Source organism: Schistocerca piceifrons, chromosome 2, assembly GCF_021461385.2.
Source record: "Schistocerca piceifrons isolate TAMUIC-IGC-003096 chromosome 2, iqSchPice1.1, whole genome shotgun sequence".
Classification (NCBI taxonomy): Eukaryota; Metazoa; Arthropoda; class Insecta; order Orthoptera; family Acrididae; genus Schistocerca; species Schistocerca piceifrons.
In genome coordinates, this window is record NC_060139.1 from 478,358,851 (window position 1) to 478,503,029 (window position 144,179).

The following is a 144,179-nucleotide window of genomic DNA, read 5'->3' on the forward strand; positions in this document are numbered from 1 at the left end:
AATGATAAATATTGATCTTAAATGTATTGACATTGAAGGTCTGTTGACATTAATGCCAGCTAAAGTTCACCCAAGATATGTATGCCTTCCAATTTCTTTCCAATTATTTTTTTTAATTATTCAGGCAGCAATTATTAATCAGTTTCCATTATTTATCAGTCCACCTATTCTGCCACTATTCAAGTTTCATTAAGTTTTGAAACAAATACATTTGCATTTTGCTGACTACCCTGTAGGGCCTTTTCACTGACAAAAAGGGCTGAATGGGCATATACTTCGATGTAATGCCATAATTAATACAGTTCACAATATTTTCTCTACCTGTTGCCAATATTCTGTTACTCTAGAGTATTCTCTAAAATTTAGAGTTAGGAAAAATTTGTATATAACATGTCCTTCAGGGAAATTACACATCTGTTATCCATTCTTATATCTATGTCAAAGTCACCACGAATTATGACCTTTTTAACAGTTTTTCTGACTGTAACCTGTTCAGCAATGTTTCAAATTCATCTAGAAATGAGCATACGACTGAAGTGTGAGCGGTATGACATATGCTAATAATTAATGTGTCATGTTCCAAAAGTTCAATGTAGTAGCTTTCAAATAATAGTTTCTTGTTCAAGCAATAAAAATTTGTCTGACATCAGAGCACAATACATGATCCTCCAAATCTGTTTTTTCCATAAAAACTCACTGGTAAACTGTAACCTAAAAGTGAATTTATCAAGGTGTTACTGTCATTTTTAAGCCAGTGTTCATTTGAGCATATAACTTTTACAGAATTTGTGTTTTCTAGAAATACTTCCAGTTCATATACTTCATTCATCATCCCTATTGATAGTCCATCTATGTTTTAACGCATTATGAAGTTATTTTCACAAACTAAATCAAGAACAGAATCATTAAATTGGTCAACATTTCTGGTATCTGCATTGGTCTGTATTTCTAGACTGCATTATTTTGTCACTTTTCGACCAAATTCCTTAGTCATGACACATTCTATTAGAGCATGTCACAGCAAATAGCTGAGAATACAAAATTTATTCTGCGTGATCTTTGCACCTCAACTTGGGAGACAGCACTATTTCCCAGCACGTGGATGAAATTTTAATTTCCCTTGTCAAACCTAGAGAAACTATGCATGATAGATCTCAAAGAGTTGCTTTCATTAGCTAAATTAGCTGCCACCAGTATGGATATTAGTTGCTTTTAGTATTGGTTCAGGCATATTGCTGCACTACTGATATCCTGACTCTTTTATAAGCAGCTGTACAACATGCGTTCATGCACGTGTAGCACCTACACGTTTTCTTCCACCTTAAGAAGACCTGTGATTATTACTTTGAAGCATAATATCTCTTTCAGGAATACCTAACTGGGGGTACTTCCTTTTCCTACGTTATTCTGGATTTTAATCTGGTGATGACCTGTTTTATCAGTTTGTATACAAGAATATCATCTCTCAAAGTAGTATTTGAAGTGCAACAATGTTTGCAATAGCTGTGTAGCTATTAACTGCATTATGTACTTCCATGTCAAGCACCCTCAATCAGTGGTCTCTATTCATGAAATATTTTACCATTTTTAGCTCTGCTTACAGCAATTGCAAAACATATACAGATGGTTGTTTGGAAGCTAGAAGGGTGCACAGTAAAGACAATTAAAATTTTCCCGTGAAAAATGTGTGTGTTCATTTTACATATCCACATTATGTTTCTCATCTTTCATAACTTAAAATGAAGGACACCATTTTAATTTCTATATCTGATGGACCTGAACATTTGGTCCCTCAAAGCACCTAATATTTTAAAACACATTGTGCACTGAGTGCAAGGGGCAGACCAAGTTTGTGTACTCCATTTTATACTGTTCTAGCTTTATTGTGGATGCACTGATTTCAATCTGCCAGCCTTACCTGAAGGTATTGGGACATATATATCTTCCATCCATAACTGTATTACTCATACACTGGCCACAAGGATGCTTCGTAGCAGCCCAATTGCCAGCTACTGTCCTAAGCCTAGCGAACATTACATCATATGGCATCTCTTCATGGCACATACAAAATTTACTTTGTACCAGAGAAACATGCATACCATTTCACTGCTTGTCCACCCAAGAGCATCTTTGTGGTAGTTACTTCTGAAAGACAAAGCCTTTTGGGATTCATACAAATACTTGTCTTTCATATAAATCACCACCTGGCTTATTAAAAAAACTCAGAACTGTTTTAGATTTGACAAATTTCAGGAAAGGAAGTAAATAAAGTACGATTTTGAGAACTTTGTCTCATAATACTTAAGATAAGCACTACAATTTCACTGCTCAGTACAAGGTAATTCCTTAAGCTGCTCCTTGGGTTTGCTGGGTTGCATCTTCAGGGTTAGCCTGCCAAATACTTCCACAGCTCACAGTGATTAGTTGTACCCGTATGTGATCCTGAGGGTACTGAGGCAGATGAGATACAAGCGAAATAAGAAGTTTCTCATAAGCCCTATACCCTTAGTGTTCTTCAGGCCTTCCAGCACATTTATCTAGCAGAGAAAACAGTCTAGGACATACAGCACTTCCTTCACCAACTACAAAATGAGGGGAAAAAGGGTGCATCATGATGCTGGGAGTAGAGGGGAGGGAGAAGTTGAAGGTGATTCTAGGTCTTACATTGGAGACTTTAATGTCATCTGAAGATGACTCTAGGTCACACTATCACACAGTAGAAACAAGCCCAGTAATTGTCATACAGTTAAAGAAAATAAGAACAAATAATTTTGTTACAACCATAGTATTCTCCAAAACAATATTTATTTCCTGTTTCACAAAACATTTCATCACACAGCTGTTAATGTGTTAAATATCCCATGCTCAAATGTATTGCATTTAAGATGAAATGTCACAATGGAAAGTCCAAGCTGAAATATCAACAATATTATGAAAAGGATAGATTTCTACTCACCGTGAAGATGACATGCTGAGTTGAAGACAGGCACAAAACAAAAGACTGTTATACATTCAGCTTTTGGCCAAAGTCTTCATAAGCAAGCACACATCACATACACACACATGACCACTATTTCTGGCCACTCAGGCCGGCATATTTAAGATGAGACAGATTGAGGCAGATTATTTAAAAAGAAAGAAAAGAAGATTAAGGGTCTTCAGCTGCTCGGTCTGAGACATACTGAGGGAGATTATTTAAGGAAAAAGGAAAGAAGAGTAAGAATTGATGCCTTGTCAAAGATGAGGTTACTAGAGATGGAGCACAAACTAAACCACAGCAGAATACCACATCTGCCATTTCCTACACAGAATAGTAGCACTTCCTTTCAATGCTTAAGTTGTTCATTCTCCATGGAGTCACTAATCTTGTTCTGATGCCAGCACAGCCTCAAAATAATGCTTATAGAATGGCTGATGTAGTTGACAAGTGTACATTGCATAACTTTATTTATGGTACAAAAAAATATTAATTCTCCAGAGTTCTGTAATTGTGTCAAGGAAATAACTGAACATCTCTAAGAAGCCTCTTCACATACATAGGGATTCTTAGACTTATATGCCAATACATATACTCCCAAAAGGCATTTGCAATTAATAACAAGAGAGAATTTACAGTGCACACTAATTCACAACCAAAATAATAGGAGTAAAAATTATTTCCATACAGATTATGCATCCCTGTCTAGGGTTCAGATGGGAGTGTTGTACTCTGGCACAAAAATCTATAACACATTGCTTGTACACATCAAGCATGAAATTAAAAATTCCCAAATATTAAAAAACAAAATAAAAAAATGTCTCATTGTCATTAGTCACACCTTCACAACATATCAGAATATTCAGGGATGTAAATACTGCAAAATGTTAATATTATACAAATGTGAGCATATACTTTGTCAGTGTATGGATAGCAGATAATATACAGTGTAAATAAATGCTTTGTCTGAATACATAAAAAAGTAGTTGAGTAGTGTAAGAGGATAAAGATCAGCCCTTTTTTTTTCAAAGTAGCAGTTTTTCTCCAAATACACATATATAAAGTAAATTAGAAGTAATTTCCATAATTATCAGTGTGAGCAGATTAGCCCTAGTCATAATTTGTTGGTTAACTTTCATAAATGCATCTGCCTGTTAATGTCTAAGTTGACTCATTCCATATCCCTGAAAACTATCCTTCATTATGAGATTCATGGGACATGATGTACAAATGAGGGCCAAGTACAGAGACAGAAACCAATAGGAAATGAGCAACGAATGTCAAAAGGAAGAAAGTGTGCACTACTGAGTACTAACTGTTCTTGTCGCAAGAAAAATGGTCCATATCTCAATGAGTATTTGTTTCTGAGAATATAGTTCTAGATTTTTTCTAATTTTGGTCAGCAGTGTTTCCTGTAATAATGTGGGACACTTTTTTTAATCACCCTGTATTGGAAAACAGGTTGCATCACATGGGTATTTCACTAGAACATGTGAAGACAGTATGCTGCCTAGAATGTCACATACACCTTATTGATTGATGTAGTTAGTAACTTCTGAACATTTTATTGCATCAACATGCCATGAAATCTCCATATATATCTAGGAAAGAAACAAGCTTAATGTTATTAGTGAAACTTATTTTATTGTTGGCTGATACAATAAAATGAAACCAACTGTATCACAATTAATTATAGAATAAATTATGGTAAAATAAAACTAACATCACAGTCATTCAAATAATGAAGTAATAGTTATATCTTGAATTAAATAATAATATGTATTACACTGCAACAGTTCCAGCCATTTCATCATAATTGGTTAATATGACATCAGTGTGTAATACAAATGCAACATAGTAATGATTATATGTTTGGATATATTTCATTAACCATTTTTGTCAACTGAGAAGGAATGACCACCATACTGTTACTTTTGCTACATACATTTAGTGATTTGTTTCCTATATTTTGGATGCATCCTTCATATTATCTATACTATACAAACATTGAGGTTTTTTAAGAAGTGGATGAATATTTTTTACACATCCCACAATGCTTCCCGACTTCTCATATTCAAGATATTTTCTCAGGAAAAATCGGTTGGTTTCAATGACTCCAGAATCAGTCAAATAATCTGAAATCTGTTTGAAAATTCTATATTACAAAAGACAATAGAACAAATAGTGCAGTACTATATCTTCAAAATGTTTATATCTATTACTGTAGCACATTTCAGATATATATCTAAAAACAAAGATGATGTAACTTACCAAATGAAAGTGTTGGTATGTTGATAGAGACACTAACAAAAACAAACACACACACAAAATTCAAGCTTTCGCAACCTACGGTTGCTTCATCAGGAAAGAGGGAAGGAGACGGAAAGAGGGAAGGAGACGGAAAGACGAAAGGATGTGGGTTTTAAGGGAGAGGGTAAGGAGTCATTCCAATCCCGAGAGCGGAAAGACTTACCTTAGGGGGAAAAACAGACAGGTATACACTCATACACACACACATATCCATCAGCACATATTCAGATATATTTACACATGCAATTATGTGTATTTCTATAACAGTGAAAATAAGTACAGCTGTTAACATTATCATAAATTTTTGCAACAGCAAAATACCATAATTTGGTCTTAATGTGGATGCCTTTATTACAATGACAAATTTCTTCCAGTTGAGTGATTCCACGTCCACCAAAGAAACTTTCATTACAGTGTTTATTTACTCTATAAAGAATGTTATCCATGAAAAATTCAATGTAGAATAACAACAATGATCTATAAAATCAACTGAGATTTCCTAAATGCTAAGGATTAGCATGTCAGTATCCAAACATCAACAGATGTTTTCCTCAATACAGTGCTGGAGAGGAAGGTTCACACATTACTGACATAGAAAACATGACTGCAACCACATGGCAAATCCTGAACAATGTAATTGTGAAATAATGATTTCCAACACCATAACAAAGTACTTTCAGTTTATTTAAGCAACTCAGAAGTGTGTTACAAGTTAGCAGGGATGCATGTTTATACTCTGATGCAATCTTTTCAGGTTATCGTCAACATAGCAGTGTCAGTTCAAAGCAACATTTCAATAAGTATTGTTACTCATCATCTTCAGGCTTAGGGTGTCAAGTAGGTTACTTGTCAGACTGTTGCTTCAAGATAACGATGCCACTTGGCTGGTAATTCAAGAAGATTTCACCAGTGAAATTTTCTGAGAGAGTGTGTTCTCATAAGTTTATAATCATTTTACTAAACCTCACCAGTCCTTTTCCTTCATCCCTTTTTCTCCCCCTTCAACATTTCTGCCAGAAGAAGAAGCCAGTGGCTCCAAAAGCTTGGAAATTTCAATACTTGTATATATGTATTTTCCTCTCGTTGCTTTATGAGTAGCTTTTTTATCCACCCAGTTAAATTACATTTACATTTAGTGTTATCTTCATGAGTGTCATGAAGACATATGTGTGAGTCTGAACAAGGCCATTAGCATCCAAGCTTGATGTATATATCCAAGCTTGATGTATATGTCTGAATGGAATATAAATTAATAAAAACATGTAGCTTTCTTACTACTTTTTTAAACGTATGTTAGGTAGATGTCATCAATTACCTTTTCTTCAAGTTACCAACCAATTTTATTAAGTTATAATTGATTATTTAAGCTATGGAGATTAGGTGAACACTGTCAAAACACTCAACATAATATTCGTTAATGGAGAATATGTTTTGCCCTGCACAGGAAAGTGTAGTTCTTGCCTTACATGAACTAATCTTGGTCATGTGACAGTGAGTAGCAGAGTCCAAGTGTAAAATGGTGTGTGTTGTTATTTCTCAGTAAAAGCATAGAAAGTAATCAGATGCATGCTGCTTGAACTGGTGTGACTGATTTCAATTATAAGCAAAAATGAAATAAATTATTTTGTGTGTCAGACTTCGAAAAGGTAAAACAACATGGGATATAATCAACTGTGAAAGATATAGCCAAAAATTTAAAAAACAGTAATTTTATTGAGTCATTGAAAATTAATGACAACATAGTTAATTGCTAATGTACTAAACAACAACTTCAGAGATGCCATACAAAATTTAAAAGGGGAAACAAATCATCAGTGGTCAAAGCATGCTAAAACACTTGGCCAACCACCCCACTCAATGTTCCTGGAACCAGTGACAAAAACAGAAGTCATAAAAATAATCCAGAAATTAAAACCCAAAAAATCCACATGAGATGATGAAGTATTAAATTATTTAATAAAACATGTGAATGAAGAAATAATCAAACCTCTTTTGGATATTGCAAATTGCTCATTTAGAGAAGTAGTACCAATATATAAGAAAGGAGACAAAAATGATCCAAATAACTACAAGACCAGTGTCTTTAATCTCTGGTTTCTCAAAAATACTAGAGATACTCATGCATAGTAGGTTGACCATATTCCTGAAGAAACACAGTATTCCGATTCCGGCATAACATGGTTTCCAAAAGCAGAAATCTACCAGAAACCGCCATCTCAAGCCTCACAGAATCCATTATAGATGCATTAGACAAAACAAACTCTGTCTGCTATGTTTCTGGATTTGTCTAAAGTGTTTGACACAATAAACCATACCACACTTACTGAAAAACTTGAAAGCTATGGCATTCATAGACTTGCAGCCAAGTGGATAAAATCATACATCAGCAACAGAAAGCAGTAAGTGGAAACAGAAACTGGATGCAAATCTGAAATCAGAAACATTAAGTACAGAGTGCCTCAAGGATCTGCACTTGGCCCACTTCTGTTCAACAATATCGATGTTAGTCATAAAGACAAAAAATACTATATGCAGATGAAATGACACTAATGAATGTAGGAAAAAAATCTGAAATCTCTGGAAAGAAGTGTGTTTATGTCAAAGAAACACAGCACAGTGGCTTATACAAAATGACTTAATTTTAAATCTGAAAGAGACAATGTTCATGGTGTTCACAAATGGAGAAAAGGAAGAACACATAAATATATTCATAGATGAAACAAGACTGGAAGAGGTTACCACTATTAAATTTTTGGGGATTACAGTTGACAATAAGCTCCGATGGAGTCAACATATAGATAATGTTTGCTGTAAATTAAGCACTGCAATATTTGTTATGAAACAGCTTGCACTTTATGCCAACAAGAAGCTTCCATGTACAGTGCACCATGCTCTATTTGAGCCATACCTACAATATGGAATTACTGTTTGGGGGAATTCCAGCAGCAAAAATACAAAAAGAATATTTACATTGCAAAAAAAGCTTTTAGGACCATCTTGAACAAGAAGACTCATGCAGTACTGTTTTCCATAGTCTAAAAATACTGACATTTCCATCTCTATGCATTAACAAAAAAAAGACATTCCAAAAACTTTTAAAGGATCATTTAATGGAAAAAGAATTTTTGTAGTGTAGAATAGTATATGTATCAATGAATGAAAAATGGTACTATTACTGTTATAGAAGTGCTGTAACTAAATGAACACATTATGAATATAACAGAGGGAAAAATTCCATATGGGAAAAATATATCTAAAAATAAAGATGATGTGACTTACCAAACGAAAGCATTGGCATGTCGATAGACACACAAACATACACACAAAATTCAAGCTTTCGCAACCAACGGTTGCTTCGTCAGGAAAGAGAGACGGAGAGGGAAAGATGAAAGGATGTGGGTTTTAAGGGAGAGGGTAAGGAGTCATTCCAATCCCGGGAGCGGAAAGACTTACCTTAGGGGGAAAAAAGGACAGGTATACACTCGCACACACACACATATCCATCCGCATCTGTGTATGTGCGGATGGATATGTGTGTGTGTGCGAGTGTATACCTGTCCTTTTTTCCCCCTAAGGTAAGTCTTTCCGCTCCCGGGATTGGAATGACTCCTTACCCTCTCCCTTAAAACCCACATCCTTTCATCTTTCCCTCTCCGTCTCTCTTTCCTGACGAAGCAACCGTTGGTTGCGAAAGCTTGAATTTTGTGTGTATGTTTGTGTTTGTTTGTGTGTCTATCGACATGCCAGCACTTTCGTTTGGTAAGTCACATCATCTTTATTTTTAGATATATTTGAACACATTATAATACGTAAATAACATGAGAGCATGAATATTAAGAGAAAAATGTAACTACCAGTATAACATAGTATGTAAATAATTCTCAGGATCTATAAAATGGGTGAAAAATATATGCAACATTATTATAAGTATTGCCGCTTTGGTGTATTAAATTGTAATGAATAGGTTAAATACTGCAAGAAAATAGATTTAAGTTGTCCTATATTACAAGTACACACTTTGTACAAAATGTAATCAAATGCGACCAAATAAAAATCAATGAATCAACTTCACTTTGAAATACACCTAAATACATAATTGATCAAGGACAAATACTGCAAATATCCACAAATTAATTATGTTCTTTACTTTTTAACGTTTTAGGGACTTTACATGAAACCTGAAATACACGCATTAAATACTCAATCAATGCTGGCAAAGTGAAATGAACAGTGTTATTGCTGAATGACAGCATCTCCTTTTATATATATATATATATATATATATATATATATATATATATATATATATATATATATATACAGGTGTTCAGTAAACAAAAATATGCAAGAACTGTTTTAATACATTTGACAATCGCTATGTCATCCAGACATAAATAAGAGGGACTTTAGATAGTTTATTTCATTTCCTCTGTCACATCTTAGAAAACATAATAGAGAAGGAGAGAGACAGCAGCTTGCACTTTTCCTCTTTACACAAATAATCGAAAGAGGTACAGTTGTATAAAGAAAATGATGAAGATCATTAGACAACACATCCTTTAATGGACAGTGCAACTAAAACTCAGTTACAATGTGTAAATTGTGTTTGTGTTCTTTTAGAAAGTAGGCACTTACTTCAGTGATCATTTTGTCAACTAGCACATGGTGGCACTCCAAAATGCAACTGTTTATACCTCTGTTTCATCAGTGTAAACACAACAGTGCTGCTACTTTGGCTGAGACTACAGCTGGCCTTGTAAAGTAACATAAAATTAGCAAGTTAAGAACATCAGTGCTAAGATGAAATGCACATTTTTTTTCAGGCTACCAAATACTGAATACTATAGATTTAGGGACATAATTATGACACGTAGTTTCAAGAAATATGTTCCTGTATATCCTGACAATAAATCTCCCCATTGTTTGCAACACAATTACAAGAGTTTGCTTGCATGTTTATTATAAAAGACTCCCAGTAAATGAAAAAATTAAGACTCTTTGGTAGCCACTGCTGAACTCAATAAGACAGCAGTATATGCTGAAGAAAAATTAGAAGCAACCAAAAACGTGACACTGGTACCAGAAGCAGTAAAAATCTAAATTAATGGTTATTCGTGATTGATAACATCCGCATCTAGTTGTATTAAATTTTATTTTTCAATAAAAGGGCAGCACAACCAGGATTCAGAACAACAGTACAATCTTCAGGTGCATCTGAAAAATTACAGTTAAATGTGATGACTATATGTGTTCTCAAACTTTAAGAAAACCAATAAATCTTGTAGTAACATTTTAGAGAGGATAACACAACACGTACAGAATATCCATGTAAGTCAACTAAAAGAGAGTAATACAGTGATTCTCTGGCACACAGCATGTAAGCAGAAAATATATTCTACGGCCACACAGTAAACCTCTAAAAGAATTGGGCCTACATAAAACACAATAGGTTCCCATACATAAAAGAGCATAACCACATTGAATGAAATAAAACATAAACAATCCATGAAATCAATGTAAACTTACAATGGTCCTCGCTTAAGCTTGTCACTAACATATGGCCATACGAAGTGGAGAAACCAGACTTTCGCAAAGTGAAACCAGGAAAAGAAGTAATAGAAAGTCTGTGCACCTGCAGGCATCAATGTATGTGTGATCTGTCCTCTTTATCTAAAGATTCTGACTTTCCTATTACACATACACACTTAATGAGTACAGTACTAAGTCCACACTGATGTTAAAATTCCAGGTGACAACCCATGTCCCAGCCACATAAATGAATGCAATCACAGGCACCATCTCATTGTTGTTGTTGTTGTTGTTGTTGTTGTTGTTATTGTTGTGGTCTTCAGTCCTGAGACTTGTTTGATGCAGCTCTCCATGCTACTCTGTCCTGTGCAAGATTCTTCATCTCCCAGTATCTACTGCAACCTACATCCTTCTGAATCTGCTTAGTGTATTCATCTCTTGGTCTCCCTCTACAATTTTTACCCTCCATGCTGCCCTCCAATGATTAATTTGTGATCCCTTGGTGCCTCAGAACATGTCCTACCAACCGGACCCTTCTTCTAGTCAAGTTGTGCCACAAACTCCTCTTCTCCCTAATTCTATTCAATACCTCCTAATTAGTTATGTGATCTACCCATCTAATCTTCAGCATTCTTCTGTAGCACCACATTTCGAAAGCTTCTATTCTCTTCTTGTCCAAACTATTTATCATCCATGTTTCACTTCCATACATGGCTACACTCCATACAAATACTTTCAGAAACGACTTCCTGACACTTAGATCTATACTCAATGTTAACAAATTTCTCTTCTTCAGAAACGCTTTCCTTCCCATTGCCAGTCTACATTTTATATCCTCTCTACTTAAACCATCATCAGTTATTTTGCTCCCCAAATAGCAAAACTCCTTTACTACTTTAAGTGTCTCATTTCATAATCTAATTCCCTCAGCATCACCTGACTTAATTTAACTACATTCCATTATCCTCGTTTTGCTTTTGTTGATGTTCATCTTATGTCCTCCTTAAAAGACACTCATAGCTAAGTGATAATCTGATATCTCTGTTATCATTACATCTAAAACATCACAAGATAACACTATTACCAACACACTAACACTGATCATGTACAAGAGAGACACCTGCAGAACACCAGTTACAAGATGCACAGGTGCAACCAAAATGAAGTAAATGGACATACCTCCTACAAAGCCACTTATAAAGTAAGATATCACCATGTGACAGCACAGACAAAGTAAACTAATATCTCTTGGACTCAAATGTTAAAAGAAAATTTCCATTTCATGTAGATCACTAACACAACAGCCCATGTAGATCACTAACACAACAGCCCGTGAAGATCACTAACACAACAGCCCGTGTAGATCACTAACACAACAGCAGTATTATTAAAACCACAATTTAAAAAACTATATTAAGAAACCATTTAAAAATGAAAACATACTACTGGAAGATGAATCTTCGATAGAAAAGCTTGTAACCAACACTAACCCAATGAATGCATAATGCAAGAACCAGTCAACTGCACCGAGGTCCACCAGACCACAACCACCTGCATAAGCCACTATATTTGCTTTGTTCACTCTGGGGAAAACTTTATAACTGTATGTCAAAACATGGATGTGTGCTTCTTATTCCTTCAGTTAAACGAGTTTTCACAATTATCTGACAGACAATCCAATAAAGTGCTTCAACTGCATTTACAGAACCATTCATCTTAAAAAGGAGGCAGATATTTGCATTATCTCTACCAGTGCTGTTTTTCTGGGGGAATGCTGGGGGATGCATACCCCTAAACTTTTTTGTCGACAAAGTAATATTTTTAGGATGTTGAGAACTTGGAAGAGTGTCAAAGATTTATTTCACGGACATAAATTTTTTATTTCATTTTTCCGTGTTGGTAATTGCAATACGAACGATACCAGTGCAGTTTTTGGTGGGAAAAGTGATGTCGTTGACTGTTTCAAGCATTTCGAAGCTGCAGCAACCATTCTCGACAACTGAATTGCTGGCAGCCAGTCTGGCAAGCATGTAGAGCCCTCGTCCGCTAATAGTGGGCGATGGTAGTTCTAAACGGATATGTGTACACTCGAATGCCGAGCCACCGATAGGCGTCTCTACGGTCCCACTACCATGATGATGCTGATGACGTCATGGCTAAAAGCAGACGGGGGGTATCCCATGCTTCAGTTATAAGTAATTTCCACTGCATTATATCAAATGCCGGAGTACTCTCAAACTTTTTTTTTAGAAAAAAAGCACTGATCTCTTCTATATGGATATGATGTAAGCCTATGGGATGACTACATCCTTGTGTGAAAGTGTATAACACAGAGAGCTTTTTGAAAACAATCAGCTTTTTGCAGACATTATTAACAACTCACTTTGTCTATGGGCCTGTGTAGACAATGATGACACTTGAATAATATACCAAAATCAATGATAACGTTGTAGTTTTCACAAAAGTACTGTGAAAATATGTGACACGCAAGACTCTGGGAAAGACAAGATGAAAAATGAACCACAAAAAGAGAAAAAGTAATAGGTGGAAAAGTTGTACGAACAGACTTTTTAACTTGAAATCAATAATTGCCACAGAACGTTAACCGGGAAACTTATAATAGTACAATTTATTTATTTCAAGAAAGCATCTGATTTGGCAGCCAGAGAAACAATAGATAAAATTATTAGAGAATTTGGTATTAAAGCAAAATTAGCAAACATAATTCATCAAACTGTAACCAATACAATATCTTAAACTTAAATTTATGGGAGAAGTATTTCAGCCATTTAAAACAAAAACTGGCATTAGAAAAAAAAGAGACAGCTCATCACATTTGCTGTTTAACTATGTTATAGAAAAAGTTTTATGGATTTCAGCATCTTGCAGAAACCATGCGGCAGAACGAACTAGAAAAAATTGTAATAGATGTTACAGTTAATAGAATAGATAGAGCATATGGCTGGCAAAAGAATCTACAACAAGAAGTGCGTGTCAAGGAAAGCTGAACTAAAACACTATACCTTTTGTGGCAAGACCAAAATGCTTATATGCATGTGAATGCTTAATGACAAACTGTAAGCTATAGGCCTACAGAATAGAGATACTGGAAAGACGGATTATTATAAATATAATGAATGCAAATAAAAACTACAGATGTTTGGAAAATGAGAAGAAACGAGGAGACCTATGAACATATCAGAAGTAATGGCAAAGTGAAGATTCATCTTAGAGGACACATCTACTGAATAAAGAGAACATGTTAGAAAAAACTATATTCCCGTATTTCTCAAAAGAGAAATTGACAATAGCATGGATTACAGAAATACGAACTAGAAAGAAACCATTAGGGAATAAGAAATAACACAAATAAACCTTTCTAAGCATAAAATTCTAAATTTAGAAGGCTTTCAAGGCAGAAGAAACAAGAAATTGGGAACAACATGGACAGAAAAAAAGAAAGCAAAAGACAACATGGGGAGAAGATGAAGGACTGCTGGAAAAACAGGAAAAACAGGACACAGCAAGAAAGAAAGGAGAGGAAGTGAAGTTGTTACATAGTTCTAATTGGTCAATATAAAGTTTTTTTTTTTAAGTGTAAGGTGATCAGGCACTGTAACATACACAATCAGTTCTAGCATGAACCATGTGAAGATTTACAGTATTTTCTACTTGGTTATGAAATTGATGAGAGCCACCCCCAAAGCTCTGTTATATGAAACACTTCACCTAATGAGGGTAGGGAAGCTCAGTGTGTTGAATACTCCTCAAGGACATTGCGTAAGTTTCAGTGTGTGTGTGTGTGTGTGTGTGTGTGTGTGTGTGTGTGTGTGAAGTAACACATGAGGGATAGTCACACAGTTTTGTTATCGCCTTGAAAAAATAGTTACATAATTAATTTGTTTGTTTGTTTATAGGTACATTGTGGGGAAGCGGGACTCCCCTACTCCGCCTCAAGATCAAGCCAAGTGCACCTTCAGTATGTAATCATGGCGGACAAAGAGTTGCACTATTGTGTAACGCAGAAATTGAGTACTGTTAGAATTTTGTAATTTACTCATAAAATAGTGTAGAATAATGTACATGTAAGAAATACTAAGTTTGAGCAAATTCCAATATGCATTTGTGACAAACATTGCTATATTTGATAATGGTACACCTGGCAAGGAACAGAGATATAAAACTGAAATTTTGATGGTATATTAGTTTTGATATACAAATATGATCTAGAAGGTTTGGTAAAATTATCTTCAATATGTTTTGTTATTTTTACAGAAATGTGAATTTTGAACTAAAAGACATAAAACTTAATGGATTATCCCAAAGTTGGATAAAAGCTGGAGTGTAGAAAATACAGCATTATACACTATATAAGAAGTAATGACAGTGTACTTAATGGATCTTACAAAGATACAGCAGTAACAACAGAGACAGTCCAGAAGGTAGAATCTGCTCAAGGTTCGATTGAAAACTCAATACAGCTGTATAAGATATGATAGCTGTATAAGATATGATAGCAAAATTAATATGAAATGTTACAGTACAGATTTACAATAGGAAAAGTTACAGAGACAATATGATCTCTATTGGAGAAGTTTAAGTATGCAGAGAGCGAGCTTCTTTAAACATGAAGGAAAGAGTGCTGGTGTTTTAGTAACGAGCATTCCTTATGGAAACAATGCTACATCCATGCTGCCTCACCATTTATTTGCTCAAAGAATTTCACCAATGTGTGTCACTTTTGGATGGTGCCAAGCTCCTTGATGAAGTTCACTGTAGTTTAATCTGCAACCGGAAATGCGAGCCATCGAATGGCTGTGTACGGACATCTTTGAGTGATACTGAGAAACTTTAAGACTTTGCATTTACAGAACTGATAATAGTGAGCTTTTGCTTGAACTCAATAGATGAGATATTTCTTTTGTTTTGTGAGCTACGCACTGCTTTATAAATCTGTTAGGCAAGTGGTGTAAAAATTTATAACTTTTAGGTACACAACTAACAGTACTCTGAATTACCCAAACAACTTGTTTCAGAACAAGAATGCAATTTTGTGGAGACTTTGGCTCCGAGCTGTACCAAGTACTGGTTAGAATACAACAAATGATGCATATTATAAAAGATTTTGTATGTGAAACAATTGATTTCATCAGGTTACCTTCCATTAGGAACTTGGGTGCACTCAATGGTTGTTTTATGACTTTCAAATGATAGAGCACAGCAATCAGTCATCCTTTTCCTGCAGATTTTATTCGGAAAATCTAGATTTCAGCTAGTCCCTAGCCATTATCAATGACTGATAATCGATAATGGCTACGCTTTAGACGAAATCTAGATTTGCCGAATAAAACCTGCAAGAAAAGGATGACTGGCTGCTGTTTTTCATCACTTGAAAACAATTGAGTTTTTGAATACACATTATTATTTAATACAATAACTATTAAGTTACTGTCATTCTTTCCTTACTCTTTTCAAAGTAGCAAGAACTTTATTTTCATGTCTAGACAAGCTGAAATGCAGAAAAGAAGAATGTAGGTTACGAGATCAGGTTTCAGGCTATTTTCTAGATATTGATCAAAGTAGTTAATAAGCCCTGATGGCGTAGTAGTCACAGCAACAATGACAATGTGACAAACCCGTTGTCGCACAACGTGTTTGCACACATCAAATCCTTGCACCAGTGTGCCGTAGCATGCCATTACAGGAGCCAATCCAAAATGGTGCAACCCATCGATAAAGTGGAATGTACTGTGGTAATCTGTTTTCTGCATTTGGAAGGAATGAAGCTGCAACAATTCACATTGAGTTCGTGGAAGTGTATGGCAACAATGCACCATTGTATGACACAGTGGTTATGAGCATAGACACTTTCACCATGGTCAAACAAGTCTGAATGACGAAGAATGAAGTGACAGACTGTCCTTCTATAAAGAATCGAGAACTGCAAGAGAAGTGAAAGTGCTTGAAAACTGCATTTCACAATTGAGGCAGTGATGGAAAAAGCGAACATAAGTAAAAATGTTACAAATGTGTCAGTCTAATCCAGGTAACTTCTTTAACTGCCTAATCACCACGGATGAGTGCTGCATGTATCACTATGACCATGAGACAAATGAGAAAAGCAAGCAGTGGAAACGTGTGAATCCACCACTGCCGAAAAAGACCCAACCAACATTGGACACGGTGATGCTGAACATTTTATTAAGCCTGCCTTTGTGTCGTTGTAATGTTACGTGTACGTAGGTAAATTTTTTGGCTTCCTAGAATTGGTATGAGGTGAGGGGAATTTGTTTTGTGAATGAATGCAAGCCAATACGCCCAGGAACAGCATGGCCAGTTCAGGCCAAGCAACCTCAGCTGGTCAGCCCATGTATGAAGGGGTGCAGTGCTTGGCTGGAAATGAGTCAAACCCAGTGCAGGGAGAATGTGGATGGCAGAGCTCAATTAGACACAGGACAGACAATGCACTAGAAGTGGCAAAGTGCAAGACAGACTGAAATATGGCTACCTACAGCTCTTAGAAATTCTATACCATATTTTACGAACCATAAGACACTACAAACTATACTATGCACCTTAGTTTTTAAGCAGTTTTTGAAAAAAGTAATATTTTTACCATTTTTATTATTAGATTTCAAAGCCAGACTAAAAAAGATCTTAGTTTTTAAAACCATACTCACCTTTAATATTCCTGAAAATTGTCATCTGAACTTTCTTCTTCTTATTCTTCTTCATCCTGTTCATCATCATCATTGTACTCATCACATATAAGATGGTCTTCACTGCCATCTAGAGCATTACTTATGCTGCAGTTCTTGAAAGATTTAACAATAGTGTCCTCTCTCATTCTAGACCATGACTGTTTTATCTGCTGACACACTTGTTTGATTGTAGGTCATTTTGAAGCTCCAGACGGCATGAATTCATGTTGGCTTTAATCCATCATCCATTTGTTCCATTCCTCTCTCATACATACTTTAAATGGTCTATTTATCAAGACATCAAGAGGTTGCAATTGTGAAGTAAGTCCTCCCACAATAACAGCAAGCTCTTTATTTCCCTGTCTCAATTTTTCTTTCATTGAAATCAAACAATGGAAAATCCAGGATGGAATGTAACAATATCATGAGAAGGAAAGTTGCTACTCACCATATAGCAGAGATACTGAGTTGCTGATAGGAACAACAAAAAGATTTTGATACTTAAAGCTTTTGGGCAATGGTCTTCGTCAACAATACACACACATACGCACACACACATTCATGCAAACACAACTCACACACGACTCTTGTGTGCAAGTTGTGTTTGCACGAGTGTGTGTATGTGCATTTTGTGTCTATTGTTGACAAAGGCCATTGGCCGAAAGCTTTACGTGTGAAAATCTTTTTGTTGTGCCTATCTGCTACACAGGATCTCTGCTATATGGTGAGTAGCAACTTTCCTTCTCATAATATTTTTCTTTTATTGAATTTTTCAAATTATGACTAAACTGACTGACAGCACAAGAAATGAACCCTTCTTCAATAAAGCACCTTTCCTTCTTGCCCATACTCTGTTAATCCATAATTTCATACCGCCTTTGTCCATCCACTGCTTGTTATGTATGTGAACAGCAACACCTGGTGGTATTTCAGAAGGTTTCAGCATTGTTTTGCACTTGCAAATGATGACTAGATTAAGTTCATTCAGTACCATCAGGACAACTTGAATGGACAATAGTGAAGTGCATTTTTTCATGTCCCTTTTTTGTAGTTACAGTTTAAGCACCTTTCATGGCAATAATTCTGTTACTCGACATACCAAATGTCAAAGGAGTTTCGTCCATATTCATTGTTTGACTAAGTTCCACACTCATTTTCTTTTGACATTGAATAATGAAGTGATGGAAAGGTAATATTTCCTCTTCATACCCTTGTGGCATTTCCTGGGATATTTTGGTTTTGGTTCACATTTATGACCATGACTATTCGCAAAACCTGTAGCACCAACCAACTTCACCAATCAAGTCCCTTAACTTCCAATGTAGTGCTAGCTTATGAGCATGTATTTGAATCATTTTTGTGTTAATTCCAATGCCATTTTGATGGTATCCTTGAATTCGTTTAAATACGTCATCTTCTAATTTCGATTATTTTGCATTTAGTCTTCCTCATTTTTTTCAGTTCTTCTTCACTATCCAGTTAATCGCAAATGGTTTTTTTCTGTTGGTGGAAGGCCAAAATGCTGCTCACATGCTCTGTTTTCACATCCTTCTCCAATATATGGCCCACATCATATGAATACATTTTTTTTTTTCATTAAAAAACTAGCTACTAACAAAAATATTGTACTGTTACCAATATCCCTACTCACAAATTCAAGTTCACTGGCGCTGTAGACTGCAATGACATGTCATAGCTAGACAGTGTTCTGGGTTTGTGATGGCGGTGCGGGAGGGAGACAGTGTTAACAAGCTTGTGAATCCTCGCAGCTCATATTTGTGGCATTGGTGCACTGCTGCTGCCAGTTGAATCCAATGTTGCAAGAAAGAGATAGGTTTCCCATGGCACGGACCATATATGGCCAATTTTAAGACTGGCAGGAATTTTAAATCAAACACTGCACATTTTTATATTGATTTAGAGTATAAGACACACCCGAATTTTGGAAACAATTTTTTGAAGGAAAAGGTGCATCTTATAGTCCATAAAATACAGTAATAAAACACAGTTCCATAACAAAGCAAATCTGAATACATTGGCAATCTCAGAGGTGCATCTAATGAAACAATAATATTTTCAATAATTTAAAAACTACAAAGGTTAATATTATACATTGACCAAATACCTCAGATAATATTGCTGAACTGCCCCTACCATCCCGGAAAGCTAGTATGTGTAACTGTTTTATTTACTGATTTATTATATACTCATATTTTTTCATTATGCAAATGTTTGACAGAACATCATACCTCCACAATAACACAGCAACTAAATGCATTTTGAATACCTCATATCTTATCACACTTGTATAGTTATTTATGAAATATGTTACTAATTTTGACAATAACTTCCTTTAAACATGATTATAGTAAGAAAAAAAACAATGTAATTTAAAAGTGATCAACTGCATGTTTTAGCTGACATCACCATCAAAGAGAGTGCCTAAAGACACTTGACATTTGTTTGTCATTTAGTACGAACACATATAAGCATGAATGCTGTCTTATTTATTTATGAACAAACATTATTTATATTTATTGTGAATGTCTGTGTAGTAACCAAGTAATACATGGACCCAATCCAAGTAACACAAATATGACTTTATCATAAACCTCTGAACAATAATGGAAATAAACTTCTCATGAATCCACACATAACAGGACACAGAACTGATGTGACAGGTATATCTGGTAGAATACAGAGCAAGTCCAGTCAATGCTGCTTCACGCACATATGTGAGTGAGTCACTGGCAAGCAGCACGGTGTAGACTGCACTGCATGCATGCCTCCCACAGGCGGCCTCCAGCGGCCGGCCTGAGCTGATACAGTTGGCAGCCAATTCAAGCACATGTGCATGGTGACACTACACCCAGTGCACTCACACTCACATGCACTAGTAGCAGGATACAGCACACCTCTCGCTTGTGCGAAGTGGGCACCCAGACTACGGAGGAGAGACACATCCATTGAATCCGGAGCGGTGGCGGCAGCTGGGGCTGACAGAGGGAGTGGGACGATGTCCTGGGTGGGCACCGGAGCATAGGGCTGGAATGCACAGGGGTGTGGACATGCTGGAGGGTGGTGGGCCTGTGCAGCACCTGACAACAGCACTGGAGAGGAGGGTGTCACTGCCATTTCAGTGTCATCAGCAGCAGTCCGATCTCAATGTGGAGAAGATGGAGCTGGGCCTACTGGCAAGGGTGGCTGAGGCGATGATGATGAAGAGCCCAGTGGAGGTGATCTGACGGGAACAGCAAACTGTGGCAACAGACCCAGGGCCAAAGATGGACTGGTGTCCAGCACCCAGAAGCTGCAACCCCAGGGCACAGTACATGGAGGAGGCAGCCGATGGGACGGGGGCACCTCTGCAGCAGATGATGACAGACTCGAGGTGGAGGGTGGCAGGGTGGGCTGCAGTTACAAGGGCTGCAACATACAAACCAGTAGCTTCTGGCAGCAATCACGGGGGCAACTGATGATTGTGGCATGCCACCAGCCCATTGGCCATACGGATGTCACAAAGATAGCACCCCCAGTGGTGGACAACAGCAGCTGGTATCCATTTGGGCTGGTGACTAAATTCTCACACCCGCATCAGCAATCCTGGCACAAAGTGGTTGGACAAACCCAACTGTGGCAGGAATGGCACAGGCTACAGAAGGTGGAGAAGCGTGTGTGGCTGCCAGCTGTGAAGCAACTCTGCTTGGCTCCACTCCCCCATACGTATGAAGTGATAGGTGCTTAGAAAATGAAGAAGGGAGTCATCTGGTGAAGACTCCACAACAATTTTTTTCATTTGGAACTTGAATGTATGTACTAGTCGTGCCTCGTCATTTGATTGAGGGTGGAATGGCACAGCTGTAATATGATGAATGCTGTGATGGGAATAAACAATTGAAAGGTACGAGAAACAAATTGGAGCCCATTATCGGAATTAAGGTACAATGTAATCTCTCAATAGGAAAAACACTCAAAGACTACAAATTGTGACCTCAGCTGATGTTGATGCACAAAGGAGAATAAAAGGAAACTGGAAAATGCATGCACAACCAAGAGCCAATAGGAATTCAAGAAGGGACCCACAAAGTCTATCTGAATGCATTCTTATGGCTAACGAGAGCAGACAAGGGGGACAGGGATGCCCTGGTGGGAGCTGATTGTTTTTGGGCAAACTGCTTACAAGCTGTGGCAAAACTGATGTCTTCACCGTCAATCACTGGCCAAAAAACGTGTCTCCTAGCTCACAGTTTAGAGCGTGAAACTTCCCAATGGCCCTGGTGGAGAAGGCATAGTACCTCACACCATAATGTGGTGGGAATGACTATTCTGGAAGAGAGGTCTTCTGTGGACAAAAGCAAAACAAGTACCCAGCATTGTAGGCAGTGCACTACCTTGTCAGGCAAATAATTGTGAGGGACAAACAAAGAAACTGAGGATCTACGGTCAGTAATAAATTGAACCTTGGAATCATACAAAAAAACATGAAATTTCCAGAGAGAACAGACTATTGCAACAATCTCTTTTTATACCTGACAGTAATGCTCCTGGACCAGAGTGAGAGATTTAGAGGTGAACGCAACAAGTCGTTCAGGGCCGTCTGCCTATCAGTGCACGAGGACTATGTGAAGGCCATACTGCGAGGCATCGGTCACCAAAACTATGTGCTGAACTGGAGAGAACATAGCTAAACAAGGGGCCAAGAGCAGTTTGGTTTTCAACATTTGAAAAGCAGGTTCACAATCTGGACTCCAGAAAAAAGGTACATTCATGTGTAACAAGCTATCCAAGGGATGAGCCAATGTGGCCATACCTGGCAGGAATTTATGGTAGTAGGGTATCTTCCCTAGAAAGGCTTGAAATTTCTTCATGGACGAGGGGCGAGGCACAGATATAGCCACAGAGATGTGGTCTGACAGAGGGGGAGCCAGATCCCTCATGACCTCTAACCCAAAATAAACAACAGAAGTTTGAAAGCACTAAGATTTCGCGAGGTTACAAGGTAAACCTGCAGACTGTAAGGCAGAAAACAAAGTGCATAATTTTTTGAAATGATAGGCCATACAGCAGCCCATGACAACAATAACCTCCAGATAATTAACACAACCCAGGACATGCATAGTCAGTTGCTCTAAAAATCATTGGAAAATGGTAAGGGCACTAACCACACCAGAAGGAATGTGCAAATACTGATAGAGACCAAAGGGAGTATTCAAAACAAGAACTCACTAAGATTCTTCATCCACTGGTACCTGAACTTACACTTCAAACAAATCAATTTTAGAAAAGTACTGGCCACCTGATATTTACGCCAACAGTTCCTCCTGGTGTGGGGAAGGATATGCATCCATGATCAACTGCATATTGACAGTAGTACTGACATCGCCACAGAGGCAAAGTTTCCCTAACAGCTTGCGAACTATAAACAGCAGAGATGACAGTTCACTAGCCATATCAGCTTGCACTTTTCTAGAGAATGAAGTCTGTCCAATTCTGCTTTCACCTGATATTTCAGGAATAGGATGCACGCGACAAAAACGAGGCTGAGCCATGGATTTCAAACAAATATGAGCAGAAAAATTCAAAGCACACCCTATACCTTCTGAAAACAAGTCCAATAACTCCTCACACAGTGTTTCCAATAAGGAATATGGTACCTGATCAGACACAAGCTCAACTGCTTTGGTGATAGAAAATCCAAAATGCCTGAAATGTGTCCATCCCAAACAAATTCCCTACACTGGCATCAGAACCACCAAAAACGTAATGGAATGAACCACTGACTTATAAGAGCCAGATGCCATAAATTGTCCTAACAGCACAATCTGTTCATTATGATCAACCAGATTCTGCATGACCGGAGTCAATGATGGTGAATCTAAACTCATATAGGTTTGAGAATTCAATAACATCATTGCAATAACTCTATTGACCTTTAGCCAGAGCACTTGCCAAAAAATGCTTAACTTGATAAACCACTTGGGAGAAGTCACAAGCACTCAAGTCACACAGTGTACATCCATTTCCATATCCAGAGCTTTTGGCCAATGGCACATGGAGGCGATGTGGCCATTCTTCTGGCAAGCATTACAAGTAGCCCAGCACTTAGGGCATGCCAAACATTCATGCTGGACAAAACAGAAAGGACAAGATGGAAACAGAGAACACTGATGCTGGTTCTGTGGCAGTCATGGTTGCTTGCACTGGCCTTGGTAATTTGATCACTCACTACCTGAGAAACTTCAAAAGATTGTGCTATTTGCAAAACAGGGGGTTTTCACAGAGTAAAGACTTCTGGCGTACTTCCTTGTCCAAAGCTAAACAGGTAATTTCATCGTGCATCATAGAGTATGTATGAGTTATTATGGGCATCAGTAACAAACTGACCCTTATGGCCAAGGCCATGAAGTGCAGCTCCCCAGGCTATGTATAACCAGTTTGGTTTCTTGTGGCATCTGTAGAATTCAACTTGCGCCTCTATTTCATGTGATCATTTGCTATGCTATTTGGACAATAAACTGCACATGTAATTAAATGTAAGAGCTGCTGGTTCTTGTAAAAGGGACCATTCTAACACAGTAATTTATGGATTTTAGTTGGAATCCATGAGAGGAAGAAGTCTTTGCAACAATTCGAGTTTCTCACACCAAAACCCAAAAAATGCTGTCTGAGACTTTTTTTGTAAGCTTCCTGATCTTCAGCTCTATCATTATATGGAGGAAAAGTGGATGGATGGACTGGTGAATGATACCCTGTCTCATATTGGAAGCCAACCATATGGTAACTGCCAAAGTAAGCTGTCCAGTCAATACCGATAGCATGGTATCCACAATGAATAACTTGATGGAACAGCACTTAAAGACTGCACCTGCAGAAACCATCCTATCCTCACTGCCTGGCGTAGTTACCAAGTAAAACACAAAACTGATCCAAGTAACACAGGTATGGCTTTATTCATAAATCTCTAAACAATAAAAGAAATAAGCCTCTAGTGAATTCACACATAACAAAACGCGGAACAACTGATGTGAGCAGTACAATTGGAAGAACAAAGAGCAAGGCATGTCAGCGCTGCTCCACACATATATATGCACGAGTTGCCACCAGACGGCATGGTGGAGACAGCACTGTGCGCATGCCTCCCACAGGTGGCCTAAAGCAGCCGGCCCACACTGATACAGTTGCTGGCCGATTCAAGCACAAGCATGGTGAAACCACACTCGGCACACTCCACTCACACTCACTAATAGCAATATACAACAGTCAGAGTATGATCAATTGTTTATAATGTGCTTTATTAAATATTGCTATAATACAGGGTGTAATGGGTATAAGAGCAGATATTTCTATTGGTGACTGAACACAGTGTACTGAACAACATTACATCAGTATTTACAGACAACAATTATAGCTATTACAAGATTCCCTTTAAAAGTTGGTTAATAGCTCCAAGTACATGTGACCATGCCATTAATGATTATTTTCCTCTGGGCAGCAGGTCAGGTACTGAAGTGTGGATGCTTGGAGCAAATCAGTTAATCTATGCTGATACGCATAGTCCACTTAGCAGTGTAGTTATGACTGTGCAGAAAACATCAGGTAGTAAATAATATGACGTGTTTGTGGGAGACTGTCACACAGAGAGAAAAAAATGGCAAACACACTGATGTATATATATATATCATGGAACCACTTATAAAAATATCTGCTCTTATAGCCATTACACACTCTATATTACATTAGTACTGAAAGTGGCCAAGCTGAGTCAAAATAATGTCTGTAGAGCATAAGAACAATGTATTTATGATGGAGATGGCCTTCAGCCAATGAAAGTTGACAGTGGCAGGACATGGCTACAGTCAAGTGAAGACAAACACTTCATGGGGGGTGCACTCAGGCGAACAATACAAGACACTTTTACGTTTGATCTGGAAGAAGGTAACATGTGTTATCCAGTCGTGTGGGTGATTGGTTCTGGGTGGTGAACAGCCTCTGCAACACTTTTAACTTTTGAACAGAAGCTAACTTTCACGAGATCTGGACATGCTCCAGTGCAGAACTAACTTTACCGCTTGCATTATGGAACTGACAGCAGACAGAGTATGAATTTCTACTCATTATTTCTTGTGTGTAAATCATCATGCTGAACTCTGAATTATTGTGAGCTGGTGAATATTTCATAGATTGTGATCATGAAATGTACTTAAGATTTTTTGAGCACCTTTGATGACTATTAGCTTGGGGACTTTGCTACCATTTTTGTAACACTCTCAATGCAACTTTCTGCATTTAATAAGGTTATTTTCTGTCTGCATTATAAGTGATTATTGAAGGACCACTTTCTGTAAATTTGAGTTATATCTTATTGAATAAACATTATTCAACACAATTCTCTGATGTCATCTACATCAATATAGATGTTAGAACAGATCCATTTTTATTAATTATTCATATATCTTTTGTTTAATATTTCTGTTTATTTTATTAACTTGCAATTCCAGCCAGTGCATTGACTTTTGACTGCAGGATCACTGCTAAGGTTATTATTTGTGGTGAGTTGACTGTCGAGCATGAGAGCAGACGTGTGCGGCTTGACCCTGTGACATTATCAAGCTATTATTCTTAAACAGAGCTGTGCATACCCCAATTACCTAAGGTACGAGTAACATCAGATAAAGTCACAATTTGTTTGATCATGTGGGACACTGGTTAGAGAAGCTACTACTCAGCAGAATATCCCTTACATAACATTGCATTGCGCTAACAGATTATGCTTGTAAGGGGCAAACCGTCAGCAGAGCACACTAATCACATCTCCTTATGTGGTATCACATGGTTATAGAGGCAAAGTGTCATGGGAAGCTAATCAAGAGGATGTTTTTGCTCCATGAGAATGCCCCAGATCTTTCTGCATAGGGCACAATCACATATGCCGCTTCCTTTAGCTATCAAATTTTGTCTCACCACCTATATTCTCCTGATGTGGTACTCAGTGACTTCTTCTTCTTCTTTCCTTGGATGAAGGAACCACAGTGTGGCAGGCATTTTCACAATAGTGACAAGGTGATCTTCGAGCTAGAATGTTTCCTGAAGAGACAGAATGAAGACTGCTATAGCCAAGATCTTTGCCAAGTCATCTATGACTGGAAAAATGTGTCACACTGAAACATGAATACACCATCAGCAGGTTTCATGGTCACAGATTTTTTTTTCTTTTTTTAGGTGATACTTAAAAACTTTATGACTACCCATCGGGTTTAACATGAGGACAGATAAATGTTCATCTACAGCTGAATGTCAGGAGGTGTGCTCCATGGTTACCAGACCTTATTTATAGTTTGTTGTTTCAATCTTACATTTTCAGTCATGGCAATGAATTTGTATTAAACCAGTTCTAAACCTGCATGTTGGCTTCAACTCCACACTACAGTTCTGAGCATGGTATAATGCTGAGGGAAATGCTCCTTACTTCCTCCTACCAGTTAAGTTGAACTGTAATCCTAACGGCAAATTCAGAGCAGTCATTTGAATGCAGCAGTATATGCATGAAAGGTACATAAAATAGAAGCATGTGTGCAGATGATTTTAACCAGTTAAATAGACGAAGAAGGGTATTATCACATCATGTTTTCAGCTACTTCTCACAAAAGTACTCCATGAAATATGCAACACTCCTAAACACTAACAATAATTGTTATGGATGCAAAAATGCTGTAAAAAGCTTTAAAAGAATATGTAACTCTAATTAATGGAGGGAAAAGTGCAACAGAGACATGGTATTTCCCATCTTTCTAACCAAAAAAATTGTTAGCTATGACAATGAAGGTCAAAATTAAGTGAGCGATTAATGTTTTTTCTCTGACTGTGTCACTGGTATCTGTAAGTGACTTATTTCAGCCTATATGGTATTGAGATTTGTCGAATTTGACAATTTGTTGACCATAGATTGAATAGCATCAGATTTGTACACTAATTTAATATATACAAACAATGGAAATCCAGGATGGAATAATGACAATATTATGAAAAGGATACTTGCTACTTACCATACAGTGGAGATGCTGAGTTGCAGACAGGCACAACAAAAGGATTGTCAAACAAAGCTTTCGGCCCAACAAGCCTTCATCAGAATTAGACAAAAAACACAAACACAACTTGCACAGACATAATGTGTGCCTATCTGCAAATCACCATCTCCACTATATGGTGAACAGCAACTATCCTTTTCATAATATTGTAATGTAATATACTCTGTGCATGAAGCAGTATTGCTAACTAACCCAGAAAAAGATGAGAACTGAAATAGAGCTAGAATATTAAAATGAAAGAAATGATATTCTTTTGTAGTTTAATCACCACACTACTGATATCTTTATGCAGGAATTTTTTTATTGAATGTTCATACCTTCATCCACCGACAATCTGCAATCTCACGGTCACATTTTGTTATTGATTCAGAAGTAGGAGTCAGGCAGACAATAAAATAAATATCTGAGCAGGCAAAATTAGCACCATGAGTATGTCGGAAACAAATAAGATATCTGAATTCTGTTTGGACATTAGTTTCTTCCAGGACTTCTCTTATTGCAGCATCTGGAATATCTTCACCTGTAAAATAAAATAAGTAAATTCTTTAGAAATCATGATACAAACCACCACAAACGTACTTATTTTCAGTTTACATAGCTAGTACAATCATATACCAAATACTAAAGCACAAAGGTAGTGGTGATGCTTGTGATATATAGTTGGAAGTGAAGTAATTTATTATTTAGTATTAATTCTTAATTACCCTTTTCCTTTATCTTGTTCACCAAGTTAAATATAGACACTGAAACAGACATGTTCTTTCTTCTTTTATTGTTATCTATATGTTTAAACTGTTGCCTAGATGCTTCTCTGGAAATTCTCCTACTTCCTCTTTATTGAACTACAGTGCCATCACAGATGCAATGTTTCTTATCAGATCAGTATACATAAAAATCTGCACTGACATGTTAGCTGATAGAAAACCAGTGATTGTGCACAGAAAACTAAGTTTTAAAATGCTGATATCAGTCTCAGTGGATCAACATCATAGATATCAGAAATTAACTGAAAGGGACAGACAAATTCTAAAGTACAAAGTACAAACCAATAGTAAAAAAACCCATGTCTTCTATTAATTAATTAATTAGTTCCTGCCGGCCGGGTTGGCCGAGCGGTTCTAGGCACTATAGTCTGGAACCGCGCGACCGCTACGGTTGCAGGTTCGAATCCTGCCTCGGGCATGGATGTGTGTGATGTCCTTAGGTTAGTTAGGTTTAAGTAGTTCTAAGTTCTAGGGGACTGGTGGCCTTAGAAGTTAAGTCCCATAGTGCTCAGAGCCATTTCAACCATTTTGAATTAGTTCCTCATGTTCAGCAGATCCCATAAAGAAGACGAACCTTTAAGGATGTGGAATGAGTCAAAGTATACATTAGAAAAAAGAGATAACCAAACCACAGAAACTTAGTTTGTGCTCAATATTAACGATAAACTATCAGTATACTGATTAGTGCTTAACCTAGTTAAATTTAACACAGTAAATTAAAAAGAAAAGTGCTGCTTTCTCAGTTTCATTAAAAAGTTGCTGTTTATCTCCTATGATTGGGAGCTTAATATTCACTTGATTTCAATGGTATTTTCAAGGAAAATAGTAACTTAACCTGTAAATACAGACATATTTACAATGCATTTCTGCTTGTTATTCAGCTTTATGATGAACACTGCTATTTGCCATGTAGCTAATTGAGCTTTTCAATTCTTCAATCTAGATTATCAAAAATTTGTAGAAAAATGATGTTTTTCATTTTCTTTTTAATTGGTATGGATTCTCTATTTCTTGCTCTGTGTTAGATAGATGCTTGTTGAACACCTTTCACCCAGAGCACATAACTCCACTCTGAAACCTAGATGAGGTTGCAAAGCCTACATGAAAATTATTTTTGTGTGTTGTAGATTGTGTAGAGCACAAAAGCCATTAACAAGCAAATATATTACAGTGTGAGAGTAAAAAATTCCAAAATCCTTTAAAGGGTCACTCCAAGAGGTGCAGCTATCAACTTCACACAATACTCTTACTATTAATTAATGCTGAATTAATACTTTATTTATTTATTAATTATTTGAGGGGCACTGCCCTGGAAATAATGCCATTAGACAACATGGACTGAAAATGCACAGAATTATCCAACACTTTTGCATTTAGATCAAAACAATGAGAGCTATGGCTAAGGGCAAATCATGTTGAATTGAGCTTCTGGATAATTTTATGTATGTATTGACTCCACTTTAACTTGTCATCTAGCTAGATCACATGGAATCTTACATTTAGTGTAGGACTGTTGTATACGTCTGGTAAGAGCAAGTCATTTTTGCTTACTTGAACTCACATAATATAAGTCTTTGTGAAATTAGACTTCAACTATTGCCTGTGATCCAGTTGTAGGCCTGTTTGGATCTTATCAAACATAGAATTTTTTAATGAGTATTTAAAGCAGGGAACGCCAAGAACTTTGCAAATGTGCACAGTACTCACATGCATGCAGATCTCTCATCTGACTGAACATTATCCCCACTACCACACCATGCTGTCTGAGTGGAGAAAGGCAGAAACAGTTGATACACTGCTTTAGGTGGTAGTGCAGTCATGCAATGAACACTGAACTGCTTGTAAGCAGCTTCGTTTTATATTTGTATTATGCTGCATTAATATTTGAAAATCTGAATGTCTGTACAATACTTCGTGAAGAGCAATATTATACTGTTACCAACTGTTGGTGCAAGAGAGCAGACTTATAAAAATTTTAAAAATTGGGTTTACAACAGCATAACAACAGCAACATTTATTTATTTATTGTATTTCTTTTGCATGGAGACACCAACTGGTGTCTTTTGCAAATGTCATATCATTTTTTACAAGTTTAGTACAATATATATATATATATATATATATAATACAGGGAAACATTCCACGTGGGAAAAATATATCTAAAGAGAAAGATGATGAAACTTACCAAACAAAAGCGCTGGCATATATATATATATATATATATATAAAAAAAACAAAGATGATTTGACTTACCAAATGAAAGTGCTGGCAGGTCGACAGACACACAAACAACCACAAACATACACACAAAATTCAAGCTTTCGCAACAAACTGTTGCCTCATCAGGAAAGAGGGAAGGAGAGGGGAAGACGAAAGGAAGTGGGTTTTAAGGGAGAGGGTAAGGAGTCATTCCTATCCCGGGAGCGGAAAGACTTACCTTAGGGGGAAAAAAGGACGGGTATACACTCGCACACACACACACACATATCCATCCACACATATACAGACACAAGCAGACATATTTAAAGACAAAGAGTTTGGGCAGAGATGTCAGTCGAGGCAGAAGTGCAGAGGCAAAGATGTTGTTGAATGACAGGTGAGGTATGAGTGGCGGGAACTTGAAATTTGCGGAGATTGAGGCCTGGTGGATAACGGGAAGAGAGGATATATTGAAGAGCTTTTGAAGGTCAGACATACCAACAATTAAAGGGAACAGCCATGGGTACCAGGATGGCCCCTTCGTACGCCAACCTATTCATGGGTCGCTTAGAGGAAGCCTTCTTGGTTACCCAGGCCTGCCAACCCAAAGTTTGGTACAGATTTATTGATGACATCTTCATGATCTGGACTCACAGTGAAGAAGAACTCCAGAATTTCCTCTCCAACCTCAACTCCTTTGGTTCCATCAGATTCACCTGGTCCTACTCCAAATCCCATGCCACTTTCCTTGATGTTGACCTCCACCTGTCCAATGGCCAGCTTCACACGTCCGTTCACATCAAACCCACCAACAAGCAACAGTACCTCCATTATGACAGCTGCCACCCATTCCACATCAAACGGTCCCTTCCCTACAGCCTAGGTCTTCGTGGCAAACGAATCTGCTCCAGTCCGGAATCCCTGAAGCATTACACCAACAACCTGACAACAGCTTTCGCATCCCGCAACTACCTTCCCAACCTGGTACAGAAGCAAATAACCAGAGCCACTTCCTCATCCTCTCAAACCCAGAACCTCCCACAGAAGAACCACAAAAGTGCCCCACTTGTGACAGGATACTTTCCGGGACTGGATCAGATTCTGAATGTGGCTCTCCAGCAGGGATACGACTTCCTCAAATCCTGCCCTGAAATGAGATCCATCCTTCATGAAATCCTCCCCACTCCACCAAGAGTGTCTTTCCGCCATCCACCTAACCTTCGTAACCTCTTAGTTCATCCCTATGAAATCCCCAAACCACCTTCCCTACCCTCTGGCTCCTACCCTTGTAACCGCCCCCCAGTGTAAAACCTGTCCCATGCACTCTCCCACCACCACCTACTCCAGTCCTGTAACCCGGAAGGTGTACACGATCAAAGGCAGAGCTACGTGTGAAAGCACCCACGTGATCTACCAACTGACCTGCCTACACTGTGACGCATTCTATGTGGGAATGACCAGCAACAAACTGTCCATTCGCATGAATGGACACAGGCAGACAGTGTTTGTTGGTAATGAGGATCACCCTGTGGCTAAACATGCCTTGGTGCACGGCCAGCACATCTTGGCACAGTGTTACACCGTCCGGGTTATCTGGATACTTCCCACTAACACCAACTTATCCGAACTCCGGAGATGGGAACTTGCTCTTCAATATATCCTCTCTTCCCGTTATCCACCAGGCCTCAATCTCCGCTAATTTCAAGTTGCCGCCACTCATACCTCACCTGTCATTCAACAACATCTTTGCCTCTGCACTTCTGCCTCGACTGACATCTCTGCCCAAACTCTTTGTCTTTAAATATATCTGCTTGTGTCTGTATATGTGTGGATGGATATGTGTGTGTGTGTGTGTGTGTGTGCGAGTGTATACCCGTCCTTTTTTCCCCCTAAGGTAAGTCTTTCCGCTCCCGGGATAGGAATGACTCCTTACCCTCTCCCTTAAAACCCACTTCCTTTCGTCTTCCCCTCTCCTTCCCTCTTTCCTGATGAGGCAACAGTTTGTTGCGAAAGCTTGAATTTTGTGTGTATGTTTGTGTTTGTTTGTGTGTCTATCGACCTGCCAGCGCTTTCGTTCGGTAAGTCACCTCATCTTAATAATTTATTTTAGTTTAATATTAATATTCACTTGAAGAGTATAAACACTTGTCAATCAAGAAATGTTTCAGTTTCACTTTGAATAAGTACCCTTTGTGGCACCTTATAGAGCTCGGTAATCTGTTGTACCATATTTGACCACTAATGCATGGACTATGGTCTGTTGTTTTTAATTTTGTTCTTTGTCTGTAGTAGCAGTCTTATTTCTTGTATTATAGGCATGCATATCAGAGCACTTTGTTTCTTTGTTTTGATGTGTCACAAAAAATATAATTAATTTGTAAAGATACAGAGAGTAGACTGTGAGGTATTTATGAGGAACAAAGATTTCCCTGCATGAATCTCTATACCCTAATCCATCGATAATTCTGATTGCTCTGTTCTGTAGGGTTAATATTCTGTTCATATGTATGTCGGCAGCACAACCCCATATCTCTATCCCATAATTAATCTGTGGAAAAATGGTTCCGTAATAAATTGTTTTTAATGTCTGATGTGGAACTACTTTTGATAACTGGCTGATTAGATGTAATGAACTGCTGATTTTATTGCATAAAAATTTGATATGGTTTACCCATCTTCTGTGTCCACTACTTCAATTCCACCTATGTTACTGATAGAGGTTTGGTGTGAGTTTGTAAGTTTAAATGGCAATAACTGAGATTTACTGATATTAACTTTCAAACCTTGATCTTGGAAATAAGTAGTTATTTGCTGCAGTCCCTCAGTGGCTACCAACGTTAACTCATCATTTTGTTTACCAAGAAATAACAGTGAGGTATCGTCTGCATAGGTTACCAATTGGGAGTTGAAAGGTTGCTCTATATCATTTATGTACACTAGGAAAAGGAAAGGGCCCAAAATTGAGCCCTGGGGTACACCTTGTGTGACTGTCTCATATTTGGACTGGAAATTAATGATCTGATTATTGATTTTGTAAGTCAGCTTTGTACACCGCTTGCGGTTAAATAAATATGTAGCCAGCAATTGCATGGATGCAGCATTTACATTGTATGACTCAAGTTTACTTAAAAGTAACTCATGGTTTACCGAGTCAAAGGCTTTAGTAAGGTCTAGAAATATGCCAGCTGTTTGCATTCCTTGATCAAGGGCACCATACATTTTGTGAAGAAATTCCGTAATTGCTGTGATAGTACTATGATCTTTTCGGGATCCGTGTTGTGTCTCTGTTAGGAACTTATTTTTCAAGAAATAGTCACTAAGTTGTGTCAGCAGCACAACTTCAAATACTTTGCTGAAGACAGGTATTAATGATATGGGCCTGAAATTTGAAACCTCTTCCTTGGATCCTTTTTTATGCACTGGTTTAACTGTGCTCCATTTCAATACATTTGGAAATGCATGTTCTCTGATACTGCAGTTTACCATGTGGGTGATTATTTTAACTAATTCCTTATTACATTTTTTAATCATGATACTACTCAAACCATCCCATTCAGATGAGAACTTATTCTTTAGGTTATTTATTATCCTGCCTATTTCTTTTTCACTTACTTGTTTGAAATCAAAAGGCGGCTCTTCAAAGGGGCAGAGCTTTACCTCACTACTCACAACTGTGTTATTAATTGGACTAACAGCTGCAGATATAAAGTATTTACTGAAAACATTGCAGACTTTATTAGGATCTTTAATTGTGTTTCCTTCATGTCTTATAATTAAAATTTCAGTTTCTGGCTTCGGTGTGGCTTTGCGAAATTGATTTACAATTCTCCATGAGGTCTTGGTTATATTGTCTGATTGAGCTATTTCACTGCTGTATATCTGTTTTCTTAGATTTGAAAGCTCTTTCTTAAAGATTTTCTTGGCTTCGTTGTACTTGGCCTTAAAAACCTGCAGGTTTGTTGACTTGTGTAACACATCCAGGTCCTGGATGTTTTGCCTGAGTTTAATCATATTTGCTGGAAGTATCAGTCTGTTGGTTTTTGCACTTTGGTTATGGGTGAACACTCTTTGTATTTTCTTAACAGGGCAGCATCTGTCAAAGTGTCTTAGCACAGTATCATAGAATTTGGCCCATTTGTTTTCAGATCCTTCAGTCTGGTAAACCAGATCCCAGTCCTCTATAGCTAATTTATTTCTTAAGGCAAGGTTGTGTCCATCACCTTTTTTTGTTAACTGCCTTCTGACTCAAGAACATAAAAAGCAGACTAGCACAGGCGAATAGAGCATTCCTAAGCAACAGAAGTCTGATAATATCAAACATTGCCCTTAATATGAGGAATAAATTTCTGAGAATATATGTTTGGAGGACAGTACTGTGTGGTAGTCAACTATGGACTGTGGGAGAACCAGAAAAGAAGAGAACTGAAGCGTTTCACATGTGTTGCTATAGAAGGTTTTGAAAATTAAGTGGACTGATAATATAAGATAAGGAATGAGGAGGTTCTCCACAGAACTGACAAACAAAAAAATATATGAAAAATGTTGACAAGCAGAAGGTACAAGATTGTAAGCCATGAATTAAGCTCTGGGGGGTAACCTCCATGGTACTACTGGGAGCTTTAGAGGGTAAAAACCACAGGGGAAAACAGAGATTGGAATTCATCCAACAAATAATTGAGAATATACGGTGCAAATGCTACTCCGTATGAGATGAAAAGGTTGGGACAAGAGAGGATATTGTGGCATGCTTCATCAATCCACTCAGAAGACAGTTGGGTGGGGACGGGAGAGGGAGTATGGAAGGGAAGTGCACACAATATTGCTGTTGTAATGCAATTATGTGTGTGAGCTGCATTTGTGTGAATCTGTGTGTGTGTGTGTGTGTGTGTGTGTGTGTGTGTGTGTGTGTGTGTGTGTGTGTGTTTTTGTTTATTTCAGAAGAAGGCCTTCTGGTAAAAACCTTATGTGTTTATTAGTCTTTTTGTTGTGCCTGTCTGCAACTCAACATCTCCCCTATATGGTGATTAGAAACCTATTCTTTTCACAATATCATCATTACTCCAACCCGAATTTTCCATTGTACCACCATACTTTCTTTTCTTTATACATAGTTCACTTTTGTTGGATTGACACACACCACCACAAGAAGCTGAATGTTCTGTTGACACAACAGCAACTTGCAATTTTTTTAAACCCTGTTTCCCTTTCAAACTTCCACTTTTCAACCAGTTATCAAATTTAATGTGAATGGAAATGATTCCGATGTGCAACTGACAACTTACTGTATGTATCACAATGAAAGAAGAAGTAGGCTACTGTTGAAAATCGAAGGTGTGACTGTCGTGTAACTGTTCCTTATTGCGTTCACAGTACTGGGGTCAATATTTTTGGAACACAGAGAAGCTTGCAGACTAAATTTCCATTTTATGGATATCAAATGCATTCCTAATATATAACTGTAAATCTAGTATTCATGGTAAATATTAATTTATTGCTCAAATAATGTGATAAATTTCTGATGTTGCACATATTTAACAAGGGGAATTATGGGTTAATTTAATTTTAAACTACTAATAATAACAATAATAATAATAATTATTATTATTATTATTATGGCAATGCCACAGAAAATTAGGAAACAGTAATAGCGCTAACCTCAAAATCCACCATTATGGAAAAAGAGGTATGGTGAACACCTTGCAACATTTTGCAAACCCCTGGAGGTTCACTAACCACAGGTCAGGAAACAATGATGTAATGGAATGCATCTTTCTGCTCAGACAGCATGGCGTGTCAGTGGGTTTAATGTGCAGACAGACAAGTGAGATCACGCATATAAGCCCGAGCTTCGCACATGTGCATGAACATAAGCCGCAAGTTGTGCTGTGTTCAATATGTCAGTTGACTTGTCCAAAGGAATCAAGAATGCAAGGAACTTGCTGGCATCATCAATTAGCTGCCTGTAAACATCCGCTGCCATGACAACTATGTAGTGTGTGAGTGATTGTCATGAAAGACTGATTTTGCAAAACTTCTGTACCTTCAATGGTATCACAAGTTCTGCTGCCTCAATAATCTACTCACCACTGCTGAAAGATTTATCTGATGTGGCAATTCTGAGCACTTTTTTGTAGCTTATTTTCAAAGACGGGCTGCAACAACCTGTTACTGACTAAAAACAAGAAATAATGGAATTTGCTATAAATACAATGGCATTCTACAAGCATACATGTACAAATACAAACACAATGATTTGCATGGGGTATGCACATTGAGAGTGGCTTACTGTACTGTACTGCTTGTTTTTAGGTCTGCCAACTTGTTCATTCTATCTTCACAAATTAAATCTTTAAATTCTTTGTCCATGGTGTCGCAATGCATTCCATAGCAAATCTGTTGTGTCTGGCGAATATGCAATTGCATAATAGACATGACAAAAAATGCAGCACCAAATATGGGAAGAAACAGTGCTGCATCACAATGCTAAATGAACTGTTGCACCACAGCAAGGAGTTCTGAGAAGGATCACGCAAAGCTGAGACAGACGCAACCAACCCGAGATGTACTGCATAGTGCTGAGACAGGCTAAGCCCCGGACAGCATGCACGCAGCACAGTGTGCTCTCAAGAAGCTCTGCACACTGTGACTGACCCTGCTTTAAAATCATTGGACAATCATTTATGTACATTAAAAATAAAGAGTGGGTCCAGTATCAAACCTTGTGGAACCATACATGTTGTGTTCCCTCATTCTGATGGTAGTTTCATGCCTGTGACACAGTTTGTCAATGTGACACCCACTTTGTTACGAAAGTGAGACTTCATCCAAACAAACATGGTGTCAATAATGCCATAACACCTTAGTCTGCCTATTAGAGTTTTTTGACACACAAAATCAAAGGCTTTTGTGAAATCACAAAGTACACCACTCAGATAATTTTTGTTGTTTAGCGCTGTTATGACTTCATTTGTGAAGCCTTGTGTTTCTGATGGTTATCACATTCTGCTCAGATAAATGATTCTACATTCTGCCACAGGCAAATTACTCCAAAAATTTTAAAAGGAATGAAGGAGTGAGAAGCATCAGTAATTACGGATAGTTTGCTTAACTACTGTTTCATGGATGGATGTAGCTACAACATAACCAAGTCTTCAGGAAATATGCCTTGAGTCATTAAATGATTGCAAACATAGCGTACAGTTAGTCCTTTCAGGTCAGATATCAATATTCTGCTACAAACAGCATCATAGACAGTAGAATTACATATTCTAGTGATTTGATAATTTTTAAAATCTCCTTAGGGGTTCTATTCTTGAGACTAATGTCTGTCTGTGGTGTACTGAGTGTTTGTTAAAGTAAATATAATGCATCTGTATTTGCTAGTTTATTAGTTGTTGCCATGTCTGTTGCCATGGGTGAGGAAGTAATCAGTGAATTTGATTTCCAATGATTTAACTGTATCACCATTTTTACCAGAGCTATTTTCTGCAGGCTCAATTTCATTTGGATTGCCACTGCAAAAAAGCACTGTCAACCCCTGGTCACATTTTATCACATCCAAAGCTACTGAATCACATAGAACTCAGCATGAAACACATTAAAATTATTTTTTTTTTTTTGTGCCACCTTGCGCCCAATGTACAATATACTTTTTCACCTGTAGCTTTATTACCACCAGCATGTGTTTATGCATGGTATGATCATGAACAATTTGATGTAATATGATCTCTTGATTCTCTAAGTTTTTGGTATGTATCTTTCATATCTGTATATTGTATTTCTCTTTCATGAGTTAGCGAGCACATCTTATTTTTAGTGATATGTGAAATAAAGGATAACCCTTGTTTTGTTTTGTGACTGATCTGATGATGGCAGTTTATCAAAGTGCATCATCCATCTGAAGAAATAAAGTGTGCTCTAGACAGACAATTTTTGATTAAATTTTTTTATTACATTAGTGAAAAATGCTGTACTAAAGATGTATGATCCACTGTTAGGAAACATAACTGATTTTGTTATAATGAACGATTGTTATGAAAGTATATGCAGCATAGGGTGTTGTAAGAGGGACAGTATTTTAAGACTGACATTTGGAGCAGAGCGTGCATGTTTGCACTGCATATTCCTCAAATAATTTAAAGTTGTGGTTTGGCAATTCGGCTGACAGGTGAATAGTAATGTGAGTCTGTGACGAACACTCTTTCTATGTAGGTGACAGGTCCATACTTGAAAACAGGTCTATCCTGTCTTAGGAGGTTTATTTCTTAAACACAATTTCTGAAGCCATTTAGATTCCACTGGAGTATGTCCATTACCTAGTGATGAGGTTTCTCTTCTCTTCCTCATTGTACCCTGGTTAGGAGTCCAAGATCACAGGAGGAGAGCTCAAGGGCCTCAGCGTCAAAGAAAAATTTTACCCATGATGCTTTAGTCTCCATTCTGATGCAGTTCTTTCCTGTAAATTTTCCTTATTATCGGGAAGCAATGAGAGATGCCCTGAGACTGAGTAAACCAAATATTGCGAGTGAGATGTTTTCTTTTTGGAGTAAGGATGGCACAATGTCAGCAATGAAGTCTGCAGAACTGGCTCTCTGGCAGTCGATGGCTTGCCAGAGATTGTAAATTGGCATGTGCAACAACATGGGAAAATGTTGGTGACAGTAGTTACTTACTGTATTCATGCTGAAACTCTAATGTTAACTGTAGGCTGTTTCAGAACTGATGCAACTGAGGTAACAAATGATGTGGGTGCTGACGGGCATGGACCGCAGAGGGAACACCCTGTACTGCAGCAAACCAAGAACAGAATGGCATCATTCCAGAAGATCACAGCAATCAGGCTTGGACTGCCGAGGGAACACCTTCAACTGCTGGTGGAGGGGGGAGGCCACAGACATACTGGACCAGGTCCACTCGAGGATCAGTCTCAGGTCACACCTGATGAAGGTTGCGAGCTATGTTACCGAAATATCATGCAAGTACAATGCTGATGTCTGGCAGAACATCCGACAACCCAAGATGTCGTCATGCAACTTGTCAGAACTGGGGCCTTGCAATTCATGAGCCTGTTGTGGGATGCACATTTCCACCAGTATGTTTTAAGTGCTCCAACAAACATTCAGCTTAAATGTGTCCAATCTAAACAGAATAAAATGAAATATGTGAAATCAAGTTTACAGAAGTGTGCTGTATGATGCAGTTACCCATCTCCCTGTCCCACAACAATCCCCCATTTACCCACTGTCTCCCACTTGATTCCATAAATTACAATCTACATCCAAATTTTTCACTCCCAAGTCATACCTTTCCTCTGTTCTATGTACCATCCTCCCCCTCCCAACCCAGTCCTCCACCTTACCATGTGCTATACGCAATTTTCCCTGCCTGAGCAAGGACAAGCTCACCAATGCCACATTCGGCAGCCTGGTGGGCACTCTAGCACCTAAGGAATAGGCAACCATTTCGACACCCCTAGAGTGCAGTTTGCCTACCTTCAGTTGCTAGAGCACATGGTAGACCGAACTGGTGTGATACTTTCTGACATGTACATTTGTAACATGCTCAGCAAAGTTGTGTAGGCAGCACTGGGGTGTTGGTGAACAGGGGGGGGGGGGGGGGGGGTAGTCTTAGAGAGAGGAACCCTCTGCCAATTTACTCATGCACTTGTTAATGTTCCACTCCCGTGTATCAAGCCACAGGAGGGCTGAAAAAGCATAAGTACCCTTTTCTGCTTCAGATAATATTCAGATTTCATTGAATAGTTTTTAACTGTCCCTAGGGTTTCCAACCTGTACATGAGAGCAAACATTGCTTATCCCATGCAGCTGAGTGCTTGGTCTTTAATGTGCAGATTATTCAACTAATTTCATGCTCACTCACAGTTCTGAATTCAAAGTTTGTACATTGGGGTGAGCAAATGTTTATCTTGCTGTTGTGGTCAACAGGTTGAGTTGGAATGCTACATAAAGTGATGAAATATTTATTAAAAATGTCTCAGATCTTCTATTAATTTTCCCTCATGCAATATGCTTATTTCTCTTGTATTCATATTTGATGGTGCTTTCCGGTATTGATTGATGAGCTTCCAAGATGCTTTACTCACATTGTCAGATTTAATGACTGTATCACCGTGCACCTTTTTCCTGAAATTTGAAAGGTCTGCCTTAAACATTTTCTTGGCTTTACAATACTTTTCCTTGAGGATCTACATCTACATCTATACTCCGCGAGCCACCTTACGGTGTGTGGCGGAGGGTACTTATTGTACCACTATCTGATCCCCCCTTCCCTGTTCCATTCACGAATTGTGCGTGGGAAGAACGACTGCTTGTAAGTCTCCGTATTTGCTCTAATTTCTCGGATCTTTTCGTTGTGATCATTACGCGAGATATATGTGGGCGGTAGTAATATGTTGCCCATCTCTTCCCGGAATGTGCTCTCTCGTAATTTCGATAATAAACCTCTCCGTATTGCGTAACGCCTTTCTTGAAGTGTCCGCCACTGGAGCTTGTTCAGCATCTCCGTAACGCTCTCGCGCTGACTAAATGTCCCCATGACGAATCGCGCTGCTTTTCGCTGGATCATGTCTATCTCTTCTATTAATCCAACCTGGTAAGGGTCCCATACTGATGAGCAATACTCAAGAATCGGACGAACAAGCGTTTTGTAAGCTACTTCTTTCGTCGATGAGTCACATTTTCTTAGAATTCTTCCTATGAATCTCAACCTGGCGCCTGCTTTTCCCACTATTTGTTTTATGTGATCATTCCACTTCAGATCGCTCCGGATAGTAACTCCTAAGTATTTTACGGTCGTTACCGCTTCCAATGATTTACCACCTATGGCATAATCGTACTGGAATGGATTTCTGCCCCTATGTATGTGCATTATATTACATTTATCTACGTTTAGGGAAAGCTGCCAGCTGTCGCACCATGCATTAATCCTCTGCAGGTCTTCCTGGAGTACGTACGAGTCTTCTGATGTTGCTACTTTCTTGTAGACAACCGTGTCATCTGCAAATAGCCTCACGGAGCTACCGATGTTGTCAACTAAGTCATTTATGTATATTGTAAACAATAAAGGTCCTATCACGCTTCCTTGCGGTACTCCCGAAATTACCTCTACATCTGCAGATTTTGAACCGTTAAGAATGACATGTTGTGTTCTTTCTTCTAGGAAATCCTGAATCCAATCACAAACCTGGTCCGATATTCCGTAAGCTCGTATTTTTTTCACTAAACGTAAGTGCGGAACCGTATCAAATGCCTTCCTGAAGTCCAGGAATACGGCATCAATCTGCTCGCCAGTGTCTACGGGACTGTGAATTTCTTGGGCAAATAGGGCGAGCTGAGTTTCACATGATCTCTGTTTGCGGAATCCATGTTGGTTATGATGAAGGAGATTTGTATTATCTAAGAACGTCACAATACGAGAACACAAAACATGTTCCATTATTCTACAACAGATTGACGTAAGCGAAATAGGCCTATAATTATTCGCATCTGATTTATGACCCTTCTTGAAAATGGGAACGACCTGCGCTTTCTTCCAGTCGCTAGGTACTTTACGTTCTTCCAGCGATCTACGATAAATTGCTGATAGAAAGGGGGCAAGTTCTTTAGCATAATCACTGTAGAATCTTAAGGGTATCTCGTCTGGTCTGGATGCTTTTCCGCTACTAAGTGATAGCAGTTGTTTTTCAATTCCGATATCGTTTATTTCAATATTTTCCATTTTGGCGTCCGTGCGACGGCTGAAGTCAGGGACCGTGTTACGATTTTCCGCAGTGAGACAGTTTCGGAACACTGAATTCAGTATTTCTGCCTTTCTTCGGTCATCCTCTGTTTCGGTGCCATCATGGTCAACGAGTGACTGAATAGGGGATTTAGATCCGCTTACCGATTTTACATATGACCAAAACTTTTTAGGGTTCTTGTTTAGATTGTTTGCCAATGTTTTATGTTCTAATTCGTTGAATGCTTCTCTCATTGCTCTCTTTACGCTCTTTTTCGCTTCGTTCAGCTTTTCCTTATCAGCTATGATTCGACTACTCTTAAACCTATGATGAAGCTTTCTTTGTTTCCGTAGTACCTTTCGTACATGATTGTTATACCACGGTGGATCTTTCCCCTCGCTTTGGACCTTAGTCGGTACGAACTTATCTAAGGCGTACTGGACGATGTTTCTGAATTTTTTCCATTTTTGTTCCACATCCTCTTCCTCAGAAATGAACGTTTGATGGTGGTCACTCAGATATTCTGCGATTTGTGCCCTATCACTCTTGTTAAGCAAATATATTTTCCTTCCTTTCTTGGCATTTCTTATTACACTTGTAGTCATTGATGCAACCACTGACTTATGATCACTGATACCCTCTTCTACATTCACGGAGTCGAAAAGTTCCGGTCTATTTGTTGCTATGAGGTCTAAAACGTTAGCTTCACGAGTTGGTTCTCTAACTATCTGCTCGAAGTAATTCTCGGACAAGGCAGTCAGGATAATGTCACAAGAGTCTCTGTCCCTGGCTCCAGTTCTGATTGTGTGACTATCCCATTCTATACCTGGTAGATTGAAGTCTCCCCCTATTACAATAGTATGATCACGAAACTTCTTCACGACGTTCTGCAGGTTCTCTCTGAGGCGCTCAACTACTACGGTTGCTGATGCAGGTGGTCTATAGAAGCATCCGACTATCATATCTAACCCACCTTTGATACTTAACTTAACCCAGATTATTTCACATTCGCATTCGCTAATAACTTCACTGGATATTATTGAATTCTTTACTGCTATAAATACTCCTCCACCATTGGCGTTTATCCTATCCTTGCGGTATATATTCCATTCTGTGTCTAGGATTTCGTTACTGTTCACTTCCGGTTTTAACCAACTTTCCATTCCTAATACTATATGCGCACTATTTCCTTCAATAAGAGATACTAATTCAGGAACCTTGCCCTGGATACTCCTGCAGTTTACCAATATTACGTTAACTTTTCCTGTTTTTGGTCTCTGCGGACGGACGTTCTTTATCAACGATGATAATGTCCTCTCTGGTAAGCCGTCAGGTATTTTATCGTTTCGCCCAAGGGGGGGTCCCTCTAACCTAAAAAACCCCCGTGTGCACGCCACACGTACTCTGCTACCCTAGTAGCTGCTTCCGGTGTGTAGTGCACGCCTGACCTGTCTAGGGGGGCCCTACAGTTCTCCACCCAATAACGGAGGTCGATGAATTTGCAACCATTATAGTCGCAGTCGTCTGAGCCTCTGGTTTAGACCCTCCACACGGCTCCAAACCAGAGGACCGCGATCGACTCTGGGCACTATGCTGCAGATATTAAGCTCAGCTTGCACTCCGCGTGCGATGCTGGTTGTCTTCACCAAATCAGCCAGCCGCCGGAAGGAACCAAGGATGGCCTCAGAACCCAAGCGGCAGGCGTCATTCGTTCCGACATGTGCTACTATCTGCAGCCGGTCACACCCAGTGCGTTCAATAGCTGCCGGAAGGGCCTCCTCCACATTACGGACGAGACCCCCCGGCAAGCACACCAAGTGCACACTGGCATTCTTCCCCGACCTACCCGCTATTTTCCTGAGGGGCTCCATAACCCGCCTAACGTTGGAGCTCCCTATAACTAATAGGCCCGCCCTCTGTGACTGTCGGGACCTTGCCGGAGAATCGGCCACTGGCCCAACAGGCGAGGCATCCTGTGGTGGCTTGGAAACGATGTCATCACCACTAGGAAGCACCCCGTACCTGTTGGAAAGGGGTAAGGCAGCTGCCACGCGGCCAGATCCCACCTTCGCCTTTCGGCCAGGCACGCGCGAGCCCACCACTGTCCGCCATTCACCCTGGAGTGATGGCTGACCGGTAAGATGCTCACTGCTGGAAGACGCAGCGACATCAGGGGTTCCATGTGATTCCAAGGCCACCGAAGTAGGCATAGGTCTCACCACAGTTGCCCCAACGCCACTACGAGCCGACGCCTGCGCCTCGAGCTCGATGAGCCTAACAGACAAAGGATGATATACTCTTTTGATTTACAAAGAAAGAAGAGGTCATGAACATTCTGCTTGAGTTTAATCAAACTACTTGGTAGTTTCAGCTTTGGTTTCTTTATGTGTTTTAGAGTCCTTTTTACATCTTTAACTGGGCAACAATGATTGAAATGTCTCAAAACTGTTTCATAGAATTGATCCCATTTCTTGTTTGAGCTTGTTGTTATGAAGAAGTATTGCATAGTCTTTGCCCTAAAGCCTTCTACAAATTTTGCTGTTCACAGACGCTTGTATGTGCGGTGAGTTTTATTGCTGTAAATGGTGCATTTCCTTTGCAACTTACATTTTATTTTTATTTTTTTCCTCGTTTATGTTTTATTGCTGCAATATTACATTGCAGTAATGGGCTAAAGTAAAATTCTTTGTTATAGATGAGTTCTTACCAGTCAAAACTACAAAAAATTAACTAAAAGCTAAACCAAAAAAAATTCCAGGATTCTTAAAAATTCCTGGGTTTTTCCTGGTTTTCTTCTGGATGAAAAAATTCCCTGATGTCCTGGAGCGTATACACCCTGCAGACCACACATGAGCACTGTGACATCTGTCACAATCCGCTGCCTTTGGTTCACTGTTGTTAATCATCTTCCAGACGGTTCCAACTTGGCCTCATCCATTTTTTGTCGGTTTACAAAACTTAAAGAAAACCTTCAAGGGCTCGCTTGGACAGTAATGAAGTGATGCAAGCAGAAGTGAGGCTGTGGCTCCAACACAGTCTAACATAATACAGTGATGGTCTCAACAGACTGGTCTCGCATTGGGAGAAATGTCTTCATCGCTAGGGTGACTATGTTTAGAAACATAAATGAGATGTAGAATGTTAATAATGTTTGTTTTATTCAAAAAACTTTACGAGTTTTCACGTAAAAAATTTGGAGGCATTCTTTTCAGCATGCCCTCATAGGTAGGAAGAGAACAATCTAATTCCATTTCTCTTTAAAATTCTGTCAATTTTTTTTTAATTAAAAGGTGTACAACTTTGCTTCCACCGTTTTCTCCCCAACAATTGAGGCTTTAATGAACCAATTGGTTACACACATATCATTCAAAGTATTTTCCATCGCTGGCCACTACTTTCTTCCACCTTTCAGGCAGTGCACGAATTCTGCGTTGAAAAAATTGTTCATCTTTTGAAGCGATCCACGAATCGATCCAATTTGTGACTTCTTCATGAGATCGGAAGTGTTGGTCAGCCAAGCCATGTGCCACTTATCTAAACACATGATAGTCAGAGGGAGCAATGTCTGGAGAATATGGCAGGGTAGGACTTCCCATTTTAACGTTTCCAAGTATGTTTTCACCTCTTTTGGAACATGGGGTCAAGCGTTGTAATGCTGCAAAATCACTTTATTGTGCCTCTATTGTGGCCATTTGTGTTTTAATGCTCTGCTCAAACGCATTAATTGCATTAGGTAATGGGCACCTGTGATTGTTTCACTTGGTTTTAACACCTCATAAGACAACACACCAAGATGGTCCCACCAAATGCAGAGCATGATCTTGGAGTCATGAATATCCGGTTTGGCCACTGACGTGGAAGCATAGCCGGGATACCCCCATGATTTTTTGCATTAATGGTTATCATAATGAATCCATTTTTCATCCCCAGTCACAATGTGATGCAGAAATCCCTTCTGTTTTTGCCTCTAAAGCAACTGTTCACAAACACACAAATGCCGTTCAACGTCTCTTGGTTTCAGCTCACACAGGACCGAAGTTCCTTCTTACTGAATCATGTCCATAGCCTTGAGACGTTTTGAAATGGCTTGCTGTGTCACTCCCACTAATCATGTCAATTCTTCTTGAGTTTGACACGAGTCTTCGCTCAGCAATGTCTCCAATTCTGCACCTTCAAAAACATTCTCTCTTCCACCACTATGCCAGTCTACGGCGTTAAAATCACCGTTATTGAAGTGTTGAAACCACTCATGACACGTTCTTTCACTAATAGCGTCCTTATCACACGTACTTGAGAGCATTCAATCAGACTCAGCCGCTGCTTTCTTCGTATTGAAACAAAACAGTAACACCCCCTGCAAATGGCGAGAATTTGGCTCCTAAACTGACATTTTCAATCTAGAACAACTTTATGATGCATACACAAATTGACCAATGTTTGAATGAGATTATGTTGACTGAGGTCCAAGCTAATTGCCTGATGTCTGCGATCTGTTTCTTTTGACCGCTACTTACCGTTGTTGCCACCGATCAGTAAATAGCAGAAGCAAAGTTGCACACCTTGTATGCACCAGCATTTATGAGAAACATAGCATCAATGATTTTCTGAGTTTTTTCTGTTTTCAGTTTTACTGTTTGTGCTTGGCTTAGTGCTTACCAATTCTGTCATTATGTGTAACCATTCTTATGTATGGTTGAATCAATTATGTCCTTTGACTATAGAACTTAGTGATATCAGACTGCAAGTGAGTGCAACATGACATGTATAGTGCAGGTGCTGTGTGCACCTTAACATTGCTGTGAACACCAACAGCATACTCAATTACTGAAACCATGCAAATCTGCAGTTCTAGAGCAATATTTTTCAGTTACACAGGATGAATCACAACCATACAAAGATTCTGGCAAAAATATTGAATTATTGGATGGTACCATAAAACAGCTGATTGTGATATGCGTGAACGACAGGTTAATCAACAACAAAAGCAGTTACTACCCTAACAAAGGTGAGAACCCTCACTTAAATCAGTTAAAATAGGAAAAGAACTACCTTACAAGAACAATGATCTGACCTCAAGTCTAGGTACAGCACCAACAGGTATATTGTGCACTGGACACACCAGAAGATGTGAATTTCAAGTGAAGCAATCATTGTCCTGCCATAGGCTGCAAAAGGTGAGTGTGCCACGAGACACATGCTAGCCTCTCAGCAGTTAGTTCATTGGCACAACTGATGATGACAACGTTGCCATTTGCCAAAATATTAAGCCTCTTGAACACCAAGATTTGATCATATGCTTGATTTTTTTTCATAAAAATATGTAGATAGCTCTTATTTAAACTGATTGCATACTCATAAGTATTCTATACTAGTTTTGTTCAAAAAGTAACACCGTGCACCTAAGGTAAAGGACATCCTTACAATTTGTGTAACACTAGTACCAAAGAGTATAGAGTACACACCTGGTTCTAAATATCCACCGGGCAGTTTCCAGTGAGGTACTGTATGAAAGCGTTCCCGAACAACCAATAGTTCTTGGTCCTTGTTTACAACAACAGCACCTACTCCTATCATTGTATGTGCATATTGAGGAATATTGCATATTTCTGTGATTGGCAGCCACTTGACCATGGAAACACTCATTGGTTCTGCATGGTGAAACACGAAACCATTCTGAAACAACATTTTTTTTTTACATGTAATCTTTTCAAAGATATTCCCAACACAAATGAAAACCTCATAGTAATATAAATAAAAACACAGAAATAACAGATGATTCATTATATATGAGAAGTTGTAATTAGTTTAGTGTTCTCTTCATTGTCCCTACACAGGAGCCGCTGTCAGGGGCTGTAATGTATTACTAGACTCCTCCCTTAATATTGTAACTTGAAACTGTTTAAGTTGGCTTTTGTAGGACAGCTGATGTATAACTTCAAGGGTTGCAGCTCAGATTTTACAGTATTTCTGTGACATCTACTTTGAGTAAAACAAACCTGAGCCCCAAGATATTCTTCATGGAAACAGTTTATAGGCTGTGGATATGTGATTTTCCGACATGACCTTTCTCCTGAGGGTGACAGTCCAGATACATATGCAGAAAGAAAGACACTGTAAAATATGAAAATTAGAGAGAAGTAACTTTTAATCAAACTATGAGATATAGCTGGGAATTGTGACTGAGCATAGCTGTCAAGTGGTTAGCACACTGAGCTTGCATTCAGGACAAACAGGTCTCATATATCATCTAGTCATCCTGAATCAAGTTTCCTACATTTTGTTATATCACCTAAGATAAATCCTGAGGTTGGTCTTTTGGAAAGCAATGGCTGATTTTATCCCATAAACTCGCGTACACATCTATAATAAGGCTGGATTAACTGTTGCTGGATTGTAGAATTGTTAAGTCACTAAAATACACTGGCAGGTATGAGAGCTGTACATGTAAAGAAGATACAAGCTTGCTTACATGATCCAGTCATCCTGAAGTTGGATCCTCATGGTTTCCCAAACTGCTGCAGAATGGTTTGTACTAATATGCCACGACCACACCTTTCTTTCCTTGCCAATTATTAAGAGTGTATGATGAAATAAATTTTTATATTTATTTTATTATACATTTATCCTGGCAAGGTTAGCTCCATCATATCCTCTCTTACTTCTAATCAAGCATGTTCATGTTTTATAATTATATTCATTGTGCGACATGAGTAGACAATTTATAGGCAGGTAGATGTAGACTCTGGGCTGTGGCAGCAATGGATGTAGCAAAAGAGAAGGGAGAGATATAAGGACATGGGGAAATAGCAGGATACATGTAATGAAGAGAAGAAGGAAAAAGAAAGAAATGACACGATTGAGAGAAAGAAGGGTGACTGGAAGAAAAAGTGCATATTTGCTTCATTGTTTGACACACAGATATGACCAATTTTTGGAGGAAAAATCATGAGGATGTCAAAGTATAGTGCCTCAACTTTTCCTTAAATGCAACAAGGCATAAAACAGCATGTAGAGAGCAGGGTAGCATGCTCCAGGTGGACATCAATAATGAATAAGAAGCTTGTGAATGTTTTTGTTCTATGGGTGGGCACAGCTGGTCTATTGTTTGTCATGTATGCTACAAAATCTGTAGTTCCCACCCTCTTATAATTGCAATTCACACTGAGATGATTAGCCAACAATAGATTTTTTTTAAAAAAATAATGTTCCCCTCTGCTTTTGCTTCAAGCCAATGTACAGTGGCTTCCATATGCATTTAATATTTTAATACAGTCTTTATTTACTTGAAGTTTACTTTTAGTGACTATTCTTATTTATAGCTTGGCTCATCATCTGTTTGGTATTGAATCATTTAGAAAGTGTGCACACATGCAATTACAAAATGATAATCTATGCAAATGAATTTAAGCTGAAAAGCAATCAGAATTCTTTTACAAAATTCTCCAGGTTCTATTTCAGAAATACTAAGAAAATGAAAAGGGAACAAAATGGCACTCAACAATTACTTTGTTAATATTACAAATTGATACTCTTATGAAAGACAGCCACATAACATTTATTCATAAATCATTGTACTGATGGAGATGGTAACTTTAAATCAGTAGCACAGCACACATTCAAACCAACTTCATTATTATTTCACTAATATTAATAACTTAGACAAAGGATGACACCCAAGACAATACAAGAGTTAATCAGCTTCACAGTCAGGGTCAAAGCCCCACACACACACACACACACACACACACACACACACACACACACACACACACACACACAAAGAGAGAGAGAGAGAGAGAGAGAGAGAGAGAGAGAGAGAGAGCTCAACCTTTATAACGTTATACTTTTTATAGACCAAAAACAAAGGTTATTTGCTGTTGTTTAGATACAGGTACTTTGGTTTCTATTATCTCTTCGGGTATATTACATTGATTTCTATTGTATGATATTTATACAGCAAAATATATATTTTATATATGAAAAAACAGATGCAAGAATGGGATACTATGTAACTTCCATTATTGAGATTATAATAAAATGATAGGTAGTTGATCCATAAAACTAAGTGACATACACACTGAGAAGGAGATAAAGTACACACAGCATATGGTAGCCTCTAACTCATCTGCTAACAACCGTCATAACTGGAATATGAGGGCATGACACAATCAAACAAGCTGATGTTGAAGTCATAATATCCACAAGCATTCATTGTTAGTTGTAACTGTTAGAATTTTCACTCTTTGTGTTATGTTGGACTACAACGCAATAGTGGATTTTCTGTAGAATAAGTAGCTGCACAAGTTTCATTTCACATTCTGTGAAAATATGTTTATAATTTTTTTGGGGACTTAGAGACAAGTAGAAGTTTTCCTGCACATAGTGACACTGCTTTGCCACCTAATTTACTCATCCAAACTTATATCCAGATTCTTCAGGATTTTCTGATACAGTATTGCAGCACCAATAAGAAGAATAGGGGCACGTGTTCACAGAATTCAGGAATGAATAAGCTGTTACGAGATACTAAATTTACTTGTGACTTGTGAGCAGGTATGAGGGACATCCTACCCAAGATACTTCCACCCCTCCTGAAGTGGTATTCCGCTACCCACCTAATCTCCACAATAGCCTAGTCCATCTGCCACCTTTCCCCTCTACCTACACCACTAGCTAGCCCACAGATGGCTCCCCACTCACCCACAAGCCGCTAGACGCTTCCGCCCCAAACCCCTCCCTGCTTCCCATCTCTCTCCATCCCTCACCCCACCCCACCCCAGCCTACACTCCCACCTCACCACAGTGCACTTACTGTGGGCCAGGAAAGAGCTGGCAGCCAACTGAGCACAATTTAGGGAGACAGACGTGTGCATGTGAGTGAGTGGGAGAGTGTGTGTGTGTGTGTGTGTGTTTTTTCCCCCAGTGCACTTACTGTGGGCCAGGAAAGAGCTGGCAGCCAACTGAGCACAATTTAGGGAGACAGACGTGTGCATGTGAGTGAGTGGGAGTGTGTGTGTGTGTGTGTGTGTGTGTGTGTGTGTGTGTGTGTGTGTGTGTTTTCCTACAAGCTTGAAAAAGGAAGTTCATTCCGAAAGCTAGCACAGCTCTGTACCCTTTGCTTGTGTACCTATTGATGACGCAGCGTTTCTGCCTTTCACTGAGTCGTCTCCTTTATTCCCAAATCATTCATTACTTGTGACTTCTGTGCAGATAGTTTTAGGCCCCGGTTCTGTACCTACCACAGCAATGAAGGCAGGTCATTCGTCATGTGGATGATAGCACTGCTGATTTCTACAGGTCACGTAGTTCAGTAAAGCTGGAGTCATTAGCACAGAAACAAAATTTTCAGGACATTACCAATGAGATGTCACTGACATAAGGAAAAACAGTGGGCCGAAGGCACATCTTGTGGCACTCTTTGAGACAACTTTCTTCCATAATGCTTTTCCACCCCACAGGTAACAGCCTGCTTTTTGTTTGTCATGTGACTTTCAGAATCTTTCAGCAAACCATCCACAACTTTTTGCTGTTGAATTTTTATATGCTTCGTGTCAAAACTGATGGTACCAAATACTTTGATGAAGCCTGGTAGTGTGTCACAGTTGTCTGTGGCATACGTTGGTTAAAGCCAACAGCAGTGAGATTTTTGCAAAAAATTTATGGTATATCAAAGGGATAGGCTAATGGGAAATAGAAGAGGCATATTTGTCACAATAGACAAGATGCTCAAATCCACCAAGATAGAAATTGAAGCTACATTTGAGACTGCACAAAATTTGGTATGTAGGACGCTCGCAACTAATAGGTCTGACAGTAGATTTAGAGAGATCCGCTTCAGTTGTTCTAATATTTATTCAAACCATGACTAGTCAGGATTTTAAAATCCCATCTTTAGGTTATGAAGTTACTGTACTTGGTAATACCTACACTATGTGATCAAAACTATCTCGACACCTGGCTGAAAATGTTTTACAAGTTCAGGGCGCCCTCCATCGGTAATGCTGGATGTCGGCCCACCCTTAGCCTTGATGACAGCTTCTACTCCCACAGGCATATGTTCAATCAGGTGCTGGAAGGCTTCTTGGGGAATGGCAGCCCACTCTTCACGGAGTGCCGCACTGCGGAGAGGTATTGATATCGGTCAGTGAGGCGTGGCACGAAGTTGGCGTTCCAAAACATCCCAAAGGTGTTCTAAAGGACTCAGGTCAGGACTCTGTGCAGGCCAGTCCATCACAGGGATGTTATTGTCATGTAACCATTCTGCCACAGGCTGTACATTATAAGCAGGTGCTCGATCATGTGCTGTACATATCCTTTCCCTTCATGTTTCCACTTCACTATCACATTGGAAACAGTGGACCTAGGGATGTTTAGGAGTGTAGAAATCTGGTGACACCCAATCACCTGACCATGTTCGAAGTACATGAGTTCTGCAGAGTGCCCCATTCTGCTCTCTCACGATATCTAATGACTACTGAGATCGATCGCTGATATGAAATACCTGGCAGTAGGTGGCAGCATAATGCACCTAATATAAGAAACGTATGACGTATGGTTTTTTTTTTTTTTTTGGGAGGGCAGGGGGGGGGGGGGGAGATCCAAATACTTTTGATCACATAGTATAACATGCAGTCGGGGGCCAGTCACTGCAAGAGCTCCAATCACTGCATGTCAGCGGAAACTGTCCACCTCTGAACAGCTACATGGTAGGAATGCCAACCACTACTGTGTGGAGTTATCACCAAATGTGCACTACTGTAATTGTGCCAAGGCACAACACATTTATATGGACTGCATTAAGACAAACTGTTGTGACAATCTTATATGTTCTACATTTGGCTGGGACATATTTGACATAAATGTATGTTTTATCTATTGATGTACACTTTTTTTCTCCTGTGGAGAAGACTGTAATAATCGAAACTATTACGAGTGAATATACAATTGTACAGATGATGGTACAAATACGCTTTTTTAAAACTTTCTGATGCTTTTATTAATTAAGCTTAATTAAAAGTCTTAAATTTAATGGTTTTGCTTAATGTATAATTAGGATTGTAATACAACAATGTAAAGTCATTTCACTGTATATTTCTTAAATCAAAGTAATGTACATCTTTTACTTCTTTCCACATCCCAGAGAATGCTTCTGTGGGAGCCACAGAACACAACTTACGTAATGTAACATAAACTCCAAAGGTTTTAATTAAATTTGTTATAATCAGACAGCCATCTAGAGCAGATCTTCCTGTTCTCTGTGCAGCAATGGGTACAGCTTATGTGAGGCAGCTATAGCAGTGTTAGTACTGAAACCACCACTGTCATCTCCTGTTGTTTTTTAACTATTGTAACCTCGAGTCTTTAACATATCCTCTACAAAACAGTATTAATTTATTTTGGTTCTAATGATCAACTATTGTGGTCAATTCACTAGGGATGACTAATACTCAAAGAAATACTTGAAATAACGTGTTCACTCTCTTACCTAATGGAGCACTAGTTGAAAATTATTTCCCACCAAGTCCACATACCTCTAAACAGTTTGCTAAGAGAACATGTGCAATCAATGAATTTTCAAAATTATAATTCCATTTTGTTTTTTCTCAATATGTTCTTGTACTTCATGTTTTATATCTCATTTCTATTTTGAATAATTCTTTTCTCGTCCAAGCTTATCTCTCTGTTGCTGATTGTCCTTTCTATGATCTATACCTTCTCACGTTTCCTGATTTCACCTACTGCTGACAATTCATTGTTGATGTCTATCTTGTTTAGCTCTGTTGTGTCTCCCTTGACCTGGGGTGCTGACTGACTTTACTATGAAATTTTTGACACATTCTATTTCATCCAACTTTTTCTGCTCCCTTTTGGTGACTGCAGGAGTACCAAGTTCCAAAAGCAATTCCATATAGTTCTTGTTTAACGTCATCCTGACTGAAAGTAGCTTTACCTTTATGAGGTTCTACAGGAAATGGTTTGGCTTCATGACTACCCAATGACAGAATCATGATAATGTAGCTACAACTACTTCCTGAATATACTGCAGTAGCTGCTGACAAAAGTGATGTCAGCCACAGTGACCCAATGCTTGTCCTCACTTCTATATGTTGAAGATTGATATAAAACACAAAGCCACTGTTGTGTCACAATGCTGCTACCAGACAGTGACACATAGTGACCTTGCCTGAGGAGATTGGTGGGGAAATGGAAGAGATGTGCAGTAGGCAGATGGGCCAACAGAACAGGGAGGAGGGGGGGGGGGGGGATAGGAAAGATCATGCTAGTGTGTGCAGAGGAAAGGATAGAGATGACTGGTAGAAACAAGAAACACCAAGAAAAAGGAGAGAAAAGGAGAGTACAAAGTGGAGGTGGAGAATGCGAAGTTACAATTGGTGAGCCAGGCCTTGGTGGATAAGTAACTGGGGGATTATCAGGCTGCCTTCAGAGCAGGAGAATGGGAATGAGATGACTATGTGATGATGGGTGGAGGCAGATGGTACTCAGGGCTAATTGAGATTAATACTTGAGAAGGTTGCATTAATGAGGATATGCTTTAGGGAGAGTTTCCACCTTCACATTTAAGAAAAGCTGCATTGACTGGTAAAACTCCAGGGGGTTGAAATGAACCAAATTATGTTGCAGCAAATGGGTGGTCCAGTTGAAACAAGCAATGTCACTCACACCATACTTTTCATCCAGCCAAAAGTAATATTTCACCACCCACCAAACCTATGATATACCCTTGCTTGTCTTGACATCTTTCCTACTCCCTACTACTTGCCCCATGGCTCATATCCCTGAGAAAGCAGGCACACAACCTGTCCTATATTTCTGCCTATCCAAGTCTACTCGGGCCTTGTCACTGGCACTTCCTACCCTCGTAGAGACAGAAAAGTGTCACATTTTACATCAACTTAGCTGTGACCACTATGCAGCTTTCTATGTGGATAACACCATTAACACACTGACCAAGTGCCAACTAGACCACCTAGCTGCAGAACATGATGTGCAATATAGTGTGACTGACTTCAATGGTTGCATCACAACCTATAACATCTGGATCCTCTGCCATATCATGAGCTCTACTCCCAAAAGAGATTCTTCATTCACACAACTCTCCTGTTGTCAACATCTGTTAGCCCTGGTCTCCAAATCTCCTCCCTCCCACTTTGCATTTCATTACATCCAGCTTCCTCCAGACTAGTCTCACAATCCTCAGTCATTTTTCTACCACACTTATATCACTGAATGTACGCTTTACTTGTCTATTTATTTCCTTCTAGTTCAATGGAAACTTTACTTTCCCCTACACTCTTCTTTTTTCTCAAACTTTTTCTTAGTGGTTCCATATCCTCCCCTCCACCCATCTATTAAAGTTCCACATTGCCCTCCCATCCTCTTTCTCTCTGTCAGCACCCTACACCCCTTCCAGTTTTCTCCTATCACTAACATCGCATGCTGTAGTATGTAGATATGTCAGGAAACAACAGTCTCTCTCTCTCTCTCTCTCTCTCTCTCTCTCTCTCTCTCTCTCACCTCTCTCTCACACACACACACACACACACACACACACAGAGAGAGAGAGAGAGAGAGAGAGAGAGAGAGAGAGAGAGAGTGAAATGGGGGACAGGGAGGGGAGGCATGCTCCTCAGCTCTGAGAAACAGCAAGGTAATATGACAGATTATAATATACTTAGCCTGGCTGCTGCTCTCTTCAGTTTGGTAAGCAGTGACCTGCCTTCGCAGAGAACTCCACAGTATGATCTACTGTATGTCATAAAAATGCAGCGCTTACCTACTGCCAATAAAATATACACACAGAGTGGCAAACTGTAGATTATGCACTAGTTTCAAAAATGTGTACTGTGATATTCAATCAGAAGTGTTGAAAAATCTAACAAGCAAGTTAAACTGTTTCCATACATCCTAGTTTTATCAAGTAATCAATAATAAGGAAATATATAACTATGCAAGAGCAAAAATATAGTATTTATTGAATGAGAACAATTAGTACATACCTTTGCTAACACTGGAATCCACTCTGCATGATGTAAGGCTACTCTGAACCAGACTGCTCGAACATTCTGTTCTGACCAGTGTTCAATGGACTCTAAATGAAAACAAAAGTAATTTGAATAAGTAAACAACTATCCTTAAGGAAACAAGTGACATACAAGAAGTGTCAGAATGGCAGATGGAAAAAAAATTGCTACAAGGTGTACATCTTTGCTTCCACCATTTTTTCCCAAACATCTGAGGCTTTAATAAAACAAATTGGCTACACACGTATCATTCAAAGTATTTTCCATTGCTGGCCACTACTTTCTCTCATCTTTTGGGCAGTGTACGAATCCCACGCCGAAAAAATTATTCATCTTTTGAAGCGATCCACGAATCGATCCAATTTGTGACTTCTTCATGAGATCGGAAGTGCTGGTCAGCCAAGCCATGTGCCACTGATCTGAACAGGTGATAGTCAGAGGGAGCAATGTCTGGAGAATATGGCGGGTGGGGTAGGACTTCCCATTTTAACATCTCCAAGTACGTTTTGACCTCTTTTCAACGTGGGGTTGAGCGTTGTCGTGCTGCAAAATCATTTTATTGTGCCTCTCACTGTATTGCAGCCACTTGTCTTTTAATGCTCTGCTCAGACACATTAATTGCGTTCGATTATGAGCACCTGTGATTGTTTCACTTGGTTTTAACACCTCATAGTACACAACGCCGAGCTGGTCCCACCAAATGCAGACATGATCTTGGAGCTGTAAATATTTGGTTTGGCCATTGACGTGGAAGCATGGCCAGCATATGCCCATGATTTTTTGTGTTAATGGTTATCAGAATGAACCTATAATGCGATGCAGAAATCCCTTCTGTTTTTGCCTCTGAAGCAACTATTCACAAACACACAAATGCCGTTCAATGTCTCTTGCTTTTAGCTCACAAGGGACCCAAGTTCCTTCTTACTGAATCATGCCCATAGCCTTGAGACATTTTGAAATGGCTTGCTGTGTCACTCTCACTATACGTGCCAATTCTTCTTGAGTTTGATGAGAGTCTTCACTCAGCAATGTCTCCAATTCTTCATCTTCGAAAACATTCTCTCTTCCACCACTATGCCAGTCTATGACATTAAAATCATCATTATTGAAGCGTTGAAACCACTCATGACATGTTCTTTCAGTAATAGCATCCTTACCATACGTACTTGAGAACATTCATTGAGACTCAGCCACTGTTTTCTTCATATTGAAACAAATCAGTAACACCTCCCACAAATGACGATAATTAGGGTTGTAAACTGACATCTTCAGTCAAGAACACCTTTATGATCCAGATACATATTGACTAATGTTTGAATGAGGTTATGTTGACCGAGGTCCAAGCTAACTGCCTCAAATCTGCGATCTGTTTCTTTCAACCGATACTTACCGTTGTCGCCACCTATTGGCAAACAGCGGAAGCAAAGTTGTACACCTTGTATATAAAACATACAGTAAACACAAAATAGTAAATGAAATAAGTTGATCATAATATATTCAGAAAAGAGGAATTTCAAGGAGTATGACACATGAACTAAAATGGAATTTACATGTAAAGATAGGCTTCAAAGTTTTCATGTACACTTGCACATACTGTTGTACGTTTGTTTCTTCAACAACACAGATTTTATTAGGCACAGATTATTTACAGTCAAATCACAGAAATTAACAGTTCCTGACACTTCCGGAAATGCGAACAACAAAACGCTTCTGGATGTAAATACCTCAAGGTGAACACGGTACTCTCAATGATTGTTAAATAACTCACAAGCCAGTGGTGGAGAACACTGTTTGCAGGTTTGACTGGGAAATGCTTGGATACAAACCACATTTTTGGTGCACTCCTATGTCATCAGTTTGTTCACTGAAAACTCAAGGTTTGTTTGAGTGGTGCACGAAGATTGTACCGCGTTAGGCAGACAGCCGAATCCTTGCGCTAACCAAATGTCATTAGTAGGTAACAATGTCGTAAATCAGTGCCCAGGAGAAAACCGTGTGGTGCATGGTTGTCATCTATAGATCCACCAGAGAGCTTACTAGAAATATCAGCTGGCAGACAAGTGAGGCCATGGTGGCCCCTAGCAGCCTTAAATCTGCCACGGGTGTTTTGACATGTGAACTTGTGCTGGCAGATGTATCCTACCGTGCTGTGCTAGCGACCTTGCTGGATGTAAGTATATTTATATTGAGTGATCCATTAATAGTCTGGAGGGATTTCAAGACATACCATCATTCTTGGTGACAAATGAATGGGTCATTGGAAGAAAGACCTAATCTTCCATTTACTGAAGATTAGTCTGATCATTTATTTCCAAGTTCTTTGCAAGCTCAGAACAAGAAGCTCAATATGTACCTTTAAGTAGTCCTGCCTATTACATGAACTGCTTTATCCTACTGTATTTGTGGTTTTATCTTTGAATTTATTCAAACATTTAAAATGTCATACCTTGAAATACACTCTTGCCGTGGCCATGGGCTGCGGTTTTGGGTGTCTGTGTGGTTGTGTGCATGTAAATGTGTGTGCTATTGCTAGAAAAAGAGCTATTGTGAATGCTGTTTTCTGTTATGTGTTATGTGTTTCTGTGCTCCATGCATCGCTCCACTATAGGCGAGTGTCTGCCATTTCCTTATTTTTTGTATTACTCCTGCAGGTTAGCACTTTCTTCTGCCAAAGACTCCACACAAACAAACTCAAATCATATAATTGCTGAAGAAAACTACACTGTACCTTTCTATTTAAACTTAAGAGATCAAAATTTTGTACAAAGTTCTAAACAGTGTGCCTGAAACATATATCTGCATGAGTTGTAATTTATTAACTGAGGGCAGAAAGATATAAATACCAGAAGTAGATGTTGGTCATGTAAGTGCTCCCAAGGGTATCATTGTGGTTCTAGGCAGTGTTCAGAGATATATGAAGATAGTAACTGTTCCCGAAAGAACAGATACCATTGACCGTGCAGCTTTTCTAGAATAAATGATAATTAATTGAAACCCTCAGCTGCCGACAGGTGTTGTTAACATACCTCGATGGGAACAGCTGAAAATGTGTTCTCCGACCGGGACTTGAACCCGGGATCTCCTGCTTACATGGCAGACGCTCTATCCATCTGAGCCACCGAGGACACAGATGAATAGCATGACTGCAGGGACTTATCCCTTGCACGCTTCCCGTGAAACCCACATTCCCAACTGTCCACAATCTACCTATGTAATGTTCCTAATAGATATTTGCCCATCCACTCATTACTTGCGCCCACTAAGGTGACGATTCCCATAAGAGTTCGGGAAACCTGTGCATATTCACACTCGGGAACAGTTACTATCTTCATATATAGTTGAAAGGCTACCCGGCCATTGACCTCCATCTGTGTGAATGTGCGCAGGTTGCCCGAACTCTTACGGGAATCATCACCTTAGTGGGTGCGAGTAATGAATGGATGGGCAAATATCTATTAGGAACATTACGTATGTAGATTGTGGACAGTTGGGAATGAGGGTCTCATGGGAAGCATGCAGATTGATAGAGCATCTGCCACGTAAGCAGGAGATCCCGGGTTCGAGTCCCAGTCGGGGAACATATTTTCAGCTGTCCCCATCGAGGTATATCAACAACACCTGTCGGCAGCTGAGGGTTTCAATTAATTATCAGTGTTCAGAGAGACCTAAACTGATGACCCAAGACACTGAGACCACTGCCCACCATGAGACTGAATGCACCTGATGGCGCTGCAGGAAGGTGATGAGTTAAAGAAGTAAATAAGAGGAGCAGAGCCGAATGAAGAATCATTTCAACAATGATAGGAGCCGCAAATGGAGAAATCCACTGACATAAGTGACTCTGACAAAGTACAGATCATTTTGGCCCAGGTCCTGGAACAAGCATCTCATAAATGGTGAAGCTGGTCAGCTGTTTGCATGCTACTGTCACAAGCAGCTAATCAAAGTGGTTGAAGGAGAGTGAAGCCATTAGCAGACAAGGTGTTGGATGTCTACACCTCATCACAGAACCTGTGGGTTGGAGGCTAGTCTCTCTCCGAAGAAGGGTAGGTGGTGGTCTGTGGCAGATATGACAACAGAGTTTGGTGCTTATACAAACACAAGTGTTTATAACACACTGTTTAGTGCTCCACAGCAGACAACATTTATGTGTTTGCATCAACATCATCATCATCAATTATGATTGCAGAGGGTGCAGGATCTTCCAGATGGGACTGTGGAACAATGGAAACATGTCACCTAGCCTGATGAATCACATTTCTGGTTACACCAGATAAACGGGTGTGTCAGGATACGCCATCACCCAGGCAGACACAGGCTGGCAGGGGCAGTTTCATGTTATGAGGGACCTTCACCTAGGCTTCCACGGGACCTGCAGTAGTAATCAAAGGCACCATGACAGCTGTGGACTACACGCACATTATTGCGTATCATCTGCCTCCCTTCAAGCTTTATGTTTCCCTCAATGGCGACAGCATCTTCCAGCAAGATAACTGGCCTTGTCACAATGCCAGAATGGTACTACAGTGGTCTGATGATCATGATAGAGAACTCACTATCTTTGCCAGCAAATTTGACTGATCTGAACCTGATGAAATGCACCTGTGACACTCTCAGGTGCCAGCTCTGCATCCACAAATCCCTCACTCATAATTTATGATATGACCTATGCAAACACATCTAGAGTCATATATCTCTGGAAATGTACCAAGGACTTGTCAAATCCATGCCATGCTTAATCCCTCCTGAACTGCGGTTCAAAACACACTATTAAGCAGTTAGTTATAAAGTTTTGCCTCATCAGTGTATTATGTCAGGTGTATTGATACAAGACATATGGCAATAGTCTAAACACAAATTTCTTGGTCACAATGTTTTATATGTACTAACTGATCATGTCATAAACCAGCAAATTCAGTCATCTGGCTATTCGATATGTACAATGAAGGATCGTCCAATTTTTTAAGTACAGTGATAAGTCTTACCAACTGATAGTTACTGTTTGTTGGAGCATGAGGAAGCAAGAAGATTTATCAGTACTTGTGAATGGGCAGACTGTGGGAGGCTAAAGAGCGTTAGTGATGGTGCTTGATCTTGCAACCTCTGAGATTAGAAGTTTACTAGAATTGCATCAACACAGGGAAATAAAAAATCCGTACACATTATAAAAGTGGATGTGTGTGTGTGTGTGTGTGTGTGTGTGTCTGTGTGTGTGTGTGTGTGCGTGCACGCGCGCGCGTGCTTGTTTTCACAAATCCTCCTAAACCACTGGACTGATTTCAATAAAACTTGGTATACATATCCCTCAGAGTCAGGCAAAAATTGCTGTTGGGGTAAGAGCCATCTACCTACGAGGGCCGTTCAGAAAGTAACCTCCAGTTGATTTAAAAAAATACACCAAGTTAAATAAAAATATTTTAATATATACATCTTACAACTACATCTTTGCACTATTTTTCTACATAGTCTCCATAGCGATTGAGGCACTTATCGTATCTCTTCACAAGCTTTGAAATTCCTTCTGCATAAAAATCACCCGCTTGTGCCTGGAGCCAGCCTGTGACCGCATCTTTGAGCTCTTCGTCAACATCAAACCGCTGTGACCCGAGCCATTTCTTCAAATGCATGAAGAGGTGATAATCACTTGGCACGAGGTCTGGGCTGTAAGGTGGATGGTTGATAACGTCCCACTTGAAGGACTCAAGAAGGGCCGTTGTTCTGCGAGCAGAGGGAGGACGGGCGTTATCGTGCAAAAAAACGATACCGGAAGTCAGCATACCACGGCGTTTGTTCTGTATAGCCCGTCGTAACTTTTTTATTGTTTCACAGTACACGTCTTGATTAATGGTCGTACCACGTTCCATGAATTCAACCAACAACACCTCTTTGGCATCCCAAAACACCGTTGCCATCAGTTTTCTGGCAGAAAAATCTTGCTAGGCTTTTCTTGGTTTGGTAGGCGAATTTGAATGTGCCCACATCTTTGATTGTTCTTTTGTCTCAGGGTTCACGTACTTAATCCAGGTTTCGTCACCGGTCACGATTCTGTTTAACAATGGTTCTCCTTCGTCCTCATAACGTGACAGAAAGTCTAATGCAGAGGCCATTCTTTGAGTTTTGTGGTGGTCGGTAAGAATTTTGGGCACCCATCATGCACAGAACTTACGGTAACCCAATCTTGCTGTCACTATCTCGTACAAGAGAGTCTTAGAAATCTGTGGAAAACCAGTAGACAACTCCGACATTGAGAAACGTCGATTTTCACGAACTTTTGCATCAACTGTCTGAACGAGTTCGTCAGTCACCAATGACGGTCTACCACTCCTCTCTTCATCATGATCGTTTTCTCGTCCACTTTTAAATAAACGTACCCATTCACGGACAACTCCTTCATTCATAACTCTTGGTCCGTACACGGCACAAAGCTCACGATGAATAGCTGCTGCAGAATATCCTTTGGCTATAAAAAACCTTATGACAGCACGCACTTCACATTTGGCGGGGTTTTCTATTGCAGCACTCATTTCAAACTGCCACAAAAACTAAACTAGCGCAGGTACGACGTTCACTCGACCACGGCTTGATGCCGACTGACCTGTTGAGTGCGTGAACGCACAGATGGCGTCGCTACTCCCCCCACAACCCGCACTGTGACTAATCGGAGGTTACTTTCTGAACTGCCCTCGTATCATAGTTTAGGAAACATGACATCATAAACAATGAGATGCATGAAAAACTGCCACATCATGCATGATACTTAAATTTATTACTTCTGTGATATTACCTCTACTTTCACTTAATTTTTTCAGATAGCATCCAATTATGCCACTAAATGCACCTATAAAATTATATCATGGTGGCAAACATAGCTCATGAGGTATGACATCATAAATACTGAGATGCATGAAAAACTGTTGCACTGACCATGATGTTTAAATTGTTTACTTCCTTGCTACTAGCTCTATTCGCGACATATTTTTCAGACAGTATCTCAATATGGTGCTAAATGTAACTACACAAATACATCTTTGTAAGACACACAGTTCACAGAATATGATGTCATAAACACTCCAATGTATGAAAAAATACCGGATCATGCGTGAAATTTTAATACATTTATTCTTTATTACTAAGACACTCCTACAGCTGAGTCAACTTACAAAAATCCCTGACACCTGGCAGTACTTTTGACAGCTTTCAACTGTGAAGTGCAAACAGCTGTAGGTGAAAACAATAGCCATCTATACAGCTATGCAGAGGTGTTGCCATAAAGACTTTTACAAAATGGCATTGTAGACATGTGTAGAAGCTGTACTTATACTTACAAATTTGTACATTATGCATATTTCTTTGTACGACTGTTCATAATTTCAAAGGTATTTTCACATAGACATGGAAATGAAATTTTTTCAATATTACACTAGCAACACAGTTCTTTTTGTGTGTCCATTTCTAGTAGAAAACTGCCAAAATGAATATTCTGTGAATGCTAGGTTTCTCAGATAGTTTGTTATATGTATGTATGTGTGCAAAAATTATCCACTTACTTGTTGAATAACACTTGACATATTGTGAACTTCCTGAATTTTTGAATGGGTCGCAGACAGACCACACCTCAATCCTACTGGGTGCTTGCGGAGCTTAATGTACGTATTGTAAAACCTCGTTTTTACATTCCCACATTTTATATTTTCCTGCTTTTCATGTTCATTTTTGTAGTCCCTACAGAAGTCCTATGCATTCAATACAATGCTTTCCCACCATTAATGATTCTGTGTTATAGCATTTCCTGCATTTTAAGTTTTCTTTGACATTATCATGACCTTTAACATTGATTTTCATACAGGTTTCTGCACGAAGTGTATAATATTCCTGCTAAAAGTCAGACTTGGAACAAAGCAGAAAACATAGCATTAATGCAGGACACAAGATTTTCATTGTCGGCGTGTTGAGTCATGGCTGTCTGTATTATAGATTCGCAGTGTGTGGAAGGGTGGGAAAGTATGCTGAGTAACTACCTTAATGATAATCATGATCTAACGATAGTGACTCTAGTAGGAACCTCCTTTCTGCTCATTGTGTTGTAATTTTTTAGTCATTATATCACATTACAATAATGTGTTGTTGGATCACCTCTTTGTTAGTGGCAAAAGTACAACTTCTCATTATTATGCAGATGGTGAGTATTTAACATCAACATAGCATATACACTGAAGAGCCCAGAGACTGAATGCCCTCTGGGGGGATAGGGGGGGGGGGGGGTTTGCACATGTGTTGCACTAAGTAGATAAGGAAAAGTGACATATTTATGGCCCAGCCCCTGAAAACAAGAATCTATGAATCAGTGCAGCTGGTCAGCCATACATTTGCTACTACAGTAAGCATCTATTAGCAGACATTGAGGGACAGTGAAAACACATGAAGACAACAAGGTGTTGGACATATATACCCCATCATGGAACGTGGAGCGATGGTCTGTAAATCAGAACAAGTGGTAATCTATGGTAGATTTGATGACAGTGGTCAACGCTGATGCAAGCACAAGTGTTGCGGAGCATGCTGTCAAACACGGGGCTCCCTGGCAGACGACCCTCAGGTGATCCCATGCTGATCCAATGACACAATCAATTACGACTGCGATGGGCACAGGATTATCAAGACTACACTGTGGAACAATGGAAACATATCACTTCATTGGATGAATCATGCCCCTTGTTGTACCATGTTCACGAGTGTATCCAAACACGCCGTCTTCCATGCAAATGGCTGCTCAAGATATTCAGTGCGGCTTCCATGGGACCTATGCCAGCTGTGGACTATGTGAACATTATTGCAGGCTACCTGCATCCCTTCAAGCTTGATGCCTTCCCCAATGACAATGGCATCTTCCCACAGGATAACTATTCATGTCATGAAGGCAGAATCATAAATCATTGGTTTGATGAGCACGATAGTGAATTCACGCTGATGTCTTGGCCCCCAAATTTGCCTGGTCTGAAACCAATGGCACAAGCTCCACATCCACAAACCAATGGCCCTTAGTTTATCGGAATTTGGTGACCTGTGCATAGATATCTGGTGACACATAGCTCCAGAAACCTACTGTGACTTGTCAAATCCATGTCACACATTACATTTCAAAGCTGGGCAAAAGTGTCATTAAGCAGGTGGTCATAATGCTTTGGCTCATCAATGGATCACAGCATAATGTGAGAAGAAAGATTCCATGAATCAGATTTATGAGCAGCTGGACTCGTGAATGAATGCAGGAGTCCACATTCAGTGAGTCTACTCCACAAATATTTCTTACCATAATCTCTCTCAAACCAGAGACCAGCAGCCATAATGTCTTATTAATGCTGTATCTATGTTTCCCACACGGTACAACAATAACAGAAATACCAGCATGAAGAAAAAAGAAAATGAGAAATGGAAACCACTTACCTGTTGCTGATTAATGCATGGTTATTAGACACGTTTTTTACAGCACAGATATTACTACCTTATAAATTACTGTTCTCTTTCTATTTACATACACACACACAAGCACTCACTTGCACCTGCTCATGGTGACACTCACTATTAAATGGTGATTTCTCAGGCTGACAAGAGTGGGGAGTGAGGAATAGGATGTTGCAAGTAGGAGGGGGTACAATGTATGGAGCAAGGAGTGGTGAGCAGATAAAGAGAGTTAAGGGGGGCATGACAGACAGGGAGACAGCTGGCTTGCAGTGGGCATTGTAAAATGAAGACTGAAAATGGTTGCATTAGAAAAATAAGACAGAGAGAGAGAGATGGAGTGATGAGGAAGGGGTAAGGCGGAGGGAGCCTAGTTATACAAACTGATCTGTCCAACTGCCGTGAGCACTCCCACAGGGCATCTTTATACACTACCCAGTTTATGGGCCACTTCCTAACCACTCAATCCCAACATCTATTTTCAACTCAGCGTCCTTCTCATTTCAATCAACTACAGTCTTAAATGTTGAACTTCAGTTTTCACAAAGCTCCATCAATACCTCTGTTCACATAAAATGCACCAACAACCAACAGTATCTCCATTTTGACAGTATCATCCGTTCCTCAATAAAAAGTCCCACATACCCTTAACATCTATGGGAGTCACATCTGCAGTAGGAGACTGGCGTTAACAAAGCGAGCTGATAATCTTGCGAAAGCCTTGACAGACAGACAATATTCTGCTCAGCTAGTCCAGAATCAGATTTCTCATGAAATTCCTTCCTGTGACACCAAACAACACACTAACATTGTTAATCACTCACTGATCAGCACTCCTCTTATCAACCAGGTCTTGAAAAACTCTCCCACTTCCTGTTTCAGGCTCTGGCTGCCTGTCATCATGCCCTGATATATGGTACATTCATCGAAAACCCTAACATCATAACTGAAACAATAATTTTGTAATCAACCAAACTTAGGCAATATCCTAGCCTAGACTATCTTTATGCCAATCTTACTCGTAACCTAACATCACATGGGTCTTACCCCTGTAAGCAATCTAGGTATGAGATCTGTCCTTTACACACATTTACCACCTCCTGCGGCAGTGCTTGCACGGGTGATTGCTATCCTGTAAAAGGAAGGATAACATCTCAAACCAGCCAAATTATGCACTGACTGTGTTGACATTCCATGTGCCATGTGGGGATAACAATTAACCACTTGTCTCCATGCAAGGATGACCAATGTCTGTGGCTAACTGTGAACTCAACCACCGTGAACTCAACCACCTAGTGCAGAAAAATGTACTATACCACTGCACCGGTGATCTCAATAGCTGTTTCAGTAACTTTATCATTTAGACTGTGTGCCCCCCTCCCCCCCCCCCCCCCCCCCCCCCCACCCCCCACCCCCCCGAAAAGTGCTCACTGCACCAGTTACTCTAAATTAAGTAGATGGGAAATGCCCGGTCAGCATATTCTCTGTTCTTGCAGTCCTCCTGGTCTAATATACCTTAGTTCCTTACTCTCTTCCTTACCCTTGCCCTCATTTTTCCGCTCCTGTAATTTACCATACCACATCTCCGTTGCCCAAACCCTGGACTTATCTTTCCATGAAATTCCCCTTATCCCCCCCACTTTGTGAATGCCACCTGTTTTAATCCTCATTCTTATGCTTCTGAGAGCTATCTGCCTCTCCTCACTCTCTGCCTTCCCCTATACATCTTACCCCCTTTCAGTTGCCACATGCATACCCTCACCCTCACTTGTGCCAGCCTGAGCAATTACTCATAAACAGTATGTACCACTGAATTTGGGTCAGAGATGTTGTGTGTGTGTGTGTGTGTGTGTGTGTGAGTGTGTGTGTGTGTTTGTGTATGCACTTGAACTAGAGAAAGAGCACTACCATGAAAGCTAGTAACTTCTCTGAGACATTACATGTGTCTATGAACAACACATTAGTCAGCTACAGGTGAGAGGCTGCAATCCCAGAAATTGCTGTATATGAAGGAACTAACTGTTACACCAATTTAATTTAGTATACCTTTGCCCTTTCTGACTTATGAGGTCTGTTCAAAACATGTAGAACTTTTGTCTGCAAAATTTTTCTGCACTTATCTTTTATGTATTGTGCATGATCTCCATCCTCCGCTATTGATGCACCCTTCCCACTGCCGTTTCCACTTCCGGAAGCACTTTTGTTACACCTCTTGCTGGACTGTGCGAAACACTGTCCTGCAAATTTTCTTTTTATTTTGTCCATCATTGCAAATATTCGTCCTTTCAATGGAGTTTTCAACTTTGGAAATAAAAAAAGTCCATAGGGGCCACATCTGTGGAGTACGAAGGATGAGGCCCCACAGCTATTTCGTTTTTTGTGTAATAGTCATGGACTAACAGGGATGAATATGCAGGTCCATTATCGTAATGCAAGAGCCATGAATTGTCTCGCCACATTTCAGGCCATTTCCTTCTCACATTTTCTTGCAAGCATCAATTTATGGTGAACTAATCCTTCAAAGTCAAAGAAAACTACCTGCAATGCTTTGACATTTGACCTGGCCTGACAAGCTTTTTTCGATATTGGAGAACCTTCCCTGACCCACGGTGAAGATTGAACCTTGGCCTCAACATTGTAACCATAGACCCACATCTCATCACTAGGCATGATTCTCTTAAAGAACATCTCATTCTTATTTGCGCAATCCAAAAGCTCTTCTGGTCTCTATTCATGAACCGTGGGACGAATCTGGTGGCAACACGATACATTCCAAGATGCTGTCTCAAGATTTCATGGCATGACCCAACTGAAATATTAGATTCTTCTACAATCTCTCGGACAGTCAATCTTTGACTGGCATCCACAATTTTGTTGATGTTCCTAAAATGAGCATTGTCTGTAGGCATCGAAGGGCACCCTGCATGATGGTCATCCTTAACTTCTGTAAGGCTATTTTTAAACCATGTGAGCCATTCATAACACCGCACTCATCACCATAGGTTGCCTGCATCATTTGGTGTGTCTCTGTAAAGGTTTTCTTGAGCTTCACGCAAAATTTAATGTAGATGCGTTGCTCCTCTAACTCTGCCGTCTTGAATTTTGCAAACTGTGGAACACAACGTTCTGCTCGATACAGCACTCAACAATAACCAACAGACATACAACAATAAAACTTGTAGCAGTTACACATTAAACATAGGCGTGTGCAGGGATGTCAACCATTTTTTACTCCAAAATTACCATTGGCGTGAAATTATGAATGTTCTGGAATTTTTTGAACAGACCTCGTATAAAGTGTCTTAAAGAGTGACAAGGAACAAATCAAAATGCAGGCTTCTAAAATGATTTTGTTAGATCATTTATTATTTCAATTTCATTGCAGCGTGTGCAACACTTCTGGCAAGTGCCTTTGCTAGAAAAAGTATTCTTCATGTGATAAAGAACAGCATGTAACAGGGAGAATGTGTTTCACGAGCAAGCCAAGCCACTATCACAGGTGTCTAAATAATTTTCTGCGGCATTTTATTCCTCATAATATTTCACTTAATGAAAAAACTGTTACTGAAGCAATAATTTTCTTCACATGCCAGCTGAAGCACTTGTTGTCGTGAATGCTCCTGTCTTGACCACAGGTTTGTTCTGGTGAAAGAACACTTTCTTGTGTGTCAACCTGGGTCATTCTTCAGTTCTTTTATGTTTTAAATATTCCAGTCCTGCCTTTGTCCCAGTATTCTATCAGAATTACATTATATAGGCTCCAAAAAAGCCATGATAATCACCTTTGGGAGGAGTGGGAAGGACTGTGGAAAGGATGTTCTTCATTTCAGGGTATGATGAAAGTTAGACGAAGTCCTGGTGAATGATTTGGTTATGTTCTTCTGGAGTAGGAAGGTATTAAGTAATGCAGATGGAGGTGGATGAAGAATTAAGGACTTGTGAGGACACGAAGTAGGCAATCTGTTTGAAGGGTAATACCTGTCTGTGAGGGCCTCAGTAAGACCTTCAGCTCACTATGAAGGGGATTGTTTGATGTTGGATATGTCCTGTTCGTGAGTGGCCAGACGGCATAAGATGGATTTTTTAGTGTGGAACCAGAAGGCAATTATCAAGATTGAGGTAGCATTAATGGTTGCTGGGATTCATGTAGCCATTATACAGAAGGAGAGCCAGAAAGTTGGTACACTAAGCTGAACAGCAGATGAAACAGAATAGGGGGAAGGTGTTAAGTATGTTTGAGGAATGAAAATATCATGAGTGAACCTCCTTAGGATTTAGGTAGGTAGGAATGTTTCCTCCTTCTGGCACATCAAAAGGCTGACGCAGGAAGGTGGCCAGTGGGTGGCCATCCTGGCATGATCATGAGGTGGCTAGAAAGGTTTCCTCTAGGTGGGCATAAACAGATTTGAATATGAGAGAGCCATATCTCCATCATGATAGGCATACTTTTTATACTTGCTTATGAAGAGTTGAGTTTTAAATGTGTCAAATCTTTCACAGTTCTGTAAAATTCAGATTTTTAATTATGCATCTACCCTGAGTACTACTATGAAAGATGTGTTCACGTCATAAAATACTGACTAAAACACATTTTTAATGTGCCAATCACAGTGCAGGCCTCGTACAGGTTGGTGAAGACCAACAAACTACAACACACACTTTGACCTGGTGCTCTCTCACTAAGCTAAGGCAGAAAGGGTCATGAGTGACACACATTAGGTTAGTACAGTAAATCCACAAATGCAGAGCACTATGCAGAAGCTTGATGCTCATCAAATATAGTGACAAGGAGGCCCAAGCCCCAGCAACACACTTCTGTAGTTGCACATCGAAAAGTATAGACAAAATCTGAATTGAACACATCATAATAAATAAGATCAAAGACTTTATTTAGAGTTAGGGAGCTTCCTTAAAGTATTGGAAATGTTCTTTGCATCTGTACCACCTAATTCTGGTAGAAATTCTGTCCATGAAAACAATCTAATTCTCTAACAAGTGGATCCAGCATACTCATTTTTATCATTTGTGCCATGTGAGTCAGAGTTGCACTAACTTGTATCAATCTGTGGAATATACATGAAGTATATAATACAATCTATTGGAACAATATTTATCTTTTTTACTGAATGTCAGGAAGATATTATTTCAGCTTATCACTCTTTAATACTTGTCACAAAGGTATAATTTGGTTCATGCCAGCACTGAAGTCACAGTGGGCTTGTATCTTATCTTCCAACAGTAAGTGCAGCGCAGCCTATCATTCATTAAAATTTTGTAATCAAGCTGCTCATTTTTTGTTGCTTTGTGCTACAGGTATATATACAACTATCTTTAACACTAGAATAGCAGAATATCTGACATTTCTAAATGATCGAGTCATTTTGACCCCAAAAAGTGCTTTCATATTTGACTTAAGCAAGTACTTTATTTTAGTGTGTGTTAATCCCTACCATTTTATGAGTTATAACAATAATTATTTAACAAAATAATTAATATATTACTTACTTACCTCAACTACAAAATTTCATGCCAATTTGCTGTTGCCTCTGCTAATAAGTTTCCTAAATTGTAGACTTCCATATATTAACTATTTGCAGAACCTTCTAGACATATTTAGTGCATGTGGTCCATATTGTACTCACATGTGTTTTACATGTGGCTTTGTTGCACTTATTACTCAAAGTCACTGAAATCTACAAGATGCACTTAGCATAAGTGATCTGTCTTTTACAGGCACAGTTACTGCACATGGTTTTGTGACACTTTACACACCTTTTCAGGGGCTGATTTGGCACTTCTTTTGCCTTCTGGATACTTCTGATCCCATATCCTTCTCTCTTGTCTATTCTTCTTGCTGCTCTCCCCCCCCCTCCACCCCCCCCCTCCCCCCCCCCCACCCCCCCCCCCCCTCCCCTCATGAGTTCATTTGCGATGTGAAGTATTAACTTCTTCCTTTCCATTTTCTTGTTCGTTACTATTTTGTAGATGATCCACCATTTATTTCCACCATGTCCAAGAAGTTGTAGGAACCATGTATCGTCCATCTGCTACATGCAGTATCCAGAATAACTTTTAGCTCTGCAGTGGAGTGTGCACTGACAAAAAACTTCCTGACACACAGTTTTAATCTGCCATGAGATTTAAACCTTTTTTAGGATATTTATGGGACATTTGATCAACAACATTCACCCCAAACTTATTTGCACTGTAGAATGTTAAGGTTTTCAGGTTTCTGCTTTCCTTCTTTGCTTACTGTTACTTCAGCATGCAGTGTACTCAGACAAATTACAGTTTTATTCCTCTTTCGTTGGCATACAATCACTGTGCAATTTGTGTCGCCAGTCTGGCACAGGACTGTGGTGCAGTGTATTTCAATATTTAGCTTCTTTACCTCATCAGGGATTTCATAACGGGTCTTGTTCATTGTACCAAATACGGAAGTTTTCTTTTCTTCGACCTTCTTAGCAAGTTGAAGAGATGTGATGAAGTTGTCTGTCATCACATTTATTTGTTGATTTGCACATGGGTCCTTGAGACGCAGAACAATGCACTCTCCAAGTGACTGCATCCCTTTGTGAATGTCAAGATGTGGAAATGCAATATTTATATAGCTTGCTGCAACAATGGCAGCAATCCAGACTTTGAGAGTATATTTGTAAGGTTTGTTGGGCTTCAATTGTGTGAACCTGCACCTCGACTTGCTTGGTAATAATGCTTGCCTGTAGTTATATTTTCTCCAAGATGGTAAGAATAACTGTTCTCCACAAACTTTCCCAAATTTCAATACAATAGCAAATTTGTATCCCTGTTGGCAGGTGCTCAGCTCACATTCATTTTTCATAGAAATGAAGAAATCTGAGAAACTCCCAACACCTCTCCCTTGATGACAGTACGCTCTAAAGCATGCAACAAAAGATGATCCACAGAGATACTTGTGAAAAAATGAAACCCTGAGATACATGACGGCCATCAATATTCCCAGTTCCTCAAGTGACACAGTCCAATCATTGTTTTTTAGTACTAACATTTGATTCTGTGTATTTCTTGATGAGATGTGCCCACTGCTTCATTAAAAATGACAGTTTTCTACTTGTTGGCAAAAGTAAACAGTGGAACCTCCTCTCTCCTTTAGAATGTTTACAGCTGATCTTCATTCAGAAACTGAAAAAATTTTTATCTCCCACTCGGCTCCATTCCTAGTGACAGTCTTTGTAGACACATTGAATTGGGGCTGCTGTGATGGATGATGTGAGGATTGGTATATTATCATCTACATCTACATCTACATAGATACTCTGCAAGCAATTGTATGGTACATGGCAGAGGGTACCCTGTACCACTACTTGCCATTTACTTCTGTGTTTCATTCACAAATAGAGTAAGGAAAAAGTGACTGTCTGTATGCCTCCGTATAAGCCCTAATGTCTCGTATCTAGTCTTCATGGTCTTATGTGCAATGTATGTTGGCAGCAGTAGAATCGTTCAGCAGTCAGCTTCAAACGCTGGTTCTCTAAATTTTCTCAATACTGTTTCTTGAAAACAACATCACCTTCCCTAAAGTGATTGCCATCTGAGTTCTCAAAGCATCTCTGTAACTCTTACATGTTGTTCAAACTTACCGGTAACAAATCTAGCAGCCTGCCTCTGAACTGTTTCAATTTCTTCTTCAATCCTACCTCGCAAGGATCATAAAAAACTCGTGCAGTACTCAAGAATATGTCGCACCAGCGTTCTTTATGCGGTCTACTTTACAGTATCCCTACCACATTTCTCACATACTCATTTCACCTAATATCACTTTGCAACATTATGCCCACACTTAAATGACTTGATGGTGTCGAGCAGGACATTAGTAATACCGTATCCAAACATTCCCACTCATCTGCATTAACTTTTTTCCACATTTAGGGCTAGCTGCCTTTCATCACACCAACTGGAAATTTTGTCTAATTCATCTTGTATTTGCCTACAGCCACTCAACTACGACACCTTACCATATGTCACAGCATCATCAGCGAACAACTGCAGATTGCTGCTCACCCTGTCAGCCAAATCATTTATGTATATAGAGAACAACAACGGTCCTATCACATTTCCCTGAGGCAATCCTGACAGTACCCTTGTCTCCAATGAACACTTGCCATCAAGGACAACGCACTGTGTTCTATTATTTAATATGTCTTCAAGCCACTCATGTATCTGTGAACTTATTCCATGTGCTTGTACCTTCGTTAACAGCCTGCAGTAGGGCACTACGTCAAATGCTTTCCAGAAATCTAGAAATATGGAATCTGCCTGATACTCTTCATCCACAGTTCTCAGTACAGCATATGAGGAAAGGGCAAGCTGAGTTTCGCATAAGCGATGCTGTCTAAAATCCTGCTGATTTGTGCACATAAGCTTCTCAGTCTCATGAAAGTTTATTATATTCGCACTGAGAATCTGTTCAAGGATTCTGCAGTAGTCAGAAGGTAGAGGTATTGATCTGTAATTTTTTCAGATCCGTTCTTTTACCTTTCTTATACACTGAAGTCAGATGCTCTTTTTACTGTTTGCTTGGTACTTTGCACTGGATGAGAGATTCACGATAAATGCAAGCTAAGTAAGGGGCCAATGCCGTAGATTACTGTTTGCAAAATCGAACTGGGATTCGATCTGGACTTGGTGATTTACTAGCTTTCAAATCTTAAAGTTGTTTCTCTATGCCAGGTGTGTTTATTACTATGTCATCCATATGGGAGTCCATCCGATATGTCGCCCATACGGGAGTCAGCCGATGGCCAAATGACAATACAGATCTCCTGTGTGAACGATTTCTTGAACATGAAATTTAAAACTTCAGCTTTCATTTTGCTGTCTTCAACTGCTACACCAAACAGATCAACAAGGGACTGAATGGAGGCCTTAGAACCACTTACCAATTTTACATACGACCAGAATTTTCTCAGGTTCTCTGCCAGATCTTTTGCATCTGAATCCACCTTCTCTAATCTCTCCACATTCACAATGTCTTCATCTTCACTTGTCTCTGGTACAAAATCTCCATCTTCAGCTGTGAAGAGAGTTTCCAATTCAACAGCAGAATTCTCTAAATGAGGTAACATTTCTTCACCAGAAACTGCACACTGATAGGGCATGTGTAAAAATGTCTTCCATGGACAAAGAATATTATCTGAATGACAGGATGTAAACTGTAGCAGACTGGAATTTGTAAATACCAAAACACAATGAGCAGCAACAGCTGTGCATGATTACTGATTGTTGCCACTTCAGTGTTAGATTATTTCCATTTATTCAGAAGAGAAATTACAGAGTTGTCAAACAGGCCACTGCTATCATTCTAAGCTATATAAAATGAAATGTCCAAGAAAATGTAAATAATTTGAAAATCCTTGGATATGACATTGAAGTAGAAGATAGGACACAGGCTATTTTGACCCCTTTCACTGTTCTAGTGTTAAAGAATCACTTGGCACTATTCATAGAATCTGCAGTTTTTAATATATGTAAATGAAACATTGCACAAAGTCAGTAAGATTTCAGAAAAGTTACTATTTCAGGTGAGTTATGGCAAGTCTAACAATAAAGTTAATATCAGTGATCTCTTGAGGCCATGCCCACATCGTCTCCAGCTGATATATGGGACACCCACCTTTTATCAATCTGACAAACACTTCTGGCAGGTTTTAATTTATCAGTTATGAAGGCCTGGGAGAAGCTTCAGGATAGCATAAAATAACGTTGTAGACATAATTTATATGACCTGAGGATGCACCTAAATTGGGGTGAAACTGGTCACCGTTTTAATAAAAAAATCTTCTACATGCAAAGAGGTGTTTTTGTCTTCCTATTATAGAAACATACTACTACAACTGAGGACTTAAGTCTTTTTTGCTTACTTAAGAGTTTGGTGCTGAAGTTATCATCAGAACTCTCCACTTCTGAATCAACAATTATGCCACCAAACCGATCCTTCTTGCCTTTAAAAAGATTGCAAGTAACTGTAGATGAATCTGGAAGGCTCATATTCCTTACTGTTGTTCCTGTCTTCTTACAATATTTTGTCTGAAGTTCCCTGCAAAAATAAACTGCCAATATATGAGGACTGGAAATAGAACAAAATAAATGTTTTCACTCATTATTTTAAATCTTACGTTTCCTCCAGGTGTTAAGTGTTAAGAGTCTGATTGCACATGCGTAAGAAAATCAAAAGTAACCATGAAAAACTATTTTATTAAACACATTTTTGTGGATGTTTTTAAAGAATTATTACTAAATCTATTAAGACAGATTAATGTGTGTGGATGTATTACAATACTCTTAAAATCATAAAGTGAGATAGTTAATACATATAAGTACAGTATGTTGTCATTAGGTTTATGTAATAGGATCATACCATTTAACTACAGCATGAATAGAGTGCAGGCAGTATAACCACTAAAACCATGTGAATAGAAAACACTGTTGGTTGGCCAAAGTGAAAGAAGCTGAAATTCTCCAAAACTTATAATGCGAGACAGTCATTAACATGACCGAAACACAGCTTAGCTATGACTATATGTATTCTGCAAAATCTTTATTAATATCAGACAGGAATACTGAAATATTCCTTTGGGGGGGGGGGGGGGGGGGTAGAAGGAAAAAGGTTCTACTAGTTGAAAAGCAGAGTTCTTCTACAACTGATGTTAAATAAGTTACCTATCTGAGCATGAGACTGCAGTGTGATGATGTAAATCACCCCACTAACATTCACTTCAGGCCCCTCGACTAAGGGAGTGTGCACAATGAAACAGTATCTTTGGAAAGGGGAATAATTACTAAAGGTGTACCACAAGGACCTTAATGGGAGCTGCCAAGAAGGAGAAATAGTTCTTTTTGCTGATGATGAAAGTACTGTGATCAGTAAATTCAACACTCGAAAATGTAAATAAAAATTTATTGAGAATTAATAACTAGTTATCTACAAATGGACTGTCATTGAATTTAGATATAATACAATATATGCAATGTAGTAAGTAAATCTAATCTAATCTAGTGCTGCACAAAGCCAGACTATACCACACCTTTAGAAATAATGCATGGCAGAAAATGAATACTAGTAAATAGAACATAATATTCTAAATTCTTACTGTCTCAGTCATAAAGAATTTTGTTTTGTGGAATACATACTTCAGCACATGTCTGGTTTAGTTCTTATTTAAGAAGCGGAATGCAGGACGAATGAATAATACAAAGGGGGGGACAATAAAATCTTCCCGGGGAGAAATTACAATGGAAGTCCCACAGTGTGCAATCATTGGCATACTACTGTTCTTGCTTTCTGTTAATTATCTGTGACTTTATTTGAATCAGGAGGCAGAATTAGTCCTGTTTGCAGATGATACAAGCATTGTTATGAAACCAAGTAAAGAAAAATTAACAGAGAAAATAGTAAATTACTTTTTTGTGGAAGTTACTGAATGGTTTAGCTTTAAACTCCAAAAAAACACAGCTCATACAGTTTGTACTGTCAAAAATATCCCTCGTGCTAGTAACCTAGTATACCAACAATATATAAAAAAACTCAGCAGAAAATTTTAAGTTCTTAGGTGTCTATACTGATGAAAACTTAAAGTAGAAGAATCATATACTACATGTGCTAAAACATTTCGATTTGGCTACTTTTGTCATACGAATAGTTGTCAGTTTTGGGGATATAGAAGTCAGCAGGTTTACATATTTTGCATATTTTCATCCAGTGATGTCTTGCAGATAACTCCTCACTTAGGCAAAAAGTATTTATTGCGTAAAACAAAGTAATTACAATTATATGTGGGATTCACATACATACATATTACAGGTATCTCTTTAAGCAACAGGGTATATTAACTACAGCCTCATGTAAAACAAAAAATGCAGAAAATTGTGGCTATTAGTGCAAATTATCAACATTAGTTGAAGATTAAATAAGTGAAAATTGGTGCCTAAAGGCTGAGGTTACTTTACTAAATAAAAGGTGAACAAAACTGATCAACAGTGCCTGCAAAATAACTGAAGGTCTAAATCAAAAAACCAAGGAAAGCTTTCCAGCCATTATTACACAAAATAGGCATCAGATTCTTGACGAAGCAGTGAAGGTTGCAGTGTTTAACTCTGTGCAAACTAAAAACAACTGTTCAAACTATAAAAAAATTACAGTGATAAGTACGTAAGACAATTCCTAACCTCATGTGCTGCCTTAGCAAGTGACCAGAAGGTACAAATGGTGTAGCTAAAAAACAATCAAATAGTGGCATCAGACACTTGAAAGTGACACTCAGTAAGTTGATTGGAACTAAAGTAATTGTTGTTAACATTCTACAGACATGTGATCGAATAGAACAATCTCTTGTGATCTAGGAAGTGCATAAAACAAAAATAGGTTTAAAACAATTTGTAATAAATTTTACAATTTGTCCCTGGTACATGTCACCAATATAGGCAGGGAACTGTACACAGCTCATGGTATGCACATGGATAGAAGAGTTAAAAAGATTGACAGTAGATTAATTATCATAGAAATTACACAAAACTTTACACAAAATCATGTAAATAAATGCATGGCCCAAGCCACCCATGGCCCATCTGGCACATAAACAGCAACAACTGGCAAGCCAAGGAAACTTGTAAAGCCTGCAGGACAGCTTGGTAGCCCTAAATCATCCTACACAGTCCAGCAGGAGATACTCAGCCCTAACACAGCAAAACCATGATGATCCGTCCTTCAGTAATCCAAAGACCCGATCATCCAGCACGTGTTGGAAACTATCAAGTACTTTTAACTTGGTGCTGTTGGCAGTACAGTTGGCCGCTTTCAAAAAACACTGGAACCATTTAGTATGGCACCTCACTGAACGATTTTTCTCATGGAGATGAGCCAGCTGCATTGTTAGTTTTGTAGTAGTGTCAACAATTCTTTGTTCACTAGACAATAATGCACAGTACTTATATTTGCAGCTATGTTGTGCAATTTTATTTAGTATTTGGCAATTTTATTTAGTATTTGTTCAACAAAGTCACTGAGCAAATAGTTCGTACACACAGTGAATATGTTCTCCAAGCAGTACTAAAATGGCAAAACGCAAATATGTGATGTTGACAATCCATTACGAAAGAAATTGAATGAAATTTTACACAACACCGTGTTAATAAATGGACTGCCATGGAATGGCACAACCTGCCCAAACAGGATCTGGCACTTAAACAGCCACAACTGGCAAGCCAGGGAAAGTCATAAAGCTTCCAGGGCAGCATGGTTTCCCTAAATTATCCTATATGGGCCGACAGGAGATACTCAGCCTTAATACAGTAAGACCACAATGATCCATTCCTCGCTAATACAACAGACCTCATAGTCTGGCACACATCAGAAATTTTCATGTATTTTTAACTCAGTGCTGTTGTCAGTACAGTTGGACGCCTTCAAAAACATCAGAACCATTCGGTACGGTGCCTGGTCAGTAATAATTGCCTGCCTCATTGAATGATTTTTCTCGGCAACATAACCCAGCTGGATTGTTAGTATTGTGCTAGTATCAACAATTCTTCATTCACTAGACAATAATGTACAGTATTTATATTTGTGTTGTGCAGTTTTATTTAGTACTTGTTTAAGAAAGTCACCATGCAAACAGTTTGTACGCACAGTGAATATGTTTTCCAAGCAGAGTAAAAGTGCACCTAAAACAACACAGATATGCGACATTGACAATCTACTAAAAACTGGACTACATACGAACACCAGAAAAAGGTGAGAATCAAAACAATATTATGAATGAATTTAATATCACATCTTCAACCATACATGATATTTAAAAAAACAGCAGCTTCAAAAATGTGTGTCACAATCGGCAAACCCTAAAGAGAAACCTAAGTTGGAAACTCTAGATGAAGCTTTGTGTAAATGGTTCAGTGCAAAGAGAACAGGGGGGAAGCCAATAACAGGGTCTACGTTAATTAAAAAGGCTAAATTTTTTCACAGGGAGTTAGATCTGTTCACATATGATGTTCTTTCATTCTCAAAGGTGTGGCTTCGTAATTTCAAAATTCATCATGGCATCTATAAACTAGACATTTCTGGCGAAATTTAATCTGCTGATGGGCTGCTGCTAATGAGTACAAAACAACATTTCAAAAGCTTTTTGATGGGCATAAGATGTTCCCACACAAAATTTACAACACTGATGAGACTGGCATGTTGTGGCAGTGTTTGCCAATTCAATCTTGGCAGGAGCTGAGGAGTCCAGTGCACAGGGTTTTAAAAGAATACAGACAGAATGATCATCTTAGCAAGTGAAAATGCTTCAAGTGATCATAAACTGCCTTTGTTTGTGACTGGGAAATATCAAAACCCAAGACCTCTAAAAATGTTACACATGTGCAGGCTATTTATTGTGCATGGGCTAGTGCATGGATGAAAGCTGAGTTGTTCAAAGACTGGTTATTTGACCATTTTGTTCCAGTTGTGAAAGAAAATATAAAAAAGGGGCTACCAGCACATTCTAAGGTGGTTCTCATTCTTGACAACTGCCAAGCTCACCCCATAGAATCAGAGCTTGTGTCAGGTAATATTTTTGCACATTTCTTCCTGCCACTAATCAAACCCACCGGCAAAGGGGTCATGCAAAATTTAAAGTGATATTATAAAGGAATGGTTGTGTAAAAGCTGCAAAACTGAGATTGCAGTGTCCAATAGTTCCAACACAATTTTAACATTACAGACACTATTTCATGACTGCAGTTGCTTGGATCTCTGTGAAAAATACAACATTGCACTGAGATTGGAGAAAACTGTGGTCTAAACTTGCCAAAGAAGCTGAGATGGAAAGCGATGTAAATGATGATGATTTAACAACTGATCACTCTGAAATTGTACGAATGATAAATTCTGCTTCTGTTAATGAACCAAGTGTGTTATCAGCAGAAGAAGTTGACAGGACATGGACAAAAATGAAGCTATCAAAGAAGAAATGACCGACAATGTAATATTACAAAGCACTTTCAACCCACAAGAGGCAATAGAAACTGGCAGTGACAAAGAAGAAGGAATGTCTCCAACTTGCATCTCTTGGGTTTGGTTACTGAGACCTTAAACACTTTTGTGAAATTCGCTAAGTATAGCAAACAATACAACGCTTCTAAATTTCTGAATCTGCATATCATACAAAATAATTTTTGTCAAAAAACAGATAAATCCAAGAACAAGTTACCATTTCTGCAATGTTCCAGAGGGCTCAGAAGGAAATTTCAGCTAAACCATCAATAGTAGTTACCAGACAGACATATTCTTTACCCTCAAAAATGTCAGATATCTGTGCTGCTCCTAAAGACAATTAAAGTGTGCCAAATTCTTGGTATTAGTTTTTATTTTATTAATTAGCTTGTTCTTGATCTTCTCAAATTGATTTAATACAGCATGCAATATTGGAGCTGTAATTAAGTTTTGTTTTTACAGAAAAATAACACATACTTTTATTTTTTTACAGTGTTATCTCTCCTGTTGTGTTTAATAAATACAGTCACTTGTATTTGTACGTTAAAAATGTAGGTTTTTGCTTATATCCCTTTTTAAACCAGTTTTCTTAAACATAACCTTGCTCGGGGATCTGTGAATGACAGATTATGAAATATGCTGGATTATCAAGGTCCTACTGATCATTACGGCAGAATTTTTGCAGTCTTAAAAACAAACAGTCTGGTAGAATGGCACATCCAATCAGTGTTCAGCAAACCAAACTACTATATGTAAGTTAACAATAATACTGTCTAGACATGCATCAAACGAATAGGACACTTATTCATTTTTAAGGATCTTCATATATTAAGAAACATTCTGGAATCTTGTTGCTTTGAATCTTCCATTTCAGTATTAAAATCCACAGAGATAACAAGTTTCATTTTAAACTTTAAAAAGACACTTAGCTACTAACTACAACTGTTCAAAAAATACATTTATATTTCCATTTGGAGACCTATATAGGCTAATGATTATTATATTTTCTTCTATCAGTCTTATACTACTAATGTCAGAATTTATTCCTGAACAATATAGTGTCATGCCTAATTTTGAAACTTTTAGATCATGCTTGATTTTAATTTCAGCACTGCCATTTTTCTGTGTTTCCTACACATTATGTCAGCTACAACGTATCCTTGAGGAACAAAAGCGTCAACTTGATTTTCTGTTAGCCATTGTTCTGACACACATATCACATCTACATCCTTAATGCTACAAAAACGTTCCAGTTCTAATAGTTTATTTTTCATACAGTAAATATTAACTTGCAGCAACATAAATATTTTATAACTATTCTCTTTCTTAAGAGAGCACTCATTTGCATGTGGCATATCCGTATTACACACACTAACTGTCTAAGTTGGAGCTATTGGAATGTTTACTTCTGCCAAAAAAGCATTTCCAGCATCACTCTTCGCCTTGATAAAAATCATTACTGTTTCGTCACATTGTAGGCTTAATTCTAGACACACTTCACTTTCATCTTTCAAAGGTATAACTTGCTTAACACCTTGCTGCATGTTTGATTTCATATGAACTATATCTGAGATCTTACAACTAAAATAATGCCTTTCCCAGTCTGTTGATGTGGAAACCACATACTATATGAAATATTTTCCATATTACGCTTATATCAATGTATGTTGGATAAAAATATCAATGTATGTTGGATAAAATATTCTTGGTTTTTAAGCTGCCCCAATTTGAATAAAATACTAAAGTTCTTGATGGTTAATGGTTCAAATGGCTCTGAGCACTATGGGACTTAACTGCTGAGGTCATCAGTCCCCTAGAACTTAGAACTACTTAAACCTAACTAACCTAAGGACATCACACACATCCATGCCCAAGGCAGGATTCGAATCTGCGACCGTAGCGGTTGCGCAGTTCCAGACTGTAGCACCTAGAACTGCTCGGCCACTCTGGCCGGCTCTTGATGGTTATCTCCACCATTGTTGTCATGAGTGAAAATGCCTAACTACCAGGGCCTGTACTGTTCTCCACTTAAGGATACAGGGTACTTTTCCGGTTCAATATTATGTAAAAATCAACACCTATCTTTCAGGCGCTGTTTATAATGTATGTTTTACAGTTTGTTTTTTTTTGTTGATATCAGGTAATGCAGCACACTTTCTAAACAAATTAGAAGTATTTTTGATATTTTTGAACCTGATTAGAGTGATTTGAAAAATTACAACAAAATTGATGCAATTTTTTTCCAAAATGCTTCCTTAAATTGAGGTACCATTTAACCCAATGTTATACATTTGAAGGAGACCAAAATTTTACCAGATATGCATGACATGATAGCTGAGGTACTAGACCTATTTAATTCCACCTATTATGTACATTACAATGATAAAAAATATCATGTCTTACATTTTAATTTTTATAATTTTTTCCTAATAAAAATATTATTTTTTCTATAATTTAGTTTATTCTGCAATAAAGCTTAGCTCTACGAGTCCAATTAAACTGTGCCTCAGAACATTCCTGAAGCATAGTTGTCTTCCTGCAGCATTTCTTCATCTTCAAGCTTCCTCTTGGCATTCCTTTTAGCATTTCTTGCTTCTTTGGTAACTTGAAGAGCGAATCTTTCAGTGTCATGCATCCGTTGTCTGTCACACAGAAGCAATTGATCTTCCATATTAGAGCCATATTTTATGCCTAATTTCTCAGGACTTCCAACCTTCCTATCACTCCATCATTGAAACATATCACTGCATCTAGTACACCAAATTTATTGCAGGACCTACACAGAACAATTAATTTTGATGCAAAACCCTTCCTGCTACTATGTTGTTCAGTTATTTCCAGACAGCCTACATCATCACATTGTTTACATTTTGCCACTCCCTTTATCAAATAAGATAAGATGCCCACATCAACAACAACAAATCCACTACAAACAGTGTTATTGTTAATACAAAAATTCGAATCACCAGGAGGTGTGCCATTTGGGAGTTTCTTCCCTGAAGAATTGATACATATGTTACTTTCAACAGTGTGGCTTGCTTTGTTTGTGAACAGGAATTCCCTTTTATTGAGTTTCTTGATGTAAATATATGTAGCACTTGGGCAACAAACATTCAATAACATATGAACAAACTGCTTCAGCAAAACAAAAGTAAATGCTAGCTAAGATAATCATTTACAGACACTAGAAACCTGCACTGTTACCAGCATATACACTGTATCATGCATATAATTGCTGGAAACAGAAAGTTCACAGTTCTTTTCAAAATAATACTGGTTTCTGTAACAGAGATAAAGGGGCGAGGCGGCAAACATGATCGTAACTTTAAAATTTGGTATATATATGTCATTTTTCATTTGAAACCCTATAATGTATATGTCAATGCAATCAGGAAAGACTATAGAATTTAATAAATTCATAAAAAATTGATTGTTCCATCATTTATAAGTACCTTGTATCCTTAATATGGGCATGATTGCAGCATCTAACAGCAATCAGAGAGGGCCATAATGACGCCTGCATGGAAGGCGAGATGGGCAACTCTTAGCAGCTCTGGCCCACCGTGGGGCAGATTAATGTCAAGTGGTACAAAGGGCCAGCACACCATGTGAAACTGCTGCTCCCACCTCCCTATAAGTGTCAATCATCCGTCTTTGCTTTCTTTTGATATCCAATGCTGCGCCCATGCCTACTAAATGTGTATTAGAGTGTACCTCTGGTCTCTCTTAAAATTGCTGCTGTTTATTCTAATCTCAGCTGCCTCCTTTGCAATGGAATCCCAATATGTTGATAAATGTGCCAAGACTCTCATCTTTTCAAACTATATTTTGCATCTATTTAGCAGGCAACGGTCAGCTATGACTGACTTGTCAAGCTCCCTTTGTTTCATATGCCACTTGTGCTCAGTACAACAATTTGAAACTGCGCAAACAGATTAACCCATATAGCTGCTTTCACATTTTCAAGGGATGCCATACACACTAGGCGCACAAAGAGTGATGTTGTCTTAAACAGGTTACAGCATATCTCATGTTTTGGAGGCGAGTTGGAACACTGATCTCAGTCCATGTCTCTGTAGTATATGTCATAACTTGCTGCTCGTTGGTCCACAGTATGGCTGGAAAACAGCTGGCTTTGCCTCTTCTCTTGATTCACAAGCGGTCCTTCATCACTGGCACCTGAAAGTATTTTTAATGTATCCCTTCCTGTAACCATTCTCTCTCAACATGCATCTCAAATCCTGCATTCAGACTGTATGTGATTGTCATTAGAAATAATCTTTGGACTGTGTACTAATGTGTTCAAGGCTGCTTTCTTGTGTACCAGATGGTGAAAAGCCAAAAGACTCCGAGGACATAAATGTATGTTGCATTTTTTAAATTCCCTGCACACACTTTGCACAGATTATTCGTTTTTTTCTATTTCCTTATTCAAATGGGACTAATTACATAGTTTGTGATGATGGGACATAGAAAAAACGATCACATTCGTATTTCTGAGTATGTGCAGCCTTTGTTTATGGGAAATCATGAAATCTTTCGCACTGTTCTTTGCTATGCTGTTTGTCCCCACAAGACAGACAGAAAAGTCACTACTGTTTAGCCCTGAAATTTTATCATGACTGAGTTCAACTGCTGCCTTGAAATTTGTGCCTGGTTTTACCATGCTGTTGATCTCATGTCTACGTACACTTTGTAGTTCAGAGGCTATCCCTTGCCCTTGGGTATCAGCATAAATGTCAATTTTACACATACCTGTTGTGCGAAGATCACTGTTATGTGGTCTATAATTACTACAGGTACTACAGGTCATTCACAAGTTATATGTCATTATTTTTATAAACAAGGGATGGTGATACCTGGCGAAAACTTCTAACATCTGGTAAATGAATACTGTTTACATTCATGTTATGTTGGTTATTTCATCACGGTGAAATTCTTCTCTCTCATCCTGTTTGCACCATCTTTGATCTAGTGACATGGTTCCACACTGTTCACAGTTTATGTTGATTAAGACAGAAACTAGAAGTCACCTCTTACAAATCATCTTAAAATTATAAGCTCTGCAACTTTTGAATTATGGATATCAGATTTTGGGTTATAGACTGGCAAAAAGTTGACTTTTGCTACTTTCATTCTTCAATGTCTTACAGCATCCTATTCTGGAGTAAATCATCATTAGGGAGAAAAGTATTTGTTGCAAAGAAGCATGTAACAAGGATAATAGGTGTTTGCATTTTAATAACTCATGTAGATAGCTCTTAAAACAGTTGTGTGTACTGGCCAACAGCCCCACAGTACATTTACTTCCTTATGATCTTTGTTGCTAACAATCATAGTTTGAAACAACAGTAACATTTGCAAATATAATACTAGAAGGAGAAATGATTTACACTATCCATCACTCAGCCTTAGTGCAGCACAGACAGGAATTACGTATTCACCCAAAAAACTCTTTGACCACTTATCCAGTGATATAAGGAATTTAACAGATAATGAAATTAACTTCAAACACAATGTGAAATCATATCTGCTTCAAAGCTCTTTCTACCCATACAAGTATTACTGAATATCCAGTACATAAATCACTGTATGTATTTAAAAATACAGTGTATAACTTAAAAAGATCATATACATGGTCAGTGTGTTACCACAGTTTTCACTGAGAAAGTATTGTGAAAAAAGTTTACTGTAATTATTATGAAACTGACTCATTCCACATCATAGTGACAAGTCACAATTGTGATCTATGGGCCTTCAGTCTGGCTAACCTGATTGAGTTGGTAATATGCTACAGGTACCCTGGATGTTTCTTTCAACTGCAGAAAAGGTTAAGTGATGTAGGAAAAGATATTTTTGTATTAAAAATGTGAGAGACTCAGATGATCTGGGGGATGCAAAGGCAGTATGTGTGTTCGGTCGAATGTCATATTCAGTCTTAAGATGATAATGTAGTTGAACTGTCTGTAGCCTTTCTGATTATTTGACACTACCCACTAATGAGGTAGATTTCAAAAACTGAAAGTACACTCCTGGAAATGGAAAAAAGAACACATTGACACCGGTGTGTCAGACCCACCATACTTGCTCCGGACACTGCGAGAGGGCTGTACAAGCAATGATCACACGCACGGCACAGCGGACACACCAGGAACCGCGGTGTTGGCCGTCGAATGGCACTAGCTGCACAGCATTTGTGCACCGCCGCCGTCAGTATCAGCCAGTTTGCCGTGGCATACGGAGCTCCATCGCAGTCTTTAACACTGGTAGCATGCCGCGACAGCGTGGACGTGAACCGTATGTGCAGTTGACGGACTTTGAGCGAGGGCGTATAGTGGGCATGCGGGAGGCCGGGTGGATGTACCGCCGAATTGCTCAACATGTGGGGCGTGAGGTCTCCACAGTACATCGATGTTGTCGCCAGTGGTCGGCGGAAGGTGCACGTGCCCGTCGACCTGGGACCGGACCGCAGCGACGCACGGATGCACGCCAAGACCGTAGGATCCTACGCAGTGCCGTAGGGGACCGCACCGCCACTTCCCAGCAAATTAGGGACACTGTTGCTCCTGGGGTATCGGCGAGGACCATTCGCAACCGTCTCCATGAAGCTGGGCTACGGTCCCGCACACCGTTAGACCGTCTTCCGCTCACGCCCCAACATCGTGCAGCCCGCCTCCAGTGGTGTCGCGACAGGCGTGAATGGAGGGACGAATGGAGACGTGTCGTCTTCAGCGATGAGAGTCGCTTCTGCCTTGGTGCCAATGATGGTCGTATGCGTGTTTGGCGCCGTGCAGGTGAGCGCCACAATCAGGACTGCATACGACCGAGGTACACAGGGCCAACACCCGGCATCATGGTGTGGGGAGCGATCTCCTACACTGGCCGTACACCACTGGTGATCGTCGAGGGGACACTGAATAGTGCACGGTACATCCAAACCGTCATCGAACCCATCGTTCTACCATTCCTAGACCGGCAAGGGAACTTGCTGTTCCAACAGGACAATGCACGTCCGCATGTATCCCGTGCCACCCAACGTGCTCTAGAAGGTGTAAGTCAACTACCCTGGCCAGAAAGATCTCCTGATCTGTCCCCCATTGAGCATGTTTGGAACTGGATGAAGCGTCGTCTCACGCGGTCTGCACGTCTAGCACGAACGCTGGTCCAACTGAGGCGCCAGGTGGAAATGGCATGGCAAGTCGTTCCACAGGACTACATCCAGCATCTCTACGATCGTCTCCATGGGAGAATAGCAGCCTGCATTGCTGCGAAAGGTGGATATACACTGTACTAGTGGCGACATTGTGCATGCTCTGTTGCCTGTGTCTATGTGCCTGTGGTTCTGCCAGTGTGATCATGTGATGTATCTGACCCCAGGAATGTGTCAATAAAGTTTCCCCTTCCTGGGACAATGAATTCACGGTGTTCTTATTTCAATTTCCAGGAGTGTATTATGTCCAAATCTATCTTCATATAAAGGAAGAAAATAGCACTCAACCAAGTACACCTACTGTCTTGGCATCTAGTCAACTAGGAAACAAAGACTGTTGCACTCTCAGTTCAAAAGAGAAAGTGCAAATGATGACAGCCAAAAGTCAGCAGAGATTCGTGCATTTGTAAAAAGATCGATGTGTGAAGCATGCAGCTAGTAGCAACATCATATGTTAGCAAAAGGCCTTTCAATACCAGAGAAGGAAAGTTGCTACTCACCATATAGCAGAGATGCTGAGTCACAATAGGTACAATAAAAAGATTCACACAATCATAGCTTTCGGCCATTAAGGCCTTTGTCAGTAGTAGACACACATACACACACGCACACACACACTCACGCAAATGCAACTTGCACACATGTCTGCAGTCTCAGAGAGCTGAAACTACACTGACAGTGTAGTTTCAGTTCTCTGAGACTGCACATGTGTGTGCAAGTTGCACGTGTGTGTGTGTGTGTGTGTGTGTGTGTGTGTGTGTGTGTGTGTGTGTGTGTGTGTACTACTGACAAAGGCCTTAATGGCCGAAAGCTATGGTTGTGTGAATCTTTTTATTGTACCTATCGCATCGTGACTCAGCATCTCCGCTATATGGTGAGTAGCAACTTTCTTTCTCTGGTATTGTTACGTTCCAAAAGGTCTTTCAGAAACATAAGAAAATTTTGGTCACATGCAAAATCACTAAGCAAGTTGAAGATTCCAATCCAGACACTCGTTGATTACTCTGGTGTGGTAATGAATGATAGCAACAGGAAAACTGAAGTTTTAAGTTTAACTTTTAAGAGTCATTTACACAGGAGGATCATTAGAACATACTGTTGTTTGACCATCGCAGACTCCCACTTGGAGGATATAGGAATTAGTCATTCCTGGCGTTGTGAAACAACTAAAAAGAGTTGAAAACAAATAAGTCACACGGTCCAGATGGAATCTCAATTTGGTTTTACAAAGTGAGGAGCCAATGCCGTAGAGTACAAAGAGTGATCTATGGCACTGGCCCCTCACTTTGTTTGCATTTGTTGCCAATCTCTCACCCAGTGCAAAGTCCGAAGCGGCTGGAAAGTGTGGAGGCAACTCCTGCATATAAGAAGGGTTAAAAGGACAGGCATGCAAAATAGTAGACCAGTATTAATATCAGTCCATTGCAAAATTCTTGAACATATTCTCAGTTAGAATATAATGAAGTTCCCTGAGATGGAAAAGCTTCTGTCCATGAATCAGGATGGTTTTAGAAAGCATTGTTTGTGCTCTTCTCTTAAATGACAGCCTGTGAACCATGGATGTAGGGCAACAGACAGATTCCTTATTCTTATATTTCCAAAAAGTGTTTCATGTGGTGTTCCACTGCAAACTGTTAATGGAGGTACGAGGATATGGAATAGGTTCCCAGATATGTGAGTGGCTTGAAGAGTTCTTAAGTAATAGGACTTAGTACATTGTCCTTCATAGTGAGTGTTCATCAGAGACAAAAGCATTGTCAAGAGTGCCCCAGGGAAGTGTGATGGGGCTGCTCTTATTCTCTATATACATAAATGATCTGATGGACAGGGTGAGCAGCAATTTACAGCTGTTTACTGATGATGCTGTGGCATACAGGAAGGTGTCATTGCTGAATGACTGTAGGAGGATACAAGATGACTTAAACAAAATTTCTAGTTGGTGTGATGAATGGCAGATAGCTCTAAATGTAGAAAAATGTAAGTTAATTCATATGAGTAGGAAAAACAATCTCGTAATGTTTGAAAACAGCATAAGTAATGTGCTACTTGACACAGTCAGGTAAATTAAACTTCTATTTAAAAGTGCAAAGTGATATGAAATGGAACAAGCATGTAATGAGTGTAGTTGGGAAGGTGAATGGTCCATTTCTGTTTGTTGGGAGAATTTTAGGAAAGTGTGTAAAGTAGACCACATACAGAACTCTAGTGCACCCCACACTTGAGGGGGTAGTACTAGAGTGTTTGGGATCCCAACCAACCATGGATTAAAGAAAGACTTCAAAGCAATTCATAGGTATGCTACTAGATTTGTCACTGGGAGGTTCAGTCAACTTACAAGTATTATGGAGATGCTTCATGAAATCAAATGGAAATCACTGGACAGAAGATGGGATTCTTTTCATTAAACACTACTGAGAAAATTAAAAGCAGCATTTGAAGCTCCATTTTCGAATGAAATAACAGGAAAGGAAAAGTTGACTAGTGGTGGAACAACGTATCCTCCGCCATGCGACATAAATTATGGTACTACACACAACCTGAGCACACATAATATAATAACACGCCTAATAAAATAACATAGGTGATACTCAAAGATTTATCTATTTTGTTAAACTTGGAACTAAACACTGTTACGTTACCTAGTACACACATTTAGTGTAAATCAACTTTTTCAACTGGCAGTCACTGAACTAACAAAGCGAGATGTCTATAAGAATTTAATTATTCTGTTTGTGCACCACTCACCTTGTGGTTATTGGAGACTTTCTTAATCAAATTAACTAAAGTTCTAGTAACAGTCTCAGCCCCCAAAACTTGCATAATAATACGAGGAGACATGAATATTAACACATGTGTTTAGGTTGAAATTAGTCATAAATTCCTAAACATTTTGAGCACTTTTGGCATGGCACAAATGTTAAAAGCTGCTACTAGTGATGTGTTGTGCGCTGCTGGAGGTACAGTGAAAACACTGAAAGGGTAAACAGTGAAGAATAGTTTTATTAGAATATTAAAGAACATGAAAAAAGCTCCTTCGTGGTGTCAGTTGTTTACGAGAAAAGCCAATAATGAATTAGTAGATGGAGGCTGAGATGAGAAGATGAGAAACAAATGTTCTAGTTTAAATTCACTAAGTTGGACATTTATAAATTCAGTGATGATTGTAACTTAGAAATGTTCTGAAGTTAATCACAATATCAGTACTTAGTTGGCAAAAGGCTGAAGTCTGAAGAAGTAAAGTCACTTGGAAGGACTGGAAGATAAAAAAGCCCAGTGACCGCCTGATGACAATTCCTTAGTGAGCTTCTGATTGGTGGGCTGTGGATGTAGCAATGCAGCAGCTGGCACCTGGTCCAGAGAGGTCACAGGGATAACTGGCACAACAGCTGAGACTGAATAGCCAATCAGTGGTTGAGCGCCGGCCTAAATAATGTCGTGGCGCACGGATATGGTGCGAGCTGCTGGTGAGAATATGACACGTCATAGGAAAACAGTGCCCACAATTACAGTACTGTGGTTGTAGAAGCACACACTGTTGGCAGCAGGCTTGATGCTTCTACCAGAGGCTCTGGTGACAACAAATTGGTATGTTGCTATTATTGTTGATGTTATTATCTGGGACAGTTACCAACATGCAGGCTGAGCACGGATCATTGTTTGGTTAGCAGGTGTGTATGCCTGTCACAGCAGACAGTACCTGAAATGTGGCCACCCACAAGACGTAAGTGTGTTGCACGTTTGCCAGCTGTTGTCTCCTAGGAGGTACAAAGCAACTAGGGTATCAAAAAATTCAACATCTGTTTTAGACCATGCACTTACAGATATTGTCAGGAGAAATTGGATTTATAAGAAATCTCACCTTCATGATCATTACTGCCAGATAACAAAGCTAAAGACAGGCTTGGCAAAACCTGCACCCACAAAAGGATCCTCTCAGACTGTAAAAAACATCTTTCTTCTAGGGCACTGTCAAATGAAACCAGGAATTAAGTGTAAATGGAAAACAATGTAAGTGCTACAATCTCTAAATCCTGGACATTGTTTAAATAAATTTTTTAGAAGAAATTATTAAAAGTAGCCATTCCCACAACAGCAGCTACAGAAAAAAGATAGATAGCTCTGTGTATTAGAAAGTCCACCCAGACACTTAAATTTCTCACTTCTTTATGAAAGTACTGCACTAATCCACAGTTCCTTGATTACTGTTACTAGTATAAAAATATACAGGAGGGTACTGTTTGCTGCAAAACCATCATTCATTGGCAAAATAATATATAATTGGCAAATATTGCAAATGACTATTTCTCTGGGATTGCAGAGAAAATATAAGAAAATCTTCCTAAAACACATGTAAAACCTACAATAATATACACAGGAAGTATAATGATTACACAGGTCTGCTACATAAATTTTTTTTTTCAAATTTATTAAGTGATTTTTATAGTGTTTTCAACGTTGATTTCAGGAAAAGTAGTGAGAAAATTCCATCGTGTACAGTTATTTCACAAACTGATTGTCTAGTTTTAGCTTTTTTCAATTTTTCAGCACTCTAATAAGTTTGAATTTTGGTTTTTAGGATCTCCATAAACTGTTATTTAGCCATTTTTATACCAGATACATGTAAAATAAAGAGTAATTAGGAGAAATCAGCAGTATTTTCATGTCGGTGCCTGTTTGTCACGCTGCCCCTTCCCCACCATCACCAAGCAGTGAGATTCTGCTATTGTCCTTCAGGTCACAGTACCTCTTCACTCTGTGCTGTCCATGTGTTGTTGTTACTAGTAGTGACTGTTTTCTTGTGTTGTGAAGTTGTTTTATGGACAATGGCTACCACAGGATGTATAAACTTGCCAGATTGCTTCTGCTACACTCGTGGTAATTATACCATTAAAAAGCAACAAAGAAATATTTCCAATTTTGTTGGAAAAGTATATTTCACCTATTTTGGTATAAAGTTAAGTGATCAAGATAAGCCTTGGGCCCCACACAAAATTTGTTCACTGTGTGTTTAAGAAATGAGACAATGGTTTCAATGTATAAAGCAGTTCTTATGTTTTGGAATACCAATGGTTTGGAGGAATCCCAAAAATCATAGTGATGACTGCTATTTTCGTTCTTGCAACATATGAGGTTTCCATTTGAAAAACAAAAAGGATATTTCTTACCCTAACATTCAATCAGCCATTCGCCCTGTTCGTCATGTACCTGAAGTACCAATACCCTCTCGTCCAGATTCTTTGGATGATATAGATGGTCATGAGCCATTGGCTCAGCAAGGTGATAGTGAAGAAGACAGAGATTGCTACGATCCTTGCACAACCGATCCCATTCCATTCTCACAACCTGAAGTGAACGATTTAGTTACAGACCTAGGCCTTTCTAAAGAATTGGCAGAGGTTTTAGGATCTAGATTGAAAGATAAACATATGTTGGCTCCAGGCACATCCCTTTCTTGGTATTGATTGAGGGAAAAGGAGTTTGTATCTTTCTTCTCTCAAGAAGTTGACCTGGTGTTTTGCAGTGATGTTCCTGAACTTATGGCATATTTCAAAATAGAATACGCTCCTGATGAGTGGAGACTTTTTATTGATTCTTCAAAAAGAAGCCTTAAAGTAGTACTTCTACACAATGGCAATAAGCATGTTCTATACCAGTTGGACACTCAGTTCACTTAAAAGAATGTTATGAAAACTTTGAACTGGTTTTAAGCAAATTCTATATTCAGACCACAAATGGACACTATGTGATGATTTAAAAGTGATTGCAATGCTGCTTGATCAACAAAGTGGCTATACAAAGTTCGCTTGCTTTCTCTGTGAATGGGACAGTAGAGACAGAAAGCAACACTACACAAAAAAAACTTGGCCCTTGAGAAAAACCTTACAGGTAGGGCTTAAAAATGTTGAGAGGAAAAGCCTTGTGGATCCCAAAAAGGTGTTACTTCCACCACTTCACATTAAGTTGGGGCTGACAAAATAATTTGTTAAGGCATTGCCAAAAGAAGGGGAGTGTTTCAGATATCTTTGTGGACTGTTTCCTGGTTTATCCGAGGCAAAGCTAAAGTACGGAATCTTTGTCGGACCAGACATTAGAAAACTAATGACAGATCCCAACTTTGTGGACAAAATAGAAATAAAAGAAAAGGAAGCACGGACTTCTTTTAAATTAGTTGTTACCGGTTTCCTAGGAAACAAAAGAGATCCAAACTACAAGACAATTGTCACAGACATGCTCGACAGCTTTAAGAAGCTGGGCTGTAAACATGAGCATTAAGGTTCATTTTCTCCACTCACATCTTGACTACTTCCCTGCAAACCTTGGTGATGTAAGTGAAGAGCAGGGTGAAACATTCCACCAAGACATCAAAGGTTGGAAATAAGATATCAAGGAAGATGGAACATCAACATGATAGTGGACTACTGCTGGATGATAAAAAGAGATGAACCTCAACGAGTCCACAGCTGGAAAAGCAATAAAAGAAGCTTCGACAGAAAGTGAGAGTGTTATTGTAAGGACTTATGAGCTTAAAGATAAATGGAGAAATGTACTGGAAATGTAGTTTAGAAAATAATTTATAAATAAAATAAAATTTTATGTTGTTGTTGTGGTCTGCAGTCCTGAGACCGGTTTGATGCAGCTCTCCATGCTACTCTATCCTGTGCACGCTTCTTCATCTCCTTGTACCTACTGCAACCTACATCCTTCTGAATCTGCTTAGTGTATTCATCTCTTGGTCTCCCTCTACGATTTTTACCCTCCACGCTGCCCTCCAATACTAAATTGGTGATCCCCTGTTTGCCTCAGAGCATGTCCTACCAACCAATCCCTTCTTCTAGTCAAGTTGTGTCACAAACTCCTCTTCTCCCCAATTCTATTCAATACCTCCTCATTAGTTATGTGATCTACCCACCTAATCTTCAGCATTCTTCTGTAGCACCACATTTCAAAAGCTTCTTTTTCTCTTCTTGGCTAAACTACTTATCGTCCATGTTTCAATTCCATACATGGCTACACTCCATACAAATACTTTCAGAAACAACTTCCTGACACTTAAATCTACACTCGATGTTAACAAATTTCTCTTCTTCAGAAACACTTTCCTTGCCATTGCCTGTCTACATTTTATATCCTCTCTACTTAGACCATCATCAGTTATTTTTCTACCCAAACAGCAAAACTCCTTTACTACTTTAAGTGACTCATTTCCTAATCTAATTCCCTAAGCATCACCCGATTTAATTCGACTACATTTCATTATCCTCATTTTGCTTTTGTTGATGTTCATCTTATATCCTCCTTTCAAGACACTGTCCATTCCGTTCAACTTCTCTTCCAGGTCCTTTGCTGTATCTGACAGAATTACAATGTTCTCAGAAAACCTCAAAGTTTTTATCTCTTCTCCATGGATTTTAATTCCTATTCCGAATTTTTCTTTTGTTTCCTTCACGTCTTGCTCAATGTACAGATTTAATAACATCAGGGATAGGCTACAACTCTGTCTCACTCCCTTCCCAACCACTGCTTCCCTTTCATGCCCCTCGACTCTTATAACTGTCAATTTCATTTTTGAGACGTTTGTATTCCTTTTTGCCTGCTTCATTTGCTGCATTTTTATATTTTCTCCTTTCATCAATTAAATTCGATATATCTTCTGTTACCCAAGGATTTCTACTACCCTCGTCTTTTTACCTAATTGATCCTCTGTTGCCTTCACTATTTCATCTCTCAAAGGTGCCCATTATTCTTCTACTGTATTCTTGTCAATCGTTCCCCAATGCTCTCCCTGAAACTCTCTACAACCTCTGGTTCTGTCAGTTTATCCAGGTGGCATCTCCTTAAATTCCCACCTTTTTGCAATTTCTTCAGTTTTAATCTACAGTTCATAACCAATAGATTATGGTCAGAGTCCACATCTGCCCTGGCAATGTCTTAAAATTTAAAACCTGGTTCCTACATCTCTGTCTTACCATTATATAATCTACATATACAACCTTCTTTCATGATTCTTGAATCAAGTGTTAGCTATGATCAAGTTATGCTCTGTGCAAAATTCTACCAGGCGGCTTCCTCTTTCATTCCTTACCCTCATTCCATATTCATCTACTACATTTCCTTCTCTTTATTTTCCTACTATTGAATTCCAGTCACCCATAAATATTAAATTTTCTTTTCCCTTCACTATCTGAATAATTTCTTTTATCTCATCATACATTTCATCAATCTCTTCCTCATCTATGGAGCTAGTTGACATATAGACTTGTACTACTGTGGTAGGCGTGGGCTTTGTATCTATCTTGGCCACAATAATGCGTTCACTATGCTGTTTGTAGTAGCTTACCCACATTCCTATTTTTTTTATTCATTATTAAACCTACTCCTGCATTATGCCTATTTGATTTTGTATTTATAACCCTGTATTCACCTGACCAAAAGTCTTGTTCCCCCTGCCACCAAACTTCACTAATTCCCACTATATCTAGCTTTAACCTATCCATTTCCCTTTTTAAATTTTCTAACCTACCTGTCCGATTAAGGGATATGACATTCCACACTCCGATCCATGGAATGCCGTTTTCTTTCTCCTGATAATGACGTCCCCCTGAGTAATCCCCGCCCAGAGATCCGATTGGGGGACTATTTTACCTCTGGAATATTTTACCCATGAGGACGCCATAATCATTTAACCATACAGTAAAGCTGCATACCCTCGGGAAAAATTACAGCTGCAGTTTCCCCCTGCTTTCAGCCCTTCGCAGTACCAGCATAGTAAGGCCGTTTTGATTAGTGTTACAAAGCCAGATCAATCAATCATCCAGACTGTTGCCCCTGCAACTACTGAAAAGGCTGCTGCCCCTCTTTTGGCCTCTCAACAGATACCCCTCCATTGTGGTTGCACCTATGGTACGGCTATCTGTATCGTTGAGGCACGTAAGCCTCCCCATTGATGGCAAGGTCCATGGTTCATCAACGTTGGAAAAAAATGTGATAAATTGCCTAAATGTTGTTGTTATACCCAAAAATACTCCCTTTATTGTGAGAAAACCTGACACAATAGGAAAAAATGGATTGCATGACTACATGACTGAAAAGTACATAAAGTTCAGTTATAAAATTTCAAGCAACTTTCAAAAAATATTTTTTGTGGACCTGTGTTATGTTTCCCACAATAGAGCTTGAAATCAGGATGACAATGCAGAAATTAAAAAAATAATAATAATAAGTCAGCAGCAGGGGTTGATGAGGTTACAGTCTTTGTTCTGAGATGTGCACAGACAGAATACAAGAACCATTGACAAACACAATATATGAGTCACTCAGTCCAGGTACTCTTCCAGAGTACCTAAAGTTTGCACAAGTTGTGCTCTTGATAAAGAAACCATTGACAAACAATATATGAGTCACTCAGTCCAGGTATTCTTCCAGAGTACCTAAAGTTTGCACAAGTTGTGCTCTTGATAAAGAAAGGAAATGCAAAGTGTATTCAAAACTATAGGTCAGTTTCACTACTGTCTGCATTATCAAAAATAACTGAATCAATCATGAAAGAAAGACTAATGAGTCACATGAATAAATACAATCTTTCTATCAAAGCACACATTTGTTCCGAAAGCAGGGGATGTGCAATATAAGCCATTACAGAGATAAAAGTAGTACTTTCAGCTCTTGACAATGATGACTGTGTTTCAGACACATTCTTAGATGTTTCCAGGGCTTTTAACACTGTTGACCACACAATATGACTAAACAAGCTACAAGCACTAGATGCAAGATGAATAGCAAACAAGTGGTTCCAGTCTTACTTGGGAAACAGGATGCAAAATGTAGAGACAGTTCACACACTTGTTGATGATAGTCTTAGTAAAACAATCTTCAGAGAAGAAACTTATAAACATAGGCATTCGTAATGGTAATGTATTGGGTCCAATTTTGTTCCTAACTTGAGACAACTAAATATCTCAAAAAAGATGCATTGTATGAAAATAATGTTCTAGGCGAATAGTTCATAAAGAGGGTACCTGTCTGTGCTACAACTGGTCACCTCCTACACAGCCTTCATTTGTGGACGGAGTCAATTTTGTATTTTCAAATGAGAACCACTTTTTATTGCATATTCAGATTCTACACCGAAATACATATGCAGTTTACTCAAATCACTGTGGTAGAAGGTGCAATAATTGACAAATATCAAGTGTGCCTGTTTTTGTGATTGGCAACTGATGCATCTGATTCTACTTTTTTTTATGTTGTAAACGTAAACCTTTGTTTTCTAAAGGGTGATATTTATGTTCGAAATTTAATTTAATGTTGCAAATATGATTGTACAGTACAATACAGTTACTCACTTCAATGTCTAGTTAGAAACTACACTGATGGAGAAAAAATCACACTATCACAAAATAATTAATGTACAGTAATGAAATTTTGGGAATAAATTTGTCTAGGTGCATATTTAAGTGATTAACACTGAAAGATCACACATTAATTTTAATTGTGAGATAAGACATAGCAAATGTTAAATGGTGGTACTTTAATAACTGGAGTAACTGCCAGAATGTTAAATACAACCATCCAAATGTGCCTGCGTTGTGTTTTACAGGTGCCGGATGTCAGTTTGTGGAATGGAGTTCCACGCCTATTACACTTGGTCAGTCAATACAGGGACAGTTAATACTATTAGTTGATGATGCTGGACTTGTCATCTGATGACGTCCCTTATTTGCTCGATTGGAGGCAGATCTGGTAATCATGCAGGCATAAGCAACATATTGACACTATGTAGAGCATGTTAGGTTACAACAGCAGTATGTGCACAGTTGTTATGCTGTTGGAAACCATCCCATGGAATGCTGTTCATGAACAGTAGCACAACAGTTTGAATCACCAAACTGACGAACAATTTTGCAGTCAGGGTGCATGGATAACCACAAGAGTGCAACTGCTGTCACACGAAGTCACAACCCAGACCATAACTCCAGGTGTAGGACCAGTCTATCTAGCACACAGACAGGTTGGTTGCAGGCCCTCAACTGGCCCCCTAACCAACACATGGCAACCACTGGCACTGATGCAAAACCAGCTTTCATCAGAAAACACAACAGCCCTCCAACAGGCTCTTGCTTGACATGACTAAAGTCACAAATGGTGGTGGTTTGGGGTCATTGGAATGCACCATGCAAAATGTCTAGTGCAGAACTGTCCTGAAAGTAACCACAAGCTGTGATGTGGCCGCGAGCAGAACAGTGATTCACAAAATGTAGAATAAATTTCTTTATTTCCGTCTGTGATAGAATACCTGTTTTGGTCAGCAGTGGCCATCTTCAGATTTGTTTTAAAAATATGTCCTAATATAATGAAGCTATAGTGGCATCATCAAAATATTGTGTTCATCTTTTGACAAAATCATTTTGGCTTCGTAATATTAGTATGTGTTTTTAAAACAGATCTGAAGATGGTCACTGCTGACCAAAATTGGTTGCCTGAGGACTTAACAAGTTTGTGATCATAAATGGAAGTAAAGAAATTTATTCTTGAAGCTACCAATTTGTAACAATTTGTTGTATCACTTTGGTGCCAACTAGTGCTATGTGGCCACCCAGAGCCCAGTCTTCTTGCAGACACACATTCTCATAATGACTGCTGCCAGCAGTCATGTACTGTGGCTACATTCCTGCCAAGTCTTTCTGCTATATCATACAAGGAACATCCAGCTTCTCTTAGCCCTACTGCATGACCTCGTTCAAAATCAGTGAGGTATAGATAATGGTGTCTTTGTCGCCTTAAAGGCATTCTTGATTAACATAAACTGACTATGTCTAATCTTAAAGGTAACTAATGCTCAAGTACCATTACGCTGTGTATTTAAAGCAAACCTTCAAAGTGGAGTTACTACACCACTCTTATGCAATGCAAAATTTTTATGTAGATCACATCTTGCAGACGTAGAAACGGAGCTACCAACTTTCATTTATGTTGTACATTTCCTTCTTGGTGTTGCAACTTTTTTCCATCTGTGTAAGTTTAGCATGATACATGAATAACAGCATTGATGTAACGGTTTTCTGTTTTCGTGGGGATGCTTGATATCAGTGGGTCCCCTTGCCTCTCACCGCTTGGGTGCTAGATTTTAGTGAGTATCCATGGCAAGTGTACCTGTCACCAACACTTATGGACATTTTACCTTATCACAATGGTTGTGGTATGTATTCTGCTGGTAGCTGTGTCACAGCCAGCATGAGACTTTTGGTGGTTAGATGGAAACACATACTGAAATCAGTCACTCTGATGGCAGGATTTGTGGGTGGCCACTGAAATCAAACATTCCAATGGTTTTGGGACTCATCACAATCAATCCCTTAGGGAACAGAAATCACATTACCATACAAGTAGATTTCTGCCAGAGATGTCAATGTGTAGCCATATTATGTGTATTGTACAATCACATTAGCAATACTCAAGTAATGTTTGAACATCAATAGCAACAATATGTTAGTTGCAAAAACAGGCACAATTGATATTTGTCGATTACAGCACCATCTACCACAAATGGGAAACAATCACATGAGTTATTCATATAGTTTTGAGAGTATTGGCACAACAGAAACTGGTCAGTACTTCTGGGGATGGGGGGAGGGGTTCTTTACCATCCTTATTGAATATGTGGATAATTTATGAGATTTTGAATGACTCTGGAAAAACTCCATATTCTAAACATTTATTAAAAATAAAACTTAGTGGCTTACTTATCAAGTGAACTGTTCTTTTAATGACATAGTGAGACATCCAATAGCAGTCCATAATTTTGGAACTAGATAATTCGGAAACAGTTTTACAGACTTCATCTGGCTTGGATTTATCCCAATGAAATAAATGCTCTTCCAGCAGCTGGGGACCAAGCAGATGTGACAAAGCAGTCATTCAATTCTCCTGGATCAAGCAGAGGTTGACACTAATAACTTCCCATGCTGCCTCATACTTATTTGGAGCACCTTCTATGTACCTTTCACAAGCTGGCTTGTATGAGCTTAACTTTGTAATACTTTTACTTCTAAGGTAAGCACTGTAAACAAAATCCCTTTGCTCAGCCCTTCAATTATCCTCACTTTTATTTTCTCTAATTTCTGTGAGATCCTCAGTTATTTTTTGTATTTTTACATTTAAATGAGGAATTAACCTTAATTCGTGGAGAACATGAATACCATAAGTCTCCATATTTTTATTTTTTTTAAAGGTCATCAAAATAATTTACAACTGCAGTTTTACCTCTTTACACACATGTAGAGAATCCCAATTTGCATTCTTCAGCTTGTCAATAAATAACAGAATGTGCTCCTCTCTCTTTGACCATTACACATGCCACATTCAATTCATTGGAATAAGTTGGTTGCTTATGATAAAGTGTTAAAAGCAATGGACCATCATCTGCAAAACCTCCACTAGCCACATTTCCTCTCTATGTAATTTAACAATAATACTGTCTAGACATGCATCAAATGAATAGGACACTTTTTCATTTTTAAGGATCTTCATATATTAGGAAACATTCTGGAATCTTGTTGCTTTGAATCTCCCATTTCAGTATTAAAATCCACAGAGATAACAAGTTTTGCTTTAAACTTTAAAAAGTCACTTAGTTACTAACTACAACTGTTCCAAAAATACATTTATATCTCCATTTGGAGACCTATACAGGCTAATGATTATTATATTTTCTTCTATCAGTCTTATACTACTAATGTCAGAATTTATTTCTGAACAATATAGTGTCATGTCTAATTTGGAAATTTTTAGATCATGCTTGATTTTAATTTCAGTACCACCATTTTTCTGTGTTTCCTTCACATTATGTCAGCTACAACATATTCTTGAGGAACAAAAGTGTCAACTTGATTTTCTGTTAGCCATTGTTCTGACACACATATCACATCTACAACCTTAATGCTACAAAAACATTCCAGTTCTAATAGTTTATTTTTCATACAGTACATATTAACTTGCAGGAACATAAATACTTTATAACTATTCTCTTTCTCAAGCGAGCACTCATGTGGCATATCTGCATTACACACACTAATTGTCTAGGTTGGAGCTATTGGAATGTTTACTTCTGCTAAAAAAAAAAAAAAAAAAAAAAAAAAAAAGCATTTCCAGCATCACGCTTCGTCTTGATAAAAATCACTACTGTTTCGTCACATTGTAAGCTTAATTCTAGACACACTTCACTTTCATCTTTCAAAGGTATAACTTGCTTAACACCCTGCTGCATGTTTGATTTCATATGAACTACATCTGAGATCTTACAACTAAAATAATGCCTTTCCCAGTCTGTTGATGTGGAAACCACATGCTATATGAAATATTTTCCATATTATGCTTATATCAATGTATGTTGGATAAAATATTCTTGGTTTTTAAGCTGTCCCAAATTGAATAAAATACTCAAGCTCTTGATGGATATCTCCACCATTGTTGTCATGAGCGAAAATGCCTAACTACTGGGACTGGTACTGTTTCCCATTTAGATACAGGGTACTTTTCTAGCTCAATATTAACGTAAAAATCAACACCTATTTCTTTCAGGCACTGTTTATAATGTATACGTTTTACAGATTTTTTGTTGATATCAGGTAATGCAGCACACTTTCTACACAAATTAGAAGTATTTTGAATATTTTTGAACCTGATTAGAGTGATTAAAAAAATTACAAAGAAATTGATGTAATTTTTTTCCAAAATGCTTCCTCAAATTGAGGTACCACTTAACCCAAGGTTATACATTTGAGGCAACCAAATTTTTACCAGATATGCAAGACATGATGGCTGAGGTACTAGACCTATTTAATTCCACCTATTATGTACATTACAATGATAAAAAATATCATATCTTACATTTTAATTTTTATAATTTTTTCCTAATAAAAATGTTATTTTTTCTATAATTTAGCTGATTCTGCAATAAAGGGTTGGGGGTTGTTTGGGGAAGGAGACCAGACAGCGAGGTCATCGGTCTCATTGGAGTTGAGAAGGACGGGGAAGGAAGTCGGCCGTGGCCTTTCAAAGGGACCATCCCGGCATTTGCCTGGAGCGATGTAGGGAAATCACGGAAAACCTAAATCGGGATGGCCAGACGCGGGATTGAACCGTCATCCTTCCGAATGCGAGTCCAGTGGTTAACCACTGTGCCACCTCGCTCGGTGCAATAAGGCTTAGGTCTACTACATACGTATGGACTATTGCAAGTTACAGAAGAAAATTAGAGCAATGCTTTATAAACTTTAGGAAATATTTGTACCTGAATTCTGAAAAATACAACTTGTGGGAAATTGTGAATGAAGATATGAGTCCAATTAAACTGTGCCTCAGAATATCCCTGAAGCATAGTTTTCTTCATGCAGCATTTCTTCATCTTCAAGCTTCCTCTTGGCATTCCTTTTAACACTTCTTGCTTCTTTGGTAACTTGAAGAGTGAACCTTTCAGCGTCATGCATCCATTGTCTGTCACATACAAGCAATTGATCTTCCATATTAGAGCCATATTTTATGCCTAAATTTCTCAGGACTTCCAACCTTCCTATCACTCAATCATTGAAACATATCACAGCATCTAGTACACCAACTTTGCATGTATTTAGTCTCACAAAAACATTCTTGGGTAATCTTTCCCATATGCAATGGTTGAAACTTTCATGAAGACATTTACTACGCAAAACAGGGTCACTCAGGTCTCTAGAAATTGGTTTTATTTCATTCATAACAGGCTCAGGAAGAGGGCGCTTATGATGGTATATTTGACCCCTTTCTTTTGCTTTTTGGTAACCACACCAAGAATCTGCTCCTTTAGAACAAAATCCGTGAACAGGGTGGTCATTGTGGACGACTTATGAAAGTAGGTGGCCCATACAGCTTTTCTCATTACTGTAACATCATTCAGAGGTGCAGTTCATCTAATGGCCAATCCATAATAACTCTGAAGAAAGTCTGTTTCAGTTTATGTCAATCTGCTTCGGCTAGACAGAGATTTTCCATCAGACAGCAACTTTCCTTTCATTTCTCTTCATAGCTTCCTCAATCTAGCACCCATCCTCTTTTGATCTTATCCACAACACTCCAGGTTTGTTACCAAGGTATCACCATAAACATTGAACTTATTAATTTTATTGAAAGCTTTAGAGTCCCCATCACCCAGGTACTTCGTATATCTAATGTTACAAACGGGCATCAACCTCTGAAATATTTGTAGAGCTCCATTACACTCCATACCTTCACTGTAACCATCATAATTCTTAGAAGACTGATGTTCAATATGTCCTTCAGTGTTGCTATAGCAGGTGTGGCAGTACTTAGAAAAGCACTCAACATCAACAACTTTTCCATTCTCCAGAGAAGTAGCACTTACAACACCATTCAAGGAACGATGTCCTCAACATTGCCATGTCCCATCAAGTACAACAGCAATATCACTGGTTCCACTCATATTTACAGTTTCTCCTACTGCACATTTCATAGATGCTTTAGACACAACCATCAAGGCACCTAAAAGTATTTTCATGTACTTGCTGAACCTACTGGGAGGAGGAGGAAGGTCCATCAAGCTACAAAACGTTTGAGCAGCCTTTTTTTCCTTTTCCTATTGCATGTGTTGCATACACTAACTTCAAATTCACATCATATGAATTATGCACAATGTTCGAAGTCATTTCTGAGGTAGGTTTATTGCAGGATCTACACAGAATAACCAATTTTGATGCTAAACCCTTCCTTCGACTATGTTGTTCAGTTATTTCCAGACAGCTTACATCGTCACATTGCTTACATTTTGCCACTTCCTTTATCAAATAAGATAAGATGCCCACATCAACAACAACAAATCCACTACAAACAGTGTCATTGTTAACACAAAAATTCGAATCACCAGGAGGTGTGCCATGTGGGAGTTTCTTCCCTGAAGAATTGATACATAGGTTACTTTCAACAGTGTGGCTTGCTTTGTTTGTGAACAGGAATTCCCTTTTATTGAGTTTCTTGATGTGTGGCATAGTTTGTATTTATTGCACACTAAAGGATAAGCACTTCCACAAATATATGTAGCACTTGGGCAACAAACATTCAGTAACACATGAACAAACTGCGCCGGCCGCGGTGGTCTAGCGGTTCTAGGCGCTCAGTCCAGAACCGCGCGACTGCTACGGTCACAGGTTCGAATCCTGCCTCGGGCACGGATGTGTGTGATGTCCTTAGGTTAGTTAGGTTTAAGTAGTTCTAAGTTCCAGGGGATTGATGACCACAGATGTTAAGTCCCATAGTGCTCAGAGCCATTTGAACCATTTGAACAAACTGCTTCAGCGAAACAAAAGTAAATACAAGCTAAGATAATCATTTACAGACGCTAGAAACCTGCACTGTTACCAACATACACAATGTATCATACGTATTATCACTGGAAACAGAAAGTTCACAGTTCTTTTCAAAATAATACTGGTTTCTGTAACAGAAATAAAGGGGCATGGTGGCGTACATGACCGCAACTTTAAAATTTGGTATATATAGGTCATTTTTCATTTGAAACCCTATTCGCGGCCAGCATAAGACTTGTGGTGGTTAGATGGAAACACACGCTGAAATCAGTCACTCTGATGGTAGGATTTGTGGGTGGCCACTGAAATCAAACATTCCAATGGTTTTGAGACTCATCACAATCAATCCCTTAGGGAACAGAAATTACGTTACCATACAAGTAGCTTTTTTGCCAGAAATGTCAATGTGTAGCCATATTATGTGTATTGTACAATCACATTAGCAACACTCAAGTAATGTTTGAACATCAATAGCAACAAGTTGTTGGTTGCAAAAATAGGCACAATTGTTTATTGTCAATTACAGCAGCATCTACCACAAATGGGAAACAATGGCTTGAGTAAACTGACAGTGTGCAGTGAGTTAACACTGACTATAAAGAGAAAAGCAAACAGTATGAACTTCAGCATAAAGAGGGAACATAATTCTGTCACATTAAGCATAGATGATAAATTTACAGATTGTGTAACAAACACAAAGTTTTTAGAGATGAACACTGACTGTCAATTAACATTAAACAAACACACAAAACTGCTGGCAAAAGTATGTCATCAGCATCTTTTATTCTTAAGACTCTATCATCAGTTTGTCACAGTCTTGTCATTTTCCTGAGTTCAATCTCTCATTCATCATGGGGGTGGGGTCCAGGGATGCTGACTGTTTTCCAGGGGACTGAGAGGAGGACACGAAGAGATATATGGGGAATAATGGATGTTTACAGGCTGTTTCCCAAATATAATGGAGTTAGTGCAAGGGGCATAGCAGCATGTTCATGGTTCTGGAGTCACCAGCAAGTTTCCTTGATGGGTACAGCAATGAAGAGCAAAACTGTATTTTAAATCAAACAACAGTGTACAATAGGGAGCAACAGAGTGAGGTAGTGCAGTTGTTAAGACACTGACCTCGTATGGAGTTTGCTCCATCTGGCCATCTTGATTTAGATTTTCCTCATCATTTCAGGCAAATATCAGGAAGGTTCCTTTATCAAGACCACAACTGACCACTTCTCCTATCACTATAAAAACACACTTATATATTTTGTGTTTATATATTTTTTTGAATCATTTATTTTCATTGAATTGTGATGACAAATCTACTATCATTGTAAGATGATCCCTGGCCAAAGAAATTAATAAATAAAAGAATAGAGGGCATACACAAAAATTTCCTAATGTAGTTAATAGTAAAATATGAGCTGATCATAATTTAGTTACTTGCATAATCATATGCATAAGTCAAGACCCCAAAGAGACAAAAATGTGTATAAAGAACAAATAAACTAATAGAATTAAGAGTTATTTAGTAGAGCAAGTCAACTTTTGAACAGTTTTCAAATTATTTAAAGCGTAAAACACTTTCTCTTTCAGCCAGTTTTAAGTCTTATTTTTATAAATATTAATATGTATTCATAACTGCCTTGTTTTGAGTGTAAGTATGTCTATATTACCATAATGTCTTAAGAGTATTATGATTAAGAAGACAAAGTCCAACATTGTAACTATTAATGTTTCCCTTTATGTACAGAAGGCAACTGTATGTAAAAAGAGATGGGACAATCATTATCTGTAGTTCTTTGAAAATAGCCACAATTTTAGGGAAAGGATTGACTGCTACCCACTGTAAAGATGACCCGTCGGACAGGCACTACAAAAAGACTATTACACTTTATAGCTTTTGGCCCAAACCTTCTTCAGAAAAGAAATCACACACACATTCACACAAGCAAGCACACCTCATACATGCACGACTGCTACCACCGAGAGCTCTGACCGAAATGCGAATGTCACTTGAAGAGCAATCTGCCGTGGGAGGGAGGGAGGTAATAGCAGGATACAAGGGTGGGGGGCAGAGAAGAGAGCTGTCTGGCAGGGCATGCAGGGATTAGATCATGGCCTGACGAGACTGCCAGGTGCAGCATAGGGAGGTGGGGTGTGGGGAAAAAAGGAGGGAGTGAAAAGGAAAAGAGCAGGGAAGGGAAAAGGCTGGGCCACACACAACAAGGGTGGGAGACATGAAAAAGAAGGTTGTGACAGCACAGAGGTGGCAGAAACTGTTGGGTGGAGGGTCTGGGTATAGTAAATTACCATAGGTTGAGCCAGGGATCCTTATAACAAATTTTCTGCTCTCAGAATTATTCCAGCCTAAACCTACAGTAACCTACCATCCCACTACCCTACACCCAACAGTTTCCACCCCTATGTCCTATTACCTCCTCCCTTTTCACCACTCCAATTCTAATTGTGTGGCTCCCATCCTTTCCCCTTTCCTGTTCTTTTCCTTTTCCACTCCCTGTTTTTTTGCCAGACAGTGCTCTTATCTCCCCCCCCCCCCCCCATACCCTGCTATTCCTCCCCCTTCCCTGTCCCACTCCAGATTGCTATCCAAATGACAATCACATTCTAGTCAGAGCTGGCAGTGGCAGCGGTCATGTGTGTATGAGGTGTGTTTGCTTCATGAATGTTTGTGTGTTTTCTTTGCTGAAGAAGGCTTTGGCCAAAAGCTATAATGCGTAACAACCTTTTCATGTGCCTGTCTGCAACTCAACAGGTCATCTGTAAGATGAGTAGTAATCTATCCTTTTCCTAATATTGTTAATATTCCAACCTGGAATTTCAATTGTTTACCTCTTTAAAATAAGGCCTGGCCCCTACATGATATATTATTTTTGGTAAACCCAGATATCCTCCTGATGGCTTTCTTCTGCCAAAATTTTTTTTTCGTGGCTTCTGGAGAATTAGCCCACAGTCGGATGCCATATCTTAGACAGCAATGAAAGAAGGCTTTATAGGAGTTACTCAGCTGTGTTTCTGGAACAGATGTGTGTAACTTTTTCAGCACACAGGTAACTTGTGAAAGCTTCTGAGATATGTAGTCTATCTGACTCTCCTAAGTGAATTTGGAAACTGAGAAAAAAGTGTATGGTGCACAGCATAATCAGTCTGGTAAACTTTTCTGTCCAGTCAGAAAGAATAATTTAGTATATTACCAAAGACCAGGCGCAAATCACATCAGAATACAATCAGCTTGATACTTTTCCTGAAGTCATATCAATGAGTTAGGAAATATTTCTTTTCTTCAAGTCAGAGGAACACTACCAAGCTCCTGCTTCGGTAAATTATATAGTTGTATCAGATAGTACTGAATGTGATCACAACGAACTTAATTACCTCTCTTCTCTATTCTTCTCGCTGTCAGGGAATTAAACTGACAGTGATTGGAAAATAAAACACAAAACAAGAAAATGTTGAAGTGAAGAACCAAGGAAATGTTAACTGATAACAGTGAAGACAGGTGTATAGAGAGGTAGTTGACGACTGAATGATGTCTATCAATGCACAACGAAAAGAAGAAATGGTAAAACTATTTGGTACAACATTCAAGAAAAGGTAGCTGAAAATGGTAAAAATGGTGAGTATTTAACTTTAACTAGTGAATTAGGAGGTAAGATTATACCTCACCTGAGAAGAGTTGGCACTACCATTTTAATTGGTATAGCTTTCAGAAAGCAGAACTGGTTCTAGGATATGCTTCAAAAGTTACAGAAAATATTCTGACCACAAACCATGGGAAGGAAAGATATATACACAAAAGACTCAAACAACAAAGAAAAATATTAGTTGAGCTACTTTACAATTTGTCAGTGATAGCATGGCTACACAACAAGAAGCAGGAAAATGCTTAGAACGGTCTCTCTATCTGTTACTCTACATAGTAAGTACTTCTCATGCTTGCAGTCATATTTACTTAGTTTGATGTTTCAACATTCATTTGCACAATAAATTGTGAAGCTGTGGAACAAGTCATTTTAAATTTGCATAACAAATTATTTTGTAAATCCACGTAAATGCTTATAATTGACAATGTTTTTTTCTTTTTTTAATCAAAAAGGAGACATACAGACATAAATTAAAAAGGAGATATACAGCCATGCCCACCATATGTCACACATTACAATAATAGAGTTCTTCTGCAGAATGGAAGGAGTTGTCAAGGAGAAACTTTTTCAGTTTATTTTCCATTTTTACTTTGCTGTCTATCAGACATTTTATATCACTGGCCAACTGATCAAAAATTTTGGTTGAAGCGCTGTGCACACCTTCCTGTGCTACAGACAATTTTAATGTGGTGCAAACACATATCTTTTTTTCTTCTGGTATTGTAATCATGTACATCATTGTTCATTTTGAACTGCAGTGAATTATTTACAACAAACTTCATGAGGGAATAAATTTACCAAGAAGTAGTAGTCAAAATACCTAACTCTCCAAACAACCTGGAGTTTCCATTGTTTAGCTTCTTAAACAGACATCTACAAGATGATTGTGGGTGAACACCATACGTTTTTCTTACAGCACATTTTTGAGCAATGAAGACTTCTTTTCTTAAAGATGAATTACTTCTGAACATTATTCCATATGACATTACTGAATGAAAATATGCAAAATATGTCAAATTACTGATTTGTCTATCCCTAAGATATGTAATAATTCTAACAAAGGTGCAGTTTTGGCTGAACTAAGTTGTTTTAAGAGTTCCAAAATATATTTTTCCAGTTTAAATTCTCATTAATACAGTCACCTACAAATTTTGATGTTTCAATCCCATTTATTATTTCCTCACCATGTTACACTGAACATTGGTGTAATACCTCTACATGCGCAGAATAAAACTGAGAGTGAGACCATCCACAGGAAACCAATCAACACCAAGAACACAGTTTAGTATTTCTACTGTTGCTGTATGTATGCCTGGATTGATTACAATAATAGTGTCATCCGCCAAAGAACTACTTTTGCTCACTGTATATTGGATGGCAGACCATTTACATGTAAGTGGAACAGTGGCGGACATAAGACAGCCTTGGGAACTCCGCAAGTGATTTATTTTATTTTTTTTTTTTTTTTTTTTTTAGAAGAACCTCCTCTGATTGCATTGGTAGAATTACTATGTACAACTTCCTGCATTCCTTTATTTAGGTGTGACGTACGTGATTGGTCGGCAATACCATCAATTATATATAACCTCAGGTTATCTAGCAGCATATTGTGATTCACACAGTCAAATGCCTCAACTAGGTCCAGAAAATACCAACTGATGCTATTTTATTATTTAATGCTTACAAAATTTGGTTAGTGGACATATAAATGGCATTCTCAGTACAGTAGTGAATCTTCTGAAATCCAAACTGTGATTTACTGAAGATACCATTGCTGCTCAGATGAGATACTATTCTAGAATACATCACCTTCTCAAAATTTCTGGAAAATGATGCCAGTAGAGAAGCAGGTCAGTATTGACCACTTTCCTATCATGTTTCTTAAAGAAGGATTTAACAACAGCATATTTCTGCCTATGTGGAACAATGCCTTGAGTTAGTGGTGCCTTACATATTCCAGATAAGATAGGGCTTATTATATAGGAACAAATCTTTAGTACTCTGTTGGAAACACCATCAAATCTAGATGAGGTTTTATCTACACGACAATATGAATTTTCTTAATTTCAGAGGGAGAAGCTGGTGATACATTCATATGACTGAATTTTATGAGAATTGCTTTTTCAACATACAACTGTGATCTTTCTCTTGATATGTTTGTCCCTTTATTTTCTACTATATTCAAGGAAAGATTATTGAATATATTTGCTGTGACATCATTTATTGTCCTTCCATTCAGTTCAGTGGCGATGTTATCCTATTCTGTGGCTGGTTGTCCTATTTCTCATTAGACAACATTCCATATAGTCTTGAGTCTGCTGTTGGAATTATAGATTTCTGTCATTATGCTCATGTTCCTTGAATTTTAATAACTTTTCTTGGTAGTTTGGAGTACTCTTTATAGTGTGCAACAACTGCAGGATCTGTACGAGCCAACATATACGTTTTCCTTTCACAACATATTTTGACTCCTCTAGTGATACATGATTTTTTACATGGCTATTTCATGTCCTTTGTGATTAGGTTATGCAGAAACCTGTTTTCAAATAATAGTGTGAATTTATCATGGAATAGATTAGATTTTTTGTAATCATTTGGATCACTATAAATTTCATCCCAACTAATATCTTGTAAACTATTCTTACAACCATTTGTGCTAGGGTCATTAATTATTCTGGCTGACTTCCACTGAGGAGTATGTACACTGTAAGGTGCTATATCATCTATCCTAATTAAATTTATATCATGATTAGAGAGAACATTTGTTACTGGGCGAACAGTTATTTTCTTACTTTAACCTTCACCATTGGAAAACTTATCAATTAGGCTCCTAGTGTCTTTATCCACCTGTGTTAAGTTTATTATTGAGATTAAATTGTAGTTTCCAAGGTGTCCACATAATTTTCTCTACAATAATCCTTTAAAAAATCTACACTGTAGTCACAACAGTATTAACTGCTTGCTGCTGTCTGACAGCTAGCACATTAAGGACTCCAAACTCCTCATAAATAGTTCAAAACTTCCCAGTGGGGATCTATATACAGTTACAATTAAAAGTGAATTATTGTCCACTATTAATTCACAAGCATACACTTCTATGTGCTGATTACTACAAAATCTACTTTTCTCGATGATTTTTACCTCATGTTTTGTCTTAATATATATAATAACTCCTCCTTGTCCCATACTAGTACAAAGGAGTAGAATGTTAAAGTGCACCAGTAATCATCTAGTGCTCAAATAAGCACAGTATGTCTACCTTTTCAGAGCTCACTAAATTCACCGAATAGACAACAAGCTCCTCTATCTTAGTACTCATTCCTCTAATATTCTGATGAAATAATCTAAAGTTACTTTTATGTGCATTCTTAAGTATTTTGGGGGGCTCTTCCGTTATTTTGACTTCTTTCAAAACAGGATGGTTAAATTCTGATTCTAAACTAAAAATTAGATACATCTCTGACACCAGTAACCACAGGGATGTGTGATGGTGGCACCCCCATATATTATCTGCACGAAGCTCAGCCTACCTATCTTTTCCTCTCCTATTCAGGTGTAGGCCACGTCTAGTACAACCCCACCACCCAATTGCAGAAACAGGCACTGCACCCATATGAGGTTTCATTTCAATCAGCAACAGTTTGCTCATTTTAGTGTTCACACAGCTCACAACTGTGTTAATCCAAGGTTTGTCATGGTGCTGCAGGACTTCCTCAAAACTCCACTTATGTGTGTAGTTGCTACTCCTGTTTCATCCAGGTCACCCCTAATGCTGTTCCTCATTCTAGCTACCACAATAACCTGATCCTCCTTGTCGAAATCTTTGCACAAATTCTCTATGCCTTCTGTCATCTGGCTAAGGCTTGCACTTGGCTTCACAATACTTGCAACCTGGTACCATGTTTCTAATTTGTCTTGTACCGTTTGGTCATGGCCACTACCTAGCAGTAATAATCTTTTCCTCCTACTCTTTTTTGGTATCAAACTACACATAGTTTCTCTGCTATAATTTTGCTATAGCCTATTGTGATATACATATGGATGAGGCACTTCCCCTCCTATTTCAGGTAAAAAGTCAAACTTACTCGATAATAAAAGCTCAAATATAGATGAAGAAGTTGAAGAGCTGTTCCCCTTTTGCCCACTGCTTGTTACCTTTACTCAGTTTCCATAAATCTTTTTCCCTTCCACCTATATAGTTCGAATTTCTCATGTTCTAATTCAGCATGAAAGACATGCCTTCTGTTCAGTTAGTATATTAACAAAAGGGAAATTTAGGCTTAGAATGGAAAATTTGGGGGAGCATTGTACAGTATAAGAGAAGTATTATATCCATCATCATAAATGATGAATTTCCCAGCTCCACCAACATGTGTAGCTGCTAGTAACTGAAAACAGCACATACACAGTACCTCTGAGCCCAACACCATTCCCATTTTTTTTAATTGGAAATTTCACTTTGTGATTGCTGTTAGTACTTGTAATTTATTTGTCCAATAATAACTGCATGATACAGGATCTGTCACCATAATGCAAGTAAATGTATATAAACACACACACGTATTTAGAGAGAAAAAGTTCATTTATGACGGAGATTTTATGGGATGATTCAGCGGCATTTTACAGCTGTTCATAAATTATATTACAATTTTTGTTCTGCTGCACAACACACAGTTTACAGTGAATATCACTGTCTGTTTATCCAGTATAAAAGCACACATTTTTATCACTGAGAATTTGAAATGTCACAGGCAGAAAGGTTCTGTGATGTGCCTGACGAACTATAATGAAAAAAAATGCCTATTGATAATTTTGCAAATGAGGCTTTTGCGACGTAATTCAAGACAATAATTCGTTTAATTTATTTTAATCGTCTATCATTGTTTGTTCACATTTATGACCGCCCTGAAGCAGACAACAGCACAATATAGAACTATTTAACGAAATATAATGTACACAGAACCTATCATTGTTTGTTCACATTTATGACCGCCCTGAAGCAGACAACAGCACAATATAGAACTATTTAACGAAATATAGGCTAATGTACACAGAACCTGGCAATGATCTGTGGTTTACTAGCAACTTTGAATGCCTATGGTCCTTCATGTGTCTTTTCTTGGTGGCGCAGGAGCGCCAGGTTGCATCTGTTTACGTGCAGGCTCACGTCTTCATTGCAAGTACACTAAAAGATCCCTTGTCTTTAAAATATAGTAAAAACCATGGGCATTTTCACTGAACGTGTGAACATGAGAGTGTAACACTGATGTTTCAGCTTCGCTGCAATGCATGAAATTGAGGTTTAGACCAACCTACCAAAATATAAGTTAATAGATAAACATAATTTCTACTACATTTCTTTTGATAGTTAATGTCCTGGGCGGAGAATCTGAATCACAATAACGACTGATTCATAGGTAAAAATGTGGACATTGAGCTGGGTCTTCGGAAGAATGCCTGATGGCTTTATTTCCCACATAACCTCGAAATGAGGTTTTCTTTAATGATGCGGCCTAAATGGATTGATAAATGAATAAAAAAAGTTTGTAGCTATGTACTTGTTTTTCCATTTACATACAGTATTCTACACCTTCAAAAACATTGCCAGCTACGCCTCACTGCAAACTATAACGAAGGTCATTCAGCGTAAACTGACCGGTAACGTATAAACCATATAGCTGTACTCACGTTCGATTAAATATATTATTTCTATGTAACACACGGGGCTGGCATCGGGGTATTAGCACATACGCTTTGTGACTTATCTTTCTTCCGATGTATATATCTTGCAGTGCACTAATGAACGATAAAATCATTTGATGCTATACCGAACATGGAGAATGTAATCGTTACGCAATAAAAAAGGAGGTGAATTTGCTAGTGATAATGATAAAGCACGACCCTGACAAACAGAGCGTACGGGACAAATACATTAGTGTTTTCCTCTTTCCAAAAGAAATTAACTTTTATTTATTAGAATTCTTATTTCATGCGATTGCGGATTTTGAAAGCTACTGTATTCGCCCCATTGGAAAAACCTTCGGCATGCATACCACCCGGCGTCTGAGTTTCCAATTTTTGTATCGCGAGCCATGTTTCACCGCCGCCCCAATGATTGTTCGATAGTACGAGCTACGCCACCTCCTGTGATTCGCCGTCATGGAGGTAAGAAAATTTATTCTTACCTCCATGTTCGCCTTGGAAAGAAGTCATGGACACGCAGCATAGGGAAGAAATATCTCTACATTGTGACACGCAGGTATGATTCTGCTTCCGTCATGTCCAAGCTGTTTGTTACGTCCATCAACAAAACGTCTAGTCGCCAAATCAATGCGGATGTTTGATTGAGGAAGGTACAACATATGACACGTAAAAGCCTGAGCCGCTTTCTGTGGTTATATCAGCTAAAGAAAGATTAAACAAATGAACAGCATAATTCATCACGTACATATGCTGTTTTCTATGTCGTTCTCTACTGTTAAAACAACTGCTACAAACGAGATTAAACAATTATGCTGACTGTCCTTATGTGTGCACTGTGACTACTATTGCAGGAAAACGACTCGTAGGAAAACTGACCTGATCATGTCTGTCAATTCTAGGACTGTTACAAGTAGGACCGATATTTCCCCTTACTCTCATGCCACCATAATCTTCTTTCCTCTGCTATTTTGTGCAACGACGTCAATGGTGTTACCCAATCAATCAGGAACTTCATTTCTTCAAAGTGCTTCCATGCAGCTGCAACCTCCAGCTCACTTCCTGATTTTTGTCATTTACTTTTCTCTTCTTTGTCGATATTAGTTCGAAGTGAATTGAATTTCTCTCGGTCTCGGCAGGAAGTGAATGTATTGCGCAATACCACCCTTACAAAGTACACAATATTAAACGAACGTCTTATTTGTACAGCTCTGCTGTCTTCTTCAATATAGTGTCAACACCTATCTCAAGACAGTCAGTATTGTTGCAAAATATTCATTATTGTGCAATAAGTAATGTGCGTGTGTGACGGGTATCTTACATGGTGATTACGCACAAGTGGTATCATAGGAACAACAACAACATGAACTGATGTTCACAGATAAGAATGCAGTGTAAAAAAATACGGAAATTGTATAGTAAAATATAAATATAGTAAATTGTTTAATTAATACTACAGTATCATAAACTGTATAATAAAATATAAATTTAATAAACGGTACAATTAATACAAGTTTCATAAATACTAAATATAAATATAACAGCATAATAAATAGTAGGCTTATAATAAAATGGAAGAATTATTACACATATGATATGCCTAGAAATAAAAACCTGTCGTAGCAAAGCAATTCGTTGTTAATATAGCCTCTAAAATTATTTTCTGTCAGCGACTGCTCTCTTCCAAACAGTAATTTTGCATTGTTTCATATTCCTCAAAGTTTTTAGCAATAGGATCTAAGGATCACGATGAATGAATGAACAAGAAACACATGCAATAACACATATCTGTACTAGAGGAAGCAGCATGTAGGTAGCAGTACGAGGGCGAATCAGAAAGTCTTTCCCCTGTTTTTTATTAGCCGAAATAAGGTAAATGCAAATATACGTACAGTTTGTCCACAAAGAGGATAGAGCGAGAGCCCTCTGGATCTGAATTGGCATATGTTGGTAGGATTCGGTCGACTTCGATCCGCTTACGTTTTGCGTCCGGTCGCTGCCAACATCTCCGGTCTAATCCAGAACCTTACTTATGTAGCCATTGTGAAGGGAAGTGACTGTTGAGTTCCGTAGTAAAGTACTATATCTCTTGATGAGTGACGAAACGGTTCCTGCCGCATCACAGGCAACGCCAGATACTTCTTCCACTCTTTGCAGGAGGGCGAGGGGTAGTACATCACGGAGTGAATGTTGCGAACAGGAGAGCAAAAATAAAAATTACTTCAACCTCTCTCTCCACCACCAGGAAGAACAATGACACACGCAGGGTCAAACTTCAGCCCTGTGAAAAGAATTCGCACGTTTTGTAAAGATAATTCTCTGAACTCCACAGAAACTTCCGGAAAAAAGAGGTAAATTTCAATTCAAAATCTTCTGTTCCACAGAGCTTTGAACTCGCCTTCTTCTTTGTCTGAGTTACTTTAAAGTAATCATTTTGTTTTTGTGTGTAAACGTATGTCATGTAACCCAATAGGTGGCTGAAAATACAGTAACAAAGTCAGTTATTCAGAAACCCTCATGCAGTGAATCGTTAGGAGACTTAGATAGTGTGCCGAAGGTGATGGACATTAAGTCCTGTCATGTGTCAATTTTTTAAAAATCGTAATAGAAATGATTACCTCATTATTTTTATTCAGTTAATTGTGGCTGCGCCCCGTGTTACCTGGGACTATAACCTTCACTACTGTATAAGTGGTTTTAAAAGTTGATCCTTCTCATGGAGACCTCATCTTGTAATTTGTAATTAACTATATGGTCTGCATAAAAGGGAATTCTGCTTTCTAACATTTTCTTTACTTCTCTTTCTGTTAGGCCAAGATCTACGGAGAAATTCTAGTTGGATAATTTCGACAGGGGTCTCTTGAGATAGACAATCAAAGACTTCTGCTTGATAGTGAAGATTGTTAACAATATGCGAAAACTTCGACCAATGCTCAAGCAAAAGATCGATTGGACTGGAGATGATACATTTCCCTGGCATATTCTGTTGTCCATGGGATTCACATGGGGAAAAAATCAGAATAAGAGGAGTTTACTGCTAGAATGTGGAAACGTTAATTGATTAGTGGTCGTGTTACATTGTAGAAGCGGAACATATTAGGAATGCAGCCACTGAAATATTTTATGTGGATTAAACTTTGATAGCCGGCCACTGTGCCCCAGCGGTTCTAGGCGCTTCAGTCTGGAACCGCACTGCTGCTATGGTCGCAGGTTCGAATCCTGCTTCGGGCATGGATGTGTGTGATGTCCTTAGGTTAGTTAGGTTTTGTAGTTCTTAGTCTAGGGGACTGATGACCTCAGACGTTGAGTACCATAGTGCATAGAGCCATTTGAATCGTTTTTTGAAACTTGGATAGACAGTAAGATGACACTTTTAATGGTGGCAGAAGGATGATATTTTAAGCGTTATGGGATGGGGAACCTCCTTTAGAAGACTTAATATTGGAAGTGTTGGATTGAGGAAAGGGTTTTTCAGGAATCTGCAGTTAAAATTCTGGGCAATATCCACAAAATGTGATTACCATAGTCAAATGAATTCTGGAAACTTTGAAAGGTGGTTTGCAAACATGATTCTCCCAAATCCTCCTCCCAAGTTAGTCACTGTAATGGACAATACTCCATACCATAACAGACAAAACACCCACATAGTATGATACCAAGGTGGGGGTGTTGGAATGTCTTCCCAAGGGGGAGGGGGAGTTTCCTGTAATTAGAACATGAAGGAGCAGTCCTGTTCGCTTTAATTCAAGAACATAGCCTGTTAAAAACGTGTGCGATTGATGAAATTGCAAACGGGAAAGGCCACACGGTTGTCTGCTTACCACTGTTTAACTGTGATTTGAGTGCAGTAGAACTGGCATGGGCAAAAGAAAAACAGTTGTTTATGGAGTGCAACATTTCAGCGGACATATTCAAAGACAATCTAATTATGATTGCAAAGGAATCATTCTATTGATGACTGCTGATGACTGGGAAGGGTACTACAGGAGAGTTCAACAACTGGGAGAAGATTACTGGAAGTGAGAAGGTATCGCCGAACTTGCAATAGACGAAATCATTATTAACACTGCTGAATCAGACAGTAACAACAACAATGCATTATGCCCAAAAGAGGATCACACTGAGACTGATTCTGAATGATTTATATGTACATGAAGTTCAGTGTTGCATGTGTGAATAAATGTTCAAAATTTTCTGCATCCTCTTTTTATTGCCACAATGTATGTTTTACTAGTGGTTCTTTTTAACTTAGAATTGCTTATGAAAACTGATACGGAATCAGTAGCAACAAACACCATAATTCAACATGAAAGTATCAATTTCGATTTCTCAAATCCTGTAATCTTTTATTACGCCCCTGTTTCAGTTTTTACTTTTGTAGCCGCACAGTACATAGCAGTTGACAGCTGTTACAGCTGCAGCTAATAAATAGCAATGTCAGTGCCACTCGGAGCAGAAATTGTATGTGGAATCAAGTCCATTGCCAGCACTGCTTGATGTTAGTGCGGTTTCTTCCCTCCATGTGCTCCTCTTCCCATGATACCCTATGTGCTGAGACTCAGTGGGTGGATCTCTGTTCTCCACACCCATCGCAGAATTTTCTCTTTTCCTTGTGAACAGACTGTGCTGTTCTACATACCTTACAATATTCTTCTACGTAGTTCCCATACCATTTCAGACATTCACTCCATCACAGTACTATATCTGAGATGCCCCTGTGGTACAGTTTGCCCAGCTGACCGTGAAACCACAGTCAGTCTGCTGCCTTGGCTTCATTATTGCACATGAATAGCTGTCCTGCCAAGAACTTCTTCAGCGGGCTAAAACTGTGGAAATCACTAGGTGTGAGGTCTGGATTATGTGGTGGGTGGTCGAGACTCTCCCACTAAAAAGACCATAGTGTGTCAGCAGTTCTGATTGTCACATATGGTCTTACACTTCGAGGAGGATAACTATGTTGTCCAAATCGGAAATCTCGTGATGCTTCTTCTTTATGTTAATCTGCAGGTATGACAGTGTGGCACAATAACTGTTAGCATTGATGATTGCCCCTAGTGGCATGAAATCTAGCAGGAGTGGTCCACGGTGATCCCTGAAGACCATTATTATCACTTTCCCATCAGAAGGTACTGAGCAAAATTGTTTGCCGCAGCTGAACCCAGATGTTTCCACAACATACTCTGACGTTTTGATTCTGCCATTAAATGCAGTATGCCAGTTTCATCACCAGTAACAATGTGGCCCAGAAACCATCACCCTTCTCAGCGCACTGTTGCAGATGATTCAGTGAAGCAATCATTCGCTTGTCTTTCATCATATCATCCAACTGCTAAGGACCCACAGACAAGAAACTGACCAGTACACTAAGGCCCCATGAGGTGCACACGCTGATCTGCTTTTATCGATACATCCACACATAAATGTTGTTGTCCGTCAGCGACAAATGGGACCTCCCTAATGCTCCTTGTCATCAAAGAATTCCTGGCCTTTTACAGCACTACCAGCGCGTCACACTTCTCAAAGCGATACAGATTTTCCCGTACATGGAGATTTCAGTGCGCATTTGTCTCTGTAGGGTATGAACCAATCTTCATTACTCATGCACCATGTATACATGAAACACAACTGCCATCTTCAAGAACTGGCAGCAGCGCCAAGCCACAGATCTACTGGAAGATAAGGCCAGGACAGCCCAAGAAAGGTGCACTGCTGGAAATGAATGTATTGACTTCGCATTTACAGCCGTAATTTGGCTAAAAAAAAGTAGTGGCAGAGACTTTCTGATTCGCCCTAATAGTAGTAGTAGTACCTACTCTGCAATTAAAATGAAGTCAGTTAAATACATTACTGTATATTTATATAAGTCAACAGTGAAATGGTGCAATGGTTAAGACACTTAATTCATATATGGGAGGGTAATGTTCAAATTGCCATCTCTCTGCCTCTACATCAGTACTCTGCAGTTCACATCCTAGTGCCTGGCAGAGGCTTCATAGAACCCCTTTCAGACTATTTATCGACCGTTCCACTCTTGAGTAGCACAAGAGAAAATGAACAGAGCCATATAAAAATCATGGATTACTAGAGGGATTAAAGTACCTTGTGAAAGGAAAAGGGAAATGTATCTGTTGGCAAGAACAAGTAGAGATCCTACAGGAGATGCACACAACAATAACTACTCAAAATTGCTAAGAAAACTTATCAAAAATCAAGGAACATGCACATTATCCCAGAAACTGGTTATCTGACAAGAGCCTTAGGGCTGTAAGAATGTAGTGAAACAGGAGACAGGACAACTGACCAAAGAATAGAATATGTCACTACTACTTTAAATGGGAGCACTATAAATGATAAGTGACAGGTAGCAATAGTATCTAATATTCATTTCTTAAAGATAGTAAAAAATATAGGGACAAACAGTTCAAGAGAAAAATCACAGCAGAATGCTGACAAATCAACTTTCCTACAATTCAATCATATGAATGTCTCACCAACTTCTCTCTCTGAAATTAAGAAAATTACATTGTCTCTAGAAGATAAAGTTCATCTGGATTCGATGGTGTTCCTAATAGAATACTAAGGATTTGTTCTCATATAATGAGGCAAGTCTTATCTGCAATATGTAATGCATCCCCATCTCAAAGCATTTTTCCAGAAAGATTGAAAAATTCTGTTGTTAAATCCCTACATTTGAATGATGATAGGAGAGATGTCAATATCCACTACTAGAGTAATTTGACAAAATTTTTGAGAAAATGATGTATTCTAGAATATGAGCCCATCTGTGCAATGACAACATTCTGAGTAAATCGCATTTGGGATTCCAGAAGAGTTTCTCTATTGAGGGCACCATTTAAAATTTCCTCTCAAAGTTTTACAAACATCAAAAGACAAAATATCACCAGTTGGAATTTGCTGGACTTAGCTAAGGCATTTGACTGTGTGAATCACAAAACTGAGATTGAGGGAACTGATGGTATAGCCAAGCAGCAGATAATGTTATTCCTAAACAAAGGAATGCCGAAAGTTGTAGTAAGTAATTCCTCCAACGTAATCATGGAATATTCCTCTGACTGCTGAAGTATCATGTATGGGGTTCCCCATGGCTCAATCTTAGGTCTGCCAGTGTTCCTCATATATGTAAATGATCTTCCATCTAACATACAACAAGTGAAATTCATCTTTTGGTGGATAACGCTGGTATTGTAACCAATCCAGGTATACATATAGCAACAGAGTAAATGGTAAACAATGGTTTTAAAGGTATCATTGACTGGTTTTCTGCAAATAGCCTAACTCTCAATTTTAAAAACCAACATATTCGGTTTTGGACATGTAGGTGTATTATACCAATGATCAGTGTAAAACATGGTGAGGGGATAATAAATAGGGTGGAAACTTCAAACTTCTTGTGTGTCCATATTGATGAGAAATTAAAATGGGAAAAGCACGTTTTGGAACTCCTAAAACAACTTAGTTCAGCGATGTTTGCACTTAAAATCACTGCAAATCTAGGGGTGAAGCAGATCAGTTAGTTAACATATTTTGCATATTTTCATTGAATAATTTCATGTGAAAAATGTTCTATGGTAACTCACTTTTAAGAAAGAAAGTATTCATTGCTCAAAAATGTGCTGTAAGAATAATATGTTATGTTCAGCCACAATCATCTTGTAGACATCTGTTCTAGAACTTCAGCAATTCGACTACTGCTCCACAGTACATATATTTCCTTATGAGATTTGTCATAAATAATCAACTGGCATTCAGAAGGAATAATTATATATACATATTTACAAATGTGATGCAAAATGATGCTCATTACACCATGTTATGGTCGTATTTGGCAGAAACAGGAGTGCACTATGCTTCAAACAATATTTTTGATCACTTACCCAGTGACAGACAGTAAAGTAAAATTTGAAAATAAACTGTAAAAGTTTCTCATTGACAACTCTTTCTATTCTGTAGAAGAATTTGTATTATTCTCATGTGTAAAGGTGGTGGGTAGGAGTTACTTACTCACAGCTGTACTCATATTGTAAAGAAAAGCTTGTAAATTTTCTATATGTAGCCATATTTACAAAGTAACCGTTGATGTGAATGTAAAATGATTCGTTCCTCATCATATCTCCTATGTTTACTGCTAAATGCACTAATTTCTTCTCTCTTCATTCTGTGGGGAAATGAGCATAAAAATGCACATGTGTTATTGATTAAACTTCTAGGCAGATTAATCTGTTTTTAATTTGTGAGGATGTTTTATTTCAGTGCGCATACCACTGTAGAGTGAAAATTCTTTCTAGTGTGTTACTGATGTATATAATTTATTTCACATGTCTGTATCAAATGCCCCATAATTGAAAATAAAATTATGCTATTTTCATTAGAAAATTATGATTCAATATTTCTTTATTATATTTTCCACTAGACAAAATATAGAATTTAAACAAAGTAAAAAAAATGTTGTAAAGGCTATTTGAAGCAGGTATTTTTCCATCACCAGTGTCCGACACTTCACATTGCTTCATTTTTTGTGTCTGGAAACAGTTCTGCATCCTCCTCTAATATATTCTTGATGGTTAGTAGGCGTGGACGCTAGTGGTATGTGGTAGTTAGAAATCTGCTATAGATGTTAGATGTCTTATTTACAACGTAAAGCATTTATAATTTATGTGAGGAATGACTCAAAAATGCAGTGCCAGCCTGAAATTAGGTCACATTCTATTTATAGGAAAGACTGTTGTAGTTTGATGTTTTGTCTACATCAATAGCAAATTTCAATCACACCAAGATGTACCTACAGCTAATACCAGTGTCAGATAAATAAATAACACTGTCACCTATCAAAAGAGAGTGTGAGAACTGTGGTACAGCTAGTTGAGACTCCATGGTTAGGAGTCTACTATTACAGTTAGCTGGGAACCTCGCCTGTATAAATCTGCTGAATTCGCCATGAGGCCTGCTGTTTGAATCTGTTGAATCTAATACTGTTACAGCCACTAGTTACCAACCGAGCTGCATTCACTAAATATCTGTATGAACCATTGCAGCACATTTTCCTGTATAAGCACCCCTTGAAGTTCATCGGAAATGATTCCAAAATATCTTGGAAACGCTTGATGGATATTGTGATGCAAGACGTTCACAGTCCAAACCAAGCTGTCATGTCTAGAACCATTTCCAACATTTGTAAGTACAAGATATTTATGCTACTTCTGTTAAGCTAGAAACTGAGACCTTAGGAAAGTGACTATGTGGATCGTGACTGCCTTAGGTTAGATACAAACTACTGGAAAACCAATGACGAGGTAAAATTTCTTGTTTCTGACGTAAAACTTATAAACCAAGTTGCATTTCCACTATATGTTAGAGTCCCTCTCACAAAGATGTATGTGGGATGATGTGAAGTACACCATTTCCCTGTAATATCTGATATAAATCGAGCTGTTCAGTTTCATAGCTGTAGAGGCTGTAAGTCAGTGACAGGAAGTAGTGAGGTTCTGTCAGCTCTATGCATCCATTTCGCTAGCCATTTGCTTGACATTTATTGTGTGAGAGAGAGATTGAGGTACTCCAGCCTTCTGTTCTTGTTCACGGCGTTAGTGTAGCATAATGCTTAAGTTAGGATGTCAGACGCTGATGCGTTACATGTGTCTTCTTTTTGTGTGTATAACTGATGAAGTACCATCCTCGAGATTTTCAGAGACTTGAAAGATACGTCATCAATGAATCTAATGTTATTTGTTTGTATTCTGCTAGTTCAGTACTGATGCTGATGACCCCACTGTTGAGCACCCTATACATACCACCGCTATCTAGTGCTATTTGCAGCCCCTGTGTGTATGTAGAAGACTTTCACGCTACTTCTGTCAAGCTACAAAACAGCAATCTTAGATGGCGCTCGTCAGAAAGGATTTAGATATCACCTGGAAATGTTTCACGCTATGTCTACAGGGTGTTACAAAAAGGTACGGCCAAACTTTCAGGAAACATTCCTCACACACAAATAAAGAAAAGATGTTATGTGGACATGTGTCCGGAAACGCTTAATTTCCATGTTAGAGCTCATTTTAGTTTCGTCAGTATATACTGTACTTCCTCGACTCACCGCCAGTTGGCCCAATTGAAGGAAGGTAATGTTGACTTCGGTGCTTGTGTTGACATGCGACTCATTGCTCTACATTACTAGCATCAAGCACATCAGTACGTAGCATCAACAGGTTAGTGTTCATCAGGAATGTGGTTTTGCAGTCAGTGCAATGTTTACAAATGCGGAGTTGACAGATTCCCATTTGATGTATGGAAAATGGATTAGCAAGGGGCAACAGCCGTGGCGCGGTACTTTTGTATCGAGACAGATTTCCAGAACGAAGGTGTCCCGACAGGAAGACGTTCGAAGCAATTGATCGGCGTCTTAGGGAGCACGGAACATTCCAGCCTATGACTCGCGACTGGGGAAGACCTAGAACGACGAGAACACCTGCAATGAACGAGGCAATTCTTCGTTCAGTTGACGATAACCCTAATGTCAGCGTCAGAGAAGTTGCTGCTGTACAAGGTAACGTTGACCACGTCACTGTATGGAGAGTGCTATGGGAGAACCAGTTGTTTCCGTACCATGTACAGCGCGTGCAGGCACTATCAGCAGCTGATTAGCCTCCACGGGTACACTTCTGCGAATGGATCATCCAACAATGTGTCAATCCTCATTTCAGTGCAAATGTTCTCTTTATGGATGAGGCTTCATTCCAACGTGATCAAATTGTAAATTTTCACAATCAACATGTTGGGCTGACGAGAATCCGCACGCAATTGTGCAATCACGTCATCAACACAGATTTTCTGTGAACGTTTGGGCGGGCATTGTTGGTGATGTCTTGATTGGGCCCCATGTTCTTCCACCTACACTCAATGGAGCACGTTATCATGATTTCATACGGGATACTCTACCTGTGCTGCTAGAACTTGTGCCTTTACAAGTACGACACAACATGTGGTTCATGCACGATGGAGCTCCTGCACATTTCAGTCGAGGTGTTCGTACGCTTCTCAACAACAGATTCGGTGAACGATGGATTGGTAGAGGCGGACCAATTCCATGGCCTCCACGCTCTCCTGACCTCAACCCTCTTGACTTTCATTTATGGGGGCATTTGAAAGCTCTTGTCTACGCAACCCCGGTACCAAACGTAGAGACTCTTCGTGCTCGTATTGTGGACGGCTGTGATACAATACGCCATTCTCCAGAGCTGCATCAGCGCTCAGGGATTCCATGTGACGGAGTGTGGATGCATGTATCCTCGCTAACGGAGGACATTTTGAACATTTCCTGTAACAAAGTGTTTGAAGTCAAGCTGGTACGTTCTGTTGCTGTGTGTTTCCATCCCATGACTAATGTGATTTGAAGAGAAGTGCTCTAACATGAGCTCTAACACGAAAAGTAAGTGTTTCCGGACACATGTCCACATAACATATTTTCTTTCTTTGTGTGTGAGGATAGTTTCCCGAAATTTTGGCCGTACCTTTTTGTAACACCCTGTATACCTAATGTACATTGACATGTGGGACATTTGCAGTCCTCTGTGATGAGCTGTGTTCTGTGAGTTGCAGGGAATGTCCTACCGTGAAAAGCTGTACTGGACTCCTAAAAGAGTCTGCTCTGTCTATGTCTGTAGGTAGTTTGGAATAAGCCAAATCGTTCGGTTTCATAGCTATAGCGACTCTGGGTCAGTAACAGGAAGTGGCAAAATTCTGTCAGCACTATGGATAGGTTCCTATAGTCATCATAGGCCGAATAGATGTATTACATTCTTGCATCACCATCTCCGAACAGAGAGATGAAATTAGAATTTTGTATGCTCGTCAGATAGTCCTGAACAAAAAAAAAGGCTTGTGTCACTCAGAATCATCGCTATATTCGATGTAAAAGTAAGTTATTAAGCAGATCTTCACTTTTGCTATCCACATACAATAAAACGCAATGATAATTAAAGAATAATACAGACATCTGTCACTAGTGGAGTTAACTTTCACCGAATCTGAACCAGGCTTCATCTGTGTAAAAACTGTTAACCATATTCCAACAAAGATCATCATGCAGCCACTGGAATGCTATGACATCATCAAGTAGCCGTATTTAGCTCGCGCCAAACGTGTATCTTATGGCAATAGAATAGCACCCTGCAGAGAGGCATTTAGGCTACCCCAGCTGTGGACTGTCAGAAGTATTGCATCACATTCCTCTAGCGCGATAGGATGCAGTCCTGTTCTAAAATTAGAATACTGTTACGTGTAAAATCGTTTAGTCTTAGGAATTTGTTTGTGTAAGTACCTGTTAAGTGGAATCTTATCTTGGAAAGACAGTAGATACCCTGTTCCCAGACTTCTGGTAAGTCTTCAGCACAATTCCACAGTGTCAACATATGAAGAAAAGTACAGAACATCATGTCTGATTAGCTCACATAACTAATAAGGAGGTACCGAATAGAATTGGGGAGAAGAGGAATTTGTGACACAACTTGTCTTGAAGAAGGGATCAGTTGGTAGGACACGTTCTGAGGCATCAAGGGATCACCAGTTTAGTATTGGAGGGCAGTGTGGAGGATAAAAATCGTAGAGGGAGACCAAGAGGTGAATACACTAAGCAGGTTCAGAAGGATTTAGAGTGCAGTAGTTACTTGGAAATGAAGAAACTTGCACATGATAGAGTAGTAAGGGGAGCTGCATCAAACCAGTCTCTGGACTAAAGACCACAACAACAACAGAGGTCATGGTAATTGGGAAATTCTTATGCAGAAAATGGTGCCCCACAAGAGTAAGGGCCCATGTTGGGGTGGGTTGAATGTCTGGGTCCATTGATGTTGCAAGCTGTCACGATGAGGCAAGATGTTTAGTGATGTATAATATGGATAATGCTAATCATGATGATAAGAGGTGTGAAAGTCAGAACTTGGTGATTGGAAGGAAAATGCTCAAAGTTAATGGTAGAAATGTTGTAGAATCAGAAGGTTCGTGTATTTAAATTTTTTCTCATATATATGAAGGAATTAAAGACTATGAAGGGGTTCAGGGAGATGGAGAAAAGGAAGGTAATATAATGCAAATTCAAAGTGTTTAAAGTGAGGGAGAAGAAAGTGAGGAGAGTGGTTGTAGTGAAGAGGAAGAAGGAGTACAAGAAGATGCATTTCTCTTATGTGGTAGTTTGCAGGCAAATAATATAGGAGAAGAGCAAATTTCTGAAATTACTGAAGCAGAGACTTCTGCAAATTCTATAACCATGGTATAGGCACAATGGAAGAGGAGAAAGTAAATGTATTTATCATCAGTAAGAATGAGGAGGTGAGTACTTGTGACAAGAAGAAGAGTAGCTTATATGTAATTTGGAAGCAATTGGGAGAGGATGTAAAAGCGGAATTATGTAGTAGAGATTGGGAACATGGCAATATTGAAAGAGAGTTTTTACATCCTCTCTACTTCAGTCATCATCCATCATTTTGCCACCCAAATAGCAAAACTTACCTCCTACTTTTAGTGTCTGCTATTCTAATACTCTCAGTATCATCTGATTTAATTGTATTACATTCCACTATCCTTGTTCTACTTTTGTTAAGTCTCATAACTTTTCAAGACATTATCAGTTCCGTTCAGCATCCTTCATCATCTGGGACTTAATTAAAATGTCATCAGCAAACCTCAAAGTGTTTAATATTTCTCTGTAATGTTAATTTCCTCTTCAGTTTCTTCCTTGGTTTCATTTGCTGCTTGCACAGTGCACTGACTGAATAACATTGGTAGTAGGCTACAACTCTGTTGCACTCCCTTTTCGACAACTGCTTCTCTTTCATGTTCACTGACTCTTAAAACTGCAGCCTGGTCTCCGTAGAAGTCAGGGAAAAATTTTCTCTTCTTGTATTTCACCCCTGCTACCTTCTGAATTCCAAAGAGTTTAACCCAGTCGACATTTCCAAAAGCTTACAAATAGTCTAAACACAATGTTTGGATACAAAATTAATAGTGTGATGTCTGACACAGCCACATCAATTGAATATCAAGATGTAGCATTGCAAAGCAGTATGAAATAGAACGAACTTGTAAGGATTGTGATAGGCCAACTTCAGTTTATTTGGAGAATTTTAAGAACGTGTGGTTCATCTTTAAAGGAGAACTCATATGGGCCACTAATGCTAGCTACCCTTGAATACTGCTCCAGTGTTTGGGATCTGCACCAGATTGGATTAAAGGAAGACATTGAAGCAATTCAGACGTGGCCTGCTAGATTTGTTACTGTTAGGTTCAAACAACATGCAAGTATTATGGAGGTGCTTGGGCAACTCAGATGGGAACCGCTGGAGGGAAGGCGATTTTCTTTCTGAGGAATGCTATTGACAGTATTTAGAGAATTGACATTTGAAGATGCCTGTAGAAAAATTCTATTGCTGCCAACGTACATTTCGCATTAAGATCCACGAAGATAAGGTTCATCGAAGGCATATAGACAATGATTTTTCCCTCGCCCTGTTTGCGAGTGGAACACGGTACCTTCCACCACACATCGCATGGTAGCTTTTTGAAGGTGTATGAAGTTGTAGATTTAGATGTAGGTTTTTTAGGTGAAGATGTAGATTTGTCATTTATCTGTCTATCTTCTGGGGTCATTCGACGGGTCAAAACTGCCTCGCATATTCCTACATGTATACAGAAGCTGAACTGATCTTACCCAAGGTTGGTTTCTACCAGCTCCCCATTGGAGAACCAATGGGAGACTATTTCAACCCTGGAATATTTTCCTAGGGAGATGCCACCAACTGTAAGCCTTACAACACAGCAGCATGTAGCTAGGAAATATTCTTTTATCAGTTATTCGAATTAGTTTTTTAAACTATGACTTATTATAGTGATGATTCGGTAACAGTCACACTTGTTGGCACCTGCGTTACTTGGAATAGTGGTTACTACATTCCTCTCGACGTTGAGTGTATTTCGTCTGTCTCATGTATCTTTCTATAAGGTGAACTAAATTTTGTCATGGTTGGTTCCACCAGGGATTTCAATAACTCTGATGTAATGTCATCTACTCCAGTGGACTTATTTCTGTGTCGGTCTTACAGAACTCTGCCGAATGCTTCTCACAGTATCATATCTACAGTTTTATATTCATTTACTTCCTCTTCTCATTACTTAGTTGATCACATGTTTCATAGGTCATTTGAAAGATTCTTTTATCGCAATGATGTGCAACAAGTCAGTTCACAGAAAGGCTTAACAACTCACTGATTTTGAGTGTGAATACCTGCGGCTGCTCAGACCGTAGCTTACAAGCAGTGCAGTTGTGGTGAGGTGGTGGTTGAGGGAATTCATGTCCACAATGTGATCCTGACAACACAGGAAAAGTGCCACCTGTGAAATAAGGGAGGGTCAATTTTGACAGCAGTGCCCTCAAATAGCAGCAATGGCGAGTTGTAGCATAATACCGACAGTGGCTCCGCATTTCAATCCACAGTGTGAGGAAACTTTTTCTATAGAAAAAGATGGGTTCGCAAAATGTTTAGTGTATCATAAGCACATTGACTAATTTCAGGAAGTTTAATTTAGAAAGGCATTGCTTGTCTTACAGCATTGAAGAATACAGAAACAGAAAAAAATGCAGAATGTGAACGTGTACTATACGTTTTAAAAATTAAAAGGAAGCTCTCCAAAGAAGAAGAGCGAGGAAAAACGTCGAGTGAGTGTACCGTTCGGATGAGCTACGCTACTTCACTACTTTTAGAGAAGTCTTTGTACCCTATCATGAATGTTGATTAAGTGAAAAAATACTAGGTAGTCGCAGCTGAACATTTATGTCCACTGCATTTAGAACAGCTTCGCAAGGTGGTATTATCAAACAAGACGATCACGCATCTCAAACAGGTTATTAAAGAGTTTGTTCCAAATTGCTTAGCGCTCTATGAAAGTGTACATTTCATAGGCCGACAGCACTTTGTAATATTCTTAGCAGCATTGAACAAAGTACAGAAGATGTAGGTTTGTCATGGAGTCTATTGGCTCATGTGTCTAGAGACGAACATCAGTCACATTGGGAAATAAACAAGGATTCGTTGCGCAACTGAATGGGAAAATGAAAATCTTCCATCATTGATCTACAGCTTCAGGTAACTGATCCGCTTTGCAACAGAGAATATGAAGACATTCAAGACTCCTCCATGCATTTCCCTCAGGATCGATTTCGTCGTTTACAAAAGTCCCCACACGACTCCCCACCATTCAGCCTGTCTCACATGGAGTAAAGCCGGACTTACACATACAACTAATGTGGCGTCACAGCTTGTGGCTTTCTGAAATGGCGCCACGAGCTACCGTTCACACAGGATGCCACAAACTCTATGTAGTTTCACAGATTTCAATATGGCGTCGGTTGAAATCATATGGGCGGGTGTGAATGTATAGTGCAGCTGTGACAAGAGATGAATACAAGTAAAATGAAACCTAAACGTTGGATCCGAAAACAGATTTTGCTCGGGGATAAATGAGGGATCACAAACACATTTATAAAAGAAATAACACTCAGAGCAGAAAATGGTGTCTGAAATGGCAAACTAACCAACAGCTCGCATGTTAATATCACCACACCACTCTTCTGAGATTTTAAGATTTTATTGTATTCATTGACATAGGCTTTTTCAATAACTAATTTCAAGTTTAACAGCTGCCATATCACACTCAGGAGCTATTTTCTGCATGTAATCCACAACTTATACAATGCTTTGTCTCACATATCACACACTTTGTTCAACTAACTTTTTTGGTTACATATAGAGATCGACAAGAAGTGCAAAATGACTAAGCAGGGAGGGCTAGAGGACAAATGTAAGGATGTAGAGGCTTATCTCACTGGGGTAAGATAGATACTGCCTACAGGAAAATTAAAGAGACCTTTGAAGAAAGGAGAACCACTTGTATGAATATCAAGAGCTCAATGGAAACCCAGTTCTAAGCAAAGAAGGGAAAGAAGAAAGGTGGAAGGAGTATATAGGGGGTCTATACAAGGGTGATGTACTTGAAGACAATATTATGGAAATGGAAGAGGATGTAGATGAAGATGAAATGGGAGATATGATACAGCGTGAAGAGTTTGACAGAGCACTGAAAGACCTGAGTCGAAACAAGGCCCCCGGAGTAGACAACATTCCATTAGAACTACAGACAGCCTTGGGAGAGTCAGTCCTGACAAAACTCTCCCATCTGATGAGCCAGATGTATGAGACAGGCGAAATACCCTCAGACATCAAGAAAAATATAATAATTCCAATCCCAAAGTAAGCAGGTGTTGACAGATATGAAAATTACCGAACTATCAGTTTAATAAGTCACAGCTGCAAAATACTAACGCAAATTGTTTACAGACGAATGGAAAAACTGATTGAAGTTGACCTCGGGGAAGATCACTTTGGATTCCGTAAAAATGTTGGAAGACGTGAGGCAATACTGACCCTACGACTTATCGTAGAAGAAAGATTAAGGAAAGGCAAACCTACGTTTCTAGCATTTGTAGACTTAGAGAAAGCTTTTGACAATGTTGATTGGAATACTCTCTTTCAAATTCTGAAGGTGGCAGGGGTAAAGTGCAGGGAGCAAAAGGCTATTTACAATTTGTACAGAAACCAGATGGCAGTTACAGGAGTCGAGGGACATGAAAGGGAAGCAGCGGTTGGGAAAGATGTGAGACAGGGTTGTAGCCTATCCCCGACGTTATTCAATCTGTATATTGAGCAAGCAGTAAAGAAAACAAAAGAAACATTTGGAGTAGGAATTAAAATCTATGGAGAAGAAATAAAAACTTTGAGGTTCGCCGATGACATTGTAATTCTGTCAGAGACAGCAAAGGACTTGGAAGAGCAGTTGAACGGAATGGACAGTGTCTTGAAAGGAGGGTATAACATGAACATCAACAAAAGCAAAACGAGGATAATGGAATGTAGTCGAATTAAGTCGGGTGATGCTGAGGGAATTAGATTAGGAAATGAGACACTTAAAGTAGTAAAGGAGTTTTTCTATTTGGGGAGCAAAATAACTGATGATGGTAGAAGTAGAGAGGATATAAAATGTAGACTGGCAATGGAAAGGTAAGCGATTCTGAAGAAGAGAAATTTGTTAACATCGAGTATAGATTTAAGTGTCCGGAAGTCGTTACTGAAAGTATTTGTATGGAGTGTAGCCTGTATGGAAGTGAAACATGGACGATAAATAGTTTAGACAAGGAGAGAATAGAAGCTTTCGAAATGTGGTGCTACAGAAGAATGCTGAAGATTAGATGGGTAGATCACATAACTAATGAGGAGGTATTGAATAGAATTGGGGAGAAGAGGAGTTTGTGGCACAACTTGACTAGAAGAAGGGATCGGTTGGTAGGACATGTTCTGAAACATCGAGGGATCACCAGTTTAGTATTGGAGGGCAGCGTGGAGGGTAAACATCGTAGATGGAGACCAAGAGATGAATACACTAAGCAGATTCAGAAGGATGTAGGTTGCAGTAGGTACTGGGAAATAAAGAACCTTGCAAAGGATAGAGTAGCATGGACAGCTGCATCAAACCAGTCTCAGGACTGAAGACCACCACAACAACAACATATTAAGTTTATTTATTTATTCATCCAAAAACCTTTTATGATTATGGGATACGTCCTTGGTTTGCACACATGCAGACACACACACACACACACACATACACATACACACACACACACACACACACACACACACACACACACACACACACATACACACACTGCAGAAAATCATAGGATCCTATTCTTATCATTCCAGGAGCTGTGGAACTTTACCTGCCGACCACTGTTTTCACTTTTTTTGTAATAAAATGGAAACATACTGAAATCTAATGGGGCACAGGAGCAGTTACTCCATGATAATTGCGACAGAATGCTCTTGTCTCGAAATACTGCCACCAGGGAGCAGTGGTAAAAGGAAAGTGGAGCAACCAATTTGAACTTTTTGTGGCATGACAAAAGCTGCTTCTCTAAAGCAGCGCCACTAAACCGGAAGTTCACACATGCAACTGCAGTATGCCACTATAATTTTGTTGTGTGTGTGAACCTGGCTTAAGATTTGCTGCAATCTTACTTGCAGCCTCATGGGACAGCTCCCTTGAGGGATCTATCGTCTGATGATCGGCTGCCCCATGTCTCCCGTGATAGGTACGGTGCTATTTTTACTTGTAAGGCTTAGTCAGTTTCCCCGCATTCGACTCGGCCACCTGCACAGGCAAATCAAGAGTCCTATCTGGCGACTAACGCAACAACCTACAGGCGTGAACTCTGAGACAACGCCAATAACCTTCGAGACCACACAGAACTTCGCATGCATGCCAGACAACCTGCATATTTCTCAAACGATTGTAATGAAAATATTCGCCAAAAATTTGGTTCTCGCTCATCTTATAGCTTCATTCACCAGCTTCATGATGAACTGAATATCGTTTTGCTAATCGTCATGTTTATTGTGGTATTTTAGGATTAATTAAAGTATTGCATGAATTTCGGAAAGTTTGTGTGAAAAATTTTGCAAATTTAAATTTTTTCATATTTCTCAGATCATTGAAATAAAGAAGTGAATTCCTTGGTCAGTGTCAATCCGCATCATTAATTACTAAAAACACGCTGGTGTATAGGATTCCATTAAAAATTCAACAGAAATATCGATCTATTTTCCCCATACTTATCATCTCCTTTATTTTTCGTCAGAGGCGTTATGAGAGGCGATCATGTCACTAACATTTTAATCCAGTTGAAATTGTGTCAAGATCAAAAACAGCAACTTACAGAAAGACATGTCAATAGTTTTATAAAAAAACCATTATCGATAAAAAAAATTAAAGTAAAGCTTCCTCACATGTTTTGTTTCAAACCCACATATTACAGGCAAATTAGGAAAAACGGCGGAAAAATTATAAAGTTTTGAAACTTTGGGAAAACGCTCTCAGGGGAAGTAGAAGTAAAAAACAGAAATTTTCCCTCCCATATCGGGGGATCTCCCTTAATGTAATTTATTTTCTTTTTTTCAAAGTTTATGAAAAACTTCATGACAGAAAATATTTCTGGTGAAATTCTAATCAGAGAAGGTCAAATGCATATTTAAGCAAGGTAATTAGTTTATGAATGCTAAAATTGGAAGCTAAAAAAAGTGAAATTTCTTTTAAAACTAACTTTTATTTATATAGAACAATTTTGCTTTATATTCTTTTATTTTAGATTTATGCACGTTAAATTATTTGAATGAAAATCACTTTTCATGAAAATTAAGAATTACTGTAAAACAACAATTACTTTTATTGTAATATATTTACAATCATATGTACATTATGCAGACAATGAAAATACCACAATATCTATCAAACAAAGAAATTCTTGTAAATATTTTTTTACATGAAACCATCATCCAACTCTTATGTCAAATCACTGCAAAGCACATTAGTGCAACTTTATCCACGACAGTTTTTGCACGTTAATCTGCAATGTAGGTGTCTTCACACATCCACACTTTCTTCCACAGCCATGAGTGCAGCCACATGAAATCAGTGGCAGTAGTGTCTCTGGAGCAGGTGGTCGTTTCATGTGAATCGGGGAGAAAGATGAGTTTGATTCCCTCCAGCCCCAGTTTCTGGAATCCAAGTTATTCCCCCATTATAGCTGGACATGTAGGTAAACTTGGTGAGAGTGGAGGTGTCCTGCATCAGTAGTGGGTGGAAAACTAGAGAGTATGATAACATTGTTTGCCTGATCCACAAGTACATTAAAACATTTAAATCGAATGGCATTTAAGTTTCATCTTCAGGACTCTCTTCTGTTTTTGTGTAGAGAGAGAGAGAGAGAGAGAGTACAAATTTCTCTCCTGCTTTTGCAATGGTTTCAGGAGAGGAAGCAGGATCGTTGAATATCCGTGGAATATTATGTAGTTGGGGATATCAGCTGCATAGTTGGAAAGCTTGCAACTTTCCTTTCCCAAACAAGGCTGAAGTGCTGTCGCAACCACTTACTGCATAAAGAAACAGTATTGAATCCTTGCATCCATGAATGAGTGAGGGGTTACATATATCTTTTGAAATGTAACACCTTATTCTGATGCTACCTTTACCTTCCTTCATGATGGTTATGATATATTTGGAGCAAGAACGATAAGTAGCACAAGGAGATCCACATCTTGATCCACTATTATCACTTGCTGTTAAAATTTTGAGGCATTTCTTGCTTTTGCAACAATTTCAGCGTCTGCATCGTCATCCGCAATCCTGTTTTCAATACAAAAACTGTTAAATTTTTGCACAAACTGTGTAATGAACATTTCCTGATTGCTGAGGTTACTCAGAACGGCGGACTGTGAATCAAAACACAACGTCTCGTCATTAAAGAAAATGTTTTTATGTCCATAGAACTTTCAGAATATCCATCAAATACTACAGCAACATCATTTTTATAATTTCTCTGAATATAGGGTACTAAGGTCTTATAAACGTCACCAAAAGTTTCATTCTCAGGTCACAAGACATGATGGATAAGAACCTCTCCACCTATACAAAGAACTGCGATTCATTATTGTCAATAGTCCTTCCAGGTACTTGATAGAAAACATTGTACAGCGACGACTTTTTTGTTTTCCTCATCAATCCACTGCTGTCAAACAGAGACACTAGTACACTCGATTATTCGTATGTGAAGCAATCCTTTAAATTCTCAGCTAAATGAAACGTGCAAAGTATTCTCTGAAATAACTGCATTGTAACTATTGTTCAAAGAGCTTCTTCACCTACAGAGACAGATTTGTAGTAGTTTACTTCCTGAGAAGCTACTAATCCAGATCCTAATGAATACAATTGTTCCTTATAAGCAAATGGAGTATGTTGTTGCAACCATAGCTGAAATGTTCTGAGAATTTTCTCGTCAATTTCTATCCTCCAACTCCTCAGTTCAACATGTTGATTACTCGAAACCGAATTTCAATTGCAGAACTGTTCCGTAGCTTCATATTTGTGGTGGGCTATTGGTATACCGCAAATCCATCGGTTCAACACACTATCAGTGAAACGTCTTCCGTGTGAAACACCTCGAACACCCTTCAGGTTATTCATAAGCGTGTGTTCCATCATCATGTCAGTCCATACTCCACACCAATACTTATCAGAGCGTCGAACCGTGAAGATGCTGTCCTTCGTGGATTTATCGAACTCCACGAGTTTCACGGTTTCTTTCAGTTTTTCCATGTCCAGGAGGTTCAAATGACACGCCTTATCATAAGGAAAGTGTCCAGTTGCATGGAATATTGGGAGCATAGCTCTCACACATTCTGTATGGAGCTCCCAGTTCCCCATACGCTCTGCCCGGATGAAATGCAGTGTCAAGATGACAAGCTAAATGTATTGTATCCATAAATGAGAAGTTGTCCCTCTTTACTTAATATCATCCATTGTGTTGACAAATTTATTTTTCAGCTTTTTGATCACTTGATCTTTTTCCAAATCGCCGAAAGATGCACTGTTTCCACTCAAATCAGAAATAGAGTCTTTAATAAGTTGATTCTCCTCCTCCATGACTGCCATTTCCTCCAGTATTATGATGGAAAGAGCACACATGACTTCAGAGTGAGCCTGAATTGCCCTCATGTATGCACGACCAGAAAGTATATAGGGAACAGAAACTGCAGCGTATACAGTCTCCAAAAGTTGAGAGAGTCCACTGTCTCTCATTAAGAATCCTATTGCTCCTAGAAAAGACATTATCAAGTGAAAGCCCCCTAATAGAATAACTACATTAGTAAATAGCTCATTCCCTCCAGTAGCCTCCATTGCAAATCAATCTGTAGCTTTCATGTAGAGTGATTGATCAAACATCACGATACATGTTTGCTGTGTATTCTTCATACTCTCCATGATGGTATAGGTTAAAGCAGTTAAAATAGAACTGTAATCTGTGGGCAGGTTGTTGATGAATGGAAGTGCTAATACATTTGATTGCATATAAGGTTTTCCAGTTGTGATTTTTTCCATAAAACCTTGCCATGCAGGAATAAAAAGCTGTAAAAACTTTTCCATCATCCACGTAAACTCGTGACTAGTAGGCACTGTTGCTTCAGTGAATGATTGTTCTGAGTAGACATTTTGCAGAACAATTTCTTCACTTCCAACTCTATTCTGACTTCAGGGTGTTAGCAGACTAACTTTTTGGGCACTTTCTGTTTCAATAGAGCTCTGCATGACAGAGAGTTTCATTATTCTCTGATGTTCTATCGCTCTCCCAGGAGTTACATACCTGATTCCACCCACAGCATTGAATGTACCTTTGCCTGTCGTTGTTGCAATACTGAAGTCGGCATTATTGAAAACGAACTGTGCGAACGAACCATTTGAAATAGTTCGTGTCCAGAATGTATAGCAGAAGTCTCGAATAAATCCACAGTGCTATATGAAGAGCAGAAACCCATATTCGAAACAATTTCAACATTGTTTTTTGATCCAACTTTTTGAAATAAGTACACTGCAAGACCAAGTTGCAGTGAGGAGATAAATGAACGAGGTCTAGTAGCTGACACAATCGCATGGGATATTGCTGTACATTTTTAAAGGGGACTGTTCACTACCTTTCTTTTTTGACAAAACCACACCTTTCAAAAATTCGTGTAAAATGTCAGGAACTATAACTACAGCAGTCTCTGTCAAGTCATTGATATCTGGATAATCAGCAATACTATAATTCTTATATCTTCATGGATGATAGCTGCTGCTGCTGCTTCTTCTATTCTCATTATCTCATCTTTTTCATTAACAGCTAGTTCATTGTACCATTGATTCAAAGGTTTGTGACCAATGCCACGAAAACATACAAATGGGGGATTTTTTTGCATTGTGGCGAACAAGATCCCCTCACTGAAGCGTTCAGCCAGTTTGTTTTCCAGAGTTTTTTGTCACTGTCACTCCTTCTGGGAGACATCCATTAACTTTCTCCAATAACTCGAGCAATGATAATTGACATTCCTCTGAACTATCTATAAATTTGCATAATTCTTGAAAAGCGGCGTCAAAGTTGGTATCTTGAGAGCGCCGTGTTTTTCGAACAGAGGAGGGGCTCGACACTAATTTAGTATGGCGCTCTTGATGATAATGGACTTCTGCAGCTACTAAACACAAAACACTATTGATACGTTCGGCAACCTTTCTACCGAAATCATCATCCCGTTTCTATACTTTCGCAAGCAGCGTATGTTTCACGGTTAAAAGCGAGCTTCAAACACTTTTCAGCACATATGAAACAGTCTTTTTTTAAATTGAATGAATAAGAGGAAGAGGACTCAAACTTTTATCATCTGCTTGTGCAAAATTCAGATTAATTAGTTTTCTTATATTACGTTCCTTAACATATTCACGTCGACATACCTTACGCACTTCAATCAGTCCAGCGTTCTGTAGAAGATTATGAGTCCCATCCTACCGCCCCTTGCTCACGCGTATCAGGGTTTCCAAACCCTTCATCACTATTGATATCTCTCCTTCCGAAACAGATTTACCACAAATAAAACAGGTAGTAGGGCCCAGCATTATTGTTTTCTCAGTCCAGACAAAGAAATGAGAATAAGAAGAAGCACTTCATAACACCACAAACTGATAAATACTATCAGAAAACAGAAGTCTCTGGTGCTACTTTGACAGTTCGCAACATTAACTCAACTGAACTGGACACTGGGTTGGAAAAAACGGCAGCGACAATAGTGCGAGGGAAGGGCTGAGTGAATGGGATGGGGGACTTTCATTGTTGGCACGTACTGCTGTCTTCAACAATAGTGATCGCGAAAGAAATATCATCTAGTAGAATATATAAGCTGCGAAATATTTCCATACACTGAATTATGCCTTAATAAAAATGATGTTTAAGTTGAACAATGTAATAAACTTTTAATATTAATTTCCTCGGCTAGTCAGTTCACTTTAAAGCAAAAGATCTTTAGTTATTAATTACAATTGCGGCCCACACACGCGCGAGAGTATTTTTCTTACCTCCGTTAACCATTCTATTGTAGTCAGATTCCTGGCTCTGGGTCTCGGCTATGGTACTGAAAATAAGAATCTTAAAGCTAAGTATTTCTGCAACTTCGTGCGGCTGTGGAGAAAAATTTATATTATGCTAATAGCGGGCGAGTTTTCAGCTTCCGCTAATTTTTCATAAGTTAATATCGCCACGTAATGGCGTCGTTGGCTGCATCGGCCGCTGCGATTGTTGAGCTGTACATTACTTGAATGCAGGTTAATTCAAGGAAGGCGGACATGAAATCGGGATCACCTCTTACAAATTAAAAGTGCACAATAATATTAAATCGGTATATTATATGCTTAACTCATACAAATATGCTTACATTTGTCAGCACACGCAAGATGTCCCTCTAGACACATTCAAGACAAAAGAAGAAGTGAAGTCGACTAAAATATTAACAAAAGAGCGTATCTTGTCGTCTCTTTAGATCATTCTGTCATAAATTATTTCTTTGCAATCTAAACCTACACAGAGAAATTATTATTTTACGGCTACATGATAAAAAATTTGGCACTGGGGACGCTATAAGTTCAAATGTGATAATCTAAATAAAGTGTTCCTGCTTAAGTCTGAGACTACTCCAAGTATTTCGGAAAAAGACATCAGTAAGGAAATTACAGAGTAATTGTTTAAGTCTGTCTAACCACCTTTCTTGTGAAGAGGTTTAACAACTGCATATTTTAACCTGTGTGGAAAAATTCCCTGTGCCAGTGATTCACCGCCTGTATAGCTTGTACACTGGCTATTAAACTGGAACAACTTTTCAGAATTATGTTTGAAATCCCATCAACACCACATAAACTTTTATGTTTTAGAATTTTTATACTTCTATTACTTTTGGTGAAGGATGTTGGCGCTACGTCTAGTTGCTTAAAGTTTTGTGGAATGACCTTTTTTAATACTCAGTTCACTCACTTTAATGTAACCACCATCTATATTCAAAACCAACCTGCAATAACCAGTCGTAGACAACAGTTGGCAGCACTGGCAGTGGAGGTGTATACACCAGATCGGGATGGAGGGGAGGTGGGAGGAGTTCGCAGAAAACAGTGCTGTCTTTGCAGTGTGGAAATGGAGTGATTTATCTGACATCCAAAAGGGGAATGGCATTTCCAAAACAGCTGAGTTTGTAAACAGTCCACATGCCGCGATGATCAAGGTATCCTGTGCATGGCAAAATAGCGCTGTCCAAAGCTGGCACTGAGGCAACTGTGCAGCACCACAGGCTATAGATGACAGGTGAACGACAGCTGCGGAGATGTGTATGGGTGAATAGTAGCAGCTGACTGCCCAGATGAACCAAAGGGCTACTAATTGTGTCTCTTCAATGATAGTTCAGTAAACATTACGGTATATGGGCCTCTGTAGCAAGTGCCTGGTGAATGTGCCCATCCTGCTGCCCTTGGCGATGAAGTATGGAATTTGCACTTCAGTGCCGCAGCTGGACGTCCACTGAGTGGCGACAAGTGGCCTTTCAGATGAAAAAAGCTTTATGCTCCATCAGAGAGATGGTCGTCCACATGTACAGACCAGCAACAATTGTCGGAAAAGTCCAGGCTGGAGATAGGAACGTTGTGGCCTGGGGAATGTTTATGAGACACTCCCTGGATGATCTTATTATTCTGGAGGGCACAATGGATTAAAACAGGTATGCATCTGTTCTTGGGGATCATAACCACTCATACATGCAGTTTTTTTCTCGTCAGAATGACACCTACCAGCAGGGCAATGCAATGTGTCACACAGTTCACAGTATACATGAGTGATTCAAAGATCATTAAGGGAATTTACTGTACTCCCATGGCCACCAGATTCCCTGGATTTAAACCCAATCGAGAATCTATGGCACCTACTCGCTCCTCAATTGAGTTATTCGTACCATGGATCCTCAGCCTAGAAACCTAACACAGCTGTCGACAGCACTGTAGTTGTCATGGGTCCACATCCCTGTCAGTACCTCCCAGAAACTCACTGACTCTCTTCCTGCACGTCTGCACTGCAGAAGGTGGTTATTCAGGCTGCTGACAACTGGTCACATTAATGAGACTGTACCACGTATATTCTGCTGCTTCTTCACCTGAACAATTCAATCCTATTTTTGCTACAGCATTTAGAAAGTGACTGTTAAACATCTTGCTACTTGTGAACTATCAGACACAAAGTTGTCATTTAGTGTAACTGTTATGGTATCGTGTACACTGACTGACTCTCCTGTCTCCTCTTTGAAAAAATCTTACATAATTTTAACCTTATCATCTGCATTATTTATTTCTTTTGGAATGTGCACACTTCTGATCATTTTAATAACTTTCCTTAAAATAGTACTGTATTTTTTGTACTATGCGAGTAATGTCAGATCTTGATTTATTTTGGCTTTTATATAAATTTCCCTCCTCCTCCTACATGAGATTTTAATTCCCTTCGTTATCCACAGCTTTTTAATAGATATGTTTTTTACGAAAGCAACTCTAAAGTATTGGCACTAATTAATTATGGAATAAACTGAATCCGACATTAGCATCTCTTTCAATATACACCTCACATCGTACCACCCCTTTTAACTTACTCCTAAAACTTTTGTATCCTGTTCTTATTAATAAGTCTCACTGCTTTGTATGATCATGTCCCATGCTTGTAAGGTGCTACATCGTTTACTTCCATTCGTTGTGCATCATGATCAGAAAGGCCATTAGTAATTGGGTACACTTTAATTTTTTCATCCTGAGTACTATCTATAAACGTGTTATCAATCAGTGCACTCCTATATTGCTGCACAAGAGTTGGAAGATTGACTACTAAAACCCCCACATAATGAGGCTGGTTCATTTTTTCTCTGTATCTTTTAAGTAACGTACATCGAAATCTCCACAAACTACTAATTGTTTCTTCTTCTCAGACAGATAGCTCAATAATTCATCTCGAACTCATAAATAACTGAAAGTTTCCTAGAGAGGATTCATAGACTGTTACAATTACCAGAGAAGTATTGTGCAGTAACAACTAAGAAACACATGTTTCTAGGTTTCGATCAACACAAAAACTATTTGTTTAAATATTGTTGATTTTGTGTCCAACTTTTACATATTCTACAACCCCTCATTTTTCCATATTAACTCTACTCGAAAATAAAGCTATTCTATGATCCCTGATATTTAACATCTCCGTTCCTGTGGTTACATTGTGGTCAGAGAGGCACACAATATCTATCATTTCAGAATTTTCTACGTCTTCTAGTCATACAAGAAGCTCATCTATCTTGTTTTCCAACCCTCTACATCTACATCTACATGGTTACTATGCAATTCCAATTCACACTTCAGTGCCTGGCAGAAGGTTCATCGAACCATTTTTATACTACTGCTCTGCCATTCCACTCTCGAATGGCGCGTGGAAAAAAATAACACCTAAACCTTTCCGTTCGAGCTCTGATTTCTCTAATTTTATTATGATGATCATTTCTCCCAGCATGGGTAGGTGTCAACAAAATACACTCCTGGAAATGGAAAAAAGAACACATTGACACCGGTGTGTCAGACCCACCATACTTGCTCCGGACACTGCGAGAGGGCTGTACAAGCAATGATCACACGCACGGCACAGCAGACACACCAGGAACCGAGGTGTTGGCCGTCGAATGGCGCTAGCTGCGCAGCATTTGTGCACCGCCGCCGTCAGTGTCAGCCAGTTTGCCGTGGCATACGGAGCTCCATCGCAGTCTTTAACACTGGTAGCATGCCGCGACAGCGTGGACGTGAACCGTATGTGCAGTTGACGGACTTTGAGCGAGGGCGTATAGTGGGCATGCGGGAGGCCGGGTGGACGTACCGCCGAATTGCTCAGCACGTGGGGCGTGAGGTCTCCACAGTACATCGATGTTGTCGCCAGTGGTCGGCGGAAGGTGCACGTGCCCGTCGACCTGGGACCGGACCGCAGCGACGCACGGATGCACGCCAAGACCGTAGGATCCTACGCAGTGCCGTAGGGGACCGCACCGCCACTTCCCAGCAAATTAGGGACACTGTTGCTCCTGGGGTATCGGCGAGGACCATTCGCAACCGTCTCCATGAAGCTGGGCTACGGTCCCGCACACCGTTAGGCCGTCTTCCGCTCACGCCCCAACATCGTGCAGCCCGCCTCCAGTGGTGTCGCGACAGGCGTGAATGGAGGGACGAATGGAGACGTGTCGTCTTCAGCGATGAGAGTCGCTTCTGCCTTGGTGCCAATGATGGTCGGATGCGTGTTTGGCGCCGTGCAGGTGAGCGCCACAATCAGGACTGCATACGACCGAGGCACACAGGGCCAACACCCGGCATCATGGTGTGGGGAGCGATCTCCTACACTGGCCGTACACCACTGGTG

The 144,179-nt window shown here is 39.0% G+C and overlaps 1 protein-coding gene and 1 non-coding gene across 5 annotated transcripts; both read right to left on the minus strand.

Moving 5' to 3' along the window:
• Positions 1 to 4,646: 4,646 nt before the first annotated feature.
• Positions 4,647 to 115,258, minus strand: LOC124777373 (nucleoside diphosphate-linked moiety X motif 6). Of its 4 annotated transcripts, XM_047252758.1 has the most exons (7): positions 115,216 to 115,258; positions 78,008 to 78,053; positions 75,703 to 75,878; positions 56,321 to 56,412; positions 47,765 to 47,975; positions 27,920 to 28,122; positions 4,647 to 5,119 (listed from the first exon to the last, which is right to left on the minus strand). In XM_047252758.1, exons 1-7 carry the CDS (start codon positions 115,241 to 115,243, stop codon positions 4,940 to 4,942), a joined length of 936 nt encoding a protein of 311 aa, XP_047108714.1. In that variant the 5' UTR covers positions 115,244 to 115,258; the 3' UTR covers positions 4,647 to 4,939. The 4 variants fall into 4 exon arrangements, with proteins under 4 accessions (XP_047108714.1, XP_047108717.1, XP_047108713.1 ...); XM_047252761.1 differs by lacking the exons at positions 78,008 to 78,053; positions 115,216 to 115,258 and adding an exon at positions 84,266 to 84,302 and having other exon boundaries at positions 4,648 to 5,119; positions 75,703 to 75,891; XM_047252757.1 differs by lacking the exons at positions 78,008 to 78,053; positions 115,216 to 115,258 and adding an exon at positions 114,719 to 114,903 and having other exon boundaries at positions 4,651 to 5,119.
• On the minus strand, positions 59,396 to 59,469 carry Trnat-ugu. Its single transcript has one exon. It is a non-coding gene; the product is annotated as a tRNA-Thr (tRNA).
• Positions 115,259 to 144,179: the final 28,921 nt, after the last annotated feature.

Excerpts from the sequence above, each read along its gene's own strand:
- LOC124777373 (XM_047252757.1), bottom strand. The coding sequence starts at position 114,846 with ATGATTTTATCGTTCATTAGTGCACTGCAAGATATATACATCGGAAGA. Across the intron at positions 56,413-75,702 it reads CTTCAGCACCAAACTCTTAA|AGTCCATTGAACACTGGTCA; the intron begins GTAAGCAAAAAA and ends GTTTTCATTTAG. Across the intron at positions 47,976-56,320 it reads GGATTCCAGTGTTAGCAAAG|AATGGTTTCGTGTTTCACCA; the intron begins GTATGTACTAAT and ends ATGTTGTTTCAG.